Here is a 143,615-nt window from a genome sequence, read left to right as displayed (position 1 = left end):
AACTCCAGTGTAAAACGCCTGTGTGCCTTGAGGGTGCCTCTAGCCCTTCCTGAGCATGTCAGGCTGCCTTTCCCTCGGCCACCACGGAGCCTGAGCAGTCAGGGGCATGCACTAGGACAGGAGGAGGTAAGCCAGTCCCGAGTGACCTGGAGGGCGGCAGGAAGACGCTGGGCTTAAGAGAAGTACTAGGGCAGGAGGTTCTGCGCTGGGCCGAGGTTGCCAAAGGTCCAATGCACACCTGAGCTCAGAGCCAGCCCCTTGCCCTTTTACACGCTTGCATCAGCCACCTCCTCTGGGTTCAACGGATTCACTCAGCCCAGTGGGGAGTCAAGCCAGAGTCACCTCACAGACAGACCAGGAGGGCAGGGAGGTGTCATCTGTCCCTTAAAAGCCTTTAGCCATGTCAGGAGATGGGAATACCAGTGCCCACTGCCACTCCTGACTTGTTTCCGCTTCTCTAATGCAAACACTACAAGGAGAGGGAACACATTTAACTGGTAGTTACTCCTTGACCCGATATGTCACTCTAGTTAGTAGCTCCACTCTTCCTCACAGAAATAGCTCAAGAACTAGCTAGGACAGTTCACTGCATCCTACATGGTGAATCCAATGGGAGAGTTTCAGGATAATGAAAGCAATGTTTTTCATTCCTTCCTTCCACAAATATTCATCGAGAAGCTGCTCTGTCCCCGGCCCTGTGACCAGAACTGGGGACACAGATGTGGGAGGGACTGACACTATTCCAGCCCTCCTAGAGCTTACAGTCTAGCAGAGGCCAATAATCAAGAATGAGAGGACCGGGCCCGATGGCTCATGCCTGTAATCCTAGTACTCTGGGAGGCCGAGGCGGGAGGATCACTCGAGGTCAGGGGTTCGAGACCAGCCTGAGTAAGAGTGAGACCCCGGCTCTACTAAAAATAGAAAGAAATTATCTGGACAACTAAAAATATTATATAGAAAAAATTAGCTGGGCATGGTGGCGCATGCCTGCAGTCCCAGCTACTCGGGAGGCTGAGGCAGGAGGATCGCTTAAGCCCAGGAGTTTGAGGTTGCTATGAGCTAGGCTGACGCCACGGCACTCACTCTAGCCCGGGCAACAAAGCGACACTCTGTCTCAAGAAGAAAAAAATAAAGAATGACATAGAAGCATGTGAAGTTACAACCTTAAACAGGTATAGGAAGGAGAGTTGGCTGAGAGCACATAATAAGGGGAATCCTTGGGCCTTTGCTGAGGCTGTGACCATAGACCTGACAGTAAAGGGATGACTCGGTGTCAGTGGGCAAAGACCTGTTTCACAAAAAGAGGACAGGAATGCAAGGTGGCTCACACCTGTAATCTCTGCATTTGGGGAGGCCAAAGAGGAAAGATCCCCTGAGTCCAGGAGTTCAAGACCACTGTGGGCAGCATCATGAGACCGTCTGTCTCCAAAAAACTTTTTCAGTTAAAATCTTTCAAAAAACACCAGGACACAATATGTGTAAAGGTCCTGGGGTAGGAGGGAGCAGGGCATGTGCAAGACACAAAGAGGATGCCAGTGGAAAGATGCAAGTCAGTCCTGAGAGCAAAGAGGAACTGAGGGGTGACAAGGCTGGAGAAGGAACAGAGCCACAGCACACAGGGCCTCAGAGGCCAGGCCAAGAATTGTGACCTTTATCTGGACATGCAGGGAAAGCACTGAAGTAGTTTCAGCAGGGAAACCAGTTCTGGTACCATTGTGAAATGCCAGTCAGGAAGATGAGGACAATGGTGACCCTGGGGATGGAGGGAAGAGGACAGAGTTCGGAGACCCGAAGAAGATCCACAGGCACAGAACGTGGTGGGGAGGTAAGTAGGGGGTGAGGGAAGAGGGTGCAGATCTAGATGCCGGCAGGGCCAGAGGTCTGGCGGGAGCGGTCAGGTGTCGCTTCTGTGCATGCTGAGTGGGAGAGGGGTGACACGCTCAGGCTGAGACGTCACAGAGACAGCCAGACACACGGGTCTGGAGTCAGAGGCACATTGGACCTGGGGATGTAACTTTGGCAGCCAGTGGCATGTAGGTGACACTGAAGCTGAGAAGACGACAGAGAGAACAGGGAAGAGGACAGAGAGGGGAAGAAAAGAAGGCCCAGGCCCAAGACTCGAGGCCCATCTGCATTTAGTAGCCTGGGAGAGAATATTGAGGCTGCAAAGAAGACAGAGCCGCAGTCAGAGAGGGGGGAGGAACCCGAGGTGGGGTCGTGTCACAGAAGCCGGGCATGGCGACAGTGTCAATGTCGGAAAATTGTGAATTTTTAGAAGAGGCCTGAAAGATGTCCTGGGGGTTCCGTGACGGGGAAGCGACTAGTGACTTGCTGATTGCTGTGTGTGGAGGGGAGGTGGCAGGAGCCAGACTGCAGAGGGTGGAGGCGGCAGTGAGAGGGAAATTAACAGAGGCAGTGAGTAGAGGCAGCCTAAGAAGCGCAGTTAGGATGGGGAAGAGGGACACATGGCAGTGGCTGGAGGGGGCTGTGGTGGGGTCGAGGTCGGGGTGTTGGTTTGGTTTTCCATGAGAGTCTTGAGCCGGCCTCGGGCAAGCTAGTGCAACAGATGAGATGGCCTGAAAATGGGACAAAACGATTTGTGTCTCTTTAAAACATCCCCCACTGGTGTTGGAGAACTAGGACCTGCATCCCTGCCTAAGGCCAGGCCTGTGTGGGGGGGGGGGTGTCTTTTGTCCTGTGTGCTACAGGAGATGGCTCTGCAGAGCTATTACCCACCCAGGACCTGAACATGGCAGGTGAAGGTGGTAGAGGATGCGGAGGTCTGGGTGGGCGTCCCAGGTAGGCGGAGGTCACGGGGGTGTCTTAGGTAGAGATGGGACCATCAGAGTCATCAGCTGTAGTTGAACAGCAATTGCATGACGCTGAATGGCCTCCCTTTAAAAGGTCTCTATTTCTGCTAACTGTTAGCACAATGGCATTTCCGACAAGATTGTCCATCCTCCTGGTTTTCTGGCTAATTGCTACACTCCTCTTGCCTTCTCCTCAAACCCCTTGTCCTCATTCTTCTGATGCGGAGCTCTCGGTATCGCTAGCTTGGAAGCTGCGTACCATGGTGGAAAGAGCCCGGGCTCTGTCTCAGCCTGAGCTCAGGTGAAACTCGGCCTCGGCCGGCCGGACGGCGTGGCGGTCAGAACCCGGGCTCCGGAGCCAGACTGCTTCAGCTCTTACCCCAGCTCCAGGCTTACACTCCACAGTGTGACTGTGGCCTCGGTTCCTTGTGCCTCGGTTTCCTTTTCTGTGAAACAGGCATAATGATGATACCCACTGCGTAGGACCTTTGTAAGAGGCAGATAGATAACTCATGCAAATGCTTAGAACAGTGAGTGCCTGCTACGTGTGAGCTCCTATTCTTGTTGCTAACTGTGTGGCCTTAGGCATGTCATTTACCCCCAGCTGTCATTCAACCTCTCATTGAATCTCTCATGGTTCCTCACTAGATTGCTTTAAGGACTCAAAGTGCTGGCACATAATGGGTGTTCAGTCGCAGTTCCCTCAGCTCTTTCTATGGTAGTAGTGATGTTTTCCATAGAAACACGTACCGTATGCCAGGCATTTTAGCTTTGACCTTAGTTACCACACTTGGTTACCGCAACAGCCATGTGAGGAGGTGATACTGGGAAGCAAGGATCCCTAGCTTATGAGGAAATTGGGGATCAGAAAGATTGCAAGTGGCCCAAGGGGCAAAGACCAAGTGGTTGAGCTGAGATTTACAGTCCTATTTCTTTTTCAAACATTGCCGTTGGAGTGGGTGATGGCCAGGTGTCTGTAAATCTGGTGGCTGGTCCTTTATTGTCACATGGCCTAAGACTGATTCCTGTAGGATCAGATGTCACCTAAGTGCAGTGAGAATGGCTTTCATCCAAAAGTCCCAAAACAAGAGATGCTGGCGTGGATGCGGAGAGAAAGGCACATTCATACGGCGCTGGTGGGAGTACAAACCAGTACAACCTGTGTGGAAAGTGGCATGAAGATACCTGAAAGAACCAAAAGTAGATCTTGCATTTGATCCAGCAATCCCTCTACTGGGCATTGGCGCAAAGGACAGAGAGCCATTTCAGGACAAAGACACTTGCCCTGGAATGTTTCTGGCAGCAGAATTGAGGCTGGGAAAGGTGTGTAAAGAAGAAGGCACGTGTCCATGCATGGGTGAGTGTGGGAATAAAGCGCGGTGGGTGTGTAGCAGGGAGTGGCGGTGAGCCCTAAGCCCAGAGTGAGGGGACAGGTGGTGTGAGCAGGTGGCTGTGCGTGTGGAGCAGGGTGCTGAGGGAAGCGTGGGCAGCATGTGAAAGCAAGAGCAGAGGTGGCGAGGAGTGGGTGGTCCGTGAATGTCGGTGAGTGCGGTTTGTTTGGGGTAGTGTGAGTGCGGGGCAGGCGTGAGTGTGAGGGTGGGGAGGGTGCGGGTTAGAATGCAGAGAGTGCGTGTGGGTCCTAGTTGTAAGTTTGAGTGACAGCGAGCGACAGTAATGGAGGTGAGGAAGAGTTTTGTGTGTGTGTGCGTGCAATTGTGAGGTGGCGAGAGCAGAGGGAGTGGAAAGCACATTTTGGTGTTAGAAAATGAGGGGGTTGGGGTTTTTGTTTTTTTTTTTGTGGAGGCAGAGTGTCACTCGGTGTCCTGGGTAGAGTGCAGTGAGGCTGGGTCACCGCAAGCTCCAGGTCCCGGGCTGGGAGCGATCCTCGTGCCTCAGCCTCCCGGGTAGCTGGGACTACAGGCGCTTGCCAGAGCGCCCGGCTGGGTTTTGTTGGTTTTGAGTATTTTTTTGGTCTTTTTTGTGATTTTTTGTTTACGGAGACGGGGTCTCACTGCGCTCGGGCTGGTGTCGAACCGGCGAGCTGCAGCTATCCGCCCGCCGCCTCAGCCTCCCAAGAAGCTGGGACTACAGGCGTGAGCCACCGCGCCCGGCCGGCGTGACGCGGGTTCCGAGCGCTGAAAGCTTCGGGCTGAGGAGCGGCTCTCTGCTGCCCCCTCGTGACTCGCCGCCTTCCTGCAGCCGGGCTCCGCTCGGGCACGACAGGCCGCTTAGCTTGGGCAGCGCCTCTGCTGCAGTGGGAAGAATGCACAGAAGATCGGCACGGCCCCCAAGCAAGGGTCACACGCAAATCCGTGCAGCGGGAGGTCTTTAAAAACTGAAAGCAAAAATAAAGTGGAGACGAGAAACTTCTCTGTCCTTCTCTTACTATGGTGTCCTGCTAGGAAAGGTGTGCTATTGGGAGAGGGAAGGGAAACATGTTATTCGGGTTCACTTTTGTTGCTGCTTTTTCGTTTTGGGTTTTTTTTTTTTTAATGTAGAGGAGAAACTATGGTTATCTCTTTTAGCAACTAGGGCCTCCACAGGTCTTGAGGGATGAGTAAGAATTTTCCAGGCTGATAGGGCATGGCGGCTCACACCTGCAATTGTAGCACTCTGGGAGGCCGAGGCAGGAGGATCTCTTGAGGTCAGGAGTTTGAGACCAGCCTGAGCAAGAGTGAGACCCTCGTCTCTAAACAAATAGTAAAAATTACCCTGCTGTGGTTGCACAGACCAGTAGTCCCAGCTACTCAGGAGGCTGGGGCAAGAGGATCGCTTGAGCTCAAGAGTTTGAGGTTGCTGTGAGCTAGTCTGACACCACTGCAATCTAGCCCTGGCAACAGTGAGAATCTGTCTCTAAAAACAAGCAAGCAAGCAAACAAACAAACAAACAACCAAAGGGTTTTCCAGGGGGGAAGGACACGGTGGGTCAGGCATGTAATCCTTGCACTCTGGGAGCCCGATGTGGAGAGGATTACTTGAGGACAGGAATTTGAGACTAGCCTTATAACAGAGGGAATGACCTGGAAAAAGAAAGGCAGAAATATGTTTTCTTTCTTTATAAAACTCCCCCCACTCTTTCTGAGACCCGAAGCCTGCATCCCGGCCTCAGGCAGGTGGGCAGGAGAAGCCTGGGGAATGAGCCATCCCAGGCCCTGACATCAGCCTTTCAGGTGCGGGGCTGGGGGAGATCACAGGCTTTGTCTTTGACAGAGAGGGGACCATTAGAATACTTACCACGATAGCCTAGAACTGAGGGGCCCTCCCTTTAAATGGTCTGCATTTCTGTTTATGTTGGGGGAAATCTGGATGTTCAGGGGACAAGATGTGCCATTTTTCCTCCTTTGATGACAGAGTAACAAACTCTTTCCTTCTCCTCGAATCCCTTGTTCTCCTTGTGATGCCCTGTCAAGGACAAGTGCCCAGCTTTCAGGAACAGCCTGAACAAGAGCGAGAACCCGTCTCTACCAAAAATAGAAAAATTTCCCAGGTGTGGTGGCATGCGCCTGTAGTTCCAGCTGCTCGGGAGGCTCAGGCAGGAGGATCCCTTGAGCCCAGGAGTTTGAGGTTGCAGTGAGCTGTGAGGATGCAACTGCACTGTCGCCCAGACAACAGAGTGAGAACCTGTCTCCAAGAAAGAAAAAACCAAATAGTTTTCTGGGCTCACCATGAGGAGGGGCATTCTAAGCAGAAAGTATTGCATGCGCAAAGGCGCAGACATGTGATGAAACATGGTGGGATTTTTATCTAGGGGAGCAGCAGGATTACATTGATTCATTCTTTGATTGAACATACGAGTCCCATACAGTGCTAGGTGGTGGAGACGACAGCATTGCAAAAACCCATCCCCTAACTTCATGGCACTTACATTCTAGTTAGGTATATAGACGTGGAGTAAATGAAAATACAATATGTCTATTGCTAAGCAGGAAGCAAGAAATGGGAGTAGACAGGGTCCAGACAGTGCTATTTCAGACAGGCTGGGCGGGGAGGGCCTCTCTGACCAGGAGACATTGGAGCAAGACTCAAAAGAGTGAGGGAGGCAGCCTAGCGAGTGGGTGTGAGAGATCAGGTGGGTGGTGGTTGTTGCACGTGCAAAGGCCCTGTGGCGGGAGCCCCCTTGGAGTGAGCTTGGTGTGATTAAGGAGCAAGAGTGAAGGTGGGGTGGGGTGGCGTTGGTAGGGGATGAGGTGGGTGAGGTAGCGGGAGACTGGGATGGGAGGTGTTTGCTGAGACTGCATGTTGAAAGACAAGCACTGGATGACTGGAAGATTTTCCCCCAAGCAACGGGGAGGACTCCACTGAGGATGTGCTAAGACTGAGCAGCTTGTTAGACCTCCAAGGAACGCTATTGAGTCTGTAGCTCAGAGGAGGTGTCAGAGCAGCAAGTGTCGGCCCAGAGGGGATGTTGAAAGGCCTGGGACCGGATGAGACCCTCAAAGAAGGGACTGCACAGAGGGAAGCGCACAAGCACGAGCCCCGTGACTCTCCTTCTCCTGACTCCAGCACATGGAGACAGCAGGGCCGGCAGAAGGCACCGAGGACTGACTGGGCAGCCAGGGAGATAACAGGAAAATCGGGAGAGCTGAGTGTCCCAGAAGCCAAGGGAAGGCAAAGGCAGAAGGAGGACGGAGTGATCGGATGTGTGCAGTGCTGCCAAGACGCCCAGGAAGATGAGGACTCAGAAGCCCCGCTGAATCTGACGGCAGGAAAGGAGGGCATGGTTACCCTTGGCACGCCTGGCTTCCTGGGTGTGTGGCCTGTGCAGTTTGACGGGGCCCCACTCTCAGCAGGGTCCTGCAATTGCTCTCATGCTCTCCTGTGAGCGTCTTGAAAATCTTACTAGCATTTTTCAGTGAATATGGCCCCTGTCCCATGAGATATGTGTACCCAGAAGGTGACGTTGTTTGGAACAAGGGTCTTTGCCGTTGTAGTTAAGGTAATGAACTTGTGGTGAGGTCATGCTCCATTAGTGAATGCCCTAAGTCCAGTGACAAGTGTCCTAATAAGAGAACAGAGGGAAAAAAGACACAGAGAGTTGGTGACGGGAAGATGGAGGCGAAGATTGGAGTGATGTGTCACAGGGCAATGTGCACCAAGGGTTGCCTGGAGCCGCCAGCAGCTGCACGAGAGGGTGGAACAGATTTTCTCTCAGAGCCTCCAGAAGGACCCCGACCTGCTGATGTTTTGATTCTTGTCATGTGACCTCTAGAGCTGTGAGAGAATAACTTTCTGTTGTCTTAAGCTGCCCAATTCATCGCAGTTTGTTGCAATAACTGTAGGAAATGAATGCAGTTTTGAACCCAGGCCCCTACATTTTCACTTTGCACTGGGACCCGCAAGTCATGTATGTGGTCCTGTTTTGGCAGGTGTACGTTCTGAGGCTTGGCAGGGTGTGAGCTTCCTTGGAATGTGTCCATGGGACAAGGTGGATAGTGAGGAAGTAGAGACTGCCAGGAGAGAGAAGATGAAATCTAGGGCGTCTGGCTGCAAAAGAAGACACAGAAATGGGGTGGTTGGTAGATGGCGCTAGTGAGCTAAGAAGGCTGTGGCTTTGAGGTTTTTGTTTTTTGGTTTTTTTTTTTATTTTTGTTGTTGTTTTTTGAGACAGGGTCTCCCTCTGTTGCCTGGCTCCAGTGCAGTGGTGTCATCACAGTTCACTGCAGCCTCAAACTCCTGGACTCAAGCGATCCTCCTCACTCAGCCTCTCGAGTAGCTGGTATTACAAGCGTGGGCCACCATGCCCGACTAACTATTCTATTTCTCCTAGACGCGGGCTCTCCCTCTTCCTCAGCTGTTATTTGCATATATGCATGGGGTATAAGTGCAAGTTTTACACTGATGTGTTCTACTGTGCTGATGCCCCATGTCAGGGCCTCAGTGCATCCCTCACTGAAACAGTGCACATTGTACCCAGCAAACAACCTCCCTTCGTCCACCCCCGACCCCTCCGAGTCTCCACTGTCCCTCAGTCCACACCCTGCTTCCATGTGCACACATTGTTTAGCTCCCACTTATGAGTGACAACACGCAGTACTTGCCTGTCTGGGCCTCACTTGTTTCACTGAAGGTAATGGCCTCCCGTTGCACCCGTGTTGCCTCAAAAGACATGACTTCTTCCTTCTTGATGGCCGAAAAGTATGCCAATGTGTATATGTCCCACGTTTTCTTTATCCAGTCCTCCATTGATGGGTAGGGTGATCATGTATCTGTAGTGTGTGGAATAGTGCCGCGACTCACATGCAAGTGCAGCCATCTGGTTAGTACATGGGTTCCTTTCCCCTGGGTAGATCCCCGGTAGTTGGATGACTGGATCGTATGGGAGGGCTCCTTTTAGTTCCTTGAGACATGTCCACACTGGTCTGGACTAATCTACATTCCCACCAACAGTGTGCAAGAGCTCCCTTTCATTTGCATCCTTGCCAACATCTCTACATCACCTGCTCTGTACGTAAATGTCTATGTGCACTGACATGGAGTCAACGCAAAGATATACTGTTAAATGAAAATGATATTGCCACCCAGTATTTATCGTCCCATACCGCAAATGATTTTTTTTAAAACGCTCATTAGGTATAAATTGTATATGCCCCAAGTGACATGTTTATGATAGCAAGTCTTTCCATTCTTGAGTGTGCTATGCCTCCCCAAGTAACCATGTCTTTGTTTCTGTCCCTCAATAAGACTAAAGATCCCCTGCATGCTTAACACAGTGTCTTGGAAATGACGGGCACACAGGAAGTGTTTGTTGATGATTATTTGATATGGGTATACTTGGCAATTGGAGATGAATGAGACAGGTACTACCTTATGTGAAAGTAGGCCCTATTGGAGGCAAGTTTGTATTTCACATTTTGTTGTTTTCTTCTAAAGCCTGTCCCTCAACTCTGTGTCCCACACACAATCACACTCCCTGTCTGCCATCCCCAAGCCGGGGGCAGAAGTGCCAGCTGGATGTGCTAAATGAACCCTTGAGAGCAGAGTTCCAGTGGCCATGGAATGCTGGGAGCAGCAGCACTCTGTTGAGACTACTTGGGGACAGCTTGTTGGGGACGCCCTGTCACCAAGCCCCGTGGGCTGGATCTGTAAGGAAAGTCACTGCAGGGCACCCTGGTCTACAAGGGGTTGCTGAGAATAATTGTCACTCTTTTGGTGTCTGCCTGTACTGGAGCCACCCCATTCCTTCTCTGGGAGCCACTTCTGTCTGTCCCCAAGCACTGGCCCTGCACTGGCTTCCCACGGCAGCTGTAAGTGAGTACCACAGATAAACATGTGTTTTTTCCTAGCTCTTGTGCGTCTCTCTCTCTCCTGCAAACTTAGCGTCCTAATTCAGTGCCTTTCCAACTGTAAGTTGCAAACTATTAGTGGTTTTGAAATCAAGATTTGTCCCTTTAATAAAATAGAAAGCGAAAGGAAAGAAGTGAAAATATCAGTGTGTCATATGAGGTAAAGGTTTGCAATATCATTTTCATTTAACAGTATATCCTTGCATTAACTCCATGTCAGTGCACATAGACATTTACGTACAGAGCAGGTGATGTAGAGATGTTGGCAAGGATGCAAATGAAAGGGAGCTCTTGCACACTGTTGGTGGGAATGTAGATTAGTCCAGACCAGTGTGGACATGTCTCAAGGAACTAAAAGGAGCCCTCCCATACGATCCAGTCATCCAACTACCGGGGATCTACCCAGGGGAAAGGAACCCATGTACTAACCAGATGGCTGCACTTGCATGTGAGTCGCGGCACTATTCCACACACTACAGATACATGATCACCCTACCCATCAATGGAGGACTGGATAAAGAAAACGTGGGACATATACACATTGGCATACTTTTCGGCCATCAAGAAGGAAGAAGTCATGTCTTTTGAGGCAACACGGGTGCAACGGGAGGCCATTACCTTCAGTGAAACAAGTGAGGCCCAGACAGGCAAGTACTGCGTGTTGTCACTCATAAGTGGGAGCTAAACAATGTGTGCACATGGAAGCAGGGTGTGGACTGAGGGACAGTGGAGACTCGGAGGGGTCGGGGGTGGACGAAGGGAGGTTGTTTGCTGGGTACAATGTGCACTGTTTCAGTGAGGGATGCACTGAGGCCCTGACATGGGGCATCAGCACAGTAGAACACATCAGTGTAAAACTTGCACTTATACCCCATGCATATATGCAAATAACAGCTGAGGAAGAGGGAGAGCCCGCGTCTAGGAGAAATAGAATAGTTAGTCGGGCATGGTGGCCCACGCTTGTAATACCAGCTACTCGAGAGGCTGAGTGAGGAGGATCGCTTGAGCCCAGGAGTTTGAGGCTGCAGGGAGCTACCACGATGTCACCGCACTCAAGTTCAGCTAAAAGAGCGTGACCCCGTCTCACACACACACACACACACACACACACACATACACACACACACACAAAACCAGAAACAAACAAAAAAGCAGAGAACCTCCAAAACTCACAACCTTCGTACCTCACTATCCCCATCAGCCTAACACCCCATTTCTGTGTCTTCCTTTACAGCAAGACCCCCTTGATTTCAACTTGTGTTTCCTGGCAGTCTCTACTTCCTCAGCACCCCCCCTGTCCTGTGCACACATTCCAATAAAGCTCACACCCTACCAAGCCTCAGAATCCACACTTGCCAACACAGGACCACATTCATAATTTGTGTGTCCCAGTACGACGTGACAATCTGGGTGCCCTTGTTCAAACCCGAGTTTCCCAGAGTTATTGTGACAATGTACCATGATCTGGGCAGCTTAAAACGGCAGAAATTTATTCTCTCAGAACTCTAGAGGTCACATGACCTAAATCAAGGCTTCAGCAGAGTGGGTTCCCTCTGGAATCCCCGAGAGAGACTCTGCTCCAGCCTCTGCTGCAGCTTCTTGTGGGTTCAGGCAACCCTTGGTGCACATTGCCCTGTGACACATCACTCCAATCTTCGCCTCCATCTTCCCGTCACCAACTCTCTGTGTCTTTTTTCCCTCTGTTCTCTTATTAGGACACTTGTCACTGGACTTAGGGCATTCACTAATGGAGCATGACCTCACCACAAGTTCATTACCTTAACTACAACGGCAAAGACCCTTGTTCCAAACAACGTCACCTTCTGGGTACACATATCTCATGGGACAGGGGCCATATTGACTGCAAAATGCTAGTAAGATTTTCAAGACGCTCACAGGAGAGCATGAGAGCAATTGCAGGACCCTGCTGAGAGTGGGGCCCCGTCAAACTGCACGGGCCACACACCCAGGAAGCCAGGCGTGCCAAGGGCAACCATGCCCTCCTTTCCTGCCGTCAGATTCAGCGGAGCTTCTGAGTCCTCATCTTCCTGGGCGTCTTGGCAGCATTGGACACATCCGATCACTCCGTCCTCCTTCTGCCTTTACCTTCCCTTGGCTTCTGGGACACTCAGCTCTCCCGATTTTCCTGTTATCTCCCTGGCTGCCCAGTCAGTCCTCGGTGCCTTCTGCCGGCCCTGCTGTCTCCATGTGCTGGAGCCAGGAGAAGGAGAGTCACGGGGCTCGTGCTTGTGCGCTTCCCTCTGTGCAGTCCCTTCTTTGAGGGTCTCATCCGGTCCCAGGCCTTTCAACATCCCCTCTGGGCCGACACTTGCTGCTCTGACACCTCCTCTGAGCTACAGACTCAATAGCGTCCCTTGGAGGTCTAACAAGCTGCTCAGTCTTAGCACATCCTCAGTGGAGTCCTCCCCGTTGCTTGGGGGAAAGTCTTCCAGTCATCAAGTGCTTGTCTTTCGACATGCAGTCTCAGCAAACACCTCCCATCCCAGTCTCCCGCTACCTCACCCACCTCATCCCCCACCAACGCCACCCCACCCCACCTTCACTCTTGCTCCTTAATCACACCAAGCTCACTCCAAGGGGGTTCCCGCCACAGGGCCTTTGCATGTGTGACAACCACCACCCACCTGATCTCTCACACCCACTCGCTAGGCTGCCTCCCTCACTCTTTTGAGTCTTGCTCCAATGTCACCTGGTCAGAGAGGCCCTCCCCGCCCAGCCTGTCTGAAATAGCACTGTCTGGACCCTCTCTACTCCCATTTCTTGCTTCCTGCTTAGCAATAGACATATTATATTTTCATTTACTCCACGTCTATATACCTAACTAGAATGTAAGTGCCATGAAGTTAGGGGTTGGGTTTTTGCAATGCTGTCATCTCCACCACCTAGCACTGTATGGGACCCGTATGTTCAATCAAATCAATGTAATCCTGTTGCTCCCCTAGATAAAAATCCCACCATGTTTCAACACATGTCTGTGCCTTTGCACATGCAATACTTTCTGCTTAGAATGCCCCTCCTCATGGTGAGCCCAGAAAACTATTTGGTTTTTTCTTTCTTGGAGACAGGTTCTCACTCTGTTGTCTGGGCGACAGTGCAGTTGCATCCTCACAGCTCACAGCAACCTCAAACTCCTGGGCTCAAGGGATCCTCCTGCCTGAGCCTCCCGAGCAGCTGGAACTACAGGCGCATGCCACCACACCTGGGTAATTTTTCTATTTTTGGTAGAGACGGGTTCTCGCTCTTGTTCAGGCTGTTCCTGAAAGCTGGGCACTTGTCCTTGACAGGGCATCACAAGGAGAACAAGGGATTCGAGGAGAAGGAAAGAGTTTGTTACTCTGTCATCAAAGGAGGAAAAATGTTACATCTTCTCTCCTGAAAATCCAGATTTCCCCCAACATAAGCAGAAATACAGAGCTCTTAAAGGGAGGGCCCTTCCGTTTCAGGCTGTTGTGCTGAACTATACTGATCATCCGATTTCTGCCAGAGACGAACCCTGTGACCTCTGCCAGTCACCCATGTGGGAGGCTGGTGCCAGGGGTTGGGATGGCTGATTCCCCAGGCCCCTCCCAACCACATGCCTGAGGCAGGGAGGCAGGAGTCAGCTCCAAAGAAGACTGGGGGAGGTTTCAAAAAGACAGAAAACACATTTTGGCCTTTTTCTTTTTTTATCAGGTCATTCTCCCTGTTCCAAGGCTGGACTAGAAATCCTGGCCTCAAGCGACCCTCCCACCTCCAGCTCCCAGGTTGCTAGGATGACAGGCATGTGCCACCTCCCCTGGCCAGGCTGGAAGAATCTTACTGATGGCTCAACACCTGACCCAACGCCCACCACCTTTCTGAAGGCCCTTGTTGCTGGAAGACATACCCATATTTTCTCCTCTATATTAAAAACACCCCCCAAAAACAGGAAGCAGCAACAAAAGGCAACCAAATCATGTTTCACTCGCCTTTCCCAAGGCCACACCTTTCCTGCAGGGAAATCACAGTGACAACATAGACCGAGGAGTCTGTCATTTCAAGTTTATTTTCATTTTCAGTTTTTAAAGACCTCCCGCTGCACGGATTTGCGTGTGACCCTTGCTTGGGGGCCGTGCCGATCTTCTGTGCATTCTTCCCACTGCAGCAGAGGCGCTGCCCAAGCTAAGCGGCCTGTCGTGCCCGAGCGGAGCCCGGCTGCAGGAAGGCGGCGAGTCACGAGGGGGCAGCAGAGAGCCGCTCCTCAGCCCGAAGCTTTCAGCGCTCGGAACCCGCGTCACGCCGGCCGGGCGCGGTGGCTCACGCCTGTAGTCCCAGCTTCTTGGGAGGCTGAGGCGGCGGGCGGATAGCTGCAGCTCGCCGGTTCGACACCAGCCCGAGCGCAGTGAGACCCCGTCTCCGTAAACAAAAAATCACAAAAAAGACCAAAAAAATACTCAAAACCAACAAAACCCAGCCGGGCGCTCTGGCAAGCGCCTGTAGTCCCAGCTACCCGGGAGGCTGAGGCACGAGGATCGCTCCCAGCCCGGGACCTGGAGCTTGCGGTGACCCAGCCTCACTGCACTCTACCCAGGACACCGAGTGACACTGTGCCTCCACAAAAAAAAAAACAAAAACCCCAACCCCCTCATTTTCTAACACCAAAATGTGCTTTCCACTCCCTCTGCTCTCGCCACCTCACAATTGCACGCACACACACACAAAACTCTTCCTCACCTCCATTACTGTCGCTCGCTGTCACTCAAACTTACAACTAGGACCCACACGCACTCTCTGCATTCTAACCCGCACCCTCCCCACCCTCACACTCACGCCTGCCCCGCACTCACACTACCCCAAACAAACCGCACTCACCGACATTCACGGACCACCCACTCCTCGCCACCTCTGCTCTTGCTTTCACATGCTGCCCACGCTTCCCTCAGCACCCTGCTCCACACGCACAGCCACCTGCTCACACCACCTGTCCCCTCACTCTGGGCTTAGGGCTCACCGCCACTCCCTGCTACACACCCACCGCGCTTTATTCCCACACTCACCCATGCATGGACACGTGCCTTCTTCTTTACACACCTTTCCCAGCCTCAATTCTGCTGCCAGAAACATTCCAGGGCAAGTGTCTTTGTCCTGAAATGGCTCTCTGTCCTTTGCGCCAATGCCCAGTAGAGGGATTGCTGGATCAAATGGGAGATCTACTGTTAGTTCTTTCAGGTATCTTCATGCCACTTTCCACACAGGTTGTACTTCTTTGTACTCCCACCAGCGCCGTATGAATGTGCCTTTCTCTCCGCATCCACGCCAGCATCTCTTGTTTTGGGACTTTTGGATGAAAGCCATTCTCACTGCACTTAGGTGATATCTCATCCTACAGGAATCAGTCTTAGGCCATGGGACAATACAGGGCCAGCCACCAGATTTACAGACACCTGGCCATCACCCACTCCAACGGCAATGTTTGAAAAAGAAATAGGACTGTAAATCTCAGCTGAACCATTTGGTCTTTGCCCCTTGGGCCACTTGCAATCGTTCTGACCCCCAATTTCCTCATAAGCTAGGGACCCTTGCTTCCCAGTATCACCTCCTCACATGGCTGTTGCGGTAACTAAGTGTGTAACTAAGGTCAAAGCTAAAATGCCTGGCATTGGGTAAGTGTTTCTATGGAAAACATCACTACTACCATACAAAGAGCCGAGGGAACTGTTAATGAACACCCATTATGTGCCAGCACTCTGAGTCCTTAAAGCAATCTAGTGAGGAAGGATGAGGGATTCAACGACAGCTGGGGGTACATGACATGCCTAAGGCCACACAGTTAGCAACAAGAATAGCAGCTCACACGTAGCAGGCACTCACTGTTCTAAGCATTTGCATGAGTTATCTATCTGCCTCTTACAAAGGTCCTACGCAGTGGGTATCATCATCATGCGTGTTTCACAGAAAAGGAAACCGAGGCACAAGGAACCGAGGCCACAGTCACACTGTGGAGTGTAAGCCTGGAGCTGGGGTAAGAGCTGAAGCAGTCTGGCTCCGGAGCCCGGGTTCTGACCGCCACGCCGTCCGGCCGGCCGAGGCCGAGTTTCACCTGAGCTCAGGCTGAGACAGAGCCCGGGCTCTTTCCACCATGGTACGCAGCTTCCAAGCTAGCGATACCGAGAGCTCCGCATCAGAAGAATGAGGACGAGGGGTTTGAGGAGAAGGCAAGAGGAGTGTAGCAATTAGCCAGAAAACCAGGAGGATGGACAATCTTGTCGGAAATGCCATTGTGCTAACAGTTAGCAGAAATACAGACCTTTTAAAGGGAGGCCATTCAGCGTCATGCAATTGCTGTTCAACTACAGCTGATGACTCTGATGGTCCCATCTCTACCTAAGACACCCCCGTGACCTCCGCCTACCTGGGACGCCCATCCAGACCTCCACGTCCTCCACCACCTTCACCTGCCATGTTCAGGTCCTGGGTGGGTAATAGCTCTGCAGAGCCATCTCCTGTAGCACACAGGACAAAAGACACCCCCCCACACACACACATGCCTGGCCTTAGGCAGGGATGCAGGTCCTAGTTCTCCAACACCAGTGGGGGATGTTTTAAAGAGACACAAAACGTTTTGTCACATTTTCAGGCCATCTCATCTGTTGCACTAGCTTGCCCGAGGCCGGCTCAAGACTCTCATGGAAAACCAAACCAACACCCCGACCTCGACCCCACCACAGCCCCCTCCAGCCACTGCCATGTGTCCCTCTTCCCCATCCTAACTGCGCTTCCTAGGCTGCCTCTACTCACTGCCTCCGTTAATTCCCCTCTCACTGCCGCCTCCACCCTCTGCAGTCTGGCTCCTGCCACCTCCCCTCCACACACACAGCAATCAGCAAGTCACTAGTCACTTCCCCATCATGGAACCCCCAGGACATCTTTCAAGCTTCTTCTAAAAATTCACAATTTTCCGACATTGACACTGCCGCCATGCCCGGCTTCTATGACACGACCCCACCTCGGGTTCCTCCCCCCTCTCTGACTGCGGCTCTGTCTTCTTTGCAGCCTCAATATTCTCTCCCAGGCTACTAAATGCAGATGGGCCTCGAGTCTTGGGCCTGGGCCTTCTTTTCTTCCCCTCTCTGTCCTCTTCCCTCTTCTCTCTGTCATCTTCCCAGCTTCAGTGTCACCTACATGCCACTGGCTGCCAAAGTTACATCCCCAGGTCCAATGTGCCTCTGACTCCAGACCCGTGTGTCTGGCTGCCTCTGTGAGGTCTCAGCCTGAGCGTGTCACCCCTCTCCCACTCAGCATGCACAGAAGCGACACCTGACCGCTCCCGCCAGACCTCTGGCCCTGCCGGCATCCAGATCTGCACCCTCTTCCCTCACCCTCTACTTACCTCCCCACCACGTTCTGTGCCTGTGGATCTTCTTCGGGTCTCCGAACTCTGTCCTCTTCCCTCCATCCCCAGGGTCACCATTGTGCTCATCTTTCTGACTGGCATTTCACGACGGTCCCAGGACTGCTTTCCCTGCTGAAACTACTTCAGTGCTTTACCTGCATGTCCAGATAAAGGTCACAATTCTTGGCCTGGCCTCTGAGACCCTGTGTGCTGTGGCTCTGTTCCTTCTCCAGCCCTGTCACCCCTCGGCTCCCCTTTGCTCTCAGGACTGACTTGCATCTTTCCACTGGCATCCTTTTTGTGTCTTGCACATGCCCTGCTCCCTCCTACCCCAGGACCTTTACACATACTGTCCTCTGCTTTTTAAAAAAAAAAATTTAATTTAGTTTTGTAAAATTTTTTTTGTAGAGATGAGATATCCTTATGTTGCCCGGGGGATCTTGAATTCCTGGCCTCAAAGGATCTTCCCGCCTTGGCCTCCCAAAGAGCTAGAATTACAGGTATGAGCCACCTTGTGCACCTGTCCCCTGTTTTGTGAAACAAGTCATTGCCCACTTCCACCTACTCCTCCCTTACATGTCAGCCCCATGGCCACAGCCTCAGAAAAGGCCCGAGGGTTCCCCCTGTTATGTGCTCTCAGCCAACTCTCCTTCCTAGACCCGATTATGGTTGTGACTTTACATGTTTTATGTCATTCTTGATTATTGGCCTCTACTAAATTGTAAGCTCCACAAGGGCTGGGATGGTGTCAGTCCCTCCCACATTCAGGTGGACAGAAGCCCGTCCCGAGTGACCTGGAGGCCGGCAGGAAGACGCTGGGCTTAAGAGAAGTACTAGGGCAGGAGGTTCTGCGCTGGGCCGAGGTTGCCAAAGGTCCAGTGCACACCTGAGCTCAGAGCCAGCCCCTTGCCCTCTTACCCGCTTGCATCAGCCACCTCCTCTGGGTTCAACGGATTCACTCAGCCCAGTGGGGAGTCAAGCCAGAGTCACCTCACAGACAGACCAGGAGGTCAGGGAGGTGTCATGTGACTCTAGAGGCCTCATGGCCTGTCGGAGGAAATGGATACTCTCCATGCCAGGGACAGAGAAGAGGCCCTAATTCTCATTATCCCACTGTGGTAGTTAGTGCAGTGTCTGTGAAATGTTATTTATGTGGCCCATACTGAGAAATGCGTTTTTCATTATGATCCAGTATACACACAGTGATAGACACACACACACATAACAGTACTATGAAAGTTTCAATATAAAAGCCTTACCACATATGACACACTGTGATATTTTCTATTCTTTTCTTTTCTGTTTTATTAAAAAGACAATTCATGATATTAGAAATCACTAAGAGCTTTCAACTCACTGTTTGAAAGACACCGAATTAGGACGCTCAGATTGCAGGACAGAGAGACTCACAATTGCTGGTAAAAAACACACGATTATCTATGGTGGCAGAGAGAACAGAGAGGTGGTTACATTTGGGGGACACTGACTGCGTTGCATTAGGAGGGAGCCTTTCAGGGGCTGGAAATGTCATACATCCTGAACTGGGTACATGTACAGCGGTATATGCAAAAATATGTACAACACGATCCACGTGCTTAGGACGTGTATAGTTTATTTCAGTGTCACAGAGACGTGTAATGGATTCAAGCACCAAAATGCATCTGGGCCTCAGGGTGGGCCTAGACCAGGGGGAAGCCATCTAGTAGGATCACTGGGAGTATAGGGCTGTGAACTCAGGCAGATTTGAAACCTGGCTCTGCTGCTTCATAGCTGGGTGACTGTGGGAAAGCAATGTCACCTTTCTGAGCCCCACTTTCCTCATTGTAAACATGGGCAGGACATATGTTATGACGATGCAATGAGCTCATGGATAGGAAGCCGTTGCTCTGCACTTTGCCCACCCAAAGTGCTCAGTAAGTGGGAAGGGCACAGACTGTAAGCGCCTTCTTCCTCTCCCTCTCTGTGTGCACCTGCTGCAGTGTCCCGGCTGCAGACGGGCCTTGCTCTGCTTTTCTGCTCCGCAGAGTGAAAAACAGTGCTCTCTAGCTCCCGGTCCTCAAGGTACAGTTCCAGCTACAGACGGAGACTGTATGTCTCTCAGTCCCCACTGCACTGTACCCAGGGTGACAGAGTCAGACTGTGTCTCAAAAAATATAAAAGAAATTGACCGGGCGCCGTGGCTCATGCCTGTAATCCTAGCACTCTGGGTGGCTGAGGTGGAAGGATCGCTTGAGCTCAGGAGTTCAAGACCAGCCTGAGCAAGAGCGAGACCCCGTGTCTGTTAAAAATAGAAAGAAATTATACAGACAGCTAAAAATATATAGAGAGAAAAAATTAGCCGGACATTGTGGCGCATGCCTGTAGTCCCAGCTACTCGGGAGGCTGAGGCAGGAGGATTGCTTGAGCCCAGGAATTTGAGGTTGCTGTGAGCTAGGCTGACACCATGGCACTCTAGCTAGGGTGAGAGAGTGGGACTCTGCCTCAAAAAAAAAAAAAAAAAAAGAAATTGATTGTAACTTACGTTAAAGTTATAAGTTAAAGAAAGAACATGTCTCTCTGAAGGGGGGTGGTCAACATTAGACACAGAGAAACAGGAATTTGAGAGAAAGAAAGCTATCAAGGCCTACCCAGTGCAGTCAAGTCCTAGGGCCTTGCTCAGCTTATTGAATTGTTTGGAATTTCCCTTGTCAGGTGCATGTCTGAATCCCCACATTCTGCAGGTACTCTACGAGTGGGACAAGGAGAGGCGGGGCCTCCCACTGGGGCTCTGCAGCAACAGAAGTTTAGCAGGATGAGTCAGGGAGCAAGTCCAGACTGAAATTCATTAGGAAGAAGCTGGAAATTAAGCCTCAAGGAGACCAAGGGGAAATGTTAAAACAGAGGGTCAGAGATCAGACCACAAATGGATGCAAAGTTGAGTTGTGCAGCTGAGAGTTTATTGTCAGCCAGAGACATGGTCAGGTGAAGGTAAGTGCTACACAAGCCAGGAGGGTCTAGGGTAATGGGATCAAACAATCTTGGGGTGGATTCCTGGAGCACGAAGTGTGTTGGGTTGTTTTAAAGGCTGTATTCAGAGCAGCCAGTTTATCACTGTAGTGGCGATCATATATCAGGCTATCCTTGCTTTCTGCCTTTTGACATTAGAGCCATCTAGCTAAGCCCTTTGCTCTGGTTCTGTGGTCACTAAGCAACCTCTTGATTAAAATGTGGCCTCCCACATAGATCTGCCTACCTGCGGGGAGATAATGGGTTGGCTAGGCAGCATGAGCTGTCCTTCTCTCTTGGCCTTCATGTCTCATCGTAATGCTTTTTTCAAAATGAAATATATTTGATCATGTTCTCTTATTACAAAAGTAATATATGCTAATTATAGAAAATATAGATAAGCAAAAATGGAGCATAAAGATCACTCATAATCCTCCAACCCAGAGCAACCATTGCTAAGGCATTCATATTAGCTCAGATCCTTTTTATTGTATATTTATCTACAACACATATAGATATGGTCATATAGGCATATTTACCTTTGGTATTCTATCTTTATTTTTCCTTTTTTGATTTAAAACTTGTTCAATTATGAAAGTAGTACATGAGTACATTTTCAAAGAAGATTTTAACACAATATAGAATTATGTAGAGTAAGACATGAAAGACCTCGGAAGCATTTATTCTTGCAGTTCTTTTTCTATACATTTAGATATCTATATTACATACTATTAAAATGGAAGACCTAGGGCCGGACATAGTGCCTCACGCCTGTAATCCTAATGATTTGGGAGGCCAAGGTGGGAGGATCACTAGAGATCAGGAGTTCGAGACCAGCAAGAGCAACATGGAGAGACCCCCATCTCTACAAAAATTAGCAGGGCATGGTGGCTCATGCCTGTAGTTCCAGCTACTCAGGGGGCTGAGGCAGGAGGATGACTTGAGCCTAGGAGTTTGAGGTCGCAGTAAGCTATGATGATGCCACTGTACTCCATCCTGGGTGACAGACAGATACCCTGTCTTAAAAAAAAAAAAGATCTAGGCCTAAGATCCTACCATTATATTTTTTGGTAATTGTCTATATTTACTAAAGATTCTGTCATGAACATCTTATCATGTCAATAAATGCAATTTACATATCATTTTTAATGGCCACACTATTCTATTGTATGAATGCACCATAATTTATTTGGTTGTTTCCAACCTTCTCCTATTACAAACAGTGCTTCAATAAACATCCTTTTGTGTATACCATTATGCACATCAGTGATCATTTTCTTGGAATAAATTTTCAGGGGTAGAATTTTGAGGTCAAACAGTATGAAGGTCCAATTGGCCTCCACAAAGGACATATCAACTTACACACCCACCACCTGGAGTATGAGAGTGCTCATTTTCTTCAACCCTTGCCCAAACTAGATATTTTCAATCTTTTAAATCTTTGCCAGTCTATGGGTACAATAGGACAGCTCACTGTTGCTTTAATTAGCATTTAAAATTGTTCCTCAGGTTAACTCATTTACTTAACAAATGTAATTCAGGACTTACTATGTGCCACATACTGTATTAGTTATCAGAGGTACAATGGTGAACAAAAAATGGCCACAAATATTGATCTTATGGGGCTTACAATCTGATTAAAGAGACAATCAAATGATATGATAAATAAAGGTCAAACTGCAACTGTGGGCCGGGTGCGGTGGCTCACGCCTGTAATCCTAGCACTCTGGGTGGCTAAGGTGGAAGGATCGTTTGAGCTCAGGAGTTCGAGACCAGCCTGAGCAAGAGCGAGACCCCATCTCTACTAAAAATAGAAAGAAATTATCTGGCCAACTAAAATATATATAGAAAAAATTAGCCGGGCATGGTGGCACATGCCTGTAGTCCCAGCTATCCGGGAGGCTGAGGCAGTAGGATCGCTTAAGCCCAGGAGTTTGAGGTTGCTGTGAGCTAGGCTGATGCCACAGCACTCACTCTAGCCCGGGCAACAAAGTGAGACTCTGTCTCAAAAAAAAAAAAAAAAAAAAAAACTGCAACTGTGAAAGGGGCCATGAAAGAGAAGTACAAAGAGCTATAAGGGCATAAAATACAGGGACTTGGGCTATCAGAGAAGGCTTCCCTGATGATTAAGTGATAATTAAGCTAGTGACTGAAGGGACAGTTGGAGTCACCAGGTGAAGCAGGGAAGGCAGTATTCCATAGAGGGAGCAGCATGTGCAAAGATACTGTGGTAGGAGGGAGCATGAAGAGGCACTTGAAAGCAGTGCAGTGTACTGGGAGCACAGAGAGTGAGGGAGAGGTCAGTAGGCAGGGGCCAGGACATTCAGTAGTCAAGTGGATTAAGGATTTTGGTCTTTATCCTAAGTGCAAAGGGAAATCATTGAGGTGTTCAAAGCAGGGAAATGACATGATCAGAACTGCAATATGAAAAAACCATTGTGGCTCCAGTGTAGAGAACAGATGGGTGGGGAACATGAGTGGATGCAGGTAGACCATCTGAGAGGGCAAGAGTTGAGATGAGTGATGATGATGGCTTGGATCAGTGTGGTAGTCTTGGAGACGGAGAGCAATGCACAGATATAGACTCTAGTAGTATCAGGACAGATACTACGTGCTATGGTTTGGATATGTTTTGTTTGTCCCCATCAAATCTCATGTTGAAATTTGATTTCCAGCGTGGCCATGTTGGGAGGTGGGGCCTAGTGGGAGGTGTTTGGACCATGAGGGTATATCCCTCATGAATGGCTTGGTGCCATTCCTGTGGTAGCAAGTGAGTTCTCACTCTGGCAAGATAGGATTAGTTCTCACAGAAATAGATTAGTTCTCACAAGAGTGGGTTATTATAAAACCAAGAGCCCCTCAGGTTTCTTTCTCTTTGCACATATCCATTTCCTCTTTGACCTTCTCTGCCACTTTTTGACCCAGCACGTGGCCCTCATCAGAAGCCAAGCAGATGCTGGTGCCATGCTTCTCTTACTTCCTAGCCTGCAGAACCTTGAGCTAAATAAACTTCTTTTCTTTATAAATTACCCAGACTCAGGTATTCTTTTATAGTAACACAAAATGGACTAAGACCCCATGGAACCAGTAATCAAGCCAAAAACTAATCATCACCAATTCCTAATCTATCTCCATCGTGAATCTCTCTTGAATCTATTTCATAAACCATGTGCCAACTCAGGCCTCATCCTCTCCTGCCTGGACAGTACAATGGTCACTTCAGTGGCCTCTGGTCTCACCTTTTCCAATTTCTTTTCTGCACCTGCCACAGAGATTTTTTTAAAAATAACAGCTTTATTGAAATATAATTCACATACCATATTGCCAACCAAAAAGAAGCCAAACTCTGTAAAATAATTTCAGGAGGGTTATTTGAGCCAAATTTGAGGACCATAACCCAGAGCCACACCCAAGAAGCCTTGAGCAAGTGGACTTGCTGTGGCTGGGTTACAGTTTGGTTTTATACATTTCAGGGAGACGGGGGTTACAGGTAAAGTCATAAATCAATACGTGGGAGGCATACATTGGTTTGGCCCGAAAAGGTGGGACATTTCAAAAGACTTAAGGAAATCTGTTAATCAGAGGCAAGCCACCAGACATAAACCCAAACTCAAGTGATCTGTTATGTAAATTGAGGCACGATAAATGCAGGTTTGTCTTGCATACCCTTAGGCCTGTTAATGAGTTACAAAGGATGTCTTCAAGAAAGGAGGGGGGCATGATGAGGCATGTCTGACCTCCCTTCTCATGGCTAGTAACTCAGTTTTAGGGTATCCGTTGGCCAACACAGAGTCCATTCAGTCAGTGGGTGGGGGGAGCCCTAAGATTTTATTTTAATTCACAATATGTAGAGGTGAGGGGAAACTTGCCCTTTCCCACGAAAGTTCACTGAAAAATCAATTCACAATTAAGGCAGATTAATAAGAGCAATGTTTATTTACCAACACCACGCACATGGGGAGAATCACAGATTGAGTATCCAATATCCCAATGAAGTTCAGATATTTTTATACCTGTCTTTTTGGAGGGGACGCGAAATGTGGAGTATAGGTAATTCTGTTTAGGGGCTATAAAAAGTTGCCAGGAGGATGAATGGACAGGGGTGGGGGTGGGGAACAGACTGACTTGTAAATTAACCCGAGAGACAGATATTGTGTTTTAAATGATTTGGGCCAGGTCTAGTTGCATTCTGCAACATATTGAGATAACAGGGAGAGGAAGGGAAGTCAATTGCCCCCTTTAATCTTTTATGCAGATAGAGGGAAAGCCCCTTCCAAGGCCTGTGGATCTCTAAGGGCCTTTAATTCAAAATATTCTTTATTAAAAATAAAAACAAAGTATCCTTTATATCAAGAAGTCATATTTTGGGGTAAAATTTCCTGAGCTCCTTCACATAGAATTGACCCTTTTAAAATGTACAAGTCAATGGCTTTCAGTATTTCACAGATATATGCAACTACCACAACTATCCAATTTTAGAACATTTTCATTGCCTCAGAAAGAAACCCCAGGCTGGGCGAAGTGTCTCACACCTGTAATCCCAGCACTTTGAGAGGCCAAGCGGGAGGATCACTTGAGGCCAAGAGTTCAAGGCTAGCCTGAGCACCATAGTGAGACCCCTTTCTCTACAAAAAATAGAAAAATCAGCGGGGCTGGTGGCCTTTGGGTGTCTCCACTCTTTCACTATTATGATTAATGCTGCTGTGAGCATTCATGTACAAGTTTTTGTGTGGGCATATGTTTTCATTTCTCTTGGGTAGATACTTAGGAGTAGAATTGCTGGGTCATACAGTAACTCTATGTTTAACATTTGAGGAACTGCCAAACTGTTTTTCTCAATGGCTACAGCACTATACATTAACACCAGCCATGAATGAGTGTTCTAATGTCTCCAGATTCTTGCCAACACTCCATAATACATACAGTTTTGTTTTTGTTTTTGTTTTTGAGACAGAATCTTGCTCTGTCACCTTGGCTAGAGTGCTGGTGCATCAGCTTAGCTCACAGCAACCTGAAACTCCTGGGCTCAAGAGATTCTCCTGCCTCAGCCTCCCGACTAGCTGATATTACAGGCACGTGCTGCCACGCCTGGCTAATTTTTCTATGTTTGGTAGAGATTGAGTCTTGCTCTTGCTGAGGCTGTTCTCGAACTCCTGACCTAAAGCAGTCCTCCCACTTCAGCCTCCCAGAGTGCTAGGATTACAGGCGTGAGCCACCGCGCCCAGCCCCTATCTAATTTATTGACATACAGTTGTTCACAGTATTTTCTTATAATACTTTTTATTTCTGTAAAGTTGGTAGTAATTTGCCCTCTTTCATTCTTTTTTTTTTTTTTTTTTTTTTGAGACAGAGTCTCGCTTTTTGTTGCCCGGGCTAGAGTGAGTGCCGTGGCGTCAGCCTAGCTCACAGCAACCTCAAACTCCTGGACTCAAGCAATCCTCCTGCCTCAGCCTCCCGAGTAGCTGGGACTACAGGCATGCGCCACCATGCCCAGCTAATTTTTTCTATATAGATTTTTAGCTGTCCAAATCATTTCTTTCTATTTTTGGTAGAGACGGGGTCTCACTCCTGCTCAGGCTGGTCGCGAATTTCATTCTTGATCTTAGGGATTTGAGTACTTTCTTTTTTTCTTAGTCCAGCTAAATGTTTGTCAACTTTGTTGATCTTTTCAAAGAACCAAATTTTGGTTTCATTAATTTTCTGTATTGTTTTCCTACTCTGTATTTTATTAATTTCTTCTCTAGTCTTTATTAATCTTTCTTTTGATGGCTTTGGATTTAGTTTGCTCTTCTTTTTCTGGTTTCTTAAGATGGAAGCTTAGGTTATTGATCTGAGATTTCTCTTTTCTTCTTTTTAAATGTAAGTGTTTACAGTTACATGTTTCCCTCTAAGCATTGCTTTAGCTTTATCCCACAAGTTTTGGTATATTGTGTCATAATCTTGATCCATCTCAAAGCATTTTCTAATTTATCTTGTGATGTCTTCTTTGATCCATTGGCTACAGATGAGTATGTTGTTTAATTTCTACATATTTGTGAATTTGTCAAAATTTTTTCTTATTTATCTCTATTTTCACTCCATTGTGATCAGAGAACATACTTTGCATGATTTCAATCCTTTTAAATGTTTTGAGGCTTGTTTTATAGCCTAGCATATGGCCTATCCTGTAGAATGTTCCATGGGCACCTGAGAAGAATATTCATTCTGCTATTGTTGGGTAGAGTGTTCTACAGATATCTGTTAGGTCTAGTTAGTTTATAATGTTGTTCAAGCCTTATATTTCCTGTTTTAAATCTTTTCTCTATTCATTCTACCCATTTTGGGGGGTTGGTTGTTAGGTGCACACAGAGATCTTTTTAACATTCTTGTCTGATTGTATCCCTCCTCTGTTTGGATACCTTGGATTCTCATCTACCGCAAAATAGAGAAGGCTCCTCAATATGGCACTGAAGGCAATGATCAGGCTACTGGCAATTTCCAGTCTCCTCAAACCCTGACTTCCAGCCACACTGAATACTTTATAGATCCTTGAACACATCATGTTCTTTCTTCCTTCTGGTCTTTGTACATGCTAATCCTTTGCCTAGACTATCTCTAATCTCAACTCTCCCTTCTCTAGCTAACTCTCATTCATCCTTCAAGGCCTAGGGCCTCTTTCCAAACCCACACCTGATTAACTTGTTGCTCTTTTGTGGTCTCTCAGTACTTTGTGCTTACTGCATAGCACTTCTCCCCTAAAAAGGAACTGGAAATTTGTCTGTCTCCCTAACCAGACTGGGAGTTCCCTGAGGGAAGGAACAGATGTGGGTCATCCCTACTTCTCCAGCACCCATCATAGGGCTGAGCAAAGAGGGAAGTTGTAAGGCAAACAAGATTTAAAAAACATATTCAAGCAAAGATAAATTTGGTCAGCCCAGCTGTCACTGCCTTAAGCCTCATTCCATGAACTTTGCAAGTCTAGTTTACCACATGATGTGATGGAGAAAGCAATGAAGATTATGAGTTTTCTCTGTGCTCATGCCTTTAACCATGACCAGTGTATGAGCTATTTGGAAGAGATTGACCCCAAGTATGGAGATTTACTGAGCTTCCATCTCTAATCAAGGACTTTTTGGAATATAAGAGCTTCCAAATCCAATTTGTTAGATGTCCAATGATTCACAAGATTGTATTTTTGTATGGATGTGACAAGATATATGAACACATTGAACTTGAAACTCCTGGAAACAAACAAAAGCTCTGTTTATTTGTTCAAGGAAATGCAGACTTCAAGTGGACATGTGGATTGGGCAGATGATGACTGGAAACCTCTCATTTTCCATTGATGAGGTATATTGAGTTCAATGCATTCATAGACTTTGAAAAATGCTGCACTATATTTGATGGAAAATAAGTCACAATTGCATTAGCATTCCCTTCCCTGGATGCAGGGGGAGAGGTGCAGAGGAGAGTTTAAGCCATAGGGTCATGAGAGCCCGGGACCAGAGGAGAGAGTCTCTCACCATAGGCTAGATATGCAGAGCCAGGAACCTGCAAGCCAAAAAGACCAAAGCAATAACAGGAGGTCAGAGCAAACTTCAAGCTTGGGCTGGTTTGGCAGATGCCAGGCATGGTTGATTGTCCTGCATTTTGTGTAGCAGCCTTGCAGGGTACATATGGCCCAGCTGAGTTTAAGGCACAGTGATGGGATGGTCAGAAGAGGTTCATCAGTTTTTTTCTTTTAATATAACAGCTCATTGAGATATAATTCACATACCACAGAATTTACCTTGTTCATAAATTTTGATGAGTATAAACAATTCTTTATTTTCATAAACAAAAATATGTAATTTTAAAGACAATTTAATGATTGCCTTGGGAGTACAGACTTTTTCTTTATTTATACCCTGCCTGCAACTAAATTATCAAGCCCCCTACCAGTGTGTATCAACATTCAGCTCAGTGAACTGGATCTACCAAGAAGTACACTATCCCTAGAATTTTGCAGATGAACATGATACCAACCTCTTGGGCTGGATAGCCAAGCTCTACACAAGGTTAGGGTCTTCCTGATGCAGTTGAAAGTACATTCTCTTTCTTAAAAATGCCAAAATGATGCCCCCATCAGGAGTCTGTCTCTGGAGTCAGCGTGAGACAGGTCCAGACTGAATAGCTCCTGCTGTTCCAGTTCATTTTGTTAAACACCACTGTTCTAGTCTTATTATTAGATCAATCGAAATTGACCACTGATCAACAATAGGCCTATAAATGTGCACTTTTGAGTGAATACAGTTGATTAAACTTCTTTGAGATGTTTTTGTATTATGGTACCCACAGTACATATTGTTGAATAGCCAACAAGCCCTATTTCACCATGATTATCAGTTTATGTGGCCTATACATATCTGCATTTTTCAATGTGACCTACAATGGAAAAACATGTGGGCATCCTGCTTTAAACTTTTCTAACATTTCAGCTCTCTTAGCTAGATTTGTGATCAGATCTCCATGGCAGGTTATTTAAGCCTGTAATCTCTGATAAAGGCTTAGAGAGCTAGTATTTTATCTCAAAAATAAAAATGTTTACTGAGGGCTAATGCATTTATTTTGGAAACCAATAGAGAAGGTGGTTTGTAGATATTCTATTATGAAAGTTGAGAAGCTTGACCTCTGGTGTCACCTGAATGGGAGGTCATAGGACATCTCACGGAAGTAGGCCATGAAGCTACTTGCAGTGAAGCCCAGATCTTCCTCAGGAAGCAGCTTTGATTCTTTGCCAATGTGTCAAAAAAAAAAAAAGTTTGTTGAGTCCTCAAGTTCTACAGTATGGAGCATGACATTAACCAGTCACTTGCCGTGGTTATAGAAATATCTCAAGTACTGCAAAGGCCACATCAAGGACCCCTTAAAGGATCTGGGGTGATGCACACTATATGAAAGCAACCTTAGATGAAGGGTGTTTATCCTGTCTGAGAAAGTCCCGTCTGCACTTGAGGCAAGGCATTTCTGCCTTGCTTACTTTAGAGATCTTTTTAAAAATCCCTATGCCCCATGTCCATGTAGTTTGGAACCTAATCCCTCTCTCCCCAACCCCTACATATGTATCTATGCTCATCCTCAATTTTGACTCCAGTTCAAGATAATGGACTCACACCACTGTAGTCCACCCTTGTGCTTTTGTTTGACCATCTGGCATTTCCCAGCCTATTTCTGGTTACTAGTGTTTTATACATAGACCTCCTCCTGATAATTTGATAATTTCTTTTGCCTATTTTACCCAACCACTCCTACTGCCATTCAGGCCTCAGCTTGGTTATCACCACATCTGTAAAGCCTTACTTAATTACCTGAGTCTGAATTAGGTACCCATGCCTGAGGATCCCAGAGCATCTCATTCTTCTCTTTTTTAAAATTGTTTATTATTTATTTATTTAATAAAGACAGGGTCTCACTGTTGCTCTAGCTGGTCTTGCTCAGGCTGGTCTTGAACTCCTGATCTCAAGCGATCTTCCTGCCTCGGTGTCCCAGAATCAGTGCTAGGATTACAGGCGTGAGCCGCCCAGCTCATTCTTCTCTTTATCACTTTGTATTATAATAATCTGTGTGAAGGCCAGGCGCGGTGGCTCATGCCTGTAATCCTAGCACTCTAGGAGGCCAAGGCAGGTGGATCGCTCGAGGTCAGGAGTTCGAGACCAACCTGAGCAAGAGCGAGACCCCGTCTCTACTAAAAATAGCAAGAAAATTATGTGGACAACTAAAAATATATACAGAAAAAAAATTAGCTGGGCATGGTGGCGCATGCCTGTAGTCCCAGCTACTGGGGAGGCTGAGGCAGTAGGATCGCTTAAGCCCAGGAGTTTGAGGTTGCTGTGAGCTAGGCTGACGCCACGGCACTCACTCTAGCCCGGGCAACAGAGCGAGACTCTGTCTCAAAAAAAAAAAAAAAAATCTGTGTGTCTGTCTCCCCCAACCCCCACTCTTAGCCAGACTGTGAGTTCCATAACAGCGTTTGTTCACTGCTGTATCCCCAATGTCACATACAGGGCTCAGTACATACAAGATGCTCTGTAAACCTTTATTGAATAAATGAATTTATTTCACCAATTTATCTACCCCTTTAAACCCTGGCTATATCCTTGGCTTGGTCCCTCAGCTGAAGATTGACACTACGGAATGTCTAATTTTAAGTAACATGACTTCCCCATGAGTCTGCTTGGTTGAATTAGCTGCAAGTCAATATGCCCCCAGGTGATTGACCCTATTTATAAAGTTATTTAATATTGACCAGTTGAGTTACAGAAAATATGTGCCAAAGTCAATGGTTACAATTTTATCTTAATTACTTCTAACAGGAGCAAAATACTGTGACTGATTATCTTTTGAAGTCCCTTTTCACAGGTTATGATGAAACCATGTCACCAACTTACTAAAGGTCCCTGAATGTGTATTTGCCATGGCAGAGAGAATATCTGTACAGGCAATTGAAACCCAGATTCAAATCATTGGAGTAGAAATTTAAAAAGAAGGGGGCAAGCTCTTTGCAAGTGATATTTGCAAATATCAACCTAGGTTAGGGGTGTTGCCTGGTCACCAAGAGACCACAAAGGATGCTCAGACCTTGGTGAATTTACTGAGATCCATGATCTATTCTTCCCCTTTTCAATTTAAAACACTTCAGCCTCAGAAAGATAATTCATTCTAGCCAAATTTACATAAATCAAAGCAGAGTGCCAATTTAGTAATTTATAATAAAAAGTAGAACACCAAGGGCAAAAATCTTAAAAGGAAATATTGATAGATTTGACTGTATAAATATTTTAAACCCCTTTATACAAAAATCCACCATAAATAAAATTAATGAGAAAGGATTAATATTCATATATAAAGACCTCATATGAATTAACAAGAAAAAGATAAGTGTTTCTTTTTTTTAAAACCTAGTCTTGAACCCAGAAGGATAAGTGTTTTGACATAAAAGTGGGCAAAGGACATGTACAGGGAATTCATAAAATAAAAAATACAATTGGCTAATAACTGAAAATTTTGTTGTTTTTTTTTTGATAAGAATGCTCAAGAGTGACAATGAAAATTTCAATTCTTCTTTCTCCTGTCAGTGGTGTACAAGAGCCTGCTTGCAGGGCTTGAAATATCATATTGATAGCTTGAAATCAGTCATGGTGAGAGTATTTACACCATGGAAATCAGCAAATGATGCCTATCAGGGTTGTTTGTTTTTTACTTGAAGAGCCAGTTGTTAAACATTTCCCAGCACACTACTGTGTGTATTTAAATCACTGCCTCTCACTGAATCCTTTCTGACTACATTTAAATATTCTTGAGTCTTCTCTGCCATCTTTTAATTTTGTTTTAGAGATAAGTTCTCACTCTGTCACTCAGGCTGGAGTGCAGTGATGCAATCATAGCTCACTGCAGCCTCAAACTCCTGGGCTCAAGCGATCCTCTTGCCTCAGCCTCCTGAGTAGTTGGGACTACAGGCACACACCACCTGAGGATCTAACCATACCTGGCTAATTAAAAAAAAATTGTTTTTGGTTGACATGTGTTCTCACTAAGTTGCCCAGGCTGATCTTAAACTCCTGGCCTCAAGCGATCCTCCAACTTCGACCTCTCAAAGTGCTAGGATTACAGGCCTGAGCCACCGCCCCCAGCCTTCTCTGCTATCTTTAAAGAAACTCTGACCCCTACGGCCTTCTCCAGCCACCATACCATCTCTGTTTTCCTTCACAGCCAAATTTCTTCAAAGAATTGGCTGTACAGTACTTGCTGAATCCATTCACTCATTTCCCAATCATTCTTCAACATACTTAAGCCATTTTTTGACACCGTCACTCTCCTAAAACATCTCTTCTTGAGCTCAATGACCTAAATTCTGTGCACAGTTTTTTCTTACCTCCCTTACCCTCTTGGCAGTATTCAGTTCTATTGACCATTACCTTCTTGAAATCCTCTTGTCCTTGGGTTTCAGAGACACATGATCCGGTTTTCCTCCATCCTGTCTGGTTTCTCCTTTTCAGTTGCCTTTTCGAGTTCTTCCTCTTGTTTTCTACCTCTAAACGGTGTTTTCCAGGGATTAGTCTTGAGTCTTTTTCTCTTCTCTGCTCTCTCCCTAGCTAATTCCATCTATTCCCCTGGGTTTAAGTATCAACTATATACCAGTGACTTCTATATTTGTATCTCTCCTCTGAGCTGCAGTTGCCTACTTGACATCTTCCCCTTTAATGTCTCAAAAGCATCTGAAACTCAACACATCGCAAACTGAAGCCAAAGACTTTCTCCACTTCCCCAGATCAGAGGTTCTCCAGCGTTCCCCAGCTCAATAAAATGTACCACCACATATGCCAGAAACCTCAGAATTGTCCTTGGTGTCTTTGTCTTCCTCATCTCCCAAATCACCAAGGCTAGGTTGTCATTACATTCTAAATATCTCCCGAATAGCATCTCTTCATCTCCACTTCCACAACCTTATTACAAGCCTCCACTATCTCTCAGCTGGACCACTGCTGTAGCCTCCGAACAGATCTTCTTGCCTCTACTCTTTCATGCCTTCAATATATCCTCCACACTGAAACCAAGGGAACTTTTCAAAATATGGATCTGATCATGTTACACTCTTGTCCTAAGCCCTTCGGTGGCTTCCCGTTGCTTATAGTATTACAGTAGCCTAGGGCCCTGCGTGTCTTGCTCTATGCCCACTGCTCCCATCTCATTTCATGCCACTCTGGTCCCTGTGCACTCCAGCCACACCAGCTTTCTTTCTGTTTCTTGAATAGAGTCTTCATGTATATATGGCCTTCCCTTTGCCTGGAAGGTTCTTCCTACTCCCATCCTCCCTTCACCTTGCTGACTCCTCTTTAATCTTCTGATCTCAATTCAAACATCACTTTCTCCATGAAGCCTCCTGGACTGACATGCTAGATTGCTAGACTAAGTAAAATCTGTCCCCACCCCTTACCATTATAGTCTCTGAGGGCAGCATAAATACCTCCTTAATTGCTCTTATTGTAGTTTTATTTTTGCATTTATGTGTGTGTGATTATCTGGTTATTGTCTGTCTTCCCTACTAGACTGTAAGCTCCATGAAGAGAGGGACCAAGTCTGCTTTTGCTCACCATTGATTGCTAGCATCTAGTCTAAGACTTGACATGCAGTAGGGACTCAATAAACATTTGTGGGGTTAATGAATTGTATAGTGACTTTTGTGTATAGGAAATGCATAAAACTATGCCAGCTAGTATTTTTTCCTTTTGCTATTGCTTTCAGAAAGCTGAAAAAAATCATATTTAAATTTCATGATAGATAATTTTATATGCCAACTTGACTGGGTCAAGGGATGCCCAGAAATAGGGTGTGTCTGTGAAGGTATTTTGGAAGAGATTAACATTTGAATTGGTAGATTGAGTGAAGCAGATGGCCCTCCCCAATGTGGGCATCATCCAATCTGCTGAGGGCCTGAATAGAACAAAAAGGCGGAGGAAGGTTGAATTGGCTCTCTCTGTCTGACTGCTGAGCTGAGACATCAGTCTTCTGCTGTCCTTGGACTAGGACTTACACCATTGGCTTCCCAGTTCTCAGGCCTTTGGACTATAACTGGAAGTTTATACCACTGGCTTTCCTGGGGCTCCAGGTTGCAGACAGTAGATTGCGGGAATTCTCAGCCTCCAGAATCATGTAAACCAATTCTTTATAATAAATCATATCTATATCTATATATATAATGATTCTGTTTCTCTGGAGAATCCAGATGAATACAAAACTTAATCATAGCAATTACATCAACCCACTAGAAATAGCATGTTTGAATTTTCTCTTTTGATCTGGATGTGCTATTTCTTTTATGAACTCTCCTTTGGAATCAGATGGCTGGGGGTGTGTGTGTGAGTGTGTGTGTGCACCTATGTGTGTACACGTATATGGGTACAAAGAGAATCAGTACATAAATGCAAAGTGTTGAGAGATTGATACCAAATGGAGACCTTATCTTAATCTATGACTAATGGTGGTGATGGTGAAGCCAGTATCTTACTAAGGCGTCATTACCATCTTTATCCATCTCTGTGTCTTCGTATTTCAACACTCTTGAAGTCTTTGTGACTCATCTGCGGAGGACTGTAAGGCAACTGGGTAGAGACTGTGTTTCTCTAGATTCTGTACCATGTTTATGGGCTGTTGATCAATGTCACTCAACTTGCAGATCTTACTGTCTTTTTTTTAACCTTTTTTTCCTTGCAGAATATAGCACACATCCAGGCCGGGTGAGGTGGCTCACGCCTGTAATCCTAGCACTCTGGGAGGCCGACGTGGGAGGATTGCTTGAGCTCAGGAGTTCAAGACCAGCCTGAGCAAAAGCGAGACCCCATCTCTACTAAAATATATATATATATACATATATATATACATATAAAACACATCCAGAAGAATTCCTAAAGCATAAGGATACAGCAAAATCAATATTTATAAAGCAAACACCCATGTAACTGCCACCAAGAAGTAGAATATTGGTATTTATTGTCTATACTATACCTTGGATACTGTCTTATGGCATATTTCATATTTTCTATTTGACACGTGTGTGTGTTAGTCTCCTCAGCTGGACTTTAAGTTCTTTGAGAATAGAAACTTGACTTTATATTTTTTTCCACATCCCACAGTGCCTAGTGCAGTGCCCTAGTGCTCAATACATTTTACAAGATTGTACTCTGTGACTCTGGGAAGACTGCTGAGGACTAATCTGGCAAACAAGAATTGTTTGAGGAAACACAAAATTATATCATTTGTCTGATTAAGTATGTACAAACCAGGATATAAAGATAACCAGTTTGTCGCGATGTGGGTTGGGGGAGCTCAGCCTTCCCTTGAGTTCTGGCTCTTGCCCAATGTATAATACCAGCCTAGGACTGGTGCAGCATCCTCCTAACTAGTCTCCCTGTCTCTAGTCTTACCTTCATTCAATCAGTTCTTCACTTGTGGTGACTCAAATGATCTGTGTAAATATAGATCTGACTGTGCCATGCCACTGCTCAGTAACTATGCATACAGTGGTTCTCCAACTATGATGTGCCTCAGAACCACCTGGAGAGCTTGGTATAAGCCCACATTTCTTCTCCCATTCAGAGATTCTGATTCAGCAGATCTGAGGTGGGGTCCAGGCCTCTGCATCTGTATGAAGCGCTATAGGTAATTCTGATGCAGCCGGCTTGGGTATCACCCATTAAGAAACACAGCTTCAAAGGCTCTTTATTCCCTACAGGTTGAAACTTCAGCAACCTTAGCATGGTACATAAGGCCCTTAATGGGTGGCCCCTTTTCATGCTGACTGTATTCCGCCTATGCCACTCCACTCCCATGCCACTGTCACCATCATTTCTTGCCTGAACTGCTACAACAGTGTCCTTACTTTCAAGTCCTAACTGCTTTCATCACCCTCTGCTCCAATATTTTTCTCCAGCTGGAGCCAGAGTGACCTTTCAAAATTGAAAATATGTTCATGTCACTCCCCCGCTCAAAACTCTTCAGGGATAGTTTCTCCAACTAGCTCAGGTGGCACAGCATCTGGATGTGGTGGTGCTCTTTCCAGAACACCATGAAATAATTGATATATTAAATCACACCATATGAAATAAAACACTTCTCAAAAGAACACTTCTGTTAGCTTAAAGTATGTCTACATTATGTGTGTGCAATATAAAATCATAGCCACAAGCACAGATGTCCATGAAAAAGTAAACTGTTGAATTAAGCATGATCAGTACTGGGATTGTCTGTTTCATATTCATTTGCTACTTGTTCGTTCATTTTGTTGCTTGCTAGAGGATAAGTAGGAGCATCTGTCAAAGATTTAGGAAAATTTATGGTAAAAAAAAAGTTAAAATAGAGAAATTTCTACCCATTAACTGATTTTTCTTTTTCTGTTTTTCTTTCTTTCTTTCCTTTTTTGCACTGTGAGCATCCTATTTGCTCCGGGCACTGTTCCAGGCGCTGACTGAGTAGGCCTTGTCCCTGGAGAGCACAGCTTGAGAATCTCTATTCTGGAGGAAAAAGTCTAAGTAACTTGGTATGACCAATCTGACCCTTCTAGATCTGGCCCCATCTTATCTCCCATTCTCATTTTGTAGCCACTGTCCCCTCCTCCTATTATGTTCTCTGTCCTTTCTTTCTGATTATACACATGCTGTCCTCTCTGCTGTCCCTCCTTGACTGCCAGATAAACCACTACTCATTCTTCCAGACTCACTCCAAATGGCTCTTCTTGGAGGTGCCTTCCCTCACCTGTCTGGGTCTTTTCCTCTGCAGGGTCTTGCTCCTGACTGATTATATCATTTATCACATTACTGGTTATTTGTGGAGCTATCTGGCCACTGGTCTGGGCGAGCCCTAAGGTCGAGATAGGGGTTTTGTCACCCATTTTTTCTTGAGTCCTCTGGCACTTAGCACAGTTGCTGCTAATGTATAGTTGGGATTCAGTGAATATTTGTGGAATGAATGTAAAATTGCAAAGGAGGCAAAGTTTATCTTTCAAACCCTTCCAGCTCGCTACATGGGTCCACTCTACTCCTTATTTGGCACTCCTTCCCCAAGCCTGGGCACTCCATACCCTCATGCTGCCCATCATAGAAGTCCACCAGGATCTGCCATTATTGTCAATGGCTCAGGTTTCAAACTTTTCCCTCGATATCCTACCAAACCTTATCAGTCCTTTGTCCCAACCCTCCAGGACTACATTTCCAGATAAACCAGTGGTCCTCAGACTTTGGCACAAATCAGAACTCCCTGGAAAACTTGTTAAAACACAGATTGCTGGTTTCAGTACTAGAGGTTCAGGTTCAGTAGGTCTGGGGTGGGGCCTGAGAATTTGCATTCCTTATAACTTCCCAGATGATGCTTTTGCTGCTAGCCAAAGACCACATTTTGAGAACCACTGGAGAAAAACAAATGTAAAACCAGGGGCAGCAGGTGATAATGCACAAAGGAATCCTTAGTTCATCTTGACTCAGCCCCTTCAGTGAATTTCTGATTCAATCGGCACTGTCTGCATTTGGTTAATCCCAGATCATTTCCCTCTGCTTCGCCTTGTCTCCCTCCTCCAACTTTCTGATCTTACTTTTCAGCTTGTTCTCAGGGCCTCTCCATTTGAGACCAATGCTACTGTCCTTCTCTTTCTCCTTTCACAAAGCCACAGTTGCAGGACAAAGCCCTTTCCTGAGCTCTTGGCTTCATTTCACTGCCCTCTTCTCCCTCCCTGCCCCCTTAATGCTCCCCTATCCAATATGAGCACTCTTCTCCAGCAGTCAGAGTGACCTTTGTAAAGCTTGGCTCCAATTAGGGCCCACTTCTGTCTAGCAGGGGTAGCCACTTCCCCTCCCAGGCGGGGGAGTCTGGCTCCACAAACAACATTAGCATGCTAATGACAGTCACCTGCTTGCCCAGCTTCTTTAAGGACAGTGGAAAGCCTGAAAATGCCTCATTGACATGCTTCTGCTCATTCCTTCACTCAACAAACATTGATTGAGCACCTGCCAGACACCATGCTGGGCCCAAGGGACCCTGCAAGAACACATCAAGCATGAACACATACATGTCTATGGCAGTGCCCAAGAGTTCAAGAGGATGCTTCATATAGGGGCTCTTTTGGCCTCACTCATCAATGAAGACAGACACTTAACGAAGAAAACTCCCCATCTGACCACTCACGAGCCCTCTCGCCTCCTCAGCCCTCCCCTCTTCCCTGTACCCAGGAAGGTGACCTGGGACCAAAGATTGGGAGGCAGCAACCAAGACAGCCTTCAAACCTCTTTGTTGAAATGAGCATTATATAATTCACACCTCTCAGTTGTCCCACTGATTGAGTGAGGTAAGATATGTAAAATCCAGAACACAGTGAGCTAAACCTCCCTACACATTCACACACACGCACACACACAAAACACACACACACACTACTGAAATACACATGTTGACACACATCAATGCAAACCAGAAATATACACTGATACACACTGAAACACACAAACACAAACACACTGACAAACACACCAACACGCACATACACACTGATGAGCTGACTCACATACACACACAGCGGCGGACACACACACCAGTAAACACAAATGTACAAGTAAACACACACCAGCACACACATTGACACACAGATGTACATACAGGCACATAGCTGACACACTGACAGTACACACCAACACATAGTGACACATATACAGATGCACACCTACTCACATCAAGACCAACACACACTGACCCACACCCTATGGAAACCGGGAGGCCCAGGCCCCAGGAGGGGCTTGTAGCCGCCGGCGCCAAGCAGGTCTCGGAGGAACCAAACGGTAGCAGGAGACTTGAATTGCACACTTGGTCCAGGTCTTTGAGGTCCTGCATTTTGGAGGAGGAGGCCTCCACAGGGTTCTGGTACTCTGTAGGAACAGGCGGACCTAGTGGGGCACAGGGGTGGGACACCAAGGATTCTATGTCAAGGTGCCTGCAGCGCCTGGCCAAGATGTCTGGGAGCTTCCCTCCCTGAGGAGTGCTAAGGCGGGAGGGCATTCCCGGGGAGCCCCACAACGCCCCCCTCCCTCTGGCTCCGCCCTCTCAGTTCTGGCTTCCTAATTTGCGCCTCTTGTCCTGCCACCACCCAAATCCCAAGTCCAGATCAGAGTTAGTGGCCCTTTCCGTCCACCATGCCCCAGCCCTTGCCAGGGAAGACCCCTCTCCCAGACACCCAGCCTGGAAACGGCTGGTCACCTCTGACTCCCCGCCCCCATCCGGTTGGAGCCCAAGGCTTATGGTGGTTCCTCAAACATAGCCCTGATGCCCTCGTGTCACTGCCACCCCACTCCAGGGCCCAGCCCCTCCTCCAGGCCCTCTAGAGGGTCTCGGAGACCCCAGCTGCCCCTCTTCCTTGCTACTGCCACCTCCCCTGTGGGCCTGCGCCTTCTGCCTCCCAGAACTCCCCTGTACTGGTCCTTGGTTGTGCCAGGCTCTTCTCTTTAGGCCACTCCTGGGTCTCTAGCACAATGATGGAGCACAGTGGGCACCCCCTGAATACTTGGCTCTTCATGACTGTCCCTACTGCTACTCCCTCACTGTGTCTCTTCTTTCTTCTGCTCCTCCCCTCCCATTCAGCATCCTCTGCCTTCAGCTTGAGTGCCTCCCTGATGCCAGGCCCTGCACTTGGCCCTGGAGATACATTTTGCCAGTCCTTGTTCTCAAGGAGCACAGGGTACATAAGAGCTCCCTGAGAGAGTGTGAGAAGCACTACTCCAGCAGGTGGAATCAGGCGCCAGGGAAGCTCTACCTGTGGCCACTCCATTTCCTTGTCTCCTCCCTTCTCCAAGGCCAGGGCCTCTGGGTCGGGTCCCTTCTCCCTCTCTCTCCCCGGTTCCTGCTTTTCTTTTTTCCTCTCTCCTGCCTCTCCCTCAGTGGCTCCCACTGTGGGCATCTGCGGGGTCACCTCCCACGCTCCATTGGGACCTCCTTGCGGCCCAGGTTTCCTCCATAAGCCTGCCACCACTCCCCCATCTGGGGTCCCTCTTGCAGGCTGAGTTTCCCTCGGAGACCAGGGAACCTGCCCTTTGGAGGAGTGGAATGGAGCGTCCCGCCCGCTCAGGCCTCGGGCATACCAAATCTGCCAGGGTTCTCCAGTTACAAGTAACGAGCAAGGGGCCAATCCCGGGAGAGAGCGGTGGGCGTCAGGGCCGGAAAGGTGGAGGGGTGCGGAGAGCAAGGGAGAGGACCTGCGGCGGCGGATGGCCGGGAGGAAAAGGAGAGCAGGCAGGCACAGCTCCTGCCTTGGGAGGTTCTGTGCGCACCATCAGCCGCCTTGTCCCGAGCTGAATTAGAGTTAAGGGGAAATCAGAGGGCGGGACAGTGACTGGAGGCCACTCTCCGTCACCTTCCCCTCCGTCCCACTCAATAGAACCCAGAACCTTCATCCCCAGCCCCTCCTCCGAGAGTCCGTGGCGCCCCGGCGCCAGAAGGGGTGAGTTGCCCGAGCCTCTGCTCACGCTGAATGTTCAGAGCTCGGGGAGGGGAGGCGTGTGGTGTCCGTCTGCATTAAGTGTGCAACGGTGGTGAGCTCGGCTCCAGGGAATTACAGCCACAGCGCCCGAGCCTTGGAAATCCCAGGGCAGAAGGGGCATCTCAGGACTTCTGGTTTCGGACTCCGCGTGTCACAGCTCAGGTGCGGGGCCGCAGTGCGGCTCCCCACAACACCCCCCTCTCTAAGCTCCACTGTAGAGCGGCAGGTGCCGCAGGCTCCCCCCCCCCCCCGCGCCCCGCTCCGCCTCATTGGCGCTCCCGGGCAATTGGGGACCGAGGGAACAACAGTAGAGCATGGAGACTCCAGTGGCCAAGGCGCTCCCATCCAAGCACTCTGGGATCTCGGGGGGAAAGGAAGAGGGGGTACCGGGGGCCGGGAAGAGGGAGAGGAGGACAGCGGAACTCAGTAGCTGAGCTGAGCGCAGGAGGGGGGAGGGGCAGGGGCTCCCCTCCAGCCTCCGGGGTCTGGGGACTCAGGGATGTCAGAAGGAGCAGGGGGATGTAACAATCCAGCAGAGGTCGGGACGTACCACGGGGCCCAGTGGCGGGGGGAGGGCAGAGGACGTGGTCACCGAGGGGAGCCCCCGCCCCCCTTCGCAGAGGCCTACAGCTGGGGTTGCGGGGAGAATTGGAACTGAGCTCGAGGTCGGGGGAGGCGGGTTGTTAAATCCGCCCCCTCCTCATACCCAACTTCCGAGGGGGGAAGCGGCAGAGGGGAGGTTGGGGTTGGACCAGCGGCGAGGGGGCCCCTCCCTTGCACCTCCCCCCACCGGACTTGGTCGCGTCCGAAGTGTAACACTTTCTCTTTGTCGGAGGAGCTCTTCTTCCTGTGCGGTAGCTCCCGTTGCGGCGGCGCCCGTGGTAGCCCTGGCGGACCCAGGAGCGATGGCAGCGACCGATATAGCTCGCCAGGTGGTGAGTGCGGGGCTTGGGTGCCAGCGCCCCGGCCGGGGGCCTGGGGAGGGTCAAGGAGACCTGGCTGCCGCCACCGCCGCCGCAAGTAGGGCAGTGGGCAGCATCCAGGAGCCGAGGCACGGCGGGACTTCTGCTCTTGGGGTCAGCGGCTCACTTCCCCAGCCTGTCCCGGAGAACGGTGGTGGCGGGCGGGTGGGGTGCTGGCACAGCCTGCGGGCCGGCAGCCGAACTTAACGTTGCCCGAGAGCTGCAGTGAGCGCCGCCGCCTCCCTCGCTGCAGCTGCGGCCCCACCGCTGGGGCGTTGCCGAATGAATGGCCGCACGAGTCGCCGAGCCCTCCGGGTCCCAGGCACCCCGGCCTTGCCGCGCCCCTGCGCACAGCTGCCCGCCGGGACCCCCGCCTGCACAGGAGGAAGGGCACGGGGCTGGGGGTAGCTTAGGGCAGAAGGCGGTGAGTGGTGAGGGGGGCGGGGAGGTGACTGGCTGGGGTAGGGTTTCTCCATATGCATTACATATGTGACTGCGTCTGTGTGTGTATCGGTGTGTGCGCGTATATGTGCACGCGCGCGCACTCGTGCTTTCCTGGGCGGGCGGCGGCGGCGCCCGGGTCCTGTCTGTGACCCTAGATAAGTCTGCCTGTTTCTCTGAGTGTGCTCACCTCCGGTGTGTGTCCGTGTCCGAACCCCTCTATGTCCGCTGGTGCTGTGTGCCTCTGGGTCCCATTTGTGCGTCAGTGTGGGGTGCAGTTGGCTGGCCTGTAGGTGGCAGGCTGCGTATTTTGGCATATTTTTGAGCGGGCCTCTGGGGATCTGTTACGGGTGCGTGTTCGGTGTAACTGGGCTTGTGTGCCGAAACCTGTGGAGCTGGCTTCTTTCTATGGGGACTCAGGAAAATAAGTGTGAGACTTCCCAAAGGGGTGCTGTCTCTCTTTTTGTTGGCGACAGACTCTGGGGGGAAAAAAAGTCTTCATTTAAAGAGCTGAAGTTTTCTGGCCTGGGATGTGCAGGGAAATCATGTTGAAGTGACGTGAGGCCCCGTGTTTGTTTTTTTGACCAGAAGTTTGGTTGCAAAGGGAGATGATTCCATTTGGGGGCAACACCCTAGCTTTTCTGTTCATCCATGGATATCTGGGATTTTAAGAAGCCCACTAGCACCTTAAGGTGAGGAAGAAGCGTGAGAAAGGGGTAGGTCACATCCCATGACACCAAATACTACTTGATGAAAATCTCTGAACTACATAAAAATGTTTTAAAACCTTGTAGCTTACTTATTTATGGGAATAGTTCATGCAATGAAATTCCAGTGCAAAAAAAATGCCTCTAGGTATTTGATGTAATTGAAATTGATTTGTTTTCGAAATCTGAATCCAGAATCAGATAGTAGTTGATCTACAGGATATGTATTAATTTATTCCACCCTTTTGTCCCTGTTTGGAAAGGCAAGAACCTCCCCCACCCTCTGCACGCCCCAGCACAGAACTCTATGCAGTTATGATGTGGAAGGACCAGGAGTAGATAGGAAACAATGCTCTGTGATGAAAGAATTTGAGAGAATTCTCTTCCCCCCAAGAATGGCACTGTAATATTTATCGCTTTAGTGTTTTGAGGGCTCCCAGGGTGCTTTTCTGCTCCTTGTTACCTGCATTTTAGCTATGGCATAGCTTAAGTGGAATAAGTGGAGGAATTAGTCTTCTGGATTACACTTGCTCCATCCTTAGTGAACAAAAATGACACTAATGATTTTTCTTGTCAGCTAATGAATTTGCATCGACCTGTCCATACTGTCTCCCCAGTCCTCCTTGCCTGGATTAGTATTGCAGGGCAGATGTTGCAAAGGGGAACATTCCAGAAGGTTGTGCTTCACCTCAGGCACAACTCAGGAAACCCAGAGATCCCCTTTGTTCTGCAGATCGGGGTAGGGGGTAGCTCAAGGCTACTTGGTTTGCTTTGTAAGGTTCCAGTTTGGTCTGGCTGGCCTTGCCATACAGTATGATGAAGAACATAATTGTACTCCAGATTCTGAAGCTGAAAGAGCAGCCTGAGCACTTGAGACCTTGTTATCGTGGATAAATGGGTTTCTGGGAAAACTGACGTCACTCTCCAAGCCCCCCTCCCCTCAGCCTATGAAGCTCTTGTTTATGTGTCATTTGTCTCTCTGTTCGCCTTTGTGTCTGCAAGAGGTTGTAATTCACCAGGGAAGATGGAATTAACTCAGGAGACCTTGGATGTCTGGTTGCTGCTTGTTTCTTCCAAGAAGCATGTATCCAGGGTTTGGGAAGAGAAGCCTAGAGAGTAAACCTCAGTGTGGCTAGCTTAGGAGGTCTTTTTAATGAGCTCTGAGGCATGGTGCCATGGGAGTAGTGCCCTGGTGTGTGTGGGGGGGTGTCCTTTTCAGAGCCAGTTAAGTGTTACTGTGGCTAAACATCATTAGTGACTAAAACAGGCCTTAGAGTTGTTGGGTAGGGCCTCTATGTTGCATGCATGCAACTTGAAAGTTCAATTCTGGTGTACATAATACAATCCCATCCAATTTGAATGACCACCACAAAAGACTCTGTGTGACAACATTATTTTTCCACTGTGTCCATGAGTATTTATTTGACTGATTGATATGTGTCCAGCATGGCTAGCCCTTGTCAACTCTACCCAAAAAAGTAATAGACATAGTTCATGGCTTTGAAGCTTACAGTCTAGTTAGAGAAACAAATTCTGGACACTGAAATAATTAGAGAACTATAGAAGATCTTTTGGATGCTCCCTTCCACCCCCTGCCCCTGAGGTGGCTTGAGTGGTGTTAGGGTGGAAAGCCTAGTAGGTGCTCACGGCGCAGGTAGAGAAAGATTTCTCATGAAGAAATTAAGATATACAAAAGTAAAAAAAGTTTTTTATCCTTCTTAGAAGAGAGAGAGAGAGAGAGAGAGGGAAGAAAGAGAGCAGAGAGATAGCAGTGGCATCCTAAAGAAAGAGAAGGGGGTGCCAGCAGCGAGGCCAAGTGGCCTGCTGATTTTGTGGGGACAAAGAGAAAAAGAAAAAAATAGTAATCGTCGTGGAGTAATTAGCAGGCAGCTGTGAGACAACAGGTTGTCCATCTTTCTTGGTTGTTCTCTGTTCCTGGAGGCTTGGTTATCTCTGTAATGTAGTCAGGCTATTGCAGAGGATGTGATTTTGCCCCTGAGATATAGTTTTGGGCAGGAAACTAAGGCCTGGTGTTTGCCCCCCTGCTGTCCTTCTGGGAGCTTCTCAGGAACACCTTGAGGCTATAAAACAAATTCTAAAAGCAGTTTCTGGCAAATGTAAAGAGAAAGATATACATTTCCTTTCTGTCTCTCAGCTCTTTTCTGATGTTTGTGACTACGCAACCCAGCAGGTTGCCTGCCAGCTTGGGAGAGAAACAGCCGAGAGTAGGGAGAGCTCACGACTGATCTTTAGATGTTAGGAAATTGTGGGATTAGATATTTTCCTGTTGTATCATCAAGGCCACCCTTTCAGGTGGCTTGGGCTGCTATTAATTGTGAACTAAAATAAAATTTTAAGGCTCACCCCCCCACCGGCTGACTGAATGGACCCCCTCGTGGCCAAAGGAATATCCTAAAACTAAATTGCCTGCCAGGAGGAGGGAGGTCATACTCATCATGCCCCCTCCCTTCTTGGGGACTTCCTTTGTAACTCACTAGCAAGACTAAGGGTATGCAAAGCAAACCTCCAGGCCCTCAATTTACACAAGAAATCTATGTCCGGTGGCTTATCTCTGATAAACAGCAACTATGTTAAAACATTCCAAGCCTTTTTAGACAAAGCTTCATGTCTTTAAGCAATTACAAGCCAAAGAATCTTTAAACCCACCTCTGACTTGTAAGGCCCCCGGCTTCAAGATGGCCCACCTTTTCGGGCCAAACCAATGTATGATTCCCACGTATTGATTTATGACTTTACCTGTAACCCCTGTCTCCCTGAAATGTGTAAAACCAAACTGTAACCCAGCCACAGCTAGTCCACTTGCTCAAGGCCTCTTGGGCGTGGCTCCGGGTCATGGTCCTCAAATTTGGCTCAGAATAAATCTCTTTAAAATTATTTTACAGAGTTTGGCTTTTTTCTGTCGACATAATATGTACTCTGAAAGGTTATATGACTTGACCAAGGTAACCTAGTGAGCCAGAGTATAGGCCCCAAAAGCTGCATCTCCTGGCTCTTGCACTGAGCTGTTTCTTTCAACATTGCACATTGGGGCCCAAACTTTAAGTGTTGGCCCATTGAAAGAACGTCTCATTGATTCTGGCTTGAACTGATCCCACAGTGTGAACACTGATGCTTTCTCCAGTAGCAATCCAGGTAATAATGGTCATTCTCCCAAATGAAAGAACTTGCAGGGGCTAACTCTGCCCTACACAGTTAGTGTGTGTGGGAGGGGGTGTTAGCCTGGGGAAACTGTCCCAAAGCAACTGCCTATGGGTGGGGAGAAGATTCAAAACCCCAATATTCACCTAGCTGTATAGAGGATACAGCACTATAGAAAGTTTGCATGGCCACAAATATTAAAAATTATTGAATCTAAGTTGAGGGTATGTGGATTGTCATTACACTATTTTCCAACTTTTCTGTGTTTGAGATTTTTTGAAATAGAAAGCTGAGGGAGAATTATAATGCCCCTCAAATGCACATGGCCCCTTCCCTCAAGGAGTTTACAATCTAGTGGTGGAGGCAGACATAAATAACTATACAATTATCACAGTGATAAGTGCTACACAGGAGAATAGCTGCCTGCCATGAGAATTCATTACAAGGGGACCTGATCCAGCAAAGTGGATGGCAGTAGAGGGTGACAAGAAAGGCTTCCTGAGGGCATCAAATAGCAAATGGGCAGATGTGAAGATGGTTGAGATCTCACTTCTGCTACTGGGTTGGGAACATTTCATTTGCTAATTCATCCACTTTTCTTTTCTTTTTTTTTTTTATTTCAGCATATTATGGGGGTACAAAAGTTTAGGTTACGTATATTGCCCTTGCTCCCCCCCCCAATCAGAGCTTCAAGTGTGTCCATCCCCTAGACGGTGCGCATCACATTCATTATGTATGTATACACCCATCCCCTCCCCCACATCTGCCCGACACCCGATTAATGTTATTCCTCCCATCCGAGTACCAACCAGGCCCGACCCTGCTTAGCTTCTGAGATCAGACGAGATCGGGCGCGTTCAGGGTGGTATGGCCGTAGACTAATGTTATTCCTAAATGTACTCTTAGGTGATGATCAGTGAAACCAATTTGATGGTGAGTACATGTGTTGCTTGTTTTTTCATTCTTGGGATACTTCACTTAGTAGAATGGGTTCCAGCTCTATCCAGGAAAATATAAGAGGTGCTCTATATCCCTATTGTTTCTTATAGCTGAGTAGTACTCCATGGTATACATATACCACATTTTATTAATCCACTCATGTATTGATGGGCACTTGGGTTGTTTCCACATCTTTGCCCTTGTGAATTGTGCTGCTATAAACATTCGAGTGCAAATGTCTTTTTTATAGAATGTCTTTTGTTCTTTTGGGTAGATGCCCAATAATGGGATTGCTGGATCAAATGGTAGGTCTACTTGTATCTGTTTAGGGTATCTCCATATTGCTTTCCACAGAGATTGCACTACTTTCCAGTCCCACGAGCAGTTTATGAGTTCCTGTCTCTCCGCATCCACGCCAACATTTATTGTTTTGGGACTTTTTGATAAAGGCCATTCTCACTGGAGATAAGTGATATCTCACTGTGGTTTTGATTTGCATCTCCCTGATGATTAGAAATGTTGAGCATTTTTTTCATATGTTTGTTGGCCATACTTCTGTCTTCTTTTGAAAAATTTCTATTCATGTCCTTTGCCCACTTTTTGATAGGGTTGTTTGATTTTTTTCTTGCAGACTTTCCTGAGTTCTAAATAGATTCTAGTTATCAGCCCTTTATCGGATGTGTAGCATGCAAAAATTTTTTCCTATTCTGTAGGTTGTCTGTTTGCCCTCGTGACAGTTTCCTTGGCTGTGCAGAAGCTTTTTAATTTAATCAGGTCCCATTTATTTATTTTTGTCGTTGCTGTGATTGCCTTTGGGATCTTCTTTATAAATTCTTTGCCTAAGCCAATGTCTGTAAGAGTTTCTCCCACGTTTTCTTCTAGAATTCTAATAGTTTCACACCTTAGATTTAAGTCTGTTATCCACCGTGATTTGATTTTTGTCAGAGGTGAAAGGTGTGGGTCTTGTTTCAGTCTTCTACATGTGGCTATCCAGTTTTCCCAGGACCATTTACTGAATAAGGAATCATAAGAACAGAGACACAGACCAATGGAACAGAACTGATAATCCAGATATAAAACCATCCTCATATAGCCATCTAATCTTTGACAAAGCAGACAAAAACATACACTGGGGAAAAGATTCCTTATTCACTTTTATTTTCATTCATTCCGTCAGCACATATTTATTGGGCACCAACTCCACCAGGCCCTGTGCCAGGTGCTGGGGATATAGTGGTGGCCAAGGCACACAGGAACTCTGCCCTCTTAGAGCTTCCAGATGAGAAGCAGGAATAAGCCCTATTTCCTCTTCACATCCTAAATCTTGGAAATGTGAGTGCTAGTGATGTTCTTATTACAAAACTGCATTATAGCAGAGTGATTTGTCTGTATAGTATAATGAGATTTTGATCTGCAATCATGTGCATAGCATTTATTTCGTGAAGTCTCTGGTGTAAATTTTCTATTAATTGCTGGCTTTGGTACCCAGCACAGCCCCTGCCTTTGTGTGCTATAAGGGAATAAACCCATTGCATTAGCCTGAGCAAAACTAATTAGGAAGATAAGTCCCCTGGAAAAAGGCAGTCCAAAACTAAATAGGACTGATCTCAGGATTTGCCTGCAGTTCTGGATGATCAGAGCCATGGTTTAATACTAGCCAGGCGTGGTGGCATATGCCTGTAATCCCAGCGATTCAGGAGGCTGAGGCAAGAGGATCGCTTGAGACTGGGAGTTTGAGACCAGGATGGGCAGCATAGTGAGACCTCATCTCTAAAAATAATGAAAAAAAAAATGGCGGGGCATGCTGTGTGTGCCTGTAGTCCCAGCTACTCAGAGGCTGAGGCAGGAGGATGGCTTGAGCCCTGGAGTTGGAGGCTGCAGTGAGCTCTGATTGTGCCATTGCCCTCCAGGCTGGGCGACAGAGCGAGACTCTGTCTCAAAAAAAAGTTAGCATGAACAATTGAGAAGGAGTTTTAGTTGCATATACATTAAAACTACATTTGAGACAAATGGAAAGAAAGAAGAGAGAGCAAGAAAACCATGGATGGATGTCATGGGTTTTAACTAACTCAAAATGCTTCCATCTGTGTGATTTCATTTTCCTCAAAAGCTTCCTGGACAAGTATTATCATTTTCTTCATTTTGTAGGTGCAGGGAGACCAAGTGACTTAGTCCAAAGTGTTATTGCTGGTCATTGGATGACACAATGAAACACCTACCAGATGACACAGACTCCTTTAAAAAAAAAAACATTGTTCTTTTCATGATGTTTCTAAGAAATTAAAATCCTGCCATGCCCTCTCCTCCGCCTCTTCTCGCTGCATTCCCCCAGCACCCTCATAGGGGCCAGAGAAGAGTATACTTGGGTGATTTGGAGACTCTCTGATGTTAAAAAGATCCTCAGCTTGAATCCAAGATAGCACAGTCACGGGTTGTGTGGGTTTTCTCTTTTTTTTCTTCTCCATATTACTTTAAATAAAAATCTTGGAGCCACCAGCCATGTAATGATGGATTATTTTAAGTAACAACTGGGGGGGGGCAGAATAAATTAGAAACACAGACCCTTCCTCCTCGGTTTGGCAGGAGGAGGCTTTTGCTGCTGGGAGTTGAAACCGTGGGTTTCTCTGCTGCCTGCACAGAGGAAGGAGACCACATGCTCGGGAGGGTGAGAAATACTGTTATCCTCTTCTTCAGTGTCTTCTCATTAGAGGCAGCCATCTGCTGAATTATGCAGTGTGCTCTCAGCTGGCCTGGTGTGGGGTCACCCGTTCCACTCACTTAAAGGTGACCCGGAAAATATTTGCGGGCCTTCTCAGGGCCATGCGTCAGGGCTCACGTTTCCCCTGCCAGGGCCCTCTCTGACCCCTAATGAAGGCCTTTGGGCAACAGGAGCAGAACTTCGCTTTCTCAGCCCTGATGAGGTGTGAGGTGGTGTTGGGTTTCCTTTCACATGGGAGGCCCCAACACCGAATGCTGGCGCTCAGGCAGGAACTGGGTTTTTTCAGATCCCCATTAAACAAGACCAGATGGAGGCAGAGGCAAATTCGGGCTCCCCAGAGGGCAGTTGGGCATTCACCCAGAGGCCTGTGGGTAAACCTTTTCTTTTCTTTTTTTAGCAGATTGGAGGTAACAATGGCCAGAGCACCTAGAAAACTCTGTGTAAATTGCCTGGCTTGAAGGGACTGTGTCTGGCATTTGTGGGAAAGTTGACCCACCCCAAGCAGGGGTCACTCCTGGCCCGGGGTGGAGATGTTTTACCTAGACTTTGGCTGGTTGAGTTAGGCGGATTCATTAGCTCTGTGGCTCTTGAGCAGAACTCGGCAGCTGGCCAGGCTGAGCCTTAGGCCAGAGTCAGAAGAGAGGGAAATGGGGGAGAAAAGTGGGGGAGTAAGAGGAGAGGAGGAGCGCAGGCCCTCACAGCACTGACTGTCTCAGTGGTCTTCCATGGGCCAGAGCCACCTTGGTGAGCCCACAGGCTTCTGGGCCGTGTTCTTTGACCCTTCTGCCTCCAACCAGCCACAGCCCGATGTCTCGGAATTTTACCAGCATAAAGAAATACATCTGCCGCTTGAGTCAGCTTTTCCATTTGACAGTGGCAGTCTGCTTGACAGGGCCCTGGATCCTAGCACCATTCATTCTCTGCTACTAAATCACTCTGTGACGCGGGACAAGTCACTTCCTCTTTCTGAGTCTCTGTTTCCCCATTTGTACAACGAATGGGTTGGATTAGGTGATCTTAACATTTCCTTGTTCTCCAGCCTAAGTTTCTTTTAGGTCCTTGACTGCTTCTGCTTCCCAACGAGGCGGCAGAATTTAACTCCATCCCTTCCCTGCTTTGACCCTTTGAGCTGGGTGGGGAGAGAGTTTGTAGAGAAGGTGAATCTATGCTTTTAGCTCAGCAGGGTCTCTGTAAGTGGAATGGAAACAACACTTAGATAGTGTCTGTTGGTGTAGGTGTATACAGTTATTGTCTTTCTATAAAGGTGCGTGACAGCTGAATGCTTGTCTATTGAATCCTACTTCTAATGCAGTAGGAGAGCTGGCTATTTAATGGAACCCTGCTGTGAATGCTTTTATAGAATGAAAAGCCACTCTGGAATTTGTCTTGTGTATTAACACCAGAGTTCCATGTACTGGATTTGCCAAAAATGGGCCTCGCCTCACACCCCGTATGGTAAGGATAATCTCCCTTGTGCCTCCTCAGGGCCCCCTAAGCTGCTCACCCACTGAAGGGCATTTCTGAGGCCCCTTGGGGGTGCTGCCAGCTTTTGCAGGCCTTATTTCTCATGGGAACAGCCCCCAAATTTCTCTCTCCCAGTACAGGGCATTATGACTACTCTCAGTTTCCTCTTAGCCCGGCTTAATCAGCATAAGGGAAATTCTAATACTTGGTGTGTTGGGTGCATTGGAGGGTTTTTTTTTAAACCTCTGGGAACTTATCAGTGCTTTTGTGGCTCTTATGGCTGGTAATACAGTGGCATCCACTCCCTTGATAGCACTGAAAGCAGCAGATGGGGCTGTCAGCTACCTGATTGTTTCATCGAAATTTTTTGCTACATGTTTCAGGATATATGATTTGATGTTGGGTTCACATGAATCTTTAGAATAAGAAGTTACACTGTATAACAGTAAGTTATGCATATTATGTATAATAATAAGTTATAATAGGGTTTTTTGTAGGTAAAATAAATGTTTTATATACAAGAGGACCACCTGAAAGCTAAATGCTCTGATTAACCAAATTGTCAAGGACCTTCTTGGTTGTAGTTGAAAATTTTTCTAAAATATACGAGGCCACTTTCCTGCCCTGGAAAGTATCATATCATAGAATCTTTTTTATTTTTATTGTTTATTTTTTTGAGGCAGGGTCTTGCTCTGTTGCCCAGGCCAGAGTGCAGTGGCTAGATCATAGCAACGTCCAACTCCTGGGCTCAAGCAATCCTCCCACCTCAGCCTCCCAAGTAGCTAAGACTACAGGCACATGCCACCACACCCAGATAATTTTTCTTATTTTTTGTAGAGATAGGATCTTGCTATTTTGCCCAGGCTGGTCTTGAACTTGTGGCCTCAATTGATCTTCCCACCTCAGCCTCCCAAAGCGCTGGGATTACAGGTGTGAGTCACCACGCCTGGGTGAATAGCTTTTTTAAGGCCATAGCCAACCAAGACTGAATTTTAAAAAAAATAAAATAACGTTTTTTCTTGCTTATAGAAGTAAAATATGCCTATTGTAGGAAATTTGGAAAAACACAGAAAAGCAACATCACCTACAACTCCTCTATCCAAAAGTAACCACTGATATCATTTTTTTTTTTTTTGAGATAGTCTCACTGTGTTGCCTGGGCTAGAGTGCCGTGGTGTCAGCCTAGCTCACAGCAACCTCAAACTGCTGGGCTTAAGCGATCCTACTGCCTCAGCCTCCCGAGTAGCTGGGACTACAGGCATGCACCACCATGCCCGGCTAATTTTTTCTATGTATTTTTTAGTTGTCCAGATAATTTCTTTCTATCTTTAGTAGAGACGGGGTCTCGCTCTTGCTCAGGCTGGTCTCGAACTCCTGAGCTCAAACGATCCTCCTGCCTCGGCCTCCCAGAGTGCTAGGATTACAGGCGTGAGCTACCACGCCCGGCCCACTGATACCATTTTGATGTATATTCTTCCAATTTTTTTTTTTTTTGAGACAGAGTCTCACTTTGTTACCCGGGCTAGAGTGAGTGCCGTGGCATCAGCCTAGCTCACAGCAACCTCAAACTCCTGGGCTTAAGCGATCCTACTGCCTCAGCCTCCCGAGTAGCTGGGACTACAGGCATGAGCCACCATGCCCGGCTAATTTTTTTGTATATATATTTTTAGTTGGCCAGATAATTTCTTTCTATTTTTAGTAGAGACGAGGTCTCACTCTTGCTCAGGCTGGTCTCGAACTCCTGACCTCGAGCGATCCACTCGCCTCGGCCTCCCAGAGCTAGGATTACAGGCGTGAGCCACCGCGCCCGGCCTATTCTTCCAATTTTTTTTTAAAAAAATGTATGCATACTTTCCTCCCATCCTTGGGATGATCCTATGTATACAGGTTGGGTTTTTTGTTGTTTTGCCTAACAGTATTTGGTCATGTCATTAAATATTCTTAGAAATATTTTTATCAGCTGCTTAATATTTCATCATGTATCACTGAACTGATGAATTGGGCTTGGTAGTCTTTTTCTGATGCATTGGTTTTGGTAGATTTACAGGATTGGGGATGAAGGTGGAGAAAGGGAAGGTGTGAGAGCTTGGGCCCACTAGTATAAGTGACTGATGAGGCTGCTAAAAAGAATCCTATTTCAGGCTTTTTGTCCTTTCCTAGCATTTGGATGCAAAAGGCCAGAGAAGAAAGTTTAGGGAAAGCCTAGTCATCAGCAGTGAATTTCAAACTTTTTGGTCTCATCCTTCAGAATGACAGCTACTAACTTAGCCACCCTGCTTTTAAGCAGAGGCAGAAAATTCGCCAACGACACAGATGCACCCTCAGCTCCCAGAGGCCTTAAATACTGCTCATTTACTCTACCACAGAGGTTGGAAGAGGGGCAGAGGAAAGAGAGCCACAGGAGTTGCCTACTTGGGTGCTTGTGTGACTTTACTTTCAGAATAACAGCAGTGGGAGAAAGATTTACAGCTGGAACTGCCATAACTGGGTCTTCATAATATGTACCTTACGAATATTCAATTAAAAGACCAAATTGGTGTGTCCTCCAGAGAGGAGGCGGTAGAGAAAGAGAGCAGTGTTTCTGCCTGTGATACGAAATGTGGTATAACGTATTTCAAAACCGCAGGTGACTGCAGATGAGGAGAAAACAGGAAATGTAATTGGGGAGGGGAGTGGGGGCTCTCCCAATTCTCAGGAGCTCTCTTTCATTTTGCATTCCTTTTAGCTCGTCTCAGACTCTGCATCCTAATTACCCCTGCTGCAAAGCTGAGTGAGAACTCTCCTTTCTTATATTAAAAATGTTTTAAAATTACACAGGTAATGTGTGAATACATTCATGCTACGGAAGAATCAAACAATATAGAACTGTACTGACTACCTCCTTGACTAAGGCCCTATTTCCATTCCCCTCCCCTGAGGTAGCCACAGTTCTTGGTTTGGTGCATGTCTTCAGTCCCCTGTCTATTCATCCACATCCATTTCTGTGCAAATACACACGTGCAGGGCTGTTTGTGCATATATGGGCTCGCGCTGTGCTTACTGTTCTACAACTTCTATTTTCTACTTCGGAATATGTCTTGGAGGTATTCACATCAGTATATATAAAACCACCACATCTCTTCTTTACTGGCTACATTCTTTATATGCCAGAATATGCACGTACCATAATTTAGTTAAATATTTTCCTATTGTCTTGTCGGACATTTAGTTTTTTTCTAGGTCTTCAGTATTATAAACAGTGCTGTAATAAATTTCCTTGGGCATAGATCTTTGTACAGATCCTGAGAGGAGGTTGCAAGACTATAGGAGATGTGCAATTTAAAATTTTGGTGATTTCAGCCTTTCCAGCATTGCAGTTTAAGCCTTGAATACGGCACCACCTGCTATTAAAGATGACAACTTGAGGTTTTAGTGTCAGATGTGCTGGGCCAAGTTGCCAGTTCCATCTCCTCTTGTCCACATTGTAGTCAAGGGAATATTCAATGAACTGCAATCAAAGTAACCAGGACCTCAATTAATCAGGCCACTGTTAAGGAGAAAGAGGAAAGGGATAAGGTATCAGAGATTTAGTGAGAGAGGAGGGAAGAAACTTCCAGGGGCTGTCCTGGGGTCAGTGTATGTCAGTTCACCCACTGACATACACCCTGGGTCAGGTCAGTTCACTTCAACCGGCATTTATTGTCACAGTGTCTGAATGTCACTCCACTGGCTCAACATTATCAGAGCCACCTCCTCATAATGTCTCTCTGCCCCTAGTCTTTCCAATCAAACAAGCACCCTGAGGCTGGAATGATCTTTTAAAAACACTACCTGTATCATGGCCCTTTCTGCTCAAAACACTCAAAATCCCCCCAAACCCCATTGCCTAGGGAATGAAGCCCATGGTCTTTTCTTCTGCCATTTAGGGCTCTTTGCATCACTGTGCTAGGTGGGAGGTAATTGTGGGCACATGAGAGGTTTTTGTTAAGTTTCGGCAGTGAAGTAAATCTTTAGGGATAAGGTATGGAGCTCTCCCCACCGCCCTCCACTTCAGTTTGAAAATTCCTTTCCTCTCTTTTTGGCTTTGGAGCACTTGCAGTTTCATGGTGCTGAATTTGGAGACCGGAAGAGGCCGTCAGGGGTGATAAAATATGGCCCAGGAAACCTCAACTCTGAGGCTGTCCCAATTTCCCGTGCCTGCTGCAGAGGCTCCACCAAGAAAGCATTTTGGCTGTTAAGTCCCTAGCTCCCCTTCAGTGTTGAGGACCAAGAACCAGCAGTGGGAACCTTACCGCCTACTTAGTTTGCTTTATAAAAAGAAGATGGGGAAAGGGGAAGGGGAAGCAGAAAGGGGTGAATGTAGAACAAAGTCCTGAGTGATGTGAGCCCCCCTCATGAAACTCAGCTGTCTTCGGGGGGCCCTCTGGTGCACAGAATATACCAACTCTGACTGAATGATGGCATATGGTCGTCTGTCAAGAATGCTCCGCTGGGAGTGTGTGGGGTGAGATGTGTGAGGGTAATGAACTTGCCAGATGGCAGTCACTGGCACTAGCCCTGTTGCTTGCTTTTGGAGCATCCAATGACACTGATGGGAGTGGGATCCCAAGCTGTGTAACGGGAATACCTGGCAACCAGTCCTAACAAGGTAGGCTGCCTCGAGGCTGCTCCTCCGTCACAGCCCATCCCTTTCGGGGTGAAGATGTGCCCTTATTATGGACCTAGTCTAAAAGCAGGGCCAGTCCAACAGAAGAGCTGCCTACTAGTGCTGCCTGGCATGCTGGCGCCCCCGCAGGCCTCCTGGCGTGGACCATGCCCTTCTTGGATTGCTCTTGGCACCTTTCTGGTTATGGAAAGCTTGGTGCAGCCCCACCCAACAGAAACTCTGACTCCTTACACAGCCCACCCATCCTTCTTGTCCAGCTCGGCTGTCTCCAGCTCCCCTTCTTCTCTCTTCTTCCCTCCCTTCCCCCGTGGCCGTTAGCAGTTGGCACACTTCTTGAGTACATGCAGGCCCCTTTTGTCCTTCCCCCTGGCTCCTTGGAAGTCTGCCCCAGTTTGAGGCTCTCCTTGTTTTGTAAAAATGTTAACCGTAAGAAGCTTTGGGCCTTGCAGGGGAAGCAAAGGCCTTCTGCTTTGCAGGGCTGGAAGTGGCTTGTCTGACCCCTGTGGAGTCAGGGGAATCGGAGTAAGCATGGAGGCAGCTCCCTTTAGCCGTAGGAAGCCACGAGTGTTCCATGGCATTACTGGTCAGGTCTGGGGGCCTAAGGGTAACATCACAGTGCAATAACAGCAGCAGCTACTGTTGAGCGAATGCTTGCCACGTGCTAGGCACTATGCTAGGCGCTTGGGGAACATTATCCTATATAATTCTCTCACTGACTACTCCTAGTTTCCAGTTTTACAGAGGGGGAGACTCTTGAGAAGTTAAGTAACTTGTCTGAGGTCACACAGCCAGAAAGTGGCAGAGATGGGGGTGTAATGCAGGCCTGCCTGATTTCAAAGCCTGTGCCTTTAACTTCCACACCATGCTGCCTTTGTAGATCCCCAAAATGCCCTAGAGAGAGGATTAATTACTTTTTAAAGTCTTTTTCTAATGTTTGCTGAACATTTGTGCATGTATTAAGCTTGTTACATGTGTTAGTACAGTTGACCAGTCACCTCAGGTGTGCCATATTATCTCATAGCGCAGGCACGGAAGGAAGCAGTCTCAGAGAGATCACCCAGCTTGTAAGTGATTGAGGTGAGATTTAACCCAAGTCTGTGAACCTCCACTGCCAGCATTCACCTCCCTGACCCCGCCGTCCTGCGCCTGAGAAGCCCCCTTTGTACTTTGCTCTGTATGGAAGGGTGGTGACATTCATTACTGAGCCTAGAGGATGCCTATTCCCCCAAATCCATGATTTCCAAGCTGATGGGCCATTTTGTTTTGGAGCAGGGAGTAGGTGAGGGAAGAGATGACACAGTGGGCCTGGGCGGGTGTTACTTCCTAGCACAGAGAACATTTGGATGGAGAAGTGAGCCCCAGATTACTTTTAAGCACATTTTCATTTTTTCCCCTCCCTCCCCTTCCAAATTAGGGTGAAGGTTGCCGAACTGTCCCCCTGGCTGGACATGTGGGGTTTGACAGCTTGCCTGACCAGCTGGTGAATAAGTCAGTCAGCCAGGGCTTCTGCTTCAACATCCTGTGCGTGGGTGAGTATTTCCATAGCAGGAAATTCTATTACAGAATATGGATCCTTAATGGCTGGATGTGGCTTTGCAGGTAATTAGGTTAAATAGTGTGCCATTGTGATCTAGTTGCAAGAGTGTTTTCCCCCTCTTCTTTTATCCTTCTATTTGCTTTTGTAAACAGCGGGCTGTAATTACATTTTTCTCTAGTCAGACCAGAATATGGGGCCATATCTTGGGGGAAACTGAGCTATGTGAGACCCACTGGAAATTTTGTAAGGGAACTGGCTAGCTCAGTTACTGCCGTCAAGTTCATTTTGACTACAGAAGAGAGGAGCTAGGGAAGAGTTGGAAGGGAGGTGATGGCTGAGGAAAGATGCCTGCCCACCAGCTGTGGGCAGTAGGTTGGGTCTGTCTGTTTCCTCTGCAGTTTTGCTGTGCTTGGTACAGTTTGAGCTCAAGTGCAGGTACCACACAAGCTGTGTGCAAAGTTCTTTTATTCCCTTTACCTATATCTCTGTCTAGACCTTTACTCTCAGTGGTGGAGCCACGTCTTAGCCCCCCTAAGTGCTAATTACAGCTCAGAGAGAGTTCAATAATGTTTGTGAAATAAATGAATGAGTGAACCCCACAGAAACCACTCATTATGCTTCTCAAATACTTTCTAACATTAGCTCTTTGGGTCCTTTCTAAGACTCTGGGAAGCATTTGTATCCTCATGGAACAGGTAGAGACCCAGAAACTTGGGGAGGTTAAGGATTTACCTAAGGCAACACAGAAAAAGTGGTAGAGCCATAACGAAGACCTAGAGCTGGTTGACCCCTTGTCCCTCCCACTGCTTCTCTAACTGCTGCCAGCAACATCTCTCGAGGACACGGAAGCACTCTAGAAACCATTGCACACCAATCAAACAAATATGAGGGACAACAGTTCCTTGATATTCTTTAAGAATCTCTCCTTAGAGCCAAGTGTGGTGGTACGCGTAGCTACTTGGGAGACTGAGGCAGGAGAATTGCTTGAGTCCAGGAGTTCAAGGTCAGCCTGGGCAACATAGCAAGGCCCTGTCTCTAAAAAGGAAAAAAAAAAAGAATCTCTCCTTAGACCTTAAAAATCTCAAATTTGTAAACACAATCATAACATATAATTTTCACCTACAGTGCAGGAAAGCATATTTTCAACGACCTCCTTCTGAACCTGAATGATTATATAAATACCAGAATACAGTCAGTTTTCACATTGGCTGGAACACTCAAACACAAACACTTCTGAATTGCCTTTTCTTATTTTTGTATAGAATGTATGAGGACCTCAATCACGTAGATCTGAACCACTTCTAAAGTTGATATTTTACTCTTAATGTATTCAAAAAGTCTGTTTTCTCGCTAAAGGCATTCATTTTCTGGGGCTCTTTTTTTTTTTTCTCCTCTTTCTCCAACCCCAGAACTTTTTTCCAGGTCGTTTTCTGCAGGAGAATCCCTGCTTACTCAAGGACAAGTAGAGAGCAATGGATGACAGGCAGTCAGCGAGGCTCACTCACTAGCTAAATGACTCACTCCCATGCATTAGCTTTGGAACCTATGAGATGAAAATATGTGCTTCGCAGAGTTATACATCAGGGGCCTCAGAGTCCAGATCTAGGCTGTTAATTCTTCAAATGCTGAAAGTCTAACTTATGGTTATGATTAGGTGCTATTAAGAGAGGAATACAAAAATGAATAGAAGTCATAGTGACCGACATTAAGAGCAAATGCCATCACGTTCAATATTACCACCACCAAATAAATCTCTGTTGAACTAACAAGATGGCCAGTCGTTGGCTGATGGCCAACTTACTTCGTGTAATATTTGATTACTGCAATATTTCAGCACAAACATATCAGATTCCCTTGGCATTCCTCCCAGAGCTCCATATGACCTGTACTGAATTGGAGGAGATGAGAAGAGAAATGACAGACTCACTCTCAGTGACCTTTCAACCACGTGCAATTGACTGGGCTAGTAAAGTTTTAGGAGGGAGACCGTGTGAATCAGAATGGCTCTCTGAGGGTGGAAGTGTAGGGTAATTTGACATGTGGATCACAGGCTCCCCTAGGGCTCAGTGGAAGAGGCAGCCAAGCTCAAGGCAAACTGAGTGAGAGAAATAGTAAACCCCCGTCCTCTAGTTCCCACCCAGACATTGTTCAGCTACAACTGCTTCAGTGTGCACCTGCTGGGATGGAATTGTTTAAGTGCCTGGGAAGATTCTCTAAGAGGGGAGAGGTGAGAAGGAGATGCTCTCACCCCACAGGAGTCATACTCTCTCCCCTCCCACTTGTCAAGTTTCAGGCAATGGCTGCCTCAGTAGCTCCCCTCTTAGACCTGCAGGTGCAACCATTGGATAGACCAGGCTAGACTGGGTTAATTTCATTCCCCATTCCTGATCCAAAAAATCCTACAGCTCATAAATCCTGACCTCTTGCTTTGCTCACAACCCTGTCAGCGTGCAGAGAAACCACAATCTGGGCCAAGGTCACGGGCGGCTTAGAGTGGATCTGAGGCTGCAATGTCAGCCCAGCCATGGGGCTGGGTCCAGTCACTTTGACTGCTGAAGGTGATCTTTTCTCTTGCAGGGCTTTCCATGGCCATGCTTTCATGTCTACTGCCTGTGCATAACTGTCAAGTTGACTGCCTTAATGACTGTTATAAAAAGATTCTGTTTGGGCATAGAATATATTCCCCCAAAGTATTTTCTTTTCTGAGAGGGCATTTTTGCTGTGAAATTATGGTAGCGCTGGCTTCGATTATGAACTGGGACCTAGAATATTTTCACATTATTTTTGTTTGTTTGTTTTTTTAGAGACAGGGTCTCTGTCACCCAGGCTGGAGTGCAGTGGCGTGATCATAACTCATGCAGCCTCGAACGCCTGGATTCAAGTGATTCTCCTGCCTCAGCCTCTTGAGTAGCTGGGACTACAGGAACACACTTGGCTAATTTTTAAATTTTTTTTGGAGAGGCAGGGTCTTGCTATGTTGCCCAGGCTATTCTCAAACCCCTGGGCTCAATCCTCTTGCCTTGGCCTCCCAAAGTGCTGAGATGTAGGCATGAGCTAGCAACAGTAATGGCTGTGAGGAGCACAAAGGGTCATAATCATAATATTTACTTTGAAGCTGCTCAGGATTCCAAGCTCAATTGGGCTCTGTTGAACTTGGAAAAAAACACACCAGAGAAGCAGGATTGAGGTAAGCCTACAGGAGGAGGGGAAAGGGCAGCTAGCATTCTATTGAGGTCAGGGGCTAATTGTTTCATCCCTCTGTCTCTGGGAAAGGCAGCTGTTCACCTATCTAAGAAAAGGTTGCCAGCAGTGGTGTGCTGATCAACATCTAACAGCTCATCTCAGGAAAAAGATTGCCATGGTTTGTAGCATCTACTGATTTCTGTGGTGTCATTGCTCCTACCGTAGCTGATTTTAAGCTACCAAAGTGATGTCACTGCATGTGGGCTTGGAAAGAGATGCAGGAAGTGGACGAGGCAGCTCCAGCACACCACTGTCTGCCAGGCCTCTACAAGATCAGGAAGGAGAAAGTGCAAGGTCACAGAGCCAGGCATGACTTTGTCCCTTCCCATAGGCTTTCTTGGCCAACTGGAGTTCCTGGAGTGTTTCCGTTTGGACACCTCCCTGTTGAACTCAGAGACATTTCTCTTGGTTTATTCCAACATTCAGAGCTGGCAGAGACTTTAGCTCCATGAGAACAGAGATTGTGGCTATCTTGTTCATTGCTGTATCCTCATCCCCTATAACTGTGCCTGGTTCCTACTAGAGGCTTTGGAAATACTTGAGTGACTGAATGAACGTATTATACCTATGGGCCTTGCTAGAGCACTTTGGCCTGCCTAGATTCAAATACTGGCTCTGCCACTTATTAGTTTGTGACCTTGGGTGGGTTACTTCCTCCACATTTTGTAGATGAGGAAAGTAAGATGCAGAGAGGCTGAGACACTGGTGCAAATTCACACGACTAGTAATTGGCTTGGTTAACCCATCTGCAAATTGAGGACAAAAAGTAGTATCTATCTCATAGGCTTGTTGTAAGGAACGCATAAGAACATATATGTAAAGAATTTACAGCAGTGTCTGGCACATAGTAAGTGCTCCATAAACAATAGCTCTTATTATTATTACTTCAGTTCTCATCTTAGGGAAGAAGAGACTGGGACCCAGAGAGGGAAAAGGGCTCTCAGCTCCGGTCACACAGTAATTTAGTGACAACTTGGCTGGGAATTTTCATTTCCTAACTTGCAAGGATTTAATTGCACAAGATGCTGGAGGATGCAAATATTAACAGTGACTAAGGAAAAGGGCTAAGCTTTTCTTTTTTCTTTTTAAATTTTTTTTAGAGACAAGGTCTCACTCTGTTGTCCCGGCTGGAGTGTAGTAGCACAATCATAGCTCACTGCAGCTTTGAACTCCTGGGCTCAAGCAATCCTCTCGCCTCAGCTTTCCAAGTAGCTAGGACTGACTACAGGCATGCACCACCACACCCAGCTAAGCTTTTCTTTATTACACAGGTTTGTAATGCAAGGAGGTCGACATTGGACTATCCTAGGGAGTATAGTTTGAAAAAGCATATTGCATATTATATGCTTTAAATTTGAAATTATTTTTAAAAAACTTGTTTCCAGAATACTATCTATATTAAGCAAAGTGAAATGAAATCCTCTTCGCTGGTGGATCATTCGTTAAAAGGGCTCAGAAACCCTACTGTCCACTATGAGCAGCTCTGGGACAGCTAGGGAGGAGGAGAGAGAAATTGACCCCTTGGGACTTCTCAGGTTTCCTGCTGGAATCTAATTGCCAAGTCCCCACCTTCCTGCAGGGGTGTGGAATCTGCTAACCTGAGCCCAGTTAGGTCACGTGTATCTGTCTCCCCGCCTAATTCAATACTGGGCCCAGGGCAGCCATGGGAGGGGACAGTATCCTAGGCTCAGGCTGGGTCTGTGCCAGCCATTGAGAGAAAGCCTCCCCCACCCCCAGGTTCTGCACTGATGGAAAACTGGAACTGGAACGGGAGCACTCCATAGCCACAGGACGAGCTTGCTTGCTTTTCTGCCCTCTTCTAATACTGCATTTATCACGATTCCCTAGACACCTGCAAGTTCTTTTCTTCCAGACATTCATTATTTGGCATCTAATTTCCACAGCCCTTTTGTGCTGGCAGGCATTTGGGTGGTCATTTTTCCTGCTGTTCCTCCCTGATGCCTGCCCTGCCCTGCCCAGCCTGGCCCCCATTTCTCCAGCTGTGCAAACAGGGAGTGCCGCTCCTGAGGCGTTCTGTGGGAACCCCGGGCTAGGCACCCTTGGGAGTACAGGAAGATGCCCAGCCCCCGATCTCTGAGAATTCTTAGGATCAGGGAGCCGGGGAGCCCACTCTGAGCCCTGGGGAGACAGGGCCCACCACTCTCTAGGAGCTGCCGGGCATTCAGCAGGGAGGTCACGGAAGAGAAGAGGGGGCGTGGGTGGGGATGTACATGGAAATTTCATTAGGCACATACAAAGACAGGTTAAAGTGTATCTCTAACCTCTGTGCCAGGAGGTGGAAGTGAGTTGGGGTGAGGGAGCCACCCTGTATTCCCACCTCAGAGGTGCTGGCCCCATTTGCAGTTGAGCTGCACCCCATCTTGGGTGGGGTGGAGGGGGGCTTATACATTCTGCTGCTTGGCCAAGTCTGTCACCTCCCACAGGCAACGACTTCACCTAATCACATTTTTCTTGAGACCCAAATACTTCCTGTTCCTTTAGGGGAGGAAAAAGGGGGCCTCTTCTTGGAGAGTCTTTGCTGCTAATGGGTATAGCAGACCCTGGCTGGAAACGTGATCTATGTGAGGAACCATTTCCTCCGCACCCTGACAATCTATCGAGTTAGTCAGACCTGGCTATGAAATTGAGCTGGAGGGCTGGGTAGCCAGGCTGAATTGAATGTTCTCCTTGTTCCCTCCCTCTCTCTCTCTCTCTCTCTCTCTCTCTCTCTCTCTCTCCCCCCCCCCTCTCTCCCTCGCCCCTTCCCTCCCTCCCTCCCTCTCCAGGCACACAGCTCTCATCATAGACAGAGATTTTAAAGTACCTCCTGCATTCATAGCTCATTACTCTGGATAAAAGAGGTGTGGAAGATGCAAAGCTGGACACACCCAGAGGGTGGAGGGGAGATGGAGCCTTTTCGGTTTCACATCATGCGGCTCTAACCCTAGCCTTGGACCGCAGATGTGTGCTGTTGGTCACCAGGGCGGGATTTGCCAGGGCAGGATTTGCCCCGTGCAAACCCACTCCCAACTGTGAAGAGAAGTCAAAGCTCACATCCCCCGGGTTGGAGAGGGGGAAAGAAGAGGTATGATGATAGCAGAATAGCAGGGTAATCTATGAATATGTATTCAAAGGGCAGTCTAGAGTGATTAACTACTGACTCTTTTATTCCTGGTATTCCTGAGTCACTCGGGATAGGCTGGGGGAGGGAGGGGGTGGGCAAATACAGTCTGGAGTTGTGGAGATTATAAACGGTTTTAGTGTGCAGCCCAGCTTGTAACCTCATATCAGATTCTCGCCGAACTTCCATGCCACCAACTTCCCTTTAACTCATGACTTCTTGTGTTGTCCCATTCCCTAAAGATTCCTTGGCTCCTGGCAGTGGCTTGATATCCCTTGGTCTCCCAGGAGTAAGCTCCCAAAACCTTCGCCAGTCTGCCACAGCCCTTCCCCCATTCATCTCCCTAGTGTGAAATTCAAGACTTTTGAAATTCCAATGGTTTAATTTATTAGTATCCCTGTATCCTGGTAGTTAAACAAACAAATGGCTGGTTTGTTTGAAATTTAAGGAGAAGAATAATTTGTAGCCTGCTAAGTTCCCTCCCTGTTAGCTAAAAATGGTCTCGCTGAAAGCTCAACCAGGCTAGGAGGAAAAGCCAAGGGCCCACACAGTCTTGCACAGCCTCGCCTCTGGGACACACATCACAGCATCCACACGGGGCTGCCGGGGCCCGGCAGGGAGGAGAGGTGGGGACTGGGACAAGAAGGTATTTGTTTGACAAGGGACCAGTGTCCCTTTAAAAATTTTTTTTACAGCCTGAGCAAGAACGAGAATGCATCTCTACAAAAAATAGAAAAATTAGCCGGGTGTGGTGGCTCATGCCTGTAGCCCCAGCTACTCAGGAGGCTGAGGAAGGAAGATTGCTTGAGCCTAGGAGTGTGAGGCTGCTGTGAGCTATGATGATGCGACTGCACTCTAGACTGGACAATAGCATGAGACCCTGTCTCCAAAAAACAAACAATAAAAAACAAGTTAACAGAAAAAAATGGAAGAACAAAATGAAAACCACCCCAATTCTATATCTGAGATGACTACTGCTGATCTGTTGATGCAGTTCCTTTCCGTCTTTGCCATTTAACTGAGATCGTGCAGTCTGTATGCTTTTCACTTCATGTATTATCACTTACATATCCCCATGTCACTAAATGTACATCTGAAGCATGACTTGTAAATGCTGCATAGTCACTGTGTGAATGGGCCATAATTTATCCTTTTGCTCTTCAGGAGAGACTGGTTTGGGCAAGTCCACCCTCATGGACACCCTGTTCAACACCAAGTTTGAAGGGGAGCCAGCTACCCACACGCAGCCAGGTGTCCAGCTCCGGTCCAATACCTATGACCTCCAAGAGAGCAACGTGGGGCTAAAGCTCACGATCGTTAGCACGGTGGGCTTTGGGGACCAGATCAACAAGGAGGACAGGTAACGAAGGCGGTGGTGTGGGGAGGCTGGTGGAGGACCACAGGGAGGACCTCACCATGGGGGTCTTGAAGAGAGAACAGATGCTGAGCCCCAGCCTGTCCTCCCAGCATGACATGAGCAGCACTGCCCCTGCCCAAGGTCCCTGTCTACACCAACTGTTCCGCTCCACACACTTGGTGAAAAGAAGGGTGTCTTTCTCATATACATCGGTGGGGTCTCCATTCCATTCAGCAGACATTCATTGAGCTCCTACCTTGTGCCAGGTACTGCTGAGCTCTGACTATCTAGAAAGGAACAGCTTAATCTCTGCCCTTGAGGCATTCACGAGTGAGACTGGTTTTAAGCAAATAATTTCCACAGAGTGCAATGCATTCTGTAAAGTACAGGGTACAAAGAGGTAAAGGACAAGTTACAATGAGAACACAAAGGTGAAAACAGTCAATTCCATGCGGGCAGGTCTCAGGGAAGCTTTCACAGAGGACGTGCACCCTGAGCTGACTCTTGAAGGATGAATTATTTTGCCAAACCGACAAGGGAAGGGAGAGAAGGGCATTCCAGGCAAAGGTAACTGCTTATACAAAGGCAAAGTGATGTGGAGGATTCTGGTATGTTCTAGGGAACTGGAGCTTGCTCTCTTTGGCTAGACAGAGTCACTATGAGGCTAATGAAGCTTCAGCTTCAGGACTCTCACTTGCACAGGCCCCTTCCAAGGCCCTGTAATGAATTTTTAGCCATAACCTTGTATTATTTGTCTTGGAGGGTCCTTCACGTTGTATAAGCGTAAGGCCCAGAGAAACCTGAATCTGCCCGTGGGCCAGCACTTGGAGCAAGCCGGGGAAAAGTGGGGGGAAATGACCCTGAACAGGTAAGCAGGAGCCAGATCACGGAGGGATTCACAGAATGTGCAAATATGGGAAGCACGGGAAGGTTTTAAGAAGTAGAATGATGTCGTCTGATTGGCCTTTGAGGAAGGCACTTTGGCATAATCTGGAGACAGAAGACAGAAGAGTAAGAAGACCAAGTAGGAGGCTATTGGGCCAATTAGATTGAGGCGAGAGGTAAAATAGGTGCTGAGATAGGGAAGAGGATAATAAATATTGATAAATATTGAGTAGGTAAAAATCAACAGGACTTGGTAGAGACTTGGTGTGGGGTTGTGAAGGCAAAAGAAGAATCTAGAATGTGAGGCCCACATTTCTGGCTTTGGAGAGTGGACACAAGGTGGTGGCATTCTGTAAGAGAGGTAATATAAGAGAACCGAGTTTTAAAATAATAAGCTCTGTTTTGGACACGTTGAGTTTGACTTGTCTGTGGAATATTATTTATTTATTTATTTATTTTTGGAGACAGACTCTTGCTCTGTTGCCCGGGCCAGAGTGCCATGGCGTCAGCCTAGCTCACAGCAACCTCAAACTCCTGGGCTTAAGCGATCCTCCTGCCTCAGCCTCCTGAGTAGCTGGGACTACAGGCATGCACCACCATGCCCGGCTAATTTTTTCTATATATTTTTAGTTGTCTGGCTAATTTCTTTCTATTTTTAGTAGAGACGGGGGTCTCACTCTTGCTCAGGCTGGTCTCGAACTCCTGACCTCGAGTGATCCTCCTGCCTTGGCCTCACCGAGTGCTAGGATTACAGGCGTGAGCCACCACGCCCGGCTGTCTGTGGAATGCTGAGATACAGGGTGACCTTCAGCAGTAGGCAGTTGAACATACCGAGCTGGAGATCAGAAGAGGGTCTAGGCTGGAAATACAGATTTGGGTTATCAAGGTAGAGGGGATATGTTCCTACTGTGAACATGTGTAAGGTCACCCAGGGATCACAGTAGAGTGAGAAGAATGTTGGGATAAAGACAAAAACTTTAGGATGTCAAGTCAGCAGATGGAGGAAAAGACATCCTGAAAATGAACTGAACGGGAATAAGCTGAGAGATAGGAGGAAGACCAGGAGAGACTGTGGGGGTCTGAGAATGTGTGTAAGTGAGGGCTAGAGTGAGGCTCAGAGATGAGGATGTGATGAGGGCTGGGGTTGGGAACGGGTGAGGGTCAGGCACCATTTGCATTTGACCAGAAGTCGCATGGTTATTACACATGCTCATGTCAGAAAGGGCCATTCATCATTTTGAGCAAAGTGTCTGGTCATCCTTTGAGGATTCTCTTGCTTCTTAGATGAACTGTATGTCAAATTCTTTGATTTTTTTCCCATAAAGCTACAAGAGCCATACTCATTTCCTTATAATGGATAAATATATTAGCTTAATAATTGAACTGAAATCTGTTTTCCATCTGAAAGTCTAGAAGGAGGACACCTCTGCTTTTTATAGGTTTGCTTATTGTGCTAATCTTTTTTGGTTGAGAATAAATTAGACCCCGGGGAATGGGGATATTTGGGCCACAGTATGAGTGCTTAATCTCAGCTGCAGGTTGCTCGGGAACTCCTCAGTTCAGTTTCTTACAGTTCTTTGAGTTACTTCCGTTCAACATATCTAACATTGGGCAACACCTTGATAATGGTGGCTTGGGAGGACTGAACTGATACTGCCCCTTAGAGGCGAATCTACTTCTGTTATTATTTTAAAATATTCTTATTGTTTTTTTCCTGATTATAAATATGATACACAGTCATAAGAAATCAAATAATTAGAAATGACAAGCTTCCCTGAAATTGGACTGGGGAGCGGAGGTGTGGTGTAAGCTCCAGGGATCTGTAATAACGAGCAGTGTTTTCTACATGGTGTCAGGGCCATTTTGGCATAAATATGTCAGTGCAGCTATATTGAAACAGGGCATGTGAATACACTGGGGAGAACAGCGAATAAGGCCTGATCTGCAGAAAGTTACCATTTAAAAGGTTCTAGAGAAAAATGAACCCAAGGGGGAGACTAAGATGGTGAAGAGGGAAGTGCTTAGGAACTTAGGCTTTGGTCTCAGACAGACCTGGTTCAAATCCCGTCTTGCCATATTTTAGGCAAGCGGTGTTGGAGAAGAAAATTAAATTCTCTGTTAGGGTGGAAAGCATGGTAGGTGCTCACAGTGCAGGTGGAGAAAGATGTCTCATGCAGAAATTACGACATATAAAAGTAAAAGCGTTTATTTTTATCCTCTTAGAGGACAGAAAGAGAGTGTGAGAGTGAAAGAGATGGGGTAAAGTGACCAGGGAGACACGGCATCCCAAAGAAAGAGAAGGAGCTGCCAGCAGTGAGGCCAAGTGGCTTTCTGATTTTATGGGGACAAAGAGAAAGAGAAAAAAATAATAATGATTATTGAAGGTTGAAACAAGCAGCTGTGGAATAATTAGCAGGCAGCTGCTAGATGTCAGGTTGTCCCGGCTTTCTTGCTTTTTTTCTCTGTTCCTGGAGACTTGGCTGTCTCTGAAATGTAGTCAGGCTTATGGCAGGGGATGTGATTTTGGCCCTGAGATACGGTTTTGGAAAGGAGACTGAGGCCTGGAATTTGCTCCTCTGCAGTCCCATGCAGTCCATTCTCAGGCTTCTCAGGAACCCTTTGAGACTATAAAACAAATACTAATGGCAGTTGCTGGTGAATGTAAAGAGAAAGATTTACATTTCTTGTTTATTCTTGGGCTCCTTTCAGATGTTTATGAAAACAGACTCCCTGCAGCTCGCCTGCCAGCTAGGGAGAGAAAGAGCAGAGAGTAGGGATAGCTCAAGATTGATCTTTAGATGTTACTAGGAAATTTCTGGATTAGATATCTTCCTGTTGTTTCAGCAAGTCCACCCCTTTAATACTCCATGCCTCAGTTTTCTCACCTGTAAAGTGAGGATGATGATGATAATCATACCTACCTTAGCGGGCTGTGGTGAAGCACATTTGACATGTCTGTCATATGAAATGCTTAAACAATGCCTGGCACAGAGTGACTACCTAATAATAAACCAAAGATATTATTATGATCGTGATTTTTATGAATAGAAAAATGGAGGGAGAGTTGTATCATGTAGCATATGAGAGGGAATGACAAATGGTGTCTAGGAAGAGAAGAACCATAGGGTTTAGTGACATGAATGTTATTAATACATTTAGGAATAATAATTTTAGGGGAGTTGTGGGTAGAAGCTAGAGTGCCACGATTGCTGAGAATGGGTGGTAAGGATGTAAAGGCTTCAGAATAGTAAAAAGAGCAATAGGACAGAAAAGCAAATCCAAGAGCAGATCATGTTCTTATGGAAATTTAGCATATGTAAGTCATCAGAGAAAGAATGGACTATTCAAGAAATGATACTGGGAAAAGAAGTCATCCATTTAGGAAGAAAATAAAACGAGACCTCCCACATAAACACCATTCACAAAAATAGATTCCCATTGGACTAAAAACAAATTCTAAAAATATAAGGAGAAAATATCAGAGAATATTTTTTATAACTTTGCAAGTAGAGAAGGCTTTTCTAATCATGACACAGAATTCAAAAGCCATAGAAGAAAAGACTAACAGATTTAAGTTCACTAAAATAAAAAACCTTGGTATATTGAAAGACACCATAAATAAAAGTAAAAACAAGCTATAGATAGGGAGAAGATATTTGCAACCTGTATCACAAACAAAAAGATCCTTCTAAAATGTAAAAGGAGCTTCTGCAATTCAATGAGAAATAAACAATAATTGACAAAAGGGGAAATACAAATGGCAGATCAACATATGAAATGATGCTCATTCAGCTTCCCCAATAATTAGGGAAGTGTAAAATGAAACAATGAAATATATCTTGTCTATCAGATTTGCAAAAAATAAAAGATGACATATCCACTAACACAAGGTAATTTCATTCATGCTGGTGGGAATGTAAATTGATACAGATTTTTTGGAGAGCAATTTGGCAGTATCTATTAAAATTTTAAATGTGAATAATTTATGTATGACCCAGCAGTTCCACTTTTAAGTATACAGCCTAGAGAAACAATTGCACATGTTCATGAGGAGCACACAAAATGAATGTTCACTGCAGCATTGGTTATCAAATAAAAAGAATTTGAACAGTCTAAATTTCCATCAATAGAGCAATTAAATAAACCATGGTACAACCATACCATGGAATTGTGTTTGGCAGTTTAAAAGAATGAGGTAGATCAATATGTACTCACATGGATAGATCTCCAGGACATGTTATTAAGTGAAAAAAAAAGTTGCAGAGTGATACACTGATCATGATGCCATTTGTGTAAATCTTCCCCCCTTGCCCCAATAAAACAACAACACTTCTCTTTATGTATGTAATGCAGAGAAAAAGATCTGGAAAGATAATCAACAATCTGAAAGTAGCAGTTACCTCTGAGGAGGGGAGACTATACATTGCTTGCATATCTAAAAATAAATAAAAAAGAATAAAAGTTTTTAAAAAGGAAGCAGATAAAATGAGTGTAGACTGCTCATTTAAAAAGCTTGTCTGAGCTGGGAAAAAGAGATAAAGCAGTATCTAGAGGGAGACAAGGAGGTCAGGGGTGACTCTTGACGATGGAAGAGATGATAAGGACTTGAACAGGAGCAAAAGCTTCAAGGATAGGGAGGAGGGGACAGATTCAAGAGAAAGAATCCACAAAATGTAGTCACCAAGTTGATGTGAGAGATCTAATTCAGTTTATAAACGACTAAATCTCTACTGCATGCCAAGTACACTGTGAGGTGCCAAAAATACTAAGAAATAAGGCACAGTCTTTAGTTAAGGAGCTTGTAGCTTAGTGGAGGGGACAGATATGTATACGGATTCTGCACAATGTGGAAAGTACAATAACAGGAGTATGCATGTGTGGGACAGGAAGGCTAACAGTTGGTCAAGTCTGGTGGCAGGAGTATAGGGTACAGGTTGCTGAGAGGGGAGAGCAGGTGATGAGGAAAGGCTGAGCTAAGTCTTGAAGTCTTACAGGATGAGTACAAGCTAGCCAACTGGCATGTAGTGGGTATTTGTCCATATTTCTTGAATGAATACATGCATGAACGAATGAATACATGAATAAAATAAATATACATTGGTGGGAAAAATAGAATAAAGAGAATATCTGTAAGTTTTCAGCATTCAAAACCAAGTATCCATTGAATGTGTTAACTAGGATGTTGGTGTTGGTAGAAAACAGTCTACGATGTGTTGAGGAGTGAATGGGAAGTACTAAAAGAATAAATGAGTAGATTAGTCTTTTACAAAATCTCTATCCACCCATTAAATATTTGTTGGGCATCTATTATATGTCAGGCCTTATGGTAGGTGTAGGACAAACCTGACTGTTAAGAGGAGGAAAGACATAAGAAAATAGTTGGATGAAGGACCCTTCATCTTCAAAGACTAGAGGGAAACAGGGAAGGGTTGGTTCATTTTTCGAGGACAGGGCCTGAGGCGGGAAGTTGAGGTAGTGTGAGGGTGGTGGCCTTGACTTTGTTGGTAAAGTAGTAGGTAAGACCATCTGTGAGAGTGCAGGGGCCGTGGATCAGTTTTGAAGCTTGAGGAAAGTTTGGAATGGCCAATGAGGGCAACAGAAGGGAGCTAATGAAGCCAAATAAAGGGACTGTCGTGTTGCACTAGAGTCCCATAGGAGGATGGAGACCATGCTTGTCGTGGTGTTAAGAGCACTATGTGATTGCTTCTAGCCAACTTAGGCAGCAGTGGTGCCAGAGCAGAGAAAGTAGATTCTGACGTTTCTTCAGTGTAGCAATTTTGTGGGGTGGAAGGACAGGTGGCATGGAGATGAGGGTGTTGATTAAAAAAAGTGGTTCAGGTGATGGGTCATCGGGTTTAGCCTGGGCAAAGAAGGAGACGAGGCCAGGAGGGGACTGCTATCCTGTGAGATAACGGAGGGGTCGAGGTGCCAGAGGACTGTATGATGTGAAAGATTGGGTTTAGGAAAATTGAAGGCAAAAGAACTGTACGCGGTTGAAGTTGGACAGTCGGGTGTTAGAGTGAGGATTTCTTGGGAGGAGCCGGTCTGGCTGAAGATAAGGTGGGCAGGTGGCTGGAGTGGAGGGAGCTGAAGGTTGTGAAGTTGACACGACCAAGGAATGAAGAGGCTGAAGGTTGATAGGCTGTCCGCACACACATCGCAGTCACCCAGAATGGGGAGAAAGGCTGTGAGCCATGTGCCACCAGAAGATGGAATAGGGCTCAGATGAAGAAAGGTTTTTATACTGAGGTGGAGGAGTAATGGTCTAGAAGGGGCACGGAAGAGCCACATGAATGCCTACAGCACCTGACTCCAAGGTGCACGGGTTGTGGGAGAATGAGAAGCCGAAACTGGAGATGTCTGCTGGGTAATGGTGTCCTCGGTGTGATAAGAGGGTAATAAATTAGCTGTTGTCACTTTTAGCATTGGTCCAGTAGGCCTGACCTTGGGATATCTTGACATTGGTGCCTGAGATAGCTGTGTTCAAGTACAGTGTCTGTGATGAGGCCTTGTGGGTGTCCAGCAGGGGAGCCTCTGATGGCTGTGTTTGCACAGAGGACTGGCTCAAGGGAGAAGAAGGAGACAAAGATGTCATTCAGGTGTCTAGGAAGTACGGTAGGAAGACAGTGATGACTGAGGCCGTGGGAGTGAGTGAGACTACCCAGGGACAGGGTACATACAGCGTGTACAATGCCGACAGAGGATGGTCTAGGACGCAACCACAGCAAAGACAGGCCAGGAATTTAGCTGCGGTGAGTGAGAAAGAAGAGTTATAGAGGAGAGGTAGGAGATAATGATGTCAGTGAAGCCAGGGGACAGTGTTTCAAGAAGAGAGCAATAAACATTATTGAGAAAGATGACAATTGAAAAGTGTTCCTTGAGAGGTAAAATTATTATTTTCTGCAATATGACTATTTAGGAAACCCAAGGTAATCAGCTGAAAAATAATTCTAACAAATAATAGTTGGGTAAGGTAGCAGTCTCAAAATAAACATGCAGAAAGCCATAGACTTCTTATAAACCAACAATAACTGTTAGGGTGGCAAGCCTTGTAGGTGCTCACGGCCCGGGTGGAGAAAGATGTCTCACACAGAGATTAGGATATATAAAAGTAAAAAAAAAAATTATTTTATCTTTTTATTTTTTTTTAGAGGAAGCCACATTTCCTTGCATTTTATCTTCTTAGAGGAGAGAAAGAATGAGAGAGTGCGAGAGAGGAAACAGGGAGAGGCGGGAGATGGCACGGCATCACAAAGAAAGAAGGGGCTGCCAGCAGTGAGGCCAAGTGGTTTGCTGATTTTATGGGGACAAAGAGAAAGAAAAAAAAAAATAGTGATTGTTGTCAGTTGAAACAGAAGCGGCAGCGGAGTAATTGGAATAATTAGGAGGCAGCTGGGAGGCGTCAGGTTGTCTTGTTTTCTCTTTTCCTGGAGACTTGGTTATCTCCAAAATGGCAGGGGATGTGATTTTGTCCCTGAGATAGGTTTTGGGCCGGAAACGGAGGCCTGGCGTTTGCTCCCCTGCTGTCCCGGGCGGGGAGGGGGCTTCTCAGGAACTCCTTGAGGCTATGGAAACCAATTCTAAAGGCTGGGAGCCGGTGAATGTAAAAAGAAAGATTTCCATTTCCTTTTTGTCTGTTGGGCTCCTTTCTGAGGACTGTGAAAATGGAACCCTGCAAGGCGCCTGCCAGCTGGGGAGAGAAAGGGCAGGGAGAGAATTGATGGTTGATCTTTAGCTGTTATTGGGGAAATTGCAGGATTAGATATTTTCCTGGTATTTCTGCAAGGCCGCTCCTTTCAATAACCAATTAGAAAGCATTATGAACAGCAGACCCTATTCACAATAAAAACACAAACAACAAAAAAAAAACCCGAACAACCTCCTCTACCCACAAGACCCTACATAATCTGACCCTTGCTACATTGCTTACCTCATCCTTTATTATTCCTTTTTTGTCTTGAGGTGAAATTCATATAACATAAAATTGACTATTTTAAAGTGAACAATTCAGTGGCCTTTAATACTCTGATAACTACCACTTTTATGTAGTTCCAGAACATTTTTTTCATCACCCCAAAAGGGAATCCATTAAACAATAACTCCCTACTTCCTCTCCCCTCAGCCCCTGGTAACCACTATTCTATTTTCTATCTCTATAAATTTGATTACTCTAGGTGCCTCATATAAGTGGAATCATATAATATTTGTCCTTTTATGTCTGGCTTCTATCACTTATTATGATGTCTTTAAGGTTTGTTATCCATGTGGCAGCAGTAGCAGAATTTCTTGTTCTGGCTGAGTAATATTCCATTGTATGGATATTCTGCATTTTCTTTCTCTGTTAATCGGTTGGTGGATGTTTGGGTTGTTTCCACCTTTGGGCTATTGTGAATAGTTTATTCCCGCTCCATTCACTAAGTCCCACCTCCTTGGCCTTCTTCCTGTTGCTCAAACTTGTTGGAATGGCTTCTGCCTGAGGACCATTGTATCTTTTGTTATTTATTCCCTCTGCCTGGAATGCTCTTCTCTCAGATCTCTCCATGGCTCTCTCATTCTCATCCTTGCAGCTCAAATGTCACATCTTCAGGGAAGACTTCCCTGATCACTGTATTTAAAGTAGTTGAACCCATAGTCATTTTTTATCCCATTATCCTATTGTAGTGTCTTCATAGTACATATCAGTATCTGAAATGAATAAGAGGTATTGTCTAGACCAGGGTTTTTTTTGTGCTATTTGCCCCTTTATCAATCTAGTGAAACCTATGGGCTCGTTCTCAAAGTAATGTTTCTAGGTGCCTAAAATATACCAATTATACTAGAAATACAATTACCAAAATATTTAAAAACTGGGATTTAGTAATCCATGTGCATCTCTATCAATTCCTGAACTAATAATATCTATATGCAGGCTTAATAATGATCAGAATTTAGACATTGTGATGCATCTAAGTGCTATTTTGGGATATTTGCAAGAACTGGAATAGGAAATGAAAATATCAGTGAGTTCTATTGGTTACAAAATCACTGGTACTGCTAACATTATTGTAGATTGTTACCTATGTTTGCAACTGAAAAAACTGCTAAACTTCAGTTAGAGATTAGTGGAAAAGGTGTATTATTTTCCTATCCATGTTTATGGATCCTCTGAATTCTGTCCATAGACCCTTTGGAAGTTCGTGGACTCCAGGGTTAAGAACTCCTGTCTTGAAAGGTCAAAAATTATCAGTAGTGATGAGGAAGGGTAGAATCTGTTGGAAATAATTTTGGTCAGAGATGGAGGATACCTAGTCAACCACAGATTAAAGAGCTAGAAGAAAGCTGCCCTCTCTGCCCCTCCATGGAACTAGGGTATGGGAGGTGAGGATATTTCCAGTTGAAAAGGACATGAGAAAAGCAAGTCTCTGAAGGACAATGAAGTATCACTTAGAGGAAGGAAGCAGTCTGGGAGGAGGTAGCTTATGGGAGTGAGGGATTTTGTTTATCATCGACTGGAATCCACTGAGCTCAACAGAGTGCGGAGGAGGAGAGATGGAGGAGAGGTGGCTACCGTGGGAAGCTGAGCCACTGGGGCTGGGGGTGGAGGGAATGCAAAGCGGTAGGCGGAGCCTTACTATATTCCAGACAGCAGGCTAGACATTGAGGATATGAAGATGAATAAGACAAGGATAAGTCACCAGTTTAGGATTCATCTAGACCAAATCCTGGTGGCTGATTGGCTGGTTTGGCTGGTCTGATCCACACACCTCTTCAGAGACTCCACAAGCCAGAGGCAGTGACAGTAAGACAGGCACAGAGTATCACTGGAAGTTCAGGGGGAAAAAAGCCAAAAGACGTACTCTTCTCTTTCCTGCTTTGATCTCTTCTGCAAAGCAAAAAATGAAGTTAAAAAGTTATGTAATGGAGAAAAAATTAAGCAGTGCCATGATCGGATCATCTAAACCAGCCAATCATCCAAAAATTAATTAGATAACCCTAGGGGATGCATCTCCCATACTCACTCTAAATTCTTCAGGAATCTTCTAAGGATCTTTGTAACCAAGAGATTCTTTGATGCTATTACCCTTCAGAACAATGTTGGCTCAGAGGCATCAGAGGAAGAAAAAAAGGACTATATTTTTAGATTTTTCTGTGGGGCTCCAGAAATACCCTCCACCTGGATCTCTCCTCTGTATGCAGCTCTCAGAATCTACAATACTGTGATTCTTTTTTAAAAAGCTATTTTCCCCTTCTCTACTAGGGGGATCTTTCAGAAAGGCTCAGGTTGGGGGCTGCTGCAGGTAGGAGGCATTGGCTGGGCCCAGCTCCTCCTTTGATCATGTTCCCTTCTGGCAGTGGTATCTGAAAATTCTCTGCCCTGGGCCCAGATAATGAGCCTCTTCTAGCCTGAAGGGAGGTAGCCCCTCAGGTGGAGAGGCAGCAGACAGACGGTGATGAGAGCAGATGACAGCATCCGATGCAGGGCTGAAGCTAAGCTGACCTATTTAGAGCAGAAAGAGGCTATAGGGGTGGTGGAGATGGTTGAGGAGGGGACAGGGGAAGGGAGAGAGGGAAGCTTCCAAGTGAGGCAGGCCTAGGACAGGGAGGAATGGAGGGTTGACCATTGTTTAAGAAGCCCTGACGAGACTTGGGGGGCCACCTAGGGGAGCTCTGTGGGGATACTCGGTGAGCTGGGGTGCATGCGGTGAGCTGGGGTGCATGCATACCTGTGTGAAGGGTGTGTGCAGGGGAGGTCTTTACCAGATTTTGCCTAAATATTTAGATTTTAAAGTCATAACCTTGGAGGAATTGAGAACCAGAAAAATATCTGGACTTCAGGGGAGCCAAGTGGGGAGCACCACTAAACCCAGCAAGAATGAGCAAAAAGCCCAGAACGTTCTGACAAGATTCCCCAGCAGTGGCTCAAGGAGAGGTCTGGTGTACCCACTGTGTACCAGTCTCCCATCCTAGGCACCATGGGGGCAGATACAGGAAGCAAAGACATGAGCCCAGCCTAGAGGAAAAGCAGCCCATCTGCAGATGGTGCCAGTGGGCGCCACTCTATGTTGGGACCTCCCAGGGGATAGAGAAGTGCCCCTCACAGGCCCTGTCCTTCAGGGGGACACAGTCTATTTGAGAGAACACTAATCCTTGTGAAGCAACAGTGAACAGTCCAATGCCACACTGTTATGCTCCTGAGTCACAGAAGGGATTTCCGGCTTACATGGAGAAGGCTATAGGAGGGAGATGGACATTAAACCCAGCCCTGAGATCTGGGAGGGCAGGATTGGGCTGGGGAGAGAGAGTGAAGGCACACAGGTGGGCATAAGTGGGGCTCATGTGGGGACCAACACGAGGTGGTCAGGCTGACAAGATTGGAGGCCCACTGAGGGGAGATGGAGAAATCCGGCTGGAGTGGGGAGAGTCAGATCACAGAGGGCATTTGAAACTACTAAAAGGGACTGTGTCAAAATCCAAGATTTGAAAGGGATCGGGCCTTTCCCTCTTCTCCCCTTTAGCTACAAGCCCATCGTGGAATTCATTGATGCGCAATTCGAGGCCTACCTGCAGGAGGAGCTGAAGATCCGAAGAGTGCTGCACACCTATCATGACTCCCGAATCCACGCCTGCTTGTATTTCATCGCCCCAACGGGCCATTCCCTGAAGTCTCTGGACCTAGTGACAATGAAGAAGCTGGACAGTAAAGTATGGAGGCTGGGCGGGAGGCTGGGCGAGCTGGGCTCACTCTCACTGATTGCTTGTGCAAAGTAGATCCTCTCCCTCTTTCCCTGTCCCTCCCTAAAGATGTGTTGTTGATCCAACACCTGTGTCACATGCTGTGTGATCTGTTTTCCCAGCATTAGGGATGGGTTTGCCCTGAGCTGTCTGTCTGCTCTGATGCCTCTCGGGAATATGAGTGGATGCAAGTGAGACGGCTGTCCAGGTCTAGGGCGCACAGCTTTGGCAACGGAAAGGTGTTTTGTCTTTGTCCCTAAATTAACTGGCCTGTGCTAGAATCAAACATGCAAACTTGACTTTGAAAGTTATTCTTGGAAACATGTGTTCCTGTCTTGTGGCCAGAGTAGTGTTTCCCAACCTGTCAGAAGGGCCACTGCAGGTTGAGACCCCTTCACAAAAAACAAAGCTCTCCTTTAAAAAAATAAATATATATATATATAAAGAAAGTTATTATTGTTATTATCAATAATAATTTTTATAATAGCAGTTAACATCTGTTAAACTTTCATTTTTTGCTGATCTTGTGAGGTAAGTACTATTGTTATCCCCATTATACAGAAGAGAAAACTGATGCTCTGAGAGGTGGTGACTTGCCCATTGTCACATAGCTAACTACTGGTGGAACCTAGATTCAAACCCACACCTGTGGCACCATGTTATATTGCCTCCATGCCTGAGAAAAATGGCTGTGGGAACCAGGCATGTCCTTCTTTAAGAAAAACTGAAAAGTGCAAATTATACACCCATGTATGAATTAGACATTTTTAAAGGGTTGTTTGCTGCACAAAAGAATTGACCACAGGATTCTTCAAAAAGTCTAATTACTAGTACGTTGTTTCTTGATGTTTAGTGTGTGCCAGGCCCTGTGATGAGTAATTTATATGCATTATTTTATTTCATCATTCTAGTAATCCAGTATAATGAATACTATTATTATACCCATTTTACATATGGGGAAACTGAGGCACAGAGCATCAAGTAGCTTGCTCAAGGTCAGACAACTTGCAATTGGTCCGGGATTTGGACCTAGTTCTTTCTGACTGCAAGGTATTTTATTTTATGAAAATCTAATTTACATGCAGTCATTTAGTAGCACAACCACTATAAAAATGGAATTTCAGCTATCATCAGAATAGGAACAATTTTTCATTTTTTGCAGCAATGAGCTCACTGTCCATGAATAATAGGCTGCTCCCGAAATGTTGCCATGCCCTGCATGCTCTGTATTAGGGTAGCATTGAGCCAGGCGGCTGGAGGACTGGTGGGTGGGCTGGGTTAAATAAGCAGCCTTTGACATATGTTTATATTGTGCCGATGGGGGACTTGGTGAAAGTGACAAGGAGTGTTCCACCCTGGCAAGGGCTTGCTTGGACCACCCGCACCCCTGAAAGACTTCAAGGGAGGTGCCTCCAAGGTCCAATCTTTCTTTGCCTCAGCACCTGAAGCCCTGTGTGATATCAACCTTTAGAGCCACTCCTAAGCCAAAGTGCAAAGGAAGCAGGACTTATCTTCCAAGTCTAGAGCTCCCAGACTCCCCTTTCCAAGCCCAGGGCCTGAGCACCACCCGTGCCACCCACTGGAGTCTGCTGACAGGAATGACTGTGCTCTCCATGTGACTCTGAGCTTAGGGGTGCTCTGTCTCATGAAGACATGTGCATTTCAAATTTCTTTACCTTCTCACTGGAAAAGCCTTGTCCCTGCTTAGAGGAATTTCCACAGTCAGGGTTCAGGTTGGTTGAACTTTGGGGTGGCATTAGGCTTTTCTCCTGCTGTCTGAAATTGGGCATTTATACCTGCTTTCTTTGCCCAGAAACTAATCATGAGACTCAGGCAGTATAACTCTTTCTACATAAGTCTCAGATCAAATTGGTAAGGGAGAGGGTCTTCTTCACCTACCCGGGGTTGGTTAATCAGTGTTTGCTGCCAGAAAGAGAGCCAGATGTGCATCCTCACCGAGCACTGCCCCTGCTTTCCTCCCCGCCATCTCCCAGGTGGGTCCATATTACACCTGGCTGGGGTTAGCCTGGACTGCATAATTTGGGATAATTTACTGTTAACAAGGAGTGGCCACCTCTCCCCCTATCAACCGCAGATTTTTAGCTATCATCTTTCTGCTTCAAAGATGTGCAGTGACCCTGATACCCAGAGATCTCACAGCTCATCAACTGGATTCTGACCTGGTAGACAGCTCATAGATAAGACCATGTATGGACTTAGGAATAAGGCTAAACTTGGATTTGAATCCCAGTTCTGCTACTTACCTCCTCTGTGGCCTTGGACAAGTTACTTAACCTCTCTGTGCCCCAATTTCTCATTGGTAAAATAGTAGTAATATACCTCCTGGGAAGGTTATTGTCAGGATTAATTGTGCCAATCCATGTAAAGTACTTAGTTCAGCACCCAGCACATAGTAAGCACTGTGTTTTTATTTATTATATATTATTTGGCTACAGAGGTAGCCAGTCCTTGACCGTTCTGCTGAGCTGCTCACTCTGGCAGCTGGTAGAAGTCCTAGGTCATGTTTCTGTCAGTTGCAAGTTACCAATGATGATGCCACTTTGCTCCTCCTTTCCCTAGGTGAACATCATCCCCATCATTGCCAAATCAGATACCATTTCTAAGAGTGAGCTAACAAAGTTCAAAATCAAAATCACCAGCGAGCTTGTCAGCAACGGGGTCCAGATCTATCAGTTCCCTACAGATGATGAGTCGGTGGCGGAGATCAACGGAACCATGAATGTGAGTGGGCGCACAGGGGCTCAACTTTCTGACCATTTGCTCTTTATTATTATTTTACCAAATAGCAGTAAAGCTATCTTCACCATCCATCTTGGAGTAGATCACCCTCGGTTATCTAAGTCTCAGGTATTTGTGAGAGGGAATCCAGAACTAAAACAGCCCCTCTCTCCTAGTGGTGGCTGCCGCAAAGCCTCAGATATGCAGAGATTAATAGCCAGAGACCAAGGGAAAGGGAAGACTGACTCCAGGAAGGGGGTGGGACAGGGACTTCAGACCTCTCCTTTTACCCACCTCCTTGGTGCTGCTCTGGTCTAGGCCAGGCAGCCCCCATGGGACTGCAGGAAAGGCAGTCCTTGTCTCTGATCAAAACAATGCTGGGACAATTCACGCAGTGAAAGAAGAAAAGGCTGAAAAAGTTGGCCGGCTTTGGAGACTCAGGGATAAGCTGTACTCAGATAAACAAGGAGGAGCACTGGTATATAGCCAACTGGTATATAGCCTCCAATGTTGCTGGTGATTAGAGAGATGTTATTTTTAAATATCAGGTTTATGCTTTGCTTTATTAAGTGTGACTGAATAAAAAAAATACTTGCCATCTTTCCTCTTCTTCCCCACTTCCCCCTACTAGAGGAATGAGTAAGAATGAAGGCAGAGAGTCAAACGTCTCCTCATGCTTCTTTACAATGTGTTGATGCTGTTGCCTCGAAATCGTCAATGTTGTGATTTCAAGGAGACAGCTAATAGCTTTCAGAAAGCCTCTGCTTTGGGAACAGATTTCTTTTTCTCTATTGAGAGGCATCAGTTTTTCCTAATGACATAATGCCTGGGTATAGCCAAACTCAGGAAAGCCTTGTAATAAAAGCCATTTTTAGAAAACTTTCCTGCTGCTGCTGCCCTCTAAGTTATCATTACAGCATCAGCTGCCACCTCCTATGAATTGGCCAACAAATTAGCATAGCAGGGCAGCGAGCCCTTGTCTCGCCTGACTTCCTGCCCATCGGTACACTGGAGACAGGTTTGTTATTAGAAGTCCGTCATCATGTTTGACAAATCTAGCTCAAGGGTAAGGCTTTGTGGATTGTGGTAGGTGGAGGAGATATAGCCTCTGTGACTGGTCGTGGGCATGGAAAAAAAAAAAAGATTACCGTTGGTTCTTGTAAGCAGTCAGGGTGTTTTGATGGAAACTAGGTGCTGTCAACGATGAGAAAACCTGAAAGGGTGCCCAGCTTGCCAAAAAATGGGAGCCTAGAGAGAAATGTTGTCTGGGTGTCATTGGCGCTGATGTCTGAAAGCATCTAGTCACCTCTGGACATCAGCCCCTGTGGATATCTTCCAAATGCCAATTCCCTAAGTCATCAAGTAGATTTCACGCTGTGGTTTGCTTTGCTAAGAATAAATAGGGACTGAGAGTTTTGAGCTATCTCAAGGTGTCACACAAAACTCCATTGTGGATTAGGAGTGACAGTCATCCTGGGCTCTGTTCTCAGCTCAGCTCTGGCCTCCTGCTGAGCCAGGGGTAAGCTCAGCTTCAAGGTTGGAAACTACCCATGCTATGAAGCAGCAGTTCTCAAGCACATTGTGTTGGCTGCGAAGGGGTTATGAGTCCTCTGTTACTCATAACAGTCCAAGGGTTGCCACTAATGCACTTTGAAAAACTAAATTGGAGTGGATTCAGGGTTATCCCTATAATAACGTCACTCACCGCTTGCTCCCTTGCATTCCACCCTGCTTTGGTGAGTGGGAAAGAGAGGAGTGGCCTCATAGCCAGTGTGCCTGGAATTGGGCAGGCCTGTGGGAAGGGACTGCATGTGAGTGCTTGGTGTTATCTGCGCTGTGATGGAGGAAGGGGTAGGGTGACGCTGCTATAAAATGTATCTACAAGATTGCTTAACCTGCCCGCCACTGGAACAGCTGTTCACCTGTGTCAAAAGTCCCTGGAGTCTTCAGACAAGCCACAATGTATGAAGCTGCAGCATGAGAGACCTGGGCTCAGGTGGTTGGAGGAATGGGCGCCAGCCTTTCAATTCTGGATTTGACTCCAGCCCCACAGCTCCAACCACCCCAGACAATTGGCATAGGAACTGGATTGTGCCTGAGTGGAGAAGTACAGCATCCTGTCACTCACCTCGAGGGATTTTCATGGCAGGAAATGAGAGTAATGAGGTCTCAGCTTCCCCTTTGGCTAATGGGTGGCTCTGGAAAACCTTTCAGATGGGAGGAGGCAAGAGAAGAGAGAGAGAGGTCTTACTGCATGCTACTTTCAACCCATGGTCTGATATCTTTCAAAGTTGTAGACTTCAATACTAAAAATTACCGTGTTGTTTGAATTTAAGGTTGTTCTTTGAATGGTTCAAACCATGGCCAGGGACCAGCGAATAGGCCCAGGTACTTGACTGAATTCAGTTCATTGGCCATTTGGTCTGGGGTTTGGTCCCCACGAAGACATTTGGCATTTGGGCCTAGTGAGAGCACATGTCTAACCAGTGGAGTCACAGGGAGACCCCCACACACAAGCCCATCCCTTATCCTGAAACAGGAATGGTCTCTCCATTGTTCACGTGAACTTTTGCAGTATTCACCAAGGGCTGACTTGAGAGCAAATCAAGTTATGGTCTTAGTTGCCAGTAGGAGCCTGAAATGGGCAAACATGACCAGCAGCACAACTGGGAAACACTGTCCACCCTGGGAGGAAGCCAAGCCCAATCGGTATTATCATCCAATGAGGAATAGAGTCCTGCCAGTCTCTGTTTCACTGGGCTAAGGGAACAATCATCTAGCCTCGCAAGTATAGTGGATGTGGTGGGATGAGAATAAAATAATTCATGCCAATTGGATCATCAAACCAAGAGGGCTGGGTGCAGTGGCTCATGGCTCTAATCCCAGCACTTTGGGAGACTGAGGCAGGAGGACTGCTTAAGGACAGGAGTTCGAGCCCAGCCTGAGCATCATAGTGAGACCGTCTCTACAAAAAATTTAAAAATTAGCCATGCATGGTGGTGTGTGCCTGTAGTCCCAGCTACTCAGGAGGCTGAAGCAGGAAGATTGCTTGAGTCTAGGAGTTCAAGACTGCAGTGAGCTATGATCATGTCACTGTGTTCCAGCCTGGGTGACAGAGCAAGACCCTGTCTCTAAAATATAAATAAGTAAAATAAAATGTACCAAGAGGAGCTTAAGGTATACGTGAGACAGTGTAGCACAAGTAGTGCTATGGTTTGACTATGTCCCCTCCAAAATTCAAGTGTTACCCGTGTGATGGTTTTAAGACGTGGGGCCTTTAAGAGGTGATTAGGTCATGATGGCTCCTCCCCCATTAATGGGATTAAGGCCCCTTTAAAAGAGGCTTCAGGCCGCATTGGGCTACCTTGTCCTTCTAAGCTGTCTGTGTTTTAGCAGCAACACTGCCTTCCATCTATCATATTTTCCTCCCTGGGCCCACACATACAAAATGTCACCCCTGTCCTGAAGGGACTTAGGGGGAAAAAAAAGGCAGAAAGCCTGGCCTCAGATTTGAATCTTACGGGTAGTACCTAGAAGTATGGTTGAGGGGTTTATCTACTTGCTGTGTTCGACTCCATTCTGGTTGTCATGGCCATCTCTCTCTCAAAAGCAGTGGGACAGAGGGCCAAAACCTGGTCCCCATGACTTCATGCCTGTCATGGTTAGCTGACTTCCAGCAGATGCCATGTAGCCAGGAGACAGGGCGCAGGCCACCCTGGATGGCTGGGGGAGGTTGGCAGGCAAAGCTTGCCTCCTTGGAATATCTGGGCATGGGGTTAGGGACCTGGGCAACTCGTCTAACCTCTCTGTATCCCAATTCCCCCAAATCATGAATGGGGCTTATAATCATTGCCCTGTAAGGCTGTTGTGAGAGTCAGAACGAAAGGGGAGCACTCAGAAATACCCACCTTGCGTACACTTATCAGAACAGCCTCTAATCTGACACTAGTTGCAAAGGTGTGTGCAGTGGGAGGGCTTGGGAGTCCTCTAAAGTCTTTTTGGTGGGAGCTGTGTTTTAGAGCAGGGGGAAAGTGAGAGGAATAAAATGACAGCAGTTTTGAGCAAGAGGGGGGAAGTAAGTGACCTTATCATCCTGGCAATGTCTCTTTTTGGTTTTTTTGTTTTTTGTTTTTTGTTTTTTGTTTTTTTTGAGACAGAGTCTCACTCTGTTGCCAGGGCTAGAGTGAGTGCCGTGGCATCAGCCTAGCTCACAGCAACCTCAAACTCCTGGGCTCAAGCGATCCTCCTGCCTCAGCCTCCCGAGTAGCTGGGACTACAGGGATGCACCACCATGCCTGGCTAATTTGTTCTATATATTTTTAGTTGTCCAGCTAATTTCTTTCTATTTTTAGTAGAGATGGGGTCTCGCTCTTGCTCAGGCTGGTCTCGAACTGCTGAGCTCAAACAATCCACCTGCCTCAGCCTCCCAGGGTGCTAGGATTACAGGCGTGAGCCACTGCGCCCAGCCTGGCAATGTCTCTTGATGATAAAAATAACAGGCCCAAGGCAATACTGACCTTTCTTTATGCCTTTATTTTCTTCTTGGGTTTTTTCCCTCCTTTTTTCGTAAGCCCCTTTTTCTTAAGAAGTACCTCCCACGTCAACCGCCTTCCTCTTCCATCACTTACAGCTGAGAGCCCAGGATGAGTGAGCATGATGCAAGGCTTCCTTTTCTCACTTCCTCCCTTGGTCTAGCCCTCTGCAGTCGCTGCTTCTTGGCTCTTTTGTGTCTTGTGGCCAAAGCTTTGGGGGTCTCTGCAGGGGAAACACTTTCCTGGAAAGTGTTTGGGGGTGGATTTGAGGCTCCTAACATGTCTTATGTCCCTGAGTGGCAATGAATTGTGGCCAGATGACACTCCCACCCCCGCTCATACACATACAAAGGAAGCTGCCAAAGGCTGGAGATGCTCAGACATTTGCAGGAATTCAGTGCTCCCCAAATGCCCCGTGTGTCACATGCCCAATTACCCTGTTGATCATTCCCCTACTAGGGCTGATGAAATATTTCCCACCTCCACCCCACACCCACCTTCCATATCCATAACCTCCTCTTTCCTATGTCCCTATTTTGGGGACAGTCAGTGGAGTGGGAAGGAGTCGGGCAGTAGCAGAGAGAGGGGAGAGGGTGAAGGAAGAACAGCTTCAATTGGTGGCTAAGCCCCATGGGGGATCAGTGGATGTCCTGGAACTGAGCTTCTGATTAAATCCTGGGTTTTCCCTCAACTCTAAAGGACATTCTTGGGGTCCAGAGCTAGATAAGAATGGAGAGGAAGGATTAGCTACGAGATCAGCATGCAGATTAAACACACAAGCAACAGATTTGCTGTGAGGTTCCCGAATTGAACTGTGTTTTATAATCTAGCTTTGCACAACCAGTTCCCCTCAGAGTTTCAAGTGCTCACCATATCTGCTGTCCAAACCCCTCGAATGGGAGTAGCAGACCAGCAAGGGCTGGGCTTTGAAGTCAGAGACCTGGATTCCACCCCTAGCTCTGTTCCTTACTGTTTCATGCATGCTGGCAAGTCACTTAGCCCTCTGGACCTCCGCTTCCCCACCTATGACACGGGGATAATAAGACTACCCACCTCATGGTGTTGTTGTAAAGCTTCAATGAGATAATGCCATGTATAGCACTAGTACACATGCATAGAGCTTAATAAATTGCTGCTGCTGCTGGTACTCTTGGTATGATTGCTACTACCTACTCTGTGACGTCTTTGACTCCCCATGAAGTTAGTCGCTCCCTCCTCTGTGTTCCTCCAGCCCCTGAGCCTCTGTTTACATCCCTGATCTTCCTGTATTATCATTGCTGGCAAATTTTTCTCCCTAAGCAGACTGTGTGCTCTCTGGAGGCAGGCTCGGTGCTTTTTCAACGTTGTGTTCTTCTTAATGCCTAGCATATGGTAGGAAGTCAAAAAATATTTGTAGAATGGATGAGTGAGCAAATGGGTCAAAATAACTGAGACGATGGCCCATTTCTCCCAGCAGGCTAAGAAAGCTTGCTCCAGTGGACTTTTTAACCTGTTGGGGTTAAAGCCCCACCTGGGCTCCCCTGGTTTGTAAATAATGTTTATTTCGTGGTTCCATTTGGCCAGTGGTGACCCGGCACTTACAAGCTGGGCAGCTCCCTATGGGCCGGGCCCCACACTACCTAGAGGGGCAGCTCACTCTTCTCCTAACCCTGTTCGTACTTTGCCTTTCTTTCCTCTCTCCTGCTTCCATAGCCCAAGCACTGCCATTCAAGTATTTATTAAGCACCTACTACGTGCAGGGCCCCAGACCATATATTTGAGCCCTTGGTCACATACCGTCTTATGTGATTTCAGGTATGTAATCTGGGCTTCCTCAACAGGACTGTAAGCTCCTAGAGGGTGAGGGAGTGTGTCTTCTACTTCTTCTGTCTCCCTTGCAGCACCTGCAGCAGAACCCAGCACAGTCATGGGCTTGTCAGTAAATACTTGCCTTCTAGGCTCACAAGTTTAGTGTGAGCTCTTGTTGCAGGGAAGGATGAGAGCAAGGACAGTACAGCTCAGTCAGCTGCGTGGCTTTAGTATGTACCTATTCTCGGGGCTCTGGTCCTCCGGGAGGGGGGAAGTGATCCCAGCCCCCTCCGTTCTCCTTTATCCTGCCTGTTCACACAGAACCTCCATCTTGCAAAGCCCTTTCCCTCGGCAGCAACTCTGAATAGTGAATAGCTTGCTAATCTGTGTATCTGCTTATTATTCTGCTTATTTTCTCGCTTTGTCCATTTCCTATGCATTCAGCCATGTCATTGTTATCTTCTGTTGTGAATTTCTGAACAGCAGAAGCTTGGGCTAGGCCTCTGATCCCCACACAGCTCGGGAGCTTAATAAATGCCTCTTGATGGTGACAACAGTGAGGGACGTTGCAGGGTAAGGGCCTGAGGCCCCCGAGATGAGTGGCAGTTGGATCGTGGGGTGCTCAATGATCTTCCTCCAGAGTTCTTAGCTTTTGTTTGCCTTCGGTTTCAGGCCCACCTGCCATTTGCTGTCATTGGCAGCACAGAAGAAGTGAAGATAGGCAACAAGATGATGAAGGCGCGGCAGTATCCTTGGGGCACTGTGCAGGGTGAGTGAGTCTCCAGGAGACGGGTAGCACTCAGGACGCCCGTTTTGTCTCTTCACTTGTCCACAGTCACTATATGACAAGTCCCTAACTTGTCCCCAGTCCCTGCTCATTCAGCATGGGTCTCAAATAGCCATAGGTGTCACTAGCAGCCAAACTGTGGTTCCATACCTGCATTCTCCGATGTGAGCAAGCTCCCTTTGTCTCTAACAGAGAAAGCATTCCTAAAGCAAAGCCAAATAGGCTTGGAGCAAGGTAGGAAGCAGTGTGCAAAAAAGCATGTATACTTGCCCAAGTGCACCAGGAGATGTACAAGAATGTTCACGGCAGTGTTGTTCGTAAGGACAAATAATTAGAAACAACCCAGACATCCATTAAAATAGACTGGATAAATTGTGAAATATTCACACAATGGGATATTAAATAGTGGCAAAAATGGACGAACTACAGTTACATCTCCGCGAATGAATTTTAGAAACATCATGTAGAGCTAAAGAAATCATAGAAGAATACATAATGTTAGGATTCCATTTGTATGGATTCTAAAAGTAGGTAAATCTAAACAAGATATATATTTTCAGGAATTTATACATAAGTGGTAAAACTATAAAGAAAAACAAAGGAATGATAACCCCCAAAGTCAAGATAGTGGTTAAGTCTCATTGCCAGGGATGGGGGGTAAGGGGATGGAGAGGGGGCATGAAATCAGGAAGGGGCATGCAGGGGCTTCTAAGGCACTGTTTAAGCCAGGTTGTAGAGACATTGGTATTCACACATTTCATGCACTCTTTTGTATGTATGATTTCACAATTTAAAAATCAGGTATATTGTATATACACTCAGGAAAGTTTCTTTTGTGGTCTGCCTGACACATGTTAAGTTACCCTTGGGGCTAGTTGGTTCAGTGGATAAGACAAAGCCTAGGGTGCTACCATGTGTAGAAGAGGTCTCTGGTCCTCGTCTACAGCTATAAACTGGGCCATGGATTACAGGGGCACCATTTGTGAGGGTGGATGGTTCTCTGTAAACTCATTCCAATTACTGGGCAAAGAACTGAAAGTGGGTGGTGAATTGTCCATATCACATTCAAAGGCTGGCATGTTTTAGGACACCCCAGAGACCCACTGGTGATAGCTGGGTTTTCCATAGGTAGGACAGGACTGGTTATCAGAGCTGTGCTAAGTTTTGGTCTTTGCTGTTTGGGGATATCCCACTAGGAATGTTTGCAAATGGTTTCTGGACCAACAGCCCCACCCTGGGAATAAATCTGTGGTCTGAGAGAGAGGAACCTGAGGTGAGATGAGGAGAGGCCAGCAGATAGGGTTCCAGTGACTTCCTTCCTGTAACTTGGACTACCCCACACCTAACCAAAAACAGGCGGTTTGAAAGTTTTTCTTGTAACTCTGAGTTGACTGTTCTATTGGAATGAGGAAGAAATTGTCTGTTGCTTGGGAAGCCTGCAGAGGCCTTGGAAGATGGAAGAGGAGATGGCATATAGCATAGTCCTGAGACATTGTCTTGCTGGTGCAATTTTTAGTGTTAGCTTTTGTTTTATGACAGTAGGGGGCTTTATCCTAAGGGCAATGGGTCTTAAGCAGAGGGATTCTGTGAGCTGATGTGGGCTTTGGAAAGGCAGCCTGTTGCAACTATGACCACAAGGCAGCAACTATGCCAGACCCTGACATCCCAGACCGCTTCTCTGCCCCCACTACCATCTCCCAGACCCTGCAAGACAGAATCTGGGGTGCTTGTGGCTGTTCATCATCTCAGACACTACTGTCCTTACATGGTCAGGCCAAATATCACCATCTGACACAGCAGAGCCACACCTGTAGCCACCTTGACAGAGCACTGCTCAGGACCTTCTGGCCCATCCAGAAATCAACTTGGGTATGATTTGGTCCACATCTGTCATTCTTGGCCACTGCCACCCAAAATACAGACCTTTGCCACACTCTCTTGAGGTGGGGACTTGCTCACTCAGGCCAGAAAGTGGGGTCCCCTTTCTCCTGGTCACCATTGCTGCTATCAGACCATTATCCACTCTCTAAAAAAAAAAAAAAAAAACACCTCCCTGGAAGCTTCTACCATCCAGATGGGCCATGCCTGTGGTGCACACCCCTCCTTGTCACTGTCATCTATTGATATCCTAGCTCTTTCCCCTTAGTCTTTGGGGACTTTGTTACCTGGTCATAGCCTCTGCCTCTCCCCTGCATTGCCTGGGTTTGAATCCTAACTCTGCAACTTGCTAGCTACATAACCTTGACTAACTTCGTTGAGACCTTGCGAGGACTGTTCCCTTCTCTGCCTGACAAATTCCTATTCTGCCTTCCTGAGTCATCTTAGGGGTTGTCTCTTCAGTGAAGCCTTCGCTCCCCTAGGAGTTCTTAGACCTCCTCTCTTCTGGGCTTTCATTGTAACTCAGCTATACCTCCATTTTTTGTGTGTGTAATTTTGCATTATATTTTATTTGTATATTTGCATCTATTCTTCCTGAGGGCAAGACTCCATGACTTTGTTTCTGAATTCCCAGTGCCTGGTACAATACTGGGAACAGAAGTTCTACAAATCTATATTGGATGGATGGATGAATGTGCATGTGCTCTTGTCCCCAAAGTGGTGCAGAACAAACATTCCTGCGAGGGTTCTGATTGGTGCACTGAAGTCAAAGTACTACTGAACATCTTCTTAGGTATTTTTATGGTATTACAGTTTGTCATTACTGCCATTTTGGTAACTTTTCGTTTGCATTTTCAGTAGAAAGGCAAATTAGGAGGTAAACTGACAGGTTCTATATACACAGATTGCAAGGCGATGTCATTGTTAGACATTTCGCCTTTTATCTCGTCCCTTTCTGCTTCTGCTGGCCTTTTAATACCCCAAACCCTGCTGTGCAGTTGAAAACGAGGCCCACTGCGACTTTGTGAAGCTGCGGGAGATGCTGATTCGGGTCAACATGGAGGATCTGCGGGAGCAGACCCACACCCGGCACTATGAGCTGTACCGCCGCTGTAAGCTGGAGGAGATGGGCTTCAAGGACACCGACCCTGACAACAAACCATTCAGGTACCACTCCCGCCAGCCCAGCTCAGCTCAGCCCACCCAGGTGGCGTGGAAGCCTTGCCCTGTGGAGTTCACAGGGGAGACGAGACACAGGTGCTAAAACCTAGAGAAGCAGGGGTAACTGACGTGCCAGTTCTGCTTGCCTGTTGCCCTCTCTGCCTCTGCGCACCTGCCTGGAGAGCTGGCGGGGCAGGCTTGGAAGCACTGCTGCCCTGCTTATGAGGCAAGGAGAGGGAGGAGGCCCAGAGAGAGCATCAGTCAGCTGCGCTGGAGGGGGACCCTGCGCTGGGGCCTCGTTACACAGGGTGGCAGTTTGTAACTGTCCTCTGCCCCTCTTTCTTCATCAGGCTCCTGCTGCTCAGGCAGGTTTCCAGTCTGTTCTCCCCATTCTGAAAACCAGGTTGGACCAGGAAGCAGACACATATCGATGAACTGCATGTTCTTCATTCGCTGTCCTAAGTGTTTGCATTCAAGTGCAAGTTTTATTTCCACCACTGGTTGTCAATAATCATGGGTATATTTCTCAGATCAAAGTCTAAGATGCTTTCAGAGACATGGAATGTTTTTGAAAGCAGGTTATTAAGCGGATAGGAGCAATATGCCGAGTAGAAGTGTCTGATCTATATGTGTGGTTTGTGACACAAGCCCCACAGTTTAAACTAGCATGTGATGCCCTTTATTTGGCTTGGTCTCCTTTTAAGAAATGACAGACACTGATAAGCATGTGAGGGAGATGTCTGTGTGCTAAGGCGACTTTCAAGTGGGCTCTGAGATCCCACAGTACCTGTTCACAGCTGAAAGCCATATTGGGGACAGAGCCTAGCCAGTCCTTTAGTGGAGCAGACTCACCCCTGCATGGACAGGCAGGGCCAGAAGCCACTGGAGCTGCTCCCATTCTCCCATGCTCCAGCCTGAATACCTGTTTCCCTTGTCTTCACCCTCTTCACTCCTTCTCTGCCGGCTTCTTTCCATTTTGCATGTAAACATTCTCATGCTAAAGAAACTCTCCCTTAACTCTGCCCTTCCTCTGCCCCGTGAAGTTTGGCTCTCACGAGAAGGAGAAAAAGTTGTTCTATATTTACTGGTTCCTCTCCCCCATCTTTCATTTATTCCTCAACCCAGCGCAGTCTGGCTTCTGCCCCTAGCACACCACTGAAATGCCTCTCTCCAAGGCCAGCAATCGCAGACTTGTGGCCAATTTCAGTGTGGCCTTTGAGTCCCAACTTAATTGATCTCGACACCACATTTGATACTATTCCCCGCTGCCTCCTTCTTGAAATACTCTCTGGCTTGTGCTTTTCTAGTGCTGGCTTGGCTGGCTTTATTCCCAAGTCTCTTGCCACTCTTTAGCCTCGTTTGCAGGCTCATTTTTCTTCAGGTTCCTCCTTTAATTGCTGGTATACCCCAGGATGCTTTCCTAGGGCCTCTGCTCCTTCCACTCTTTGTTCTCTTTGCAGCTGACTCTTTCTACTCTCACAGCCCTAATTACCACCTAGAAGTAGATAACTCCCAAGTAAAACTCTTACTTTCAAGCTCTAAACCCATTGATCCAACTGTATACTAGACATCTCCACTCAGACATCCCCAGAACTCAAGCTGTCTACAATCTAATTTATCTTCTTCTCTTAAACATACTCCTTCTCCAGTGTTCCCTGTTGCAGTTCATGGTACCACCACCCACCTGGTTGCCCAAGCCCAAAACTAAAATTATCTTTGACTCCTCCTAAGTCCCAGGAGTTCTGCTTCCCTTGCTGTTCTCGAAGTTCCCTCTATTCCCTACCAGCCCTTAACATTAAGATCCTGTGGTTGCTCGGACTGGTGGAAAGGCTGTCCTTCAGTCAACAGCCACACTGGTCTTTCTCATTTGCAAATCAGATCTAATCAGACTTCTTGCTTAAAACCATGCAGCAGATATATGTCTGATCTTTTTTTTTAATACGGCATCCAAAGCCTGTTCTCTTCTGCCAAACACAGGAACCTCATCTCCTGCTGCTGCACAGCTTACACAATGCTCTCCAGCCATGGTGAACCATGTCTGGCTCCCCAAGAATGCCGTTCTCTCTCCACATGTGCTTTTACGCACGCCACCCTCTTTGGAGCACAGTTGTCCCTCTTCTTCACCAGGCTAGCTCCTATTTCCTTAAAAATATGTCCAGGCCGGGGGCAGGGGGCCTCAGCCCAGGCATCTCCCACTAGACTGTGAATTCCTTGATGGCAGCACGGTGGCCATTGGCCCTAGATGCTGAGTGACTATCATCGTGTCAGTTAGCACTGGCTCTAGCACATGGTAGAGTCTCATCAAGTGTTTGTTGAAATAATTAACATGGTCAGTTTCAGAGCCAGTGCCTGGCAGCATAGTGCAGTGGGAGGGCCACATGAAGAGACAGGAGACTGAGCTTCTGGTCCCACATCTGCCTCTAACTGGCTGTGTGATCTTGAGCAAGTCACTTCACCTCTCTGGGCCTCAGTTTCTTCACCTGTAAAACGAGAGTATAGACCCAGTTGTTCTAAGTCTATCCACTTCACCAGGGCTGCCCCATCCCCCTCCAGAAGCCCTGTGATCATGCTGTCACGGGCCAGGCCAGGTGCCCACAGCTTTGTGGTTCTGTTTTTTGCACCTGGCTCCCAACTGGGGGAGGGAGGATGGTTGAGGCCAGTTTTCATTCAATAGGAGCCATTTTGAAGGCAGAGGAATTAACCTGACCATGTTTGCAGCTTGCAGGAGACATATGAGGCCAAAAGGAATGAGTTCCTAGGGGAGCTCCAGAAAAAAGAAGAGGAGATGAGACAGATGTTCGTCCAGAGAGTCAAAGAGAAAGAAGCAGAACTCAAAGAGGCAGAGAAAGAGGTAAATGTGAGCCTGGGTGCCAGGCAGGAAGGGGAAGAGGGCTGAACACGGCATGGAAGTTCAAGGGCTTCTGCCTCGAGAGAGCAGCCAGTGGATCTACGGCCATACCACCCTGAACATGCCCGATCTCGTCTGATCTTGGAAGCTAAGCAGGGTCGGGCCCAGTTAGTACTTGGATGGGAGAGAGCAGCCAGTGGGAGCTTTGCAGCCTCTGGGCAAGAAAGGGCGTCTGTAGCCCTGCCTTGGCTGGCACAGAGGGGGCTGTGAGATCTTTGTCTTTTTTGTAGAAACAATATCTCACTATGTTGCCCAGGCTGGTCTTGAACTCCTGGCCTCAAGCCATCCTCCTGCCTCGGCCTCCCAAATTGCTGGGATTACAGGCATGAACCACCATGCCCAGCCAGATCTGTGTCTTCTTGACCCGGCATTCCCAAGGCCAGGATGTTTTCTCATTCTGTGTCATTTAATTCTCCAGAGCCTAGCCGTCCCATATGGTAGCCACTAGCTACATGGGACTAATTTTTTGAAAGTTTTATTTTTATTTTATTTTATTTTTTTTGAGGCAGAGTCCTACTCTGTCACCCTGGCTATAGTGCCGTGGCGTCAGCCTAGCTCACAGCAACCTCAAACTCCTGGGCTTAAGCGATCCTCCTGCCTCAGCCTCCTGAGCAGCTGGGACTACAGGCATGCGCCACCATGCCTGGCTAATTTTTCTATATATATTTTTAGCTGTCCATATAATTTCTTTCTATTTTTAGTAGAGACGGGGTCTCACTCTTGCTCAGGCTGGTCTCAAACTCCTGAGCTCAAACAATCCACCCGCCTCGGCCTCCCAGAGTGCTAGGATTACAGCTGTGAGCCACCGCGTCCGGCCTGAAATTTTTAAATTGCATTTTTAATTGACAAACAGCTGTCTATATTTATGGGATGCAATGCGATGTTTTGATATATATTTACATTGTGGAATGATTAAATCAAGCTAATTAAAAAATCCATCATCTCACATACTTATTTTGTGTGTGTGGTGAAAGCATTTAAAATTTACTCTTCTAGCAATTTTGAAATATACAGTAAAATCTAAAACTCAGTTTCTCAGTCGCAGTAGCCGCATTTCAGACGCTCAGTCCTCACGTACCTAGTGGCTATAATATTGAACAGCACAGATACAGAACATTTCTATCATCATAGATAGTTTGGTTCTATTGGGCAGCACCGCTACAGAGTCAAGCCCTTGAGGTCAGGTGCGGGGCGGGGGGGGGGGAATCTTTTCCCTCTTCCTGGGGGTTTGGAGCTCAGTAGGGACAACTGATCACTTTCTCACCTGTCCTACCCTATCCCACCTTCTCTGATGGCTATGGGGAGAAAGATGGTCCCAGGCTTTCCTGGGTACTTTGCTGAAACCTAAAACAGTGACAGTTGGGGCATTTCCCCTTGCACCTGGATATCCTGTTCCATTTCATTTTTTTTTTTTTTTTTTTTTTTTGAGACAGAGTCTCACTCTGTTGCCTGGGCTAGAGTGAGTGCCGTGGCGTCAGCCTAGCTCATAGCAACCTCAAACTCCTGGGCTTAAGCGATCCTCCTGCCTCAGCCTCCCGAGTAGCTGGGACTACAGGCATGTACCACCATGCCCAGCTAAATTTTTCCATATATATTTTTAGTTGGCCAGATAATTTATTTCTATTTTTAGTAGAGACGGGGTCTCGCTCTTGCTCAGGCTGGTCTCGAACTCCTGACCTCGAGTGATCCACCCTCCTCGGCCTCCCAGAGTGCTAGGATTACAGGCGTGAGCCACCGCGCCCGGCCTGTTCCATTTCATTTTAAACATCTCTGCAGCTCTGGACAGTTTTAAAACTAAGGTTTGATGGTCTGCTCTGGGATTTTCCTTGTTTAAGCTATGCCTAGGCATGTGTAGTTTAGTCCTCTATCCCGTGGACTTGCCTCCAAGTCCTACCCTACCGATTCACCTCTTGCTGCCTAAGTTACAGTTTTGGTCATGTCAGCCACAGCTTCACCTCTCTGGGCCTGAAAACCCTCAATTAGAAAGAAGGGAAGCACTTAATCACTTCCCAAGTCTGTTCCACCTTTAATCTGCTGTGACTCTCGAGGGTTATCACTTGAAAGCCCACGGCAAGGGTATTGGTTTTATATCAGTTTCACTTGTAAAAAGAAAACTATCACCCAGCACTTTTAGGATTGGTGAGGGGATCTCAAAGATAAATGAATAAAAGTGCAATGAACAAAAGCCAGGTTAAAGCAACTGATAGGCAGCCCAAGTGGCACCCCCACCCCAAGCGACTAGTAAAAGCTGGTTTATATAGCAAGTGGTCATTCACCACACCTTACTAAATGGCAGTCCCAAATACCCATAGGACCGGAATTCACCTTCTTCGTGGTGTGCTGCAAGTGCTACAGGATCCTAAATTCTCCCCTGAATCCTCAAAAGAAAGTGAAGTTATGCTTGGTCTGCTCTTATTATTCAAGGTAGTTTCTCCCACTCTAGTTTGTGACCACCTGTGCGTCTTCCTGTCTGAGCCACTTATCACAATAACATGGCAGAATATTCTTCCTGTTCTTTGAGTCTCTGGTTCTATTCAGGGCTAGTTAAGGCTGAGGTCTCCGCACTCATTCCATGTTATAAAATCCTCTTATGGGCTGGGCGTAGTAGCTCATGCCTGTAATCCGAGTGCTTTTGGAAGGCTAAGGCGAAAGTGTCACTTGAGCCTAGGAGTTCGAGACCAGCCTTGGCAAAATAGTGAGATCCCATCTCTACAAAAAAATTTAAAAATTAGCTATGCATAGTGGCACACACCTGCAGTCCCAGCTACTTGTGAGGCTGAGGCAAGAGGATCGCTTGAGCCAGGAGTTCAAGGCTGCAGTGAGCTATGATTGTGTCACTGCATTCCAGCCTGGGCAACAGAGAGTCCAAAATAAAAAAAAAAATCCTTTTATCTCCTTCCATGTCCAAGGCCAAGTATTTCCTTTGACAAGCTTTGCCATTGCTAAAGTTTTCTCTGTAATCCACGGTGATCCTCCCTGATTGCAGAGGATTAAAAAAACGCAGGGGTCCCTTACATATGGGAGGTCCCATTATATAATTCTCTAAAGACCGGGTTGACCTTGGGCAAATTCCTTAACTTCTCAGACTCTCTTGTTTCTTCGTAAAATGGAGATAATAACAGAACCTACCTCATAGGATTATTGTAATAATTAAATGAATTAATACACAGAAAGTGCTTATAAAAGTCATTGCTTGGCCTATAATAAACACTCAGCAAATGTCATATTATTATTAATGTTACTATTTACCATGTGTGGTAACTATGAGGACTCAAGCAGAACGCACTGTTCCTTGACTGTGTTCAGGAGCAGAGACTTTGAGATGAAATGGCAGGAGGAGAGAACCAGCCAGAGTGTGGCCCTCTCTGGTGCCATCATAGCAGTCCCTGGCAGAAATGTCTCCTGAGGCCCCAGGGTCCTGCAGCGATGCAGGCTGGCCAGTCCCCACCTACCACGGGCTTAGCTAGGCTCGAGGCTGCTCATGGGGGGCTCTCCTCAATCTCCCTGTGCTTCCCTGGCAGCTGCATGAGAAGTTTGATCGCCTGAAGAAGCTGCACCAGGACGAGAAGAAGAAGCTGGAGGATAAGAAGAAATCTCTGGACGATGAAGTAAATGCTTTCAAACAGAGAAAGACGGCGGCCGAGCTGCTCCAGTCCCAGGGTCCCCAGGCTGGAGGCTCACAGACTCTGAAGAGGGACAAAGAAAAGAAAAAGTAAGTAGTAGGCTGTTCTGGGTGGTGGCTTCTTTCTCCTCCTGCTCCTCCCCTCTGGGCAGGAACTGGAGGCTCAGAGGGTTGAGGGCTGGTGACCAGTGGCGAGCCATGGGCTGTCAGACTAATTTGGGTACCTATCACAAGTCTCAGCGTCCCCATGGGACCTTTGGACTCCTTCAGTTTGGGGAGCTTGGAGCAGGGGCAGGTTGTGGTCCCAGAGGCCCCGACCAGCTCTGTTTGACCCGCTTAGGAAATCCCTGCAAACTCAAGGTAGATGGGAGGGGAAGGGAAAAGAGAAGAAAATTAAAGGGAGTGTGAGAGCAGAAGGGAGGAAAAGATAAGAGGTACAAAGTTACACCAAAGAGAGGAACAGAAAGAAGGACAGATAGAGGGTGGTGGAAGAAAGAGATCCTTTAGCAGAAGCCTCTGGGCACCTTTTTCCCCACCTCTTCTGAGGTTGGAGCTGATCTGGCTTCCAAGCCTACTTGCTCCTCCTATATCTGATGTGGTTTGTCCCTCCATGAGCCCTGAAGCCCCACGCCTTTGCTGTCCCTCCCTTGCTGGCTGTTTAGTTGTGCCCAGCTTGGGGTGCCGAGGACTCCGCAGGGAGCCCTTAGATGCCAGTGTACCCTGTGTGTGCCCCATCCTCAATCTAGGGAGTGATTTTAAAACCTATCTCTATCCCATGGTATTCGGTGAGGCAAGATACAGTGTGAGCTCCTGGTTACCTTGTGGGTCAGTAATCCTGACCCAACCCCAGTCTCTGCTTGCTGAAGTTGTTACCGAATTCCTTATTCCAGAACCAGAGAAAGCTATTTCTGACAGGACCTATATGACACCAAGAAAATACTCAGTGGTCCCCTTATGCCCTGTAGTTGTTTGTACACTATGACCGGAGGAGCTCCCAGATGGAGTGTTTAACAGTGCCCTTACTAAAGGGTCTGTGGATCCGAAAGATGTCCATGGCCATTGCCTTCTATTTTTAGCCACTTGTTCCTGTATTTAACTTTTTTTTTTTTTTCTTGAGACAGAGTCTCGCTTTTTGTTGCCCAGGCTAGAGTGAGTGCCATGGTGTCAGCCTAGCTCACAGCAACCTCAAACTCCTGGGCTCAAGCGATCCTCCTGCCTCAGCCTCCCGAGTAGCTGGGACTACAGGCATGCGCCACCATGCGCGGCTAATTTTTTCTATAAATATTTTTAGTTGGCCAGATAATTTCTTTCTATTTTTAGTAGAGACGGGGGTCTCGCTCTTGCTCAGGCTGGTCTCGAACTCCTGACCTCGAGTGATCCTCCCGCCTGGGCCTCCCAGAGTGCTAGGATTACAGGCGTGAGCCTGTATTTAATACGCCCGGCCCTGTATTTAACTATTTATTGGACATTTGCCAGAAGGAAGAAACATCTTCCTTTCCTCTGTGCCTTTATCACTTAGGAAAAACATAGTGACTTTTGTACAACAGTAAAATATTTTATATTTGAAGGCACTCAGTTTTTGCAATCTAATCATTCTCTATTCAAATATGTAAATTGAATATTTTCACAGATTAGTCCAGAGATTTTTTTTTTGTTACCGAATCTTAATACTATATGTCAAATTCACTGATTAATTAACATTTTGGGTATTGCGTGCTGAATAAAGTTCCACTAGCCCCCGGGGTTGGGGAGTCTCTTTGGATACACCCTATACTGTGTTAACTGTTGTGGTGTATTAGTTGCACCAGCAGGAGTGGATTCCTATTTTTTTTTTTTTGGAGACAGAGTCTCACTCTGTTGCCCGGGCTAGAGTGCTGTGGCATCAGCCTAGCTCACAGCAACCTCAAACTCCTGGGCTCAAGTCATCCTCCTGCCTCAGCCTCCAAAGTAGCTGGGACTACAGGCATGTGCCACCATGCCTGGCTAATTTTTTCTCTATATATTTTTAGTTGTCCAGTTAGTTTGTTTCCATTTTTAGTAGAGATGGGGTCTCGCTCTTGCTGAGGCTGGTCTCGAACTCCTGACCTCGAGCAATCCTCCCGCCTGGGCCTCCCAGAGTGCTAGGATTGTAGCCCTGAGCCACCGTGCCTGGCGGGATTCCTATTTTTAAGATCAGAAAAATCTAAATTTGTCTTCTAGCCCTAACCTGCTGCCTTCATAGTCCTGTGGTATTTGTTAACTCAATCCCTAGGGCAGTTTCACAGCCTGCTTGTGGGAATTAGGAAATTAGTGTCAGTGCAGTCTGAACAAACTACACTACAAATATTCCCTGTTCAGTTGTTCAGTAAAAGTTCCTCTTAGACCAGCTTTCCCCTCATTGCCTCAAATTGACCAACTTCCCCCACCCCAGGCAGAAGACCCTGTAAAGGGAGACACCTCTCTCCAGTCTCCAGGAATATTTGGGATTGGTGATGGTGCTGTTTTCAAATTCTGAGATGGGTGAAAACCTTGCTGGCATGTGGCACCTCCTGTTAGCAATAAGGGCCTAACAGAATGGCCTGTCCTCTGTACTTCCAGATATCCAAGTGGCCCCAGGTCTGGGATTCTTAGATAATTTCATGAACAACTGGTTAACTTCTGAGAGAGCTACCACTAGACCTGTGCCACTCTGCCCCCACGGTGGTGGTGGTGGGTTCTGAGGGTAGTATTTCTTCTTGAGAGATGGTGATTGGATCTAATAGCCACACATGCAGAATTTCCTTTGGCTGCTCCTAAAGAGATCATGAAAGAGTTCCAATGTTTCAGGGGTCCCTACCAGTCCACCCTTCCCACTTCCCCTTCCTGCTACTCCTAATCTCCTTTGACCTCTAACTCCTCATTGTTTGTGTCAATTCATAATATTTGATTTCCCTTCGTGCACACCCCATCTTCATCAGCTCTTACTGTTTTACAGTTAACCCTGCTGTTTGCTGCATGCTGCATGAGACCCAGGGTCCTGGTAAGACTTGTTAACTCTAAATAGAACTGGCAGTGGCTTTCAGAAAATACCTTCCTTCAATCCCACGCTCCCAACACACGTATCTAATCATAAAAGATGCTGTGTCATTGGTCTAGCTGGTTTCCTCTTGTCATTTACAATCTTAAGAAATAGCGGTGGTGTGGTTTCAAGTGTACAGGAGGAATGCCTGCCTGCCTGCCTGGTCAAAAGGGGGGATGTTCTCAGACTATTGCTGCTACCACAACAGCTGGGTAGCATAAGTGGATCCTGTGATCAATATTTGAGGCTTCAATTTCGGCAGTGTTTTTCTTAAAGAACCATAACCATTACTTTCAAAATTAACTGTAGTGGCAAGAGAAACTTTGGGGTTCACAAACACTGTCCTGCAATGTCATAGGACATTGAGAGTGTCCAGAGCCAATGGAAACTTGCTTCTTTGTTTCCTTTTGGTGGCTGTTTCTTATCTGAGGGGTTCAAGTTCTCAAATTTTCTTTGGCTGTGTACCGTCATAATAAAAGTGGAAGCAAATGAAGAGACCTCAGATAGTGTAGAGAATTCCTTACATTTAATTCTACAAGTGCCAGCTTCATGAAAACCTCTGATAAGGAGATAAACAGGTGACCCTTGGTACAAAGCATTCCTGAGTGCTAGGTGTTGTGTCTGCAGAAGTGGACAAAGCAGTTCCTGGCATCACCTGGTTTATAGAGAGACCAAAAGCAGTAATTAAGCTCCTTATATATATTTTACTAGACTCAGGTAGTAGAGAGGGCATATAAATATTTTTAATTTAAAATTTATTTTTTATTGTTTCTTAAACTTTGCCATGGAAACTTTAAAACACGAACAAAAGAAGATAGCATATAGTACAATGCAGCCCCGTGTACTCACAACCCAGCCCCCAAACAACTGTCAACATATGGCCAATCCTGTTTCATCAGTTACCCCAGACCTGCTGAATTACTGTAAAGCAAAACTCATACAATTTTATCCATAAACATTTAAGTATATATCGCAGAGAGATAATGGATCTTTACAGAAAATGTAAACACAATCCCACCATTATCACACCTACAAAATTAACAATTTGTTAACATAAAATGTCTAATCAGTGTTTGAAATATCCTGGTTGTCTCATAAATGCCTTTTTACATTTGGTATGTTTAGATCAGGGAATATAAAATATTGAAGACTTTTCCCCACTCACCCATGTAGTTTATGATTTAAATGGAGAGCCTGCTATATTAGTCACCGAAGTGCTGCAGCTTTTGCACTTGGGGCCTTTGGGCAGCTGGCAAAACATCCTACTTTCAAGCAAATCCCAAAGAGGAAGTCCAAAGAGGCTTCTGAAACATAAGGCCCGAGAATCTGGGCCAAAGGCAACAATCTTAAAAGAACAACGAAATGATTCACTATCTCGTTTAAAGGCAAGTCGTGGAGCTCTTACTAGTTGACTGGAATGAAACAGCAGATTTAGGAAGACTATATATTCCTAGAGTGTCTCCACCGCTATAGTCCAGTGACTAGCAAAGTGTCTGGCATGCAATAGGAGCTCAATTCATGTGTATTTTCTTTGTTCCCCCATTTTCAATGAGGACAGCATGAAAGATGTATTCTAGTAAATTAGATTTCAGTTAATTCAGGTTTCATTGCACATGGCTTGACACAGTTTCATTCAGGTTTCCCCAAGTAAATCATTGTTAGTGGCCATTCCTAAACTGAATTCTGCCAAAAATGTAATTAAAGCTGCACTTTACTAGCGAGAGGCAATTGGTAAACAGCTGGAATAGCCAGCCCCAAACAGGTCGGCTCTTCTTGGCAGGCTTCTTTCTCCCTGGCAGACCACAGAAGCAGTTCCAGATCAACTAGGTGGGGGAAGCCTTGGAGCCCCAGGATTTGAAAGCAGCAAAGGCAATCCACCCGTTCCCCAAAGCCTGCATTCTAGAGGTGGATCAGAGAGGCCACCTAGAATGCAGGCGCAGTGAGGCTTACTGTTCCTCCTCAGCTTTAAGGCACTTTGAGGCACTGCTTGTGGCTGTCCGCAATTGTAAGAGAAATTCCTTTGTGACCTCTATACAGTTGCAGATACTATATCTCAATGGTTATTGGTTCTTGGTGGGGATGGTGTATACTGTATGGACAAAATATACATATCAAAATATATCAGCCTTCCTGTGAAGCCCAGAACATAGGCCATTGCAGTGTTTTTTAGGTTACTTTTCCCCTAAGAAGTAGACAAAGAATAAAATAAGAGGTGAGCATTTGTATAGCATTTATTACTTTTCAAAGCCATCTTTCCATATGATATCTCATTTTATTCTTACAACAGTTCTGTGAGGTAGAGAAATTGTCAGTTTACAAGATGAATAAATGGAGGATTAGGGAATTTGAGTGACTTACTCAAAAACCACACAGTGAGTTACAGGCAGAACTGGGACAAGAATGCACAATTCCTAATTCCTGGTATAAGTTGCCAGTCATCTGAGTGTGTGTGTATTCCCAAAGAGTGTGCATGTATGTGGGTGGGGGTGTGGGGGGGTGTATTAACTTTCAGGAGTTCACTGTAAAACACACTCATATATGCATATACTTCTAAGTATCCCCCCAAATATTTAATAGTCTTTATTTAATGAGATAAATGTATTCTTTGGGCAGTAAACAGGGCCTTAGATCCACAACCAAGGAGTTCTTGGGGACACTGTGGTATGATCGAAAGAGCCTTAATTCAAAAGCTCTGATCCCAGCTTTGTGACCACGGGAGAGTCAGTTGACTTCTGTTTCTGTTTCCTAATATGTCAAATGGGGATGATAGTGCTCGCCTTATTTATGTCACAGGGATGAAGTTTACATGAGCAAAAAGTCAAAGTACTAGGTGAACACAAACCTATAATGGGTTTCCATAGTTCAGGTTTTCAGGTAATTGTGGTCTGGACCCTAAGAGCAGAGCCCAGCAACCATCTCTAGACACTTAGACACTTTGCAAACAGGTCTTGCCCCGGGTACTAGTTAGCTGACCAGGACCGTTCTGAAGGCCACCGGAATAGAAACCTCAGCCTCCTATGCTTTCCCTATGGGACAGGAACTACAGTGGCTGAGAGATGGGGGCTCTGTCCGGTAGCCTGAAGCCACCGGGAGATTTGCGGAAGATATTTCTGCTCAAGGAATCTGGGTGGTGGTGTGTGGAGGGGACATTAGTTAGGACCTAGTAATTAAGAGATAAAAAGTATTTTTGTGGTGGTTGATCATTATTTTGCTAGCTAATGCCACTATAGCCATTGTTCGAGTGTGTGTGGGTGTATGAGAGAGAAAGCATGTTCCCACGAGCCAATGCATTAAGACCTTAAGACCATCTAACAGCTATATTCTAATTTATCCATTAGTCATCATGACTTAAATAATTTTCTTCTGGCCTTTTTGGCGGTACATTAATCCATCCATTCATTAACCCAACTTCTCTTTTCATTTTCAGTTTGGGCTTCCTGTAGACGCCCTTTTCCTGCGCAACAGAGCTGGGCCTCCCTTTCTTTAATTTACCCCTTAACACGTCTGGGAGTGCATAAAACCTATGCCCTCCCCTCTCTTCCTGCCAAGGTTTATAGAAGCCTGAGAGTCTGAGGACGATGTCTGGCCTCTGGTCAAGAAGCCAGCAGTGACATGGCTTGGAGATGCGCACCCTGCATTCCCCTCCCCATCCCTGCGCCCCCAGCTGTCCCTCCCACCTCACCACCATCTTTGCCAGACTGTAACATGTTCAGGGGGCACATCTGCTACTCTTCACACCAACTTCCCTGTCCGAACTCTGATAGCTGCTTGTTTCTCTGAGGTATTTGCATCCACTATGGCTGAGGAAGCACCAGTCAGCACGGCTACCTCCTTAGTCCCTCGGGTCTCCCCTGGCCCACTCCACCCCCGTCCTCAGGAGCCACAGCCCCTTCTCAGAGGGTTCCAAGAGGAGATGCTTTGGTGCCTTTTCCTTCTGGCCTTTTAGCCCAGCCCTTTGCAGTTTTCATTCACTCAAAGTAACTGCATTGGAGCTGCATTACAAATCTGCCACAAGTTTGTTTACACCAAGCCCTTCCCATAAAACACAACTGCTGGAGAAAGTAACATAAATTTCCCCTCTCTCTAACTCTGGGGCAGTACTAGGAATAATAATCCCACTTCAAAAACTGGCAAACTGAGCTGTCAAAGATTCAAGTGTTTGGGGGTTTGCTCTGATGAATCTTCTAATCTACTTGGTGAATGTGATGATGATTTTAATATGCATTTTGCACACATCCTCCAGTAAGAACAGAGGCAACTATCAGAGAGAAGAAAAGATGTGTTCGGCCTTGGAAGGTCCTTAACTTTATTTCCAGTCTAAGGAATTGATATTTTAAAAATATTCCAGCCTTCATTTTTATAATGGGTCCCATCTGATAGTGGCTTTGGAAACCCTTTTGAATAAAGAGCCCTCCATTGTCAGGGCCATGAGGCACAGTGGCCTTTGGTGTTTGGCCAGTGACAAAGTGAGAGCTGGAGGTGACCTGGCAATGATCTGTGGCTAACATGCAGTCTCTCTGCCCTTCCTTTGCAGTAATCCATGGCTGTGTACTGAATAGTATTCCCTGCTACAGCTGGACTGGACTCCGTTTAGCCTTTTAAGCCAAGGTTCCTATTTTAACTGACAGCTTTCCTTTGGGGTGCCAGACAGCCAGGCCTCCCCCACCCCTGCCATGTACTTCAAGTCCCACTTCTTCTTTTTGAGTTCTTCAACTGGCTCCTGCCTCGCAGTCCCACTGGGCGCTGACCGTGACTATCTTCTTCTTTTTTTTTGAGGTTTTCTTTTTTTATTTTGAGGTTTTTTTTTTTTTGATCACTTACTTTCAAAGCACACAGTCAAACAAGGCTATGGCAAATTTCTAGGCCTTTTTGAAGTATTGAGAAGGGGAAAGAGGTTTCTCTCCAATAAGGGATAATAATAGGAAGCAAAAAAAAAAAGGCAAAAAAGTAGAAAAAAGCGAAAAGCAAACATGTGCACACACTTTCTCTTGTTGGCAAAGCAAGAGTGCAATTTTAATATGTACTGTTTGGTGATTCACGATTGGTTAGTGGGCAGAGAGGCAAGTATGAAGGTGATGCTGCCAATGCGGAAAGCCAGTTTCTTGGGAAAATCCAAGTCACAGTGGAGCGTTTTAAAGACCCTGTGCTTGGAGGTAAAAACAACCCCCCTCCCCCCCAAAAAAAAAGCACCCAAAAAAACAAGCCAAAAAAAAAAAGCCCACTGGGGTACTTAGCCTTAGGTCTCCTTGGGAGAGGCTACTTACTTATTTATAGCTTTGATATTTCTCCGTCCATCTTCAGAGCTGCTTTTCCAGAGGCCCACACTTAAACAACCAATGGGTAATCACCATCCCCCTGAGTAATTATTTGCATTACAAACCGGAGGCCCCCTCATTTGCATTTGATTACAGATTAACTACTTTAGGCTTGAGGAGCTGTGACTGCTTCAAAAGTATGAGAGCCCTCACAGCCTTTGAGAGACTGACAGAAACGAAACAAGAATTTTTTATGAAGAGACATTTCCGTCAGTAGGACAGATACATATGGCCCACTTATTCCGTAAGAGGAAGCTGAGGCCCAGAGAAGTGAAGGGCCTGGACGGAGGTCCCACTGCTGCCTTGTGGCAGAAGCCAACCTAAATTCCATGCCTCCTGACTCCCAATCCATTTCACAGAGGGATTCAACTTGTTTACATAACCTTCCTGGAGACAAGGTCTTCTGATGTTCTGAGAAACCGAATAGTCAGTATTAGAAGACGTGAGGTTTTTTCTCCCCAGAAAAACATCTCAGGATGGAGTGGGAGGGGCAGGGAAAGCAGAGGTTCTCAGCTAGCTCCGTAGGGGAGTCACGGGGCACCTGTTAGCCCGTCAGCTTTCCTGCAAGGCTGGAACGGGGTCCAGTGCCTGTGAGTGAGCATAAGGCCTTTAAAAAGCTGATCAAGCCTATGAAAAGAATTAAAATGCTTATTTCACTGGGCAGCTTTTCTCACTGTAGACAGAAAAGTTTTCCCTTCTACAATGAAAAGGCTTCTTAATTAGTACAATTGTTACTGTTTTTAAAAAATACCCTAAGTACTCTATTTATTTCTGGTGAGACAAAACCAGTCATTATAAATGGTCTGTGCTTTTATTTTCCCAGACTGGAATGGCTTTTCTGAAACGCACACACGCACACACCCCTCATTTCTCTTAAGCCAAGAAGTTTGCTTTTCCTAGCTGCAGTGCAGATTGCTCTTGTTTTGGGTTTTTTTTTTGTTGTTGTTGTTGTTTGTTTTAATCATTTGGCATTCACATGTGGCTGTTAATATGTGCTTGTTTTTGATTAAAACAAGAAGCTTTAAACCAGTGTGTGGTGTTCTTAAAACCTCGGCAGATTTCCCCATGGTGATGGCCCATCGGTGACCCTCATTTCTAACCTGTCTTCTCAAAGTATAATCTGTGCTACCTCACACTGCCAGCTCCCCTCCCCCTGTCTTACTTTGAATGTCCTTTTTCTTAGCTAATTTCATGTTTTCTTTCTCTTTCTCTCTCCCTCTCCAGCTTTTTTTAATCTTGTCTTCAGCAGCTGCACTAAGTTTAAAGGAGAAGACTGCCATTATAGAAGAGTTAGGGTTCCACATTGTCTCAAACCAGAAATCATCCAATTCCCTCTCCCCTCAAACTGCGTGCACACACACACACACACACACACCACTCAACAAGTGTTCATGTGTCCCCGTGTCCAGGCAAGAAGCTCTCTTCTGACTTACATGGTATTTTAAATGGAAATGTCTTGTCCTAAACTAACAAGGCACGAAAAGAACCATCAGAGCTGGAAAATGGACCAAATGTAACCTCAAAGAGACAACTACAAGATCACTCACCCAAGTGTAAGTGACTGGGGCAGGATACCCCAGCTGGGTGTGGAAGTGCTATTCACAACTTTTTGTTTGAGTTTTATGTTTTTCTTTTTAAGCAACAATTCTCTGGTTCAGTGGATTGACTGTCTATGGCCACCATTAATCATTTCTGAATATGGAAGAGAAAGTCAAGTGACATTTGTATCTTCTTCAACATTTCACAGACCTCAGCAAGGGGAAAAAAATGGATCCACTAACACTCAGGTGGAGAAGGGAGAGAATAAAAGGGGGTTTAAGCTTAGCTAGAGCAAAATTACTCCTCCATTCAACTTTCCAAGGCCAGTTGGGGTTTTGAGAGGTTTCTGCTCAACCTGGGATCTGGAGGGAGAGCTTTGTTGTTGATAAATCTGCCTTGAATTCATTGGTTTAACTTGCATCAAAATACCATGTCAGTGTGCTCATTACCATATATCCTTACTGCCATCACCACCATTCTGCTGTCCAGTGTCTCTTGAGAGAGCCTCTTTGCATGTTTTCCAGAATCTGTGTTTGTTTTTCCTTTCTTCTTTGTTCTTTTTGCTCAAAGGTGTGACCAATCACTGCCCCTCTGGGGCTTTCATTCTCCAGGAGAAACATCCCAGAACCAGCACTGTTTAGCTTGATGCCTTTCTAATGTCCATGTCAATTTTCAATAAAATTCAAAGAAATGCTAAATGGCTGTGTGATCTGATCCTAAATCATTAGATATTGCGGCCCATCACGGTTTGCGTTGGGTGGTGTGGGTGGCTTCGAAGTGCTCCCAAGTGGTTGATTTTGATTTGTAAGGCTCAGGAAGATACCACCAGCCCGTGTGATCTTCCTGGGTGGGTTGCCGTGCCTCCCTGTTCCTCCATCTGGGCCTGAAATTCCCACCAGGGGGGGTGGAGGCAAGCAGGAAGTCCTCTACTTTATTATCATGGGTTTCATTGATTTGTTGAGCTAATTATTATCTAGGATATTAGATGGAGGAAGTGGAGCACTAGATCCTACAGAACAAGATTCAGGTGAGTTGTGTTTTTTTTTTTTTTTTTTTTTTTGAGGCAGAGTCTCACTCTGTTGCCTAGGCTAGAGTGCTGTGGCATCAGCCTGGCTCACAGCAACCTCAAACTCCTGGGCTCAAGCGATCCTCCTGCCTCAGCCTCCCGAGTAGCTGGGACTACAGGCATGTGCCACCATGCCCAGCTAATTTTTCTATATATATTTTTAGCTGTCCATATAATTTCTTTCTATTTTTAGTAGAGACGGGGTCTCGCTCTTGCTCAGGCTGGTCTTGAACACCTGAGCTCAAACAATCCACCCGCCTCGGCCTCCCAGAGTGCTAGGATTACAGGCGTGAGCCACCAAGCCCGGCCTCAGGTGAGTTTTAATTCTGTGATATGAGCATCCCCCCAAATTCATGGATATGACTGTTCTTTATAACTAGAAAAGCGTTCCATAGATACCAAGTGGTATTTTGTGTCCTGGGTCTACCAGAGAGGAAGCCTCCTATCCCCCTAAGCATTAAAGCGGGCAAGAGGGAGAGCGGTCAGTTTTCAGAACTCTGGTTGCAGGTGAGATGGGGTTTCCTTTCCCCAGCTTCGTTTCCCTAATGCCAGATGCTGAAATCAGGATGAGTGATCTGCATCCTCTGTGTCGAGGCCGGGAGGCCTCTGAAGGGAAGGGACATTGGCCTGTCTGTGTGCAGCACGAACACTAGGGGGCAACGGAGTAAGAAAATAATCACTTGTGCCCTCACACTAAGGTTGTGGAAACATACAAGCTCTGGAGGAAGACAGCCTCGCTAGCTGTGTGCTCTGGGGCAAGTTGTATTAAAAACTCTGGGAAAGAATATCAGTAGCTCCCTTGCAGGGTCATTGTGAAGGCTCCCTGAGCTAATAATGCAAGTTAAAGAGATGGGTGTTCAATAGATGGGATCCCTTAGTAAGGATGGAGTTTTCCCTGTACTAGAATGTCTTCACCTTAAGGTCCTCTAATCCATGGATTCTCAACCTCAGCACTGTGGACAGGGGGCCATATAACTCTGTTACAGGATGTCTAGCAGCATCCCTGCCCTCTACCCACTAGGTGTCAGTAGCACACCTTCTCCACTTCCCACAGTCAGGACAACCAAAAATATTTCCAGACATTGCCAAAATGTCAAAATCGCCCCATGTGAAGAAGCACTGCTTTAGGCCAGGGGTCAGCAAACTTTCTCTAAAGGGCCAGCTGGTAAATATTTTAGGCTCTGCAAGCCACATGATCTCTGCAACTATTCAACTGTTACTAGCACGAAAGCAGCCATAGATAATACGTAAAAGAAAGTGTGGCTGTGCTCCAATCAAACTTTACTTACGGACACGAAATTTGAATTTCATATGTTTTTCACATATCCCGAGTTATTCTTTTGATTTTTTTCAACCATTAACAAATGTAAAAACCATTCTTAGTGCAAGGGTCAGACAAGTACAGGCAACGGGGCCAGATTTGGCCTGTGGGCTATTTCGTTGATCCCATCTCTAATGCCTTTCTGTGCTTATTTATGCATCATTGAGCCTAAAGGTGTTAGAAGCAACTGGCCTGTCCAAAGAAATCAGAAATAAAGAAAAATGGCTGGAGTTTTAATAGACATAGCTAGATTTATATTCTTCACCAATGTGGGGAGCTATTGCCCTTTTCAAATGACTAATTTTGAAATTAAGTTACAAGAATAGTACATACTCTCGATCCAGATTCACCAATTGATAACATTTTGCCCCAATTGCTTTATCACTTTTGTGCCCTTCATATATATATATATACACATACATACGTATATACATACATACAGATAATAAGGATATTCTCTTACATAATCACAGACATTTCTCAACTTTGGTAAATTTCACATTGCAACACTACTTCAATATATCAAATAATATCCTTTAGCTCTTTTTTCTTGCAGTGTAGGATCTAGTATAGGTTCATGCATCCTGTCTTTTTAATCTCATTTGCAACGGCTTTTCTTTGTCTTTTATGACATTGATACTTTTGAAGTCCTATTTAAAAAAGAGAATGTTCTCATTTTAGGTCAAGGTGTTGCCCAATTTCTCCACAATATAATTATTGAGTTTTTTCTTCATTGCTACTAATAAACAATCTGTGGGGAGAAACTGCAAGTTCATGCAAATATATTATTCCTCATCAAAAATTTACCCCGAGATTTAGCATCTATTGATAATTCTTGCCTGAACTAATCTACAAAACGGTGATTTTCCAGTTCCAGCATTCCCTCCATATTTATTGGTCAGCACATAGTATTCTACTGTAAGCAAAAGTCCTACCTTCTTTCTCATTTATTTCTCTATTTAGTATCACCGTGAACTATGGATTCCTATTTTGCAATGGCTTATAATTCATTACTGTTCTTAATTATTTTGGTGCTCCAATTGCCCGGATCTGGCCAGTGAGAGCTCCCGTTGTTTTTAATGTGTTAGTAAACATTCCTAAAGAGTTTATTGTGATGCAGAGTACTCTGGTCAAGAACTTTTGGTGATCTAATTTCTGGGATAGTTTAGGGGAGTGGTGTTTAGTCAGGTTCCAGGTTTCCCTCCTTTCACTATTTAGTGACTCCCCTAGAGGAAAGGGCAGGGAAGGAAACAGGGCAGTCAAAGGGTGTGTGTGTGGCTAGTATAAAGACAGTGGCAGGAGCCTGTGTTACAGCAGGGAAAGATTATGGAGTGAAGGAGGATGGATCATTACTGGAGGTTCCTGGATTGTTCTAGAGTTGCAATGGCTGCCTTTGTCATCTAAACCTACACCTCTCCTTTTACACCAACAGCTCTCTTCAACATTTATTCAGATAATATATTTCTGCTTAGGGCTTTCAACTCCTGCTTACTGAGAAACCATCTGTAGCCTGTGAGAAGCTAATGGGCTGAAATAGATTGGCTGAAGCATTTTTTAATCAGAAGGATACCAGGGTGAGGAGGTCATGGAGTATCATAGAAATTTTTGTTTTGCATTGTTTTCTAGAGATGAAACTGTTTATTCCATAGTGAGAATTACAAAAAGAATCCAGTTATGGCTGTTCCAGAGCAGATGGCCTCTTTTTTTTTTTTTTTTTTTTTTTTTTGAGACAGAGTCTCACTTTGTTGCCTGGGCTAGAGTGCTGTGGCGTCAGCCTAGCTCACAGCAACCTCAAACTCCTGGGCTTAAGCAATCCTACTGCCTCAGCCTCCCGAGAAGCTGGGACTACAGGCATGCGCCACCATGCCCGGCTAATTTTTTCTATATATATTTTTAGTTGTCCAGATAATTTTTATTTCTATTTTTAGTAGAGACGGGGTCTCGCTCAGGCTGGTCTCGAACTCCTGACCTCGAGCGATCCACCCGCCTCGGCCTCCCAGAGGGCTAGGATTACAGGCGTGAGCCATGGCGCCTGGCCCAGATGGCCTCTTATATCATCAGTGTCATTGCCTTTCATTTAGTAATTTTAAGTTCAAAAGTCAGATTGCAATGATTTATTTCTATATGATAGAAAAGTTTTAATCCAAGCTGAGAGAAAGTAGTTTTTCTCAGATTGTTTTGAAGAAAAGATGTATATTAACTACAGTGCTGATTTTGATAAAAGTTGGCAGCCTAGGCTGTGTCTTAGACCATTTGTGCTGCTATAACAAAATATTCCAGACTGGGTAACTTAAAGAATATAAATTTATTTCTCAGGGTTCAGGGATTCTTTATTTCTCAAGATCAAGGCACCAGCAGGTTTAGGTGTCTGATAAAGGCTTCCAAGATGGTGTCTTGTTGCTGCATCCTCCAGAGGGAAGGAATGCTAAGCCCCCACATGGGGGAAGGCCAAAGGCAAGTGATTGACCAAATGCTGCATGAAGCCTCTTTCATAAGAGCCTTAATCTCATTAGGGAGGGAGGAGCACTCATGGCCTAATCACCTCCTAAGGGCCTCACCTCTTAATACATCACATTGGCCATTAAGTTTAAAAACTTGAATTTTGGCAGGGACACATTTAACCCATAGGAGACTGAAGTTGATCGAATTATAAGATGACAAATCAGATTAAAATGTAGCCTGTGAGAAAGTGAATTTCACTAGGTTGGGACAATGGGAAGAGCCTTCATTCACTCATTCAATTCAACAAATATCCATGGAGTGCCTACAGGAGCCAAGTGTAGGTGCCAACAGCAAGACAGGAGTTCCCTGTTCTCATGGAGCTGACATTCCGAGAGGGGGGGGTCAAACTGTTAAAAATAAGATCAAGGTGATATATGCTGTGAAGAAAATAAATAAAACGGCAATACAATGGCAAACGACTAGGGGAACACCTAAATTCTGAATTCTGATTTCATCATTGCCAAGAACTATCACTACAGCCTTCAGCAAGTCACTTCACTTCGCTGGCCTTATTTTTCTCGTTCATATAATGATGACTTGAATTTATGATCTCTAAACTTCCTAGTATTGTATTGTTTTTTTTCTCTTTTTTGCAAATAGCTCATCATTCAAGTTGAATGTATTCTTTAATGGCTCAGAGACTGCCATTACTTCAGCAAACACGCATGCCTACCATAGAGAGACACAGAAATAAACAATTATGAAACTATGAAAAGTGCTGTTATTCTCTTCTCAATCCTATACACCCCTACTTATAAGATATGTCATATAGTTAGGAATATGTCATTAAAGAGTTAAGGTAATGAGTCAAAGCCACCTCATCCAGTGGGACCATATAGTTGGTGGAATATATAGTTTTATGCAGGGCTATTTCTCCCCACCAAGATTGTGGGACAACAGAGAAAACTATTTTTTTTCTTTTGTATTCCTACTATAGGGAGCACACAGTAGGCGCTGTGTAAATTCCCGCTGACAGACACTCATTGATTAACTACTTTAGTGGCACAGGTTGGCAGATAGGAATTGAGGCTGCTGACTGGAGCAGATCCAGGGTGGAGTTGTACATTCGGCCTCAGTGATTCAGCAGTTTTTTGTTGTGCAGCCTTTAACCCTGTTCTTTTGGCCCCTTTTGTATTTTGTAATATTTTGCACATTTTTAAATTGATACATGAAGTATAGACTTATTATTAGCTGTTGTGATCAGAACTGTGCAATACAGTGTCTGTATTTGTCAGCAATTGGCTTGCAGTACCGACTTTAAAGCGGTGGACTTGAGAAGTAGTGCTGTACATGACTTACTTTGCAAGTGTTTCATTTTTACTCCGTGTTTGCAGTAAACTACAAAAGCGATGCACGACGCACAGAGCTTTTCAAGCTACCCTCTGAAGAGGCACCTCAGAGAGACTTTTTTTTAAAAAAGTGTAAAATCTATTCCAAACCCAAATCCCTTCCAAAGGACACGGTCTCACTGTCGCACCGCTCAGAGATCCAAGGAAAAGCGTTAGGAGAGGCATAGCTACCAACAATCATCTAAGGGTACCTTTCAGAGATTTAACAGAACTGTGTCCTCGAATCTCGGAGAACCTTCCTAAATCCACTTTCTGGAGTCCCCGCCCCTTTAATTGTAGTGCGTCAAAGGCTCATAGGCGGGGGCGGGGTACGTCGCGCGAGATTCTGCGACGGGATTTTGAAGTTAGGGAACAGCTGCGGCGCAAGCGCACTGGCCTCACAACCTCAGGGCGGCACGAGGGTAGGTAGGCTAGATCCTAGAGGAGGGGGAGCACAGTGTGCTGGTGTCTTTTTTCCCCCTTCTACGCGCACTGCGTGGGTCTGCGGATCCGTGGAGGTGCGGAGCGCGGGACGTGGCTCGGCCTGCCTGGCGCGCGTGTGAGTGCAGCGGGAGCCCTCCTGCTCCTCCGTCAGTTGGAGTGCAGTGCGTGTGCGCCCCGGCGTTGGGACGTGAGATCGTGCTCCCCTTCTCCTTTTAACGGTCACCCCCCACGCACACACTCCTGTCCCCCGACAGTTCGCCTTCGCGCCTCGGCGCGCCCCTCCTCACCGGCCCCTCCCACCGACCCCCGTTCCCGCTGGCTCGCTCGCTCCCTCGCTGGTGGGCAGTAGTGGGTTTCGTCCCTGGGGTCCCTGCTTGGGGGCGGAGAAGATGGCTGGAGGACGTCTGCTGTTGGGGGGCGACTTCCTGTCGCAGCCGCCACTGCCCCCCCTCCCGCCGCCGCCGCTGCCGCCCCTCCCGCCGCCCCCGCCCGAGCCAGTACTGGAGCAGTGGCGCTATAGCCACGAAAGTGACTGGCAGTGGGCTCTGCGACGCAGCTTCATCTGTCGGCACCTGCACAGCTACCCCGGGGCTGCCCTGGACCAGCTCCTCGCGCTCTCTGCCGCCTGGACCAACCACGTCTTCCTGGGCTGCAGGTGAGGAAAGTGTGGGGGTCGGGTTAGAGACGGTGAGATAAGTGATGGGAGTCAGGTTAGGGATGGCAGTGGAGGGATCAGTGATGGTGGTCGGGATAGGGACGGGGGCGGGTTACGGAGGATGGCTTGGGGGCTGGAGATTTGGAGTTGCTGGAGGGCACCAGAGGGTTCACTATTGGCCTGGGGGTGGTGTGGCCAACCGTGGTGACCAGGGATGACATTAACAGCTAGGAGGGTGCCGAGATCGCGGGAGCGGCCCCTCCAGGACCAGGGATGGAGATAAAGCAGCTCTTGGAGGAAGATTATTGAGAGGTGGTCGTTGTAGTTGATGGTGGTATTGGAGGGCGTGGGAAATGATGAATAGCAGAATCTCAGACCTGCGTAGGGCCTTCCAAGGATGCGGTATCTGCAGAGAATATTCGACAGTTGGGGCTGCAGGAGGAGGGTGCCCCGAAGTTCCGGTCCTGGTCTCCTCCTGACCACTCTCTTCTTCCATCCCTATCAAATCAAACACCCCCGTCTACTTCCAGTCCCCTAGCTGGGTCTTACTGTCTTCTGGGGAGGCGGTACGAGCCGCAGCGTCAGCCTTCCTTGTAGATTTGCGCATAATGTGTCTGGATTCAAACAAAGAAATGGATATATCTACTATAAAAATGGATTGCCCTCTTTTTATCTTAAATGGGATAAGATGGGTTAACATTTGGCCTCTGGGTGAGGTTTTTTTGGGGGAGTGGGTGTTTGTGTTTGTTTTTTCCCCCTTTCCTAGAACCTGGTGAGGTTCTGAACAGGCCTCTTTGAAAGCTCTTTGCATTCAATGGAGACTGCAGTATGGTGCCAACGCAGTTTTTTTTTTTTTTTTTGAACAGGCTACTTGGACCTCTGTCTTTCAGAACCCCCAAATCAGCCTTGTTTTGGTAGACCAGGGACACACACACACACACACACACACACTCCTGCCTCACAGTCAATATTTAATTAGGAAGGATGAGAAATCCTGGAAAATGATCAGATCAAATTCAGCCAATTCAGTTCCAGGAATGACTGTTACAGATGCAGAAAAATAGGATTGTTCATTCCTACCCTTAATTGTTGAACATCACATCCAGTGTGATATACTTTGCTTTGCTCTTATCACAGAAGTTTATTATTTTCTATCTTCTCTAGGTTAGTGTAATTTCTATCTCCAGAGATAATGATTATTTCATGGGAGGAACTGATTACAACTGGGGGAACCTTAGTTATTAATCAAATCAGATAAATCTAATTGACCTTTGCCTAACAATGTTGGTCTTGAGTTGAAAAGGTACCTTTATCCTATAATAACTCTCCTTAATAGCACAGAAGAGCTTGGGGAATCTGAATACTAAAAAAGTAAATAAAATCTTAAATGGGGGAGAAGAATAACCATTCTTTGTGTTAATAATAAATCTTACCTTCCCACTAGAATGTATGCTCCCTTGGGGAATGGGCTTTTGCTTTCTGGTTCAAACCTTCATCCTCAGTACCTAGAAGATCGTCTGCTGCATAATAGCTGCTCAGGAAATATGTGTGGAGTGAATGGATGTATACAGCTTTATAATGTATACCATGTTTTAAATATTTATGATCTCATTTACTGCAACAACCTTGGGGATTAGGTGGTGTCTCATTTTTACATCTAAATCAGTGCAGGCCAAGAAGTTAAGTAACTTGTCCAAGGTCCCACAGTTGAGGCTAGGACCCAGGTCTTCTGATGTCCAGTCTGATGCTCTTTCCACTGAGACACAGCTACCATATTTGGGAAGATTGAACCCCAGAAGTGAAAGCAAGTAACTGACATAAGCCACATCGTCATATCTCAGGATTTCATTCTAAGAACAGCAGTCTTGTACATAAACAGAGCATTAAAAATACAGTTGGTGTTAAAAACTCAAGCATCCCAGGGTGTTTTCTGTATGTGCATGCATATGCTTCTGTGTATATTATGTATACTATAGTCATCATGTTACATCATAGCTAAGTCAGTTCATTCAGTACGAGAGTTGCCATAATATTATCAAATAGCTTAACTGAATGTTAATGTTTGCATTATATCTGATAACTTAAAAGAGAAAAGGAAGGGCCTGTAAAGAATCTTGGGAGCTAGGGACCAAGTGCAGTCTTCTGCTTTAGGTAGGCTTTAGGTTAGCTCTTGTCTTCAGGTGTGTAAAACCTGTATTCCAGTACATGTTGATGTTGCCAGAGCTCTTGTTTTCTGTGACAGAATACACTTCTCTCAATTGAACTGCAGAATACATGGTGAAATGGCTCTTTCTAAACTTAAATTGAAATTGCTAATTTGTTGCTTGGGTTGTGAACAGTAGTAGAAAGGAAACTCTGCACTTTTTTCCCTCTGGCAGGACTTTCTGCGTTCCATTTTACTTTTACTTGGGGCTGGAATAAACTCCAAGGTCAAAGATATTTTTGAAAATTCCTCGATCATAAGATGAAGCCAGGAGGAACTCAAATGTGCAGGGAAGCAGGGCATATTTCATTTCTTTTGGTGGTAGTGGTGGTTTCCCTAGTACAAGTTTGAATATCTTCTTGTCTCCGTGGTTCTTAAACTTAAGTACACATCAAAATTTCCTGTTAGGCTTGTAAAAACGAAAATTGCTGGGTCTCACTTTCAGGGTTTCTGATTCAGTAGGTCTGAGGTAGGGCCCCAGAACTTACATTTACAAGTTCCCAGGTGATGCTGATGTTGCTGATCCAGGGATCAGCACTCTGAGAACTGCTGCTTTATAGGATAAAATAAAGCAATGTTTTCCAGTCTGCTTTTCATGCATTTTCCCCCTTCCTTGTCCAGGCATCCAGGAAGCCCAAATAGCTGGAATTATTTCTCTTCATTTTTTTCATTTATCTGTTTCACAAATGTAAACAACTTATTGATGACATTTTCTGCAAGCAATTTCTAAGATAAGCCTTGTGGCTAATGAAAAATTAGGTCAGTTTTCTAATCAACTACATCTGTAGAACTTAAATAATTGCTCATGTGAATGCCTAAAGACCTGCAATTTTCACTTGACACTTGTAGATTTTTTTAAATATATATATACATATATATATATCTGTATTTAATAAGGCAGAATGATTAACTGAAACATTCAATTTTCCAACCATTCTTGATCAGTAAGATGAGAAGCAGAATCCTGGCCTATTCATCTTTGATGACACATTAATTAATAGAGAAAATATATCTTAAAATGAAACCAGCTTTGCTCCCTTGATTATTTCTCTCTTCCTGATAGGAGACTGGTGTTTGGAGGGTAGATGCCAGTTGGACTCATGTTGGGAAACTAACTCTGCACATAGTAGGGAGATTGCATAAGTCAGCTAATGAAATGGGAGTGGGAGCTTTTGAAAGATTTATCACTGATCTGGTTGTATTTTATTCACTTAAGACATTAGGAGTCTTATGAATTGTTTTGAATAAGCAATTTTATACTTGGAAACCCTAATCTTTGCTTAATTTTCAAATCCCAGCTTTTTTATTTGGGCATAGTAGAACACTTTAATATATTTTTTTAAAATTTTCATAAGTATTACTGAATATTTGTTAAATTTCAGGTGTCATTGTATATTATAATGATTTATGTTCTTCTTGTAGGTATGCGCACACATGCACCTCTCTTGTGTCTAAGAATGTAAGATTCATGAAGACAAATGTTTTTGTCTCTTAGAAATCATCTTTTTATATGCTTGACATGGGGAATAGCATCCTTGTTTCCAAAAGCTTGGTACATTATAAGCTACCTTTGAAAACCATAAGACCTATTGGGGTGCTTCGTTTTTCTTTTTTAAGCATTTACAACCAAATGGGTAAGATAACAGACTTAAATATATAGTAATAATATGCATGCATCTTAAAATCACTATATCAGACTTGCCTTATGATATCTTACATCTTATTCCATATAAGATGTACAGCCATTAGAACCCATGTGGTAATGACGTGGAGAAAAAGCTTATGGTATAGTAAGAACCAACAACCCCACCAAATTGCAAATGAACATAGATCATCTGCTAGTGATTTTTTTTTGGGGGGAGGCATATGGGAAAACATAGAAAAGGAATAAAAAATAAACCTCAACAAATTAGTAAAGTTATCAGTGGTTGGATTGTAGGTGCTTTTCTTGGATTTTCTAAAATTTCTGGTGTTGAAGGTGTTACTTTTAAGTACGTTATAAAAAATACACTGTGGAAAACTGTACAATGAAAGCATTACTTAGTTAGCTTATTTCAAATTTGTGGAACCATTTTCTTTATCCTTGAATAGCTACTCTGGATAATTTTAGAAATAGGGATGAAATCCTAGTGACCTTGTTAAAAACTTTAGATTAATATTTGCATTGTTCAAATAGTCAAGTGTTAGGTACTACATGGTCTTTTTCATTATTGTTCAAGCCCATTGGGCTTCTTCAGTATTATGGCTTTCTGATAAAGGACAGAGAATATGACTGAGGTGGCAGCCTACACAAAGATTTATTTTTATAACCTATGAGTGATGTTGAATTTTGTGGCAGATGTAATGGGAATGGAACAGTCAGTAGGTATAATAATTACTAATGCTGGAAGAAACCTGAGAGTAGAGTGAATGTGAATGGAGTGAGCCCCAAATGCATCATTCATGCACACCGTAAGACATACATGCCATTTGCAGTTGTACACCATACTTGGAGATCAGGCTCTAATTGAAGGCCTGGAGAATTTTGACCGGAATTCAAGGTGAGTGGCTCAGTTGTAGTACCCGTTTTGGTAGCAGCAGCAGTTACCAGTAGGAAGTGCAGGTTACATCTGAGCTAGCTTCCAGTAATGTGTCAGGGAGGGCCACCAACCATATCTTGACTTCTGCTTTGCAAAGGAAGATGTCTGATAGGTCTGGAACCTATTGTGCTGAAAATGAAATCTGTTACCTTCCTTCAAGTTCAGAAACTATTCATTCAGTTGTAAGAAATGTGATAGTTTAAAGATGTGATAGTTACTCATTTTCAGAACTTTCTTTCCAAATGCTACCAGGAGTCTCTTCTTTTGGTCATAGGTAGGGAAAGGCTCTGAAGGTAGGAAGGGTGAGCAGGTACCCATGATAACAAAAACATCATTTGAGCCTGTGTTTTTATTTCTCTGCAGAAAAATGCTATTCTGTCAAACAGCCAATCTATTTCATAAGGAGCCTTTTTTTAATTTTATATTTAAAAATTTTTATTATGTAAAATTTCAAACACAAAAGTAGAGGAGTTTAATGAACTCCCATGGACCCATCATTCAGCAGTTGTCAACAGTCTGTCTCACTACCCTTCTTTTTTTTTTTTTTTGAGGCAGAGTCCCCCTCTGTCACCCTGGCTAGAGTGCCGTGGCGTCAGCCTAGCTCACAGCAACTTCAAACTCCTGGGCTCAAGCGATCCTCCTGCTTCAGCCTCCTGAGTAGCTGGGACTACAGGCATGCGCCACCATGCCCGGCTAATTTTTTCTATGTATATTTTTAGTTGTCCAGCTAATTTTTATTTCTATTTTTAGTAGAGACGGGGTCTCGCTCAGGCTGGTCTCCAACTCCTGACCTTGAGCGATCCACCCACCTAGGCCTCCCAGAGGGCTAGGATTACAGGCGTGAGCCACCGCGCCCAGCCTTAGATAAGGATTTTTAAAAATACTCACAATAGCATTATTTTATACTCAACAAAATTAATGATTTCTTAAAATCCAATGCCTACTCCATGTTCACTTTCCTCCATTTGTCGTGGTGTCTTTTTGCAGTTGGTTTGATTCATGATCCAAACAAGGTCCATACAGTGTATTTGGTTGATCTGTCTGTCTCCTTTAACCTATTACCCTTCCCCCCCTCTCCTTTTATTTCCATACTACAATATTTGTTAGTTAAAGAAATTGGGTTGTCACATAGTGTTCCCTCATTCTGCATTTGGCTGAATATATTCTTGTGGTGGTGTTTAACATGTGTCTGGGAGTTAGGGACATGCTTAGGTTCAGGTTCAATTATTTGGAGGGCAATAATACTTCATAGTTAGTGCTGTGTATGTCCTGTTGTATCACATCAGGGGGTACAAGTTTGGTTATCCCACTTTTAGTGATATTAAGATGATAAATTCCCCCATCAACATTTTTAAATTGAAATTTTTATTGATATGTTTGTAGATTCACAGGCAGTTGTAAGAAATAATACAAAGAGATGCCCAGTTTTCCCCGATGGTAGCATTTTGCAAAATTATTGTATAATATCACAACTTGGACAATGACATTGTTACAATCCACTGATCTTACTCAGATTCCCCCCACTCCATTTTACCAATATGTGTGTATGTGTGTGTGTGTGTGTGTGTGTGTGTGTCTTTAGTTCTATCCAGTTTATCACATATGTAGCTTTGTGTGTCCACCACAGAAGAGCTGTTGGACAATTCCAATACCACTGGGACTCCTCATGTTGTCCTTTTATAACCATATCTAGCTCCCTCCCACTCATACAACAATATTGCATGAATTAGTACTTTTATTCTTTTTTGTTGCTGAGTAGTGTTCCTTGGTGTGTATGTATCAGAGCTTAACGATTCACCTGTTGAAGAACATCTGGGCTGATTGCAATTTGGGGCTGTTACAAATAAAGCTGCTATGAACATTCATGTACAAGTTTTTATGTGAATATAAGTTTTCATTTATCTAGAATAAATGTCCAGGAGCATAATTGCTGGATCAACTGGCAATTGATGTTTAATTTCAAAAGAAACTGCTAAACTGTTTTACCACAGTGACTATACCATTTTCCATTCCTACCAGCAATATCTGAGTGATCCAGTTTCTCTTCTTTTTTTGCCGGCCTTTGGCATTGTTGCTATTTTTAATTTTGACTATTCTGATAGGTGTATAGTAATATTTCATTGTGGGTTTCAATTGCATTTCCCTGGTGGCTAATGATGTTGAACATCTTTTCATGTGCTTATTTGCAATCTGTCCTCTTTAATGAAATGTTCTTTTCATGTCCTTTGCTCATTTTTTAATTTGATTTTTTTAAACTGTTGAGTTCTGAGGTCTTCATGCCAGACAGATACTGGTCCTTTGTTGCAAAGGATATTCAAGTTGGCTCATTTTGCCAGTAGGGATACGTGGTTTGCAAATATTTTCTCCTAGTCTTTAGCTTGTTTTTTTGTCCTTTTTACAGGGTTTTTCAAGAGCAAAAGTTTTTAATTTTGATGAGGTCCATTTTGTCACCATGTCTTTTTATAGATCATGCTTTTGGTGTCAAGTCTAAGAACTGTTTTCCTAGCCCTAGATCCTGCAGATTTTCTCCTATGTTTTTTATAAAAGTTTTATAGTTTTACATTTAGGTCCATGATGCATTTTGAGTTAGTTTTTGTAAGGCTTAGGTTGTGGGGTTTTTGTTTTGTTTTGTTGCCTGTGGATGCCAATTTGTTCCCCCACCATTTGTGGAAAAGGCTATCCTTCCTCCATTGAATCGCTTTGGCATCTTTGTCAACAATCAATTGAGAATATTTGTGTGGGTCTAGTTCTGGGTTCTCCTCCATCAACTTTTCACCTGATAGGTTTAGCAGCCATTGATCATTTTTAATTTTACTATGGATTGCAAAATGGTTGTAGTTTATCATTCCTTCATTTATTAGCTGGAATGCATCTGTAAAAGAGATTTTCCTCATCAATTCTTTGCTCTGAAATACAGTTTGCAGGAAAACACAGGATAAATGCTTGCCTTCTTCCTTTCATATTTACCTGTTTGCAGAATAATGACTTGATTCCCTCCATCCTCCAAAGGTAACCAATGAGTTTGTAAGTATCATTATGAACCAATGGATTTTCAACATATTTTATGTGTTTTAATCCTTTGCAGTTATTGTTCTTATTGATACTCAAGTTGACTCACTTTCCCAATAGGAATCTATTCATATTGACTCCTGAGTCCATTTGACACAAACCCTGTGGTCTTTGACAATTTCCTTATTTCCAGGCACAAGAAAATCTCCCAGCTTCATCTTAGACATTTCCTGCTCCAGGCTTGGAATCAGCCATTTCTCTAAGGACTGATTCCTTTTCGTGAGAAATGATAGAGACCACAATCTGGATGTTAACAACCCAGCAGCTCTTAACACTGTTAGTACTTTTATAAATATAATTACTTACATACAATTTGCATATATGAAAGGGAAAAATAAATGATGAATTTATACGATATTTTCAATTCAAATTAAAGATAAGATCTTTGCTAAAATTTCTTGATTTTTATATTTGTATGTCTTCTGAAAAGTCTTAATTCCTAATTAGCAACATAATTACTCATTTGACAGGTAAGTATTTTAGGGCTGATTCTTTGGTTTTATAGCCACGTACACTGTTGATAAAGCCCTGTGGGAGCAATTATAAGACTGGCTCATTTAGAAGCTTTTTAAAAAAAAAACTATATCCTTTCCTGTTTTAACTGTAGATTATATTAATTTAAATAGGTACAGCCCACACGTGATGGAAAAAATTCTCCAAATGGCTGAAGGTATTGATATTGGGGAGATGCCTTCATATGATCTGATGCTGTCCAAACCTTTCAGAGGTCAAAAACGCCACCTCTCAGCATGTGATGGTGAGTATACTTGTTTCTGGAAGGTGGGATTTGAAGAAACCACATGGCTTTTTTTTTTAATGGTATGAATGTGGTATATGATTTTTAATAGCGTTGGTAATGTTGGTTCTTAGACAAAGGTAAAAGTTTAGTTTTTAGTTATGTACGATTTTTTTTGAAGATGCTAAATAGAACTGAAAACTAAGAATACTGAAGTGATGTTGTTACACAATTTTTGAAGTCTATGCCATGGAACCTCCCTCTAAATAGAATCTTCTACTGTGATCATTTGAGCATCTAAGTAACTAAATCCTCTTGGATAGGTCCAGGATGGACCAGCTTTCTACTGAGCGGTGTAACAGGGAGGAAGCTCTAGCGTCTGGTATAGCCTCAACAGAGTTCTTCCATAGCTTTAATTTGGTATCCCCCATAAATCATTAGTTTCCAGCTGTTGTTTGTTCTAGAAATTTTGAAGTTGAAAACCTTTGGAATCTTTTGATAATTCTTTTTCTTTGATTTTTAGTCGCAACTACGTAAAGCACCATCACAGAGTCAATCAGCTCTGATACAAGAGAGAAGGCTTTGTAACTGCCTCTAGTCATCATCTCTGTTGCATTAGAGCCATTTGTTCCATTTGCAATCCTCAAGTGAGCTTTTCAGCGCAGGTGGTATGAGATTGTACTGGAACAACCTTCCAGTCCACTACACCTTTCAGTCCAGGTGAAGAGTACACTTCACCTGTGCTTTAGCTCATTTGATGCAAAAGCATCTACCAGTCATGTGTGGTGGTGACCTGCATACTTGATTCAATGTTATATTTTCCATCAGGAGTCTTCCTTTACACATGGAAGGACAGGGAGCATCCCTCCTTATGCTGGAACCTTACGTTGATATTTGAGTCCCTTTACCCAAATGACCTGAAATTTTCGTAATGGGAAGTATCTTGTACCAACAATGCAGCTTGCAAATGATATGGTTGGTACTATGTTCCTGCTTGGTTCTTTTGAAATATTCCCATTTTAATGAATTGTAAATTTCACTCATTCTATAGGTCAAAATCCTCCTAAAAAGCAAGCCGGTTCCAAATTCCATGCGAGACCTCGTTTTGAGCCTGTACATTTTGTAGCTAGTAGTTCAAAAGATGAAAGACAGGAAGATCTTTATGGCCCTCAAACAAAAGAGATAAATGAACAAACACATTTTGCCAGCATGCCAAGAGACATCTACCAAGATTATACTCAAGACTCTTTCAGTACACAAGATGGGAATTCTCAGTACTGTGATTCATCAGGATTTATTTTCACAAAAGACCAGCCTGTTACAACCAACATGTATTTTGACAGTGGGAACCCTGCCCCAAGCAGCACATCACAGCAGGCAAACTCTCAGTCACCTCCCGAGCCTCCACCATCACAGACATTTCCTGAGTCAGTGGTAGCTGAGAAGCAGTATTTTATTGAAAAATTAACAGCGACTATCTGGAAGAACCTTTCTAATCCAGAGATGACTTCTGGATCTGATAAAATTAATTATACATATATGTTAACTCGGTGTATTCAGGCATGTAAGACAAATCCTGAGTATATATACGCTCCTTTAAAAGAAATCCCTCCTGCTGACATTCCCAAAAATAAAAAACTTCTAACAGATGGTTACGCTTGTGAAGTTAGATGCCAGAATATCTACTTAACTACAGGTTATGCTGGCAGCAAGAATGGGTCCAGGGATCGAGCTACTGAGCTAGCTGTAAAACTCTTGCAGAAACGTATCGAAGTTAGAGTTATCCGGAGAAAATTCAAGCATACGTTTGGAGAGGACCTTGTGGTGTGTCAGATTGGCATGCCTCCATATGAATTTCCTCCAGCTCTCAAACCACCAGAAGACCTGGTGGTACTGGGTAAAGATGCTTCTGGACAGCCAATTTTTAATGCTTCCGCCAAACACTGGACCAATTTTGTCATTACAGAAAATGCAAACGATGCGATTGGTATCCTTAACAATTCTGCCTCATTCAACAAAATGTCAGTTGAATACAAATACGAGATGATGCCAAATCGCACATGGCGTTGTCGAGTGTTTTTGCAAGATCACTGCTTAGCTGAAGGTTATGGAACCAAGAAAACAAGTAAACATGCAGCTGCCGACGAGGCTTTGAAAATTCTTCAGAAAACACAACCCACTTACCCATCTGTCAAAAGTTCTCAGTGCCATACAGGCTCTTCACCCAGAGGATCTGGAAAGAAGAAAGATATAAAGGATCTTGTAGTTTACGAGAATTCTTCAAATCCTGTGTGCACACTGAATGACACAGCTCAGTTTAACCGAATGACAGTTGAATATGTCTATGAAAGGATGACAGGCCTCCGCTGGAAATGCAAGGTGATTCTAGAGAGTGAAGTAATTGCAGAAGCAGTTGGGGTGAAGAAAACCGTCAAATATGAAGCTGCTGGGGAAGCTGTGAAAACCCTCAAAAAGACCCAGCCAACTGTCATCAACAACTTGAAGAAAGGGACTATTGAAGATGTGATTTCAAGAAATGAAATTCAGGGCCGCTCGGCAGAGGAGGCTTACAAACAACAAATCAGAGAAGACAACATAGGAAATCAGCTGCTGAGAAAGATGGGTTGGACTGGTGGTGGGTTAGGGAAATCTGGCGAGGGCATACGGGAGCCTATCTCAGTCAAAGAGCAGCATAAGCGTGAAGGGCTTGGTCTGGATGTGGAGAGGGTAAATAAAATTGCCAAGAGAGATATTGAACAGATCATCAGAAACTATGCCCGCTCTGAGAGCCACACAGATTTGACTTTCTCTAGAGAGCTGACTAATGATGAACGGAAGCAGATACATCAGATTGCCCAGAAGTATGGTCTTAAGAGTAAGTCTCATGGGGTGGGCCATGATAGGTACCTGGTGGTAGGCAGAAAAAGACGGAAGGAAGACCTACTAGATCAGCTCAAACAGGAAGGCCAAGTGGGGCATTATGAGCTTGTCATGCCTCAAGCAAATTGAGATCTTACTAATTTATTTTGTAAATGCCTAATGAGACAGATTTATAAATTAAATGCTATATGTTCTGGTTGCAGAGTATATTCATTCTTAAGATGTCTCACCTTGTTCATTTCATATAGCACTTTATTAGATATTGGAAGCTGAAGAATTCTGTCCACTTGTATTAGCTTAATCCAGCAGATTATATTGTGCAGTTACTGTTTGTGTCTTTGATATTGCTGTGTCCTCAGATTTTAGTAGTTTGTACAAGCAAGAACACATAGCCAAATGGGATTTCACCCCAAGGAAGAAATTCTCATTTTAAAGGGCATAGCACAGCAATCTGCAACAATATGTAAAGTTGATATTGACTGCAGTAAAACTCTAGTCTTAATTCCAGACTTAACTGAAAATGTCAGATCATTTTGTATTATCTATTTTCATCTTTGTGTGAAGCCAGTTATAGAATGTTTAACAGTAAAATGTGCTGTACATGTAAATGTCCTTATCAACTAAATGATGTAAAACTTTCTTAAAGTAATTTTAGTGTTCATTTATTTATAACTTCTACCATGTGGTTTTTAGAATATTGGAAGTGATTTACTGTATCTTGTGATATCTGAGTTTTAACAAATTCTAGTCTTCATGCTGAGAGAGCACTACTTGAGAGAGCAGTTGAAAAGTTTCAAAAACTTTTGATTCAATCTGAAGAAAGGAAGCTTGAACTGTTTGTTCTTGGTGCCTTGCAGAGAGACTCACAGCAACTCTCCACTATAGCTTTCACATGGTTTGGATGTGCAGCACATCCAAAGCAACCACAGCTGTGGTAGACCTTGGTAAAAGACTGAAGATACATTGGTGCTTTGATGAAATGGTCAGTTGGCTGGTCCCTCTCTCAAAAAGCTTGTTAAGCCTGAAAAGCCAACTTTGTAACATATTTAAAAACTGCTATTTTCGCTTATTTCTGGAATGTAAAAAAAAATGTATAAAAAAAATTAGTGTATGCTTCCAGAATAAAAAGGAGCCAAAGTTGATCAAAATGGTGGTGTGCTTATTTCTGGGCAGCAGCCTAGTAGCGACACTTTGGGTCTTTGGAAAAGGGAAGTGGTGTTTGCACAAAATATTTCAATACCAGAGCACATGGGGATAAACACAATAATTTTACAGAGAATAACAGATAGGCATCACTCACCCATCATGGTTTTTTTTTTCCTATGGACCAACATGCTGTCTTTAGCCAAATCTTTGGCTGTTCATTTTTATGTGATTTTGTTTTTATATGTCAGATAAATCAAGTATAACCTCACCTATAACAGCACAGATGAATATTAATATTGATGGTTAAAAACACCTACAATGAGATGATGTCCAGGACAATTAGGTTACAGTGTCTTAAAACATTTAGCACCATACTTGACATGTAATTGGCCCATAATAAATAGTAATTGCCTTTCCCCTATTTTTTTCTATTTCACAATTAAGAAGCTGTCCACCATAGTTAAATGAATATTTAAAAAATATTCCTCTACACCTGGATCTCTGTACCTTGTAGTCACCTACAGTGACTAACAGTGTGTGATACTTGCTTTCCATTAACCATCTTTATACAGTGTGGTGTAGCCTTTTCTAATGTTGGTAGGAAGAGAAATGAGGTGTGCATTTTATTTTGGCACTTAATATTTTAACAATGGCAAAGGGAACTAAGTAAAAATCTTTATAGATTTTATGGGACTACAATTTCTTATTACCTGCAAGGTTCATGCCAACCTTGAGAAGCTATGGTTCATTTAGTGAGTTAGAAAAACCTGTCTTCAATTCTCTGAGTAAGAGTGGCTTTGGGGATTGAGGGATGTGAAAACTTGACTCATTTCTGTCTACGTTTCTTTATTCCCCTCACCCAGTGATTTTTTTTTTTTTTTTGGAGGGAAAAAGTAGGAAAATGTGACATAAAAATCTGGTTTATTTAGGTGAATTCAACAGAATATTAAGGTAGTTACAGTAAGGAAGCTCCCAAAATATTGGGCCAAGTATATACAAATTTGGTTCCTGGATTTAAGGGGCCAGATTCCCTAATCTCTTAGATCAGCTTTGGTACTGATGCAGAATTAGAGTGAAATCACTTAACTCTGCTTGATGATGAAATAATCATGAGAAATGGAGTTGGCAAGAATGACCTGATGACAACCTTGCTGTTGTTCCATTTTGTCCCGAGTTGATTCCTATATTTTCCCTTTCTTTGAAATAGCAATCATTTTAAACCCAGTAACCTTGCTATAAAACCTGCCCAGGTACGTGAGCAATTTCAAGTTTTATTTGGATTAAATGTTATACTGAGGAACTAACTCTGTTTTCAATTTTATATATAGCATTGAGTCTCACAGATCTACTTCTTGGATTTTTTCCCTCCTCTTTGATTACAAAATAAATGGAAATATCATGCATTCTGTTGGGTTTCTTTTTTTTAGTATCATACAATGCATTCTCTTTGCTATGAGTAACCCCTGAAGCTGGAGATGGGTCATAAATAAAGACCTCTAATTACAACTTTGATTCTTCATCATATCTCCTTCCCCACATCAGCAGGTGCAGAATTGAAAACTCAAGTTCAAATGTGACTGCCATTTGGAAAGGGACCTTGCAAATCTGTTTTAGTTAACTTTGTTATAATTATTACATGCAGGCAGCTTGTGATGTTTGTTAAAAATTGTGAAGGGGAGAAAAGGCAATTAGCATTAAACGTTCAAATGAATGGTTTGTGGTGCCTTTGACTATGGATATGATGTTTTGGGAGTTTGGCTCGTTGGTTCTGTTGTAAGGTTTTAAAAGGATTAGCCCATGAAAGAGATTGGGAATAGTGTGTCTCAGAAGGTGTACAAAAGAAAAAGTTATTAAATCTGTCCATTCCTAGTCTCACCTTAAATTTTGGAGGGTATAATTAATAGTGGCAATATTTAAGATGCCCAGCCACGGCAGGATGAAAAAATTAAGACTAATCCAACAAGTAAAAGTCCAATTTAATGTTCTACTTTGAGACAGAAATGGACTTGAAGGAAAATATTAAGCGCATTTAAGGACGTTGCTGCTAGGTGAAACAATCCAATTAATGTGGTAATTAGTGTAGATCCAACTCCCCCAAATTGAGGCCTAAATACCATATCTTGAAGGATGAGTGGGGTACATGCATCATAAGGACATAATTTCATTTAGCAAACACCCCACCTCACCCAAACAAGTACTAAGAGGTGATAATTTTTACAAAGTTATTGTCCTTGTCTCTTTAGAGATGGGTTGCTCCTCAAAAGAAAGCAGAGTTTTGTTTAAACAAGATGATTGGGGATACCTGTACTCCCAAACTTCACGTAGGATTCAAAACATCACTTTATAACAGTTTGGTGCTGTTTGTTTTTAAGCTAGGACTTTTAAAGACGTGGAATGTCAAGATCAAGTTAGAGCTTGGTCTCTGAGGTTGCTGGTGAATACCCAGGTTTGTTTTTCTCCCCCCCTCTTGTCACAATTTCATTCCCTTGACTTACCATAATGTATACTGAAGTAGCTTTCTTTAATATTGTTGAAATGTTAAAAAAGCATTACCACTTAGGACTGAAAAGAAAAAAGGTTCTCTCCAACAGTATCTACTGTCTTCTCTTTTCTACTCCCAGGATGAGTATTTTTTGTTTATCATAATGTTCAAGGGGGAAATAAGTAGGTATCAGATCCCAAAAAAACTTTAAAGTTTATACTGAACTAAAATATAATTATACTTTGACTATGAAATTTTAAGGTTATTTTTATTTACAAGTTTTGAAAAATGTACATTTTTTACATGGGTTACTTGTGCAAAGTTAGAGTTGGAAGAGTGATAAATGCATAAACGGTGACAATAGAACATTAGACATTTACAAGCCTTGTCCGACACTACTACTTAAAGGTATTGTATATTTAAAAGTATAAATATCCAAAGAAAGATTGCAGACATTGGCTTTAAGGTTCTCATAATGCTGAAAGGGAAGAAGAAACTAAAGCATGCAGCAGTAACTCAGGATTTGAGTGGAAAATAGTTTGTCACAGATATGCTCCCTTCCTTGAATTAATCAGAATTAAAAAAAAAAAAGATTGGGGATTGTTAAGTTTGTTCATCTAGGGCAGCACTGCTCCTTTAAAAAGATTAAAGGATTTCCAACTTTCTCTAGCTCAAAAACTGATGATTATTTCCATTTCTCTGCTCCCACACCTTTTTAAAGAAAGCAAAAACCCAGAACATGAGTATTAACACAGCATGGGTGTGTCCAGTCAGTGTCTCCCAAGGAGACAATGTGTCAGTTACAATTTCTGTACTCCTTTGGCTTTCTCTTTTCTTCTTCCTACCAGTAAATACCATCCGGTAATTTATATTGCTTAAATCTTAGCATCATAAGATTTTTAGCCTCCATTCCACTTTCAAAATTGATGTTTACATGGATTTGTTTCTCTGTTTTGTACAGGCCATATTCCAAACACATTCACTCCTAAATCCAACACAAGTGAAGGACCAACCAGGATGAAACGCTTCAGCAATCTTTTTGTTAAAAATAACATCCTGGTCATCAAGCTATGCATAAGCACCATTTGTATAACATCATTTTAAAAGCTTAGTGTAAAGCACAGTAACAAAACTGCCCAAAGACTGTAGATGAGATACAACAGAAAAGGAAGTAAGCATTAGTAATTTTTGCAAGTAACCCAGGTACAGTACATTTGATTTCATAGAGGGTGTTTTCTGATGTTCAAGGAGAAGGTAGAAGGGGCAGGAAAAGCTTGGCAAGGGAAAATGGAAACAGAACAACAGCTATTTTGCTTTTAATAAAGTCAATGTAATGACACTGAAGAATAGGAAGGTGACAAACACATCAATGTATATTTTTCTGACAGGCAGCCTCTTTTGCTGCACCCAGGGTCAACAATCGCGCCAGCTCTGTTCTACTATTGCAGAAACACGCTTTTCATATTCCCGCTTGTTCTCCTGGTACAGCTGAGCAGCCTGGCTGTTTGCTGGACTATTGGGATTGGGTTCATCCAATAGAGACTAGAGAGACAATTTGTAAAATGTCAGTTCCTTAATGCAAAAAAATATAGGTTCAGAACAAACAACTATCTTATAAGGTAATGACATTCAATTGAATTGTCCTACGTAACAACTATATTTGTTGTCTTTAGCATACAAACTTAGTTATATTAATGTGCTAGTAGCTAGGCAAATATATATATATATTTATATGTTTTCTGGTGACTTGGGTCTTAATGGTATACATTTTATCTATAAAACCAATAAGCTTTGGCCCCAAATTAAAAAGTCTATTATGACCTTCAAAAACAATTCAATTGCTAATATAAACATATTAAAAGTCATAGCCACATTAAAGAAAAATTCACCTGTATGGATGTTAAAATGGAAGACACATCATAAGTTGGACTCCAACGATTCTGAAGTATGTCCAGACATATACTACCATCTGCATAGACTAACAGCATAGAAGTAGGTATGTTAAACATAACAAGACTGCTAAGGTTTTAACATTATAGTCAAAACAAAATTTGTCAAGAATACTTTTTAAGTTTAAAGATTCCTAGGCTGCTTCCCAGTTAACTGCCTAAAAAGATGAGTCATAATCATCACTAGTGAAATAATCAGGAAGATCAGAGAATGCCAAATGTGATCCATATAAAACTGGAAGATACTTAGGGCTCATTCTTCTGAAAAGGCTGCCCTATTATCTGGGAAATCACACACATTTTCTAACTGGGTCTCTAGCTATCCATAGACCTGTGGGAAATTCATCCCACCAAATTTGTAAACTATATCTCCTATCTGAAATAACAAAAGATAGTTCAGCGTTCACAAGGTTTCATTTTGGCATAAAGATAAAAATATCTGATACCCTGAAAAATATTTCATTGACCTGAATAAAAGGTAAGCTGTTCTAGGCTTACTACTATTAAAAAAAAATAGCAAAATGGTAAGTTGGAATCACCTGTGGTGCTTTTCTAATATACTGTATGCCCAGCCTTCAACAACAGAATAATATTCAGTAGGTCTGGAATGGAGCCAGGGCATCTGTATTTATTAACTGTTCCATGGTAATTCTGGTATGCATCCAGAGTTGAAAACTACTGTTTTAAATGGTAGTGAAAACAATTACAACAAAATACCACCCCAATCTGACCCAGCATTAAAAGAAAACCTCAAGAGTATCTTTATTTTTGTTTAATGAGTAAATGACAAAGATCATCAAAATCAGGAGGCTCTTAGACTCCAAACAAAGGGAAAGTACCTTCACTGCTTAGTTCTAGGGCTATAGATCGAGATGGCAATAGACCACCATGTTTTCAGGAAGCAGCAAGCTGCCTAAACAAGTACTCAGGCACTACAGACAAGACAACAGAAATGTGGAATACTCCATAATAAACACTGTAATAATTTAAAATATTGTACTAAAAGTGATACTTGCCATTTGGATGAAACATCTTAGAAATAAATCTAACTGTAGGTGGTTTATTCGGATATTCTTCAGTGAATTCTATTGTAAGCTTAAATGTTCCTGTAGTTAGAAAAGAAAGGTTTAAGAAAATGTATTTATCACTTTGTTCAGTAGTACTTTGTTTTTAATGCTACGTGGGTTTTTTCAAGTATTAAATAATGCAAAGATATAGGGTAGGGAGGAAAGAGACAAAGATAAGAAACATCTTTCTAGGAATTGCTCTAAGAACTACTCAAAGGTGATTCATTTTTTTTTTTTTGCCATTATTGTCCCCTAAACTTAAAGACAGCCATTATAAACTCAAAATTACTGTCTGCAGGATAACTTTAGCCACTGTACATTTTGAAAACATCCTTAAAATAAAATGATAAGAAACTCAGCCCAAAATTTGGCATTCTTCCCTTAGAAGACCGAAAGACCTCAAAGGCCTATTTTAGTCAGCTATCATCTTAAACTCCCCAGTGATTTTTAAATGGACTAGAAGAAATGAAAGCACAAAGGTTCAAAAACCAATGCTAGAAATACAAATCCATAATCAAGTTATTTTTAAAACAGAAGAGAATAAGTATAAAAGTGTTAACTGGTTCCTTTTCATGTAATAGCAACTCTATAATGAAAAGTTAATTGAACTTAAGCCAGCAAAAACTTCATAGTGCCTCTCAAAAACCCTTAAGTATGACTCATAAAGTACTTCACTATAAAATCAACTCAGTTATTCACACTTATGGAGAGAACTGATGGCAGAAATAAGTTTAAAATCACATTTGGTTGCATTCATGTCTCCAGCAAATTCATCTTTCTAAGGATGTTTGTTTACACTACTATTGAAATGAAATTATTTTTCTTGAGTATGTGTCAACCTAAGGTAGCAGGAGGCCCTAAAACATACCAGATTATAGACTAATTTATAAGGCATAGACAAAGTGGATCTTGCTCAAGAATTGTAGGATGTTGTGATTTAGGGAGATTCAAAATGTTATTTTATATTGTGTTTGTTAAATAAATTGAAGAAACAACTGGGCAATGTTTTTTCCTGACTGAAATCTCTTTAAGTAAACTTAAAGGAATCAGTTACTATCTGGGATAAGGTGATATATGTTCCACTCCATTTAATAACTTATTCTAATATAATAGACCATAGTTCTGATAGAGTATAATTATTACTAGTTCCTTCAGAGTTAGCAATTTATTTCCTTTTTGTTCCCACTAATAAGTTTATCACTGCTTAAGAAAAAAAAAGAGAGTATTACAATCATTCTACTGCTAGATCTCTGACATAACGATACCAAAATGTTTGTTTCCTACTAGCAAGCTCATAGGAAACAATTTGCTAACAAAGTTGCACTTGATATGAATGTGTCACAAAGTTTCAGATTAATTTAAAATGCAGGCCGGATGCCGTGGGTCACGCCTGTAATCCGACCACTCTGGGAGGCTGAGGCGGGTGGATTGTTTGAGCTCAGGAGTTCGAGACCAGCCTGAGCAAGAGCGAGACCCCGTCTCTACTAAAAATAGAAAGAAATTATCTGGCCAACTAAAAATATATATATAGAAAAAATTAGCCAGGCATGGTGGTGCATGCCTGTAGTCCCAGCTACTGGGGAGGCTGAGGCAGTAGGATCGCTTAAGCCCAGGAGTTTGAGGTTGCTGTGAGCTAGGCTGACGCCACGGCACTCACTCTAGCCCGGGCAACAAAGACTCTGTCTCAAAAAAAAAAAAATTATATAAAATGCAATATACAGACACGTTATGTTCCTCAGACCATTATCACTCCCTAAAGTACTTTCTTTTAAAAGCCATATACTATGTATTATAACTAAGTAAGGAAAGTTAAATCTTCTGGAACAGACAGACATACTACAGTTCCATCAGAACATACTCCACCTTTATCACCACCTAGTCATAAATCTTCCTCTTTTTGAGGAAGAAAGTATAGTTCTTCCTTTTCAGTATTATTGACATTATAATATGCAAGAAAAAGTGGGAATGTGTTAGAGAGTTCAAAACTTTGAGCTTCCTTATGTATCCCAAGTGTAAATACACTCGGATCAATGTTGAAATCTGATTAAATTATAGGTAAGAAATTTATCATCAAGGCATTGCTCTAAAACTGGGCCAATTTAATAGCACACGGAGATCTCAGCTATCTTAAAACCATCATTAAATATGATCTCTAAAGGTTGTAAAGCAATACATAGGGAAGGCATAAGCAAAACAGCAGAGCATAGTGTGGGTAAGAGCACAAGCTTTGCAGTCAGGTCTGGGCTCAACTCCTCGTTTTGCTACTTGCTATCTGTGAAACCTTGGGGAAGGTGCTCAACTTCACTAAAACCTCAAGTTCCTCATCTGTAAAATGAGATTAAAATAGTACCCACCACACAGCAGCACTGTTGTGAGATTTAAATGAGGGAAATATTCATAGTGTCACAAAGTAAGTGTGCCATAAATATGAGCAATTATTTTAGCTATAGTAAGTCTAAAGTTTCACATCTCTAGACACAGCTAAAGAACGCAAAAACCAAAACTCCAAACTTCACTATTGGTAAGAAATACACAATTAATTCAGATATTAAATGATATTTTCCTTACAGCCTACATCAAATACAGTTAAATGCAAGTTGAGTACCTATGTTGGTGGTTTACAAATTCCTTGACTTGAGCTTTCTGCCTAATGCTCGCCCAGAAGTTACCTAGCTACCAAAGAAGTTAATCAAAAGTCTTTTAAAATAGCTCATTTAATATCTTGAGAGGTGAAGCAACCTGTTTATGTCTACTTGAGTATAAATTAAGACTTACATAAATCTTATTCAAGGTACACATTAAAAAGAGGATAATTTTTACTTTTAGCTACATTACACAATCAGAACCTCTTTAGTACAACCAACCCTCAATGTAATTTCTGAGATCTAAAACAAATGTTAAGGAAATTAAAAATCTTAGAATTAGCATTATGCAATTTGAGACTAGAGCTTACCCTCTGAATATTTAGAAGGCTAAGCTATAAAATAACTGAAAATTTAAACCTCACCATTTTTGTACACAATGTGTACTGATTTTGTTCATCTTCCTGAGGTGGCCAAAACATTTTAAGGAAAGTATCAATTAATCCATCTATACACAGAGACCAGGGAAATTATGTAAGTGTGTTAAATGGCCGGTGTATGGCAATAAGGAGTGATATGGTTGAACTAGATAGAGAGTGTATGTTCTGCCTATACGCATTCACAAATTCAAGACCAACTTGGGCAACATAGTGAGACCCTATCTCTTTAAAAAAAATAATAACTTTTTTTTACTCTCAGCTCAATCACTTTATCGGTATCTATTTTATTATAAATTCATGTCATTTTATACCATGTTCTGAAGCTTTTTAAATTAATAATTCTTTTTTTTATTTCAGCATATTATGGGGGTACAACAGTTTAGGTTACGTATATTGCCCTTGTCCCCCACCCCCGAGTCAGAGTTTCAAGCGTGTCCATTCCCCAGACAGTGAATCTGATTTTTACCCAAAACTCTTCAGCATAATCTATCTTTACCTTAAGAACACCCTTAGTGGACTTTAGGAGATTCTTTTTTTTTTTTCAGACAGAGTCTCCCTCTGTTGCCTGGGCTAGAGTGCCGTGGCAATAGCCTAGCTCACAGCAACCTCAAACTCCTGGGCTCAAGCAATCCTTCTGCCTCAGCCTCCCAAGTAGCTGGGACTAGAGGCGTGTGCCACCATGCCCAGCTAATTTTTTCTATATATTTTTAGTTGTCCGGCCAAGTTCTTTCTATTTTTAGTAGAGACAGGGTCTCACTCTTGCTCAGGCTGGTCTCAAACTCCTGACCTCGAGTGATCCTCCCACCTCGGCCTCCCAGAGTGTTAGAATTATAGGCTTGAGCCACTGCACCCAGCCTAGGACATTCATTTTTAAAAAGAAAACATTTACAACCAAATTCTAAAGGACACATCTATCATGAAAAGGACATACTAGTACCTTACTATTACCATTAATTTTTAGATAACATGATGAAGAATATTATATTCCATACCTTTGTATTCAGCATATATACCAATATATTTTAATGAGGAAGTATTTCCTCCCAGTGTTTTGGTAGTATAAGCCCTTGAGAACATACTCCTCTTGCTTCAAGTGTGTGAAATGAAATCAAAATACCCTTAAGAGTTCCTTTCCTTAAGATTTCATCTCTTTAGCTAGGGCCTGGCTGTCCCAGAAACTTCCACCACAAATGGTTTACAAGGAAGAATCAAAAGTAGTTTGGGGGCTCTCAATTTATATAATACATTGGAAACAGCAAAATCAACCGTAAATCAGTCTTTTCCCTAACTGGAAGTTCTCCAAATATAAATAAGGGGGTCAACAGTATTTTTTGTAGCCACAGTATTCTAGACATCTGAGGAAGCATCATCCATGGGTAGCAGACTGTTCAACAGAACGAATCACAAAAGGGTACTGTCATTTAGCCTGAGTAATTCAGTAATGCCTAGAGGGAGATACACACCATCAAAAGCAGAGCCAGTAATGTTAAAGGGGACAGTCCAGATAAATAATGGATTCCATAAGTACCTTTTCAATTCATACCACTTAAAACATGAGAAGCACCCTTGAAATATTTAAGTAGCCAATCGCTAGCAAAGTGATGTACTATTAATAAAGCTGTGCCCAGCATGAAGCAGCTGGAGTAAAATGAGGGAAAAAGAAGCCAATGAAAACAAAGCCTACTAGAGCTAAAGCAAATACACAGTTAATCTGCACATAAAGCTTAGGTATAAAAAACTAGCACCAATCTAGCAGAGGAAAATTAAGTCTAGCTAGCCCTTGCTACGGATCAGTTCAAATGATTAACTGCACCAAGGTAGCATGTTCTCAGAATCACTCTCTCCTGCTGCCATTTCTTTTTATTGTAGCCCTGAAGAGCAATGACATTTACCTGGGGGTGAAGGTAGAAAGGAAGCTAAAATATTCAGGTAACTGTCCAGTTTCCTAGGGAAATCTGAGTATTTGAGACAAATTATAGACTTATTTGATAGTGACTTACCTCACAACATTTTGGGGACTGGTAGCATCAAAAAGGATTCCGACTAGGCAACATAGTATGTATTAAGTAGTTTGCAGAAATGTTTTTGTTCCCACCTTCAAACTGAGGGGAGGGGGTGTGTGTGTGTGTATAAAATTCTATGTGACTGAGGGAAGATATGACATTGAGAAAAAAATAACAGAAAGGTCCTTTTCTTTTTTTAAATACTTCAAATATTAAAGAATTTCATGAGTTGAAATACTTTTAATCATCTTCAAAATGTATTAAACTTTCAAAAAACAATTAACTAAACACACACACACATATACACAAAACTGAGTGCATGTAAAACTATCAATGACAATTTCCTGGTTGTGATATGGTAGTATAGTCATTCAAGATATTACCAAGTGGGTGGGGGGGGGACTGGGTGAAGGGTATACAAGTTTGTCTGTATTATTTCTTACAATTGCACATGAATGTATAATTATCTAAAAACAGTTTTTAAAAAGCAATTAATACGTGTTTTTAAAAGTTAATCCTAAATCAATTAAAAATGATGTACCTATTGGTACATGTAGTGCCTTCAAGTAAGTTGGACACTGGTCAAAAGGGTACATTAAGGCTAACCTCAATTCTGAAGCTGCTCTGAGATTACTGGTCACAAAGTCTTGATGAAAGCACACACTGTAAATTCATTTAAAAATAAGGAATTCATTATACTCCAATGAAACATTTAAGACCATGTGAGGCTAACAGGCATTCAATATCAGATTGTAGAATGTCAGATAGCTGTGTGCAAGGGATTCTTGCATCCATTCGACATCCAACAAATACACATTAAGCACCTGCTGTTTCTGCCCTTGTAGTAGAATTCTGAACCAGATGGTTTCTGGGGGTCTCTGCTGACTGTCAGCAACTGGTTGGGTTTATACTAACTCAGTTCCTGACTGGGGTGGCTGAATTTAGCAGAATCACAGCCCAAACCTCAAAAATCCTTAACACAAGTGCTGTGATTGCTCCTTTTAAAAAGTGCCTGCCTTACCCAAATTTTTTTTTAAAAAGGGGAAAGCAAAAAAAAAAAAAAAAAAAAAAGAGGTGTGGTTCTAGACAAGTGGACAATATCCAGAACAACCCGCCACACACTGGATTACACTCATGCCTTTGGTAGGCAGAAGCTACAGGCATTAGCAGGTTCCTAAGTAGGAGACACTTCCAGGATAACTGGGAACCCCTTGCCCAGATGATCAGGCTCCTTAAAGGTGTTAAAGAAACTCTTACCGTCCTCAAACGGGGTCCCTTCAGGCCTGCAACACAGAGGAAAATAGTCAGTTCCCGCTTCAGGGGCTCCCTTCTCCCGAGTTCATTTTAGGAGACGGCTAGTCCAAGCTCTGCCATCTCCATCTCAGGTCAACCACTGTTGCCGAGATCGGAAAGCCACTACCAATAGATGTTTCAGACTCAGAAACACAGTGCAGGCCGCCGCGCCTAACCGCCACCACTCCCCGCCCCGCCCCCTAGCACCCCAAACGGTTCCCCTGGCAGCGGGAACTGAGCTAATCGAGGCACAGGCTCCGGGGAGGCGCCTAGGCCCAGCCAGACCCAAACATGTTCCCTTTCACCCTCTGCCTTCGCGAGTGGCCCGGCCAGGAGGGGACACTGAGCCGCCTCACGGCCCCCGTCTCTCGCCACCGCCCGGAACGCAGACTCACCCAAAAATGACCGCGTTCCAAACCAGTATGTTGTTCTCTGACGGAGCCCCGCTGACTCCAGCCGGAGGATCCTCCTGCAACCTTCAGGGAGACAGAGAGGGGGTTCCCCGCCGTCCGGTACTCGCGTCCGCTCCCGGCTGCGCCCACCCCACCCTACCCGGGCAGCCTCGGGACCCGCCCTGTGCCCCGGCCGGCAGCCCCCGGCCTCAGCGGTCCCCATCGTTTTACCTCTTGAAGTCCCGCATGAGGCGCCGCCGAGCCGGGGTGGACATATCTCTAGCGGGGTCAGGGGTGGGGCATACACCGGGGCCTCGGGTTCCTGAGGCGGGTGAGGAGGCCGAAGAGGCTGAAGGAGCCGAAGAAGCTGAGGAGGAAGCACCCAGAGGAACGGCACTGCCTCTCCGAAGTCGAGGGTCGCTCTGGCGCCGGCTAAGCACCACCCCTGAGTAGACGGGGGCTGAACCAACCTGAAAGGAAAGGGGGGGGGTGGAACGCGAACGCCGGACAGGCCGTACCAAGACGGGGCGGGGGGAGGGGACGAAAGTTGCTTATGTCATGAAACCCCAGCAGCAGTCAGGCAGCGGTGCCGCGCTGCTCCAGGGGTGACAGGCGAGCCGCGGGGCAAACGAAAGCCTACGGTTCCCGGGAGTTTAGTGGAGGAACGGCGTCCAGCTCCACTTGCCAATTCTCAGACAAACCCTGGGAAGGTTTCTGCTTTTTTTCTTTTTAGTTGGTTTTTTTTTTTTTTTTCTCCTTGCTTTATTTTCTTCCCGTTTTTCTTTTGAGACCAGATCATTTATTAAAGCGCGCGCTATGGCAGGGGACGGGAGAGGAGTGGCGGGGTGGGGGGCAGGGGGAAGAGTTGGGACGTCTCAAACTAGGGGAAGCAGGAGGGGGCGGAGGGAGGCAAAACCGGTTCTTGAAAAGCGGGAATTCTAGGGCCCACACCCCCTGCGGACAGAGGAGACTGGGGAGGGGGAGGGGAACGACTGGTTAAAATCACTGAAAATCAAAAGAATAAATCGGCCTTGACTATGAAAGGGGGCTGTGAGTCCCTTTTCCATAGGATGAATGTGCAGGATTCGAATCCCAACATTTAGGCCAATGATCACCCCAAAACAGAATAAAATGTTGTTTGTGTGTCCTGGGGGAGGGAATGAATGCCTAAGGCAAACAGAATAGGGTTGCTTGTTTGTATGTAAAGCTCTGGGCACTCACAATTTGGCTCTGGAACCACATTTCCCCTTGGCAGTTCAACAAGCCAAGTGGCTACTATATGTTCAGAAGAGTCCAAGGTATGAGAATATCCGACTGCAGAGAATTGGAAGGGCAGTGGGTCTGAAGTAAAAGTAACGGTAAGATGCACGTGGAAAAGCTGCAGGTTGCAGGGAAGAGTCACAGTTAGTACGAGGACCTGCAAAAGCAATAACAGTTTTAAAGCAGAAATTTTTAAAGGTCAACCCCAAAATAACTTAGAAGGTAGGCAAAATACACACTTAAGATTTATTGAAAATATGAGAAAGGTAGGTTTGGGTTAAGTCATGAAGAGTTTTAAATGCCAAGCTAATGGATTCCTTGGAAGGTGGTTTAGCAGGAAAGTGACATCATTAGAGCTGTGCTAATCAGAGATTGGTCCCAGGAGAGCAGCTAGGAGAGACTCTTGCAGTATTCTAGGTGTGAGATACTGAACCAGGCAGTGACAATAAAGGAGAGGAGGGTGTGAATGGAGAGGACTTGGCAACAGATTGAATGTGGGGACAAGATTGAGGGAAGGAGTCAACAATGGCTGAAGCTCTAAACCCCAAGATAAAGGGGGATTTGAAGGTGCCATTAACAGAATTAGGGAATAGAGGGAGAGGGACAAATTTGGGAGAAGAAATTTTGGGTGGGACTTACTGAGTTCATGGGACTTGTGAGACATCCACGTGAAGATGTCCAGAAGATATCAGATGCACAGGGATTTGTTTCTAACATGGGAGGCAGGAGGCACTTGACAATGGTAGTGATTTTAGCTGCTGCTTAGCAACAGGCACCTTCATGGCAAAGGATTTATATGTCCCGTTAACTCCAATATCAATTAAGGCAAGTCTCCCTAATAGCATCACATTATGGCTGTGGCGGGAAGAGGGTACAAAAATTTTTTTAAAAATCCTTTTCCTCTCACCCAAGTACTTGCAGTCTACTAACACATACATATGAAATCAACAAAAGCAAGATCTATAAAAGCAAGCTCATCAGTTTTCTATTGCTGCTTAGTAAATTACCACAAATTCTTGGCCAAGTCCAGTTCCTTGCAGTTGTAGGAGTGAGGTCCCTATTTTCCTTACTAGCTGCCAACTTCGGACCTTGCTCAGCTCCTAGAGGTCACCCACATCCCTTGCCACGTAACTTATTCCATCTTCAAAGTCAGAAACAGAGAATTTCTCTCACATAAAATCCCTCTCACTCTGAATCTCTTTTTTTCAGGAAGAGGACAGTCTACTTTAAAGGCTTGTCTGATTAGTTCAGGTCTGCCTTGGATAATCTCCCTCTCTTAAAATCATCTAATTTGGGCCGGGCATGGTGGCTCACGCCTGTAATCCTAGCACTCTGGGAAGCCGAGGCGGGTGGATCGCTCGAGGTCAGGAGTTCGAGACCAGCCTCAGCAAGAGCAAGACCCCGTCTCTACTAAAAAAATAGAAAGAAATTATCTGGCCAACTAAAATATATATAGAAAAAATTAGCTGGGCATGGTGGCACATGCCTGTAGTCCCAGCTACTCAGGAGGCTGAGGCAGTAGGATCGCTTAAGCCCAGGAGTTTGAGGTTGCTGTGAGCTAGGCTGATGCCATGGCACTCACTCTAGCCAGGGCAACAAAGTGACACTCTGTCTCAAAAAAAAAAAATAAATAAACAAACATCTAATTTGGAACCTTAATTACATCTGCTAAATTTCTTCACAGCAGAACCTAGACTAGGGTTTGATTTAATAGCTGCCAGAAGGTGTGTATATACACCAGGGGCCAGGAATCTTAGGGGAGAATGGCGTCTTAGAATTCTGTCTACCACAGCAATGACAGGATACATAGTACATATTGAGTGCCATTACCCAAAGGTTGGTCCCTAATCCAAAATGCTTGGGACCTTCAGCATTATTAACTAGTAAAAAAAATTAAAAAAAGCAAAATACTTGGGACCAGAACTATTTTGGATTTCAGGTTTTTTTCAGATTTTGGAATGTTTGCATTATATTTCCTTTGAGTATCATGTCAACACTCACAAGATTTCAGATTTTGGAGCATTTTGGAATTTGGATTTTCAGATTTGGGATTCTCAACCTGTAGAAGTACGTCAATCAACATACACTGAAGTTGGCTGGGTGCGTTGGCTCACAGCTGTAATCCTAGCACTCTGGGAAACCGAGGTGGGAGGATCGCTTGAGTTCAGGAGTTCCAGACCAGCCTGAGCAAGAGTGAGAACCCACCTCAATTAAAAAAAAAAAAACACTGAGGGATTGCACGGCAAAGGAATCATCATTCTGATAGGGTCAAGACAAGTTTCCTGAAATGAGTCTATTTCAATTTTGTTTCAAAAGAGATGAAAGCAGGGCATGAGAGAGAAGAAGTCAAGCAGTTTATATGAGGGCAATGGCACAAACAAGGGCATGGAGTTAAACCATATTCTGGGGATAGTGGGCAGATTAGCTTGGCTAATGGAGAGGTTCTTTGCTGAGGAATGATGAGACTTCAGGTTGGAAAAGTGAGGGTGATGGAAGTGGATTAAATGCCCTTAAATGCAAGGATGAGGAATTTAGGCTTGATAGGCAGCTTTTGTAGGTGTAGACCATGAAAGAGATGTATTGAAAATATCCTATTGAGAAACAGTATATACTGCACTGGAGAGTATGAAAGGGACTGGGAAGCTCCGGCTACTGGATATAAATGTCTGAAATTCAGGCTGGGCACAGTGGCTCATGCCTGTGATCTGAGCACTTTGGGAGGCCAAGGTAGGAGGATCACTTAAGCCCAGGAGTTCGAGACCAGCCTGGGCAATATATGGAGACCCTGTTGCCACAAAAAAAATAATTAATTAATTAAAAAATTAACTGGGCATGGTGGCACACACCTGTAGTTCCAGCTACTTGGGAGGCTGAGGTGGGAGGATCCCTTGAGCCCACGAGTTCAAGGTTACAGTAAGCTATGATTGTACCACTGCACTCCAGCCTGGGCAACAGAGCAAGAGACCTGTCTCTTAAAAAAAAAAAGTCTGAAATTCATGGAAGGATATAGATGTATTTGAGTTTGCTGTAGGCATCTCTGTTTTTTGAAACCCCTTTTCTCTTCCTTCTTTGGACCGCGTAATCAAGAAATCTCAGGAGCATGAACAAAAGCGCATTGGAAGCCCTGTGGCACCTGTATGGGAATAGCATTCTCTCACTGCAGAATGGAACTGCATTGCAGGAAGACTGTGCCCCCACATTTCTCATCAGAAGCAGCGTTGTCATAGCAAGCAGCAATACAGAAGATTGTTTTCCAGCACAGATGATTATCAGGCTAGAATATACTAACTATAGCACAGTTTGGCCAAGCATTTCTTCCACCCTCTTCACACCTTGACATCTTGAAGAAATACCCTCGTCATAGCCAATCTCCACCCCCACCTGAGAGCAAGGGTCAAGAAAGCAGAAGTCCTTTTCAACTGAAATAAAAGTGTGTTAGCAATGCAGCTGTGCATTTTCACAGGTCTTGACAAACCCCAGGAATATAAGAAATTCCAAATTGTCCATAGACAAGGATTTGAGAATTCTCCTAAAAGGGAGGACTG

The 143,615-nt window shown here is 45.0% G+C and overlaps 3 protein-coding genes across 11 annotated transcripts; 2 read left to right on the top strand and 1 right to left on the bottom strand.

Moving 5' to 3' along the window:
* The first annotated feature begins 41,074 nt into the window (after positions 1-41,074).
* SEPTIN6 (septin 6) lies at positions 41,075-107,371 on the top strand. 8 transcript variants are annotated; one of them, XM_045538741.1, is made up of 12 exons: positions 41,075-41,411; positions 56,927-57,041; positions 64,578-64,773; positions 77,151-77,337; positions 79,948-80,109; positions 87,099-87,195; positions 89,726-89,884; positions 90,090-90,258; positions 92,971-93,103; positions 96,682-96,872; positions 99,736-99,780; positions 106,359-107,371. In XM_045538741.1, exons 1-11 carry the CDS (start codon positions 41,382-41,384, stop codon positions 99,737-99,739), a joined length of 1,443 nt encoding a protein of 480 aa, XP_045394697.1. In that variant the 5' UTR covers positions 41,075-41,381; the 3' UTR covers positions 99,740-99,780; positions 106,359-107,371. The 8 variants fall into 8 exon arrangements, with proteins under 8 accessions (XP_045394697.1, XP_045394696.1, XP_045394695.1 ...); XM_045538740.1 differs by having other exon boundaries at positions 104,354-107,371; XM_045538739.1 differs by having other exon boundaries at positions 103,247-107,371.
* Positions 107,372-113,267: 5,896 nt separating this feature from the next.
* NKRF (NFKB repressing factor) lies at positions 113,268-126,598 on the top strand. Of its 2 annotated transcripts, none has more exons than XM_045538735.1 (3): positions 113,268-113,989; positions 122,467-122,597; positions 123,628-126,598. In XM_045538735.1, the coding sequence occupies exons 1-3, from the start codon at positions 113,724-113,726 to the stop codon at positions 125,583-125,585; spliced, it is 2,355 nt and encodes a 784-aa protein (XP_045394691.1). In that variant the 5' UTR covers positions 113,268-113,723; the 3' UTR covers positions 125,586-126,598. The 2 variants fall into 2 exon arrangements, with proteins under 2 accessions (XP_045394691.1, XP_045394692.1); XM_045538736.1 differs by lacking the exon at positions 113,268-113,989 and adding an exon at positions 121,837-122,116.
* Positions 126,599-129,333: 2,735 nt separating this feature from the next.
* UBE2A (ubiquitin conjugating enzyme E2 A) lies at positions 129,334-139,322 on the bottom strand. Its single transcript, XM_045538734.1, has 6 exons — positions 139,042-139,322; positions 138,814-138,894; positions 138,383-138,408; positions 132,050-132,139; positions 130,974-131,062; positions 129,334-130,626 (listed from the first exon to the last, which is right to left on the bottom strand). Exons 1-6 carry the CDS (start codon positions 139,083-139,085, stop codon positions 130,498-130,500), a joined length of 459 nt encoding a protein of 152 aa, XP_045394690.1. The 5' UTR covers positions 139,086-139,322; the 3' UTR covers positions 129,334-130,497.
* Between the last annotated feature and the right edge of the window lie 4,293 nt (positions 139,323-143,615).

The sequence above is a fragment of the Lemur catta genome, chromosome X (genome assembly GCF_020740605.2).
Source record: "Lemur catta isolate mLemCat1 chromosome X, mLemCat1.pri, whole genome shotgun sequence".
Classification (NCBI taxonomy): Eukaryota; Metazoa; Chordata; class Mammalia; order Primates; family Lemuridae; genus Lemur; species Lemur catta.
This window is presented reverse-complemented; position numbering and strand designations above follow the sequence as displayed.

Excerpts from the sequence above, each read along its gene's own strand:
- SEPTIN6 (XM_045538737.1), top strand. The coding sequence starts at position 41,382 with ATGGCAGCGACCGATATAGCTCGCCAGGTG. Across the intron at positions 41,412-56,926 it reads CCGATATAGCTCGCCAGGTG|GGTGAAGGTTGCCGAACTGT; the intron begins GTGAGTGCGGGG and ends CTTCCAAATTAG. Across the intron at positions 57,042-64,577 it reads CTTCAACATCCTGTGCGTGG|GAGAGACTGGTTTGGGCAAG; the intron begins GTGAGTATTTCC and ends TTTGCTCTTCAG.
- NKRF (XM_045538735.1), top strand. The coding sequence starts at position 113,724 with ATGGCTGGAGGACGTCTGCTGTTGGGGGGCGACTTCCTGTCGCAGCCG. Across the intron at positions 113,990-122,466 it reads CACGTCTTCCTGGGCTGCAG|GTACAGCCCACACGTGATGG; the intron begins GTGAGGAAAGTG and ends TAATTTAAATAG. Across the intron at positions 122,598-123,627 it reads CCACCTCTCAGCATGTGATG|GTCAAAATCCTCCTAAAAAG; the intron begins GTGAGTATACTT and ends CTCATTCTATAG.
- UBE2A (XM_045538734.1), bottom strand. The coding sequence starts at position 139,085 with ATGTCCACCCCGGCTCGGCGGCGCCTCATGCGGGACTTCAAGAG. Across the intron at positions 138,409-138,813 it reads TGGAACGCGGTCATTTTTGG|GCCTGAAGGGACCCCGTTTG; the intron begins GTGAGTCTGCGT and ends TCTGTGTTGCAG. Across the intron at positions 130,627-130,973 it reads CCATTTTAACATCCATACAG|TCTCTATTGGATGAACCCAA; the intron begins GTGAATTTTTCT and ends TTGTCTCTCTAG.